The following is a 144,179-nucleotide window of genomic DNA, read 5'->3' as shown; positions in this document are numbered from 1 at the left end:
GATCCAATACCCACCAGCATCCTGCAGACCATCTTGCCCACAATCAAACCTGCAGTCACGCACATTGTCAACTCCTTCCTGGAAACTGGCATTTTTCCTGCTACTTTTAAACAAGCCCGCGTCACCCCACTGCTCAAAAAGCCTCATCTCAACCCAGCCCAGGTTGAAAACTGCAGGCCAGTCTCACTTCTACCATTCCTGACGAAAATACTGGAGCTCTCAGTATTTAACCAAGTCTCTGAACATCTGCGGAACAACAACTAACTTGACCCTTTTCAGTCAGGCTTCAGGTGCGACCACTCCACAGAGACTGCACGCCTATCAGTCACAGAATCTCTGCGGCTGGCGAGAGCTGCTGGTCAGTCCTCTGTCCTACTGCTGCTGGACTTGTTTGCTGCCTTTGACACTGTGAACCATCAAATCCTCCTCTCCACACTCTCTGAGCTCGGCATCTCAGGTTCTGTCCTGTTGTGGTTCAAGTCCTACCTCACAGGCAGATCCTTCAGAGTGTCATGGCGAGGGGAGGTGCCAAGGTCACATGACCTATCAACAGGGGTCCCTCAGGGGTCAGTTCTTGGTCCCTTACTCTTCTCTCTGTACACCACCTCACTTGGTGCAGTGATCCACTCCCATGACTTCTCCTACCACTGTTATGCTGACGACACTCAGCTTTTCCTCTCTTTTCCACCTGACGACACAACAGTTTCAGCTCGGATATCAGCATGTCTGGCTGATATCTCCACATGGATTAAGGAACTGCACCTTCGGCTAAATTTGTCTAAGACTGAACTCATGGTCTTTCCAGCTTGTCCATCTGTTCAGCCTCAGATCAGTGTCCAACTTCACTCGAGCCTACTTGTTCCCATAAACTCAGCCAGAAACCTGGGTGTCGTAATTGATGAACAGCTGACCTTTAAGGTTCACGTGGCCTCAGTTTCTCGATCTTGTTGTTATGCCCTCTACAACATCAGGAAGATCAGACCCTTCCTGGCCCAACAGGCCACACAACTTCTGGTTCAGGCTCTTGTGCTGTCACGCATTGACTACTGCAACTCTCTTCTGGCAGGTCTCCCTGCATGTACAGTCAAACCTCTACAGATGATCCAGAATGCAGCAGCACGTCTGGTCTTCAACCAGCCCAAAAGAGCTCATGTCACTCCCCTGTTCATCTCCCTTCACTGGCTTCCAGTTGCAGCCAGAATCAAATTCAAAACTCTCCTCCTGGCTTACAAAACATTTACAAGAACGGCCCCAGCCTACCTGGATTCCCTGATCCAGGTCTACTCCCCTTCACGCCCACTTCGCTCTGCATGTGAGAGACGCCTGGTGCTTCCAGTCCGGCATGGCTCAAAATGTCTAACCAGACTCTTCTCCTCTGTTGTTCCCAAATGGTGGAAGAAACTACCAAACTCTGTGCGTTCTGCTGAGTCCCTTTCTACTTTTAAGAGACAATTGAAGACTCAATTGTTCAGAGAACACCTAGGCACTTAATCTGACTCCACCTTAGGGGTAGAATAAGTCAGGTGGTCCAAAACCCAGGACTTATTTAGCACTGACAAAGTTGAAAAAACAAAAAAAAGGGGGGTGGGTGGTTGGCACTTCATCTGCAACTTGATGGCAACTCCTTTGACCAATCGCACTTGAAGCACTTTTTGCACTTTCCTTATGTCTGAATTCTTGCTTGTGTTGTACGTCGCTTTGGACAAAAGCGTCTGCTAAATAAAATTGTAGAATTGTAGAATTGTAGAAGTGACAAAAAGCAAGCGGCAGTGTTTTTGCATGTAGTGGGTGAAGATGCACTACAAGTTTATAATAACTTCATGTTTGCTGATGGAGACAGAATGAAGCTAGATAAGACAATGGAGAATTTTGAAGCTTACTGCATACCTAAAAGAAATGTGACATTTGAGAGGCACAGATTCTTCACATGTGTAATGTAGCCACAAGGGGACACAAGCCAGTGTCTTATTGTGCCGGTCCCAAGCCCGGATAAATACAGAGGGTCGTGTCAGGAAGGGCATCCAATGTAAAACTTTGGCCAAATCAAACATGCGAATCAAATGTATGACTTCCATACCGGATCGGTCGAGGCCCGGGTTAACAACGACTGCCATCGGTGCTGTCGACCTACAGGGTGCCGGTGGAAAATGGACTGTTGGTCGAAGAAGGAGGGAAGGAAGGTGAGGAAGAGAGAGAAGAGGAACACCAAGAGTCTAGGACTGAGAGTAGGGACTTTGAATGTTGGAACTATGACAGGAAAAGATTGAGAGCTGGTTGACATGATGCAGAGGAAGAAGGGGGACATACTGTGTGTCCAGGAGACCAGGGTGTGATGTTCAATGTTATTAGTGGGTATGCTCCATAGGTAGGATGTGAGCTGGAGGAGAAGGAGAAATTCTGGTTGGACCTTGATGAAGTGATGCAGAGCATCCCTAGAAGTGAGAGAGTTGTCATTGGTGCAGACTTCAATGGACATGTTGGTGCAGGAAACAGAGATGATGAGGAGGTCATGGGCAGGTTTGGTATCTAGGAGAGGAACGCAGAAGGACAGATGGTGGTTGACTTTGCAAAAAGGATGGAAATGGCTGTAGTGAATACTTTCTTCCAGAAGAGGCAGGAACATAGGGTGACCTATAAGAGTGGAGGTAGGAGCACATAGGTAGACTACATCTTGTGTAGACGGTGTAATCTGAAGGAGATCAGTGACTGCAAAGTAGTGGCAGGTGAGAGTGTGGCCAGACAGCATAGGATGGTGGTGTGCAGGATGACCCTTGTGGTGAAGAAGATGAAGAGGGCAAAGGCAGAGCAGAGGACCAAATGGTGGAAGCTGAAAAAGGAAGAGTGTTGTATGACTTTCAGGAAAGAGTTGAGACAGGCTTTGGATGGTCAGGAGGTGCTTCCAGATGACTGGACAACTACAGCAAATGTGACCAGGGAGACAGGTCGGAGAGTGCTTGGTGTGTCATCTGGAAGGAGAGATAAGGAGACTTGGTGGTGGAATGAGGAGGTGCAGGAGTGGATCTAGAGAAAGAGGTTAGCTAAGGAGAAGTGGGACACTGAGAGGACTGAAGAGAGTAGACAGGAGAACAGGGAGATGCAGCATAAGGTGAAAGTGGAGGTGGCAAAGGTCAAACAAGGGGCTTACCATGACTTGTATGCTAGGTTGGACAGTGAGGAGGGAGAGGCTGATCTGTACAGGTTGGCAAAGCAGAGAGACATAGATGGGAAGGACGTGCACCAGGTTAGGGTGATAAAGGATAAGGATGGAAGTGTGTTGACAGGTGCCAATAGTGTGATGGGAAGATGGAAAGAGTACTTTGAAGAGTTGATGAGAGAAGGAAGAGTAGAAGAGGTGACTGTTGTGGACCAGGATGTAGCAAAGATTAGTAAGGATGAAGTGAGGAGGGCATTGAAGAGGATAAAGCGTGGTAAGGCACTCGGTCCCGATGATATACTTGTGGAGGTATGGAAGTGTCTCGGATAGGTAGCAGTAGAGTTTCTGACTGGGTTGTTCAACGGGATCTTAGATTGTGAGAAGATGCCTGAGGAATGAAGGAGAAGTGTGCTGGTGCCCATCTTTAAGAACAAGGGAGATGTGCAGAGTTATCTGTGTGTGAATGAAAGGGACCCAAGTGGAAGAATGAGGTTACAGGGAGAAGAGATCAAGAAGGTGGAGGATTTTAAGTACTTAGGGTCAACAGTCCAGAGCAATGGAGAGAGCTCCCATTTGCCTGAGGGAGTTTTTCCCTAAGGGATAAGTTTAAGTACTAATCTCATCTCATCTCATCTCAGCACCATCTAATCTAATGTCATGTAATGTAATCTAATATAATCTAACAACAAAAAACTCACCGCACTCTGCTTCTGTTGAGAATTTGCAAGGTCTTTTAGCCAGTCTTCAAAATCCTCCACTTCCTTCATTGATGTCAAGGGAAACTGTATCGGGTCAGGCACTTCCATTTCTTGGCCAGTTGGGTTAAGCCTGCTTGTCAGATAGTTTACCTTGACAATTAACTGCTCTTGCTGGTGTTTTATATATTCCGGTAAACTCAGGATTTGGACTTCTGCAGCTGTTAAAAAAGGAAATATTAAATGAGTAATCCCAAAAATTATAGTTGAGTTTTGTAGTAAACCAAGCAAGTATTTGGCTAATCTGGTGAAAGGGTGGTCTAATTCTCAGAACACTGCCTTTGTTCAAGATCCCTCTGGTCCAATTAAATTGGATAATGATGGCATACATGCATTAGGGTTAAAATTTGCAAAATTTTATAACAAGCTGTACAAAAGTGAGCAGACAGCAGGAGTCTCGGGACTGACGGAGAGTTTCTTCTCTAACCTGACTCTTCCCTTGCCCAATGACAAATAAAGAAGGTGTCTGAATGGATGGATTTCATGGGAGGATGTTACTAAATCTAGCGACTTTCCAAAGCGTCCTAGCGACTTTTTTTTGTCAAAAGAGACTAGCGACGAATCTAGCGACTTTTTCTGCCATTTTGGAGACACTGACAGGAAAACTCGGATCATTCTGCAGTTACTGTTTTCAACAAGCAGCATGTGCTGCTGTGAGCTTCTCCCCGTCCCAAAGCACAGGCTGTCAGTCCAGTAACCCCGCAGCAGTCCCAGTGTCTGATTAGAGGACACATCACTCCACGGCCAGACGACAGATGAATCGCACATGCACAAAGTCACTACAGATCCCATCCAGACTTACGGAGCGGGATATAAAGGAAAATGTTTCTTCACTGTCATACTAAAATAAACCACAGCATTTATCCTCTAGTACAAAACATATTTTGGGTGTTTTATAATCACTTTTTGATCTCTTCAGCAACGTTATTCCTCTCTCCTACAACATTGATTACAATTACATGCAAACTGGGAAATATGCAAATTAGGAGATGATGTCATTTAGCGACTTCTAGCGACTTTTAGGACAGCCAATAGCGACTTTCCTTACTGAGGAGTTGGCAACACTGGCACGCGGCTAAAACATAAACAGCTATGGAAGAAGATGGTGGACTCGACTCAGAAGAACAATCTAAACAACAAGATGACGAATAACCAGTTCAAACCAACGAGCTTGTACCTAAAAGAGGGGGAACTTCTGTCATATGGCGGTGGTTTGGATTTAAAAAGACCCACAAGGATCAGACTACCGTACTTTGTAAGGTATGCCGCTGCCCGGCCCCAACAACAGACTCGAACATGAGTAACTGTTTTTATCACCTGAAAAATATGCTATATCGTGATGTATATCGTATCGGGATATAAAATTAGCTATATTGGGATATAAAATTTTAGTCATATCGCCCAGCCCTAGTTGTATGTGTGAGAGTTAGATGTCTGAGGGTGTGTGTGAGAGTGTGCTGTGTGGGAGAGAGCAGTCTGTGAGTGTGTAAAAGAGCTTGAAGGTTTATTTGCATCTCCTTGCTGTTTGAGGTATTGCTCACCAGAACAGGCAATAGTGTCAGATCCATGCATTCCCCTCGCCAGGTAGGTCGGCAGACTTGGCCTTCTGAAGGATTTTGTTCTTCAGCCGGTCTTCTATGTTCCATCCGAGTGGTGGGTGGTAGGGTGGGTGAAAGAGGGGCAACTCTGTTGCTATTCTGCACTCGGCAAGGTGGTGGAGGGATAACAGGAGCACACTGTTTCGACAAGGGTTCGGTTGGACCTCTGCTGTCTTTTTTGGTTGGCCTCCATCCTCGCTGTCATCAGTGGTATCCCCAAAGAAATGGCTGTGAAGTGGGTTGGAATATTAAAAAATAAAATACAAAAAACAAAAACACATTCCGTTATCTTTGCTGATACTGTTATTATCAATAACATCAATGTTCATTTGCCAAAAAAACTCAAGCTGTAAATGAATTTATTTGTAAAGAGTGTTGTGGCAGTTCTTTGGTGGTTATGTTGCAAATATTCTGCATGCAAAATTCTGCCCGAAGTGCATCATCACTGCCTGAAGAGCCTCTGAAAGAAGACAGGGGCTCTGCCTAGGCACTTCTTATGTACTTTCCTTAACCTTTATTGAAAACATTCTGAGATCAAGGATGGATCCAGGGAATTCGTAAGGATTAAGAAAACTGTAGTGCTAGAAGAATCTGACTGCCCTCAAACAACATTGTACATTTATGCAACAACACATCTCTGATGTGGGTCTGCCACTGTGAAGCTCCAATATTCTGAGATTGACTATTAAAAGTTAATCCTAGGAATGTTTCACTACTGCAATGTTTAGTTTGGTTCAACTGAACTCTAGGCTTTTTTCCCTCTTGGTGTTGTTCATTTGGCTAAGTGTGAATACAGTAATTGAACTCCTGTGAGGATCAAAACCAGACAGACCTGTGATCCTGTGTCACCCCTCTGATGAACAACCAAGTTGTACAGTAACACTCAGGTTGTTGCTGTGCAACTCATTGTGTATGTCAATTAAGTGCACCGACTATCCAAAGTGAAGGATAGGTCCAATGTTTTTCTTGATTTTATTTCTCAGCTCATTTAATTTAAAGACCAAAACCCCAAAAGTGTTCACTTGTGTGGTAATTACCTCCGTAACCAGAGAAATCAAATTTTGTGCGTTATTGGAGAATGCATTTACTCAGAACGTGTTTACACAAATTCACTTAGTTATGAATCTGAAAGGTCAAAATATTCATTTACAATATTAAGAAAACATACATTTACACTTACATCCGCTTTGGCTTTCTCTTTGGTCTTACTTCTTCTTCCTCTTCCTCTTCAGACTGTAAATCTGTTGTGTCGCAGGTCAGGGATTTCTTCATCAGTTGTCGAGCCATAAAGTACTGATCTGAAAATTAAATTTACACTGACAGTGTAACAAATTACACAGAAACAGAATGACATTAACTGAAACTATTTTTTTAGATTAGGAAAAAAGCACAAATTTTGGTCTGTGCTGAAGTTAACCAATACATTTTTCAAACTGTTTGAGAATGAGCATACCACATGATTTTAAAACTCTGACATCATGCTTTTCCCAGTCAGTTCCAGGCTCCTCTTGATTTTTCACTGCTCTTTCCACTCTTTCATCACTTCTGTAATTTGGCCAAAATGTACCAGATTTGTGGCACCACTGCAACCGTTTTGTTGATCAGAAATTCAACTCAGAAGAACATCCTTGAAGGAAGGAAAGAAACAAACAGCACATCAGTCTATTAAAAATATAAATCTGTTGCAATAAGTTCTGAAACAATTAGCTGTTCAGTAAACACCTTCTGTAGCCATCATTAAACAATATTTGTTATGGCAGTTAGAATACCAATGAAAGGAAATGCCCAATTTTATCTTTTCAGTCATAGTTGTAATATAAAACCAAAGTTCTTACATGAATTTTGAATTTTAATTATTGTTGAGAACTCTGAATTTTTAATTCCTTTCAAATATGTTTACATTCTCATGAGGTTTGAATGTCTTACCTGGGATTTTTTTGTACTTGGATAAGCAAAAGTTTCAGTGCTTCATTTTGGTTTGCTATAATGACACTAGTATTAGTTGTCTTGCAGGGCAGGGTATTGATACTTTTACATAACAGCACAAATGTGTAAGAACAATATCTAGCCTGTATCTCCCACTGCTACAGTGTAACTGACAACAGTTTTGTTTGATAGGTGCTTGTCAAGGTAATACCAGCCCATGGACTCAGCTGTGGAGAGCAACAGTAACAAGGAATGAAAATAAGAAAGAAAAAAATAAGAACGACAGACAGAGAGAAAATAGTTAATAACTAGCTAATCACAGCCAATTGGCCACCTTAGCTAACTCACTGACTGTACTTATACTGAATAATGTGACTATACACTAACTAAAATGATTGGCCGAAAGACTGACTGAAACATGACTATTCTGATCCCCCCCCGTCCCAGATATGATGTGCATTTGTTAACAAAACAGAGCCCTATTCATTTTTCTTAAAAAAAAAAAAGTAAAGGGAAAAACTTAGTACAGAAATTTCGTGCAATGTCCATGTGTTTTTAGAAACATTAAATCCTGCATGGACAAGGTTCAGTACAAATTAATTAAATGATTTAACCTGTAACAGGTTCTTTAAGACAAGAAAAATCAAATTAAATTCCAGTCTGTTAAATGTGAATTTTTTCTTGTTTCTTTCCTCCCTCTTGATAGTGAACTGAACATCTTTGGGTTTTACAAAATGGGACATTGTGGACAACATTTTTCACCATTTTCTGAGACTTAATAAATTAATCAGAAAAACAATCAAGAGATTAATGTAACAAAGTAATAGCAGCCACAGTTTGGTTTAAACATTGACAACAGTAAATCTTTCACAAAATACTTACAGTTATATATTTTCCAGTTTTGCATAGATCCCACTGAGTTGTGATGCCCCAGAGGAAAATTTTACTGCTCAAAGCTTGCTCTTCTACAGTTCAGGAGACAAATTTGAGATTCTCATGTCAGCCTCATTTTAGTTTCTATTTTGTCTAAATGTTTCTGTCGTGGTTTCTCTCTGATGTCCGTGATGTGCAGGTGAAGGAGAAATGTCCGTGACACTGACTTGCTTAATAATAAGTTTATTATAAGGAAGAACAGCATCGATCAGACAGAGAAACTGTCTGGGAGGATCCGGCCAAATGGATCTCTCCGAACAGTATACGGAGGTCACTTTTATATGTTTTAAACAAGTGGAACCATTGTCACAACATGTGATTTGTATCAGAAGACCAAAAAACAAGCGCCTCATTGATAAACCCTGTGGCAAAATCCATAGGATAATTCCCTAGACACAGGAACTACTAATACAACACTAAGTTCTTTCAACAAGAAGATACACTCCATTCTGACATATAGCACATGCCTAGCAACACCAACATCACTTGTCCCAAGTCATAAGAATCACATGTCTAACAGCACATCTGATCAGATACTACATATTCCCCCCTTCGAGACTTTAGTCTCGCTAATCATCATAATATTGAATACACAAGAGTCACACACAGAACGTTTATGACATTTACATTCCGTCCATACTAATCACAGTCTGAATTTAGGAATATAATCAATTTGTAGATTAATGTGAGAGCGAAAACCCGCCGGGCAGCTATCTGTCCAATATTAACCAGAAAACAATCAAGGCAGGAAATTCTCTCACGGTCCCTCTGCCCTAGGCGACCATACTACACTCCAAGCCAATCAAAAGAGAGGGTTTGAACCATTATGTGAATGAACAGAAGCAAATACATTTGGGAATCCCAGAAAGAAAATCAAAATGTCCAAAGTCAGGCTGGTCGACCCATCGTACCCTTCAAAGGACCTGCACCTGCCTAACATCACTGTCCCTAAATGATCAAAATAATAAAAACACCTGAGATCCCAGTGTACTCACCTCATATTAACAACATCAAATGTCAGTAAGAACAAACATCTAATAATAAAACAGAGTATACATGATAAACAAAATCCAATACTATAAGCATACAGAAGAACACATGAGCATATCAAACCAACACTCCTCAATAACAGCTCCAGTCGTGGTGTGTTGTCGTCACAATGTCCATGCTCAGAGTCCTCCATCCTTCTTTATTGTCCATTCCATTGTCCTTATGCAAACATTCAAGTCCATTTGGCTGCAGTGAACTCCTGACAGCCACTTTTTATTCAATCTCCCAGATGGCATCCTGGGAAGATAAAAAGCACCCAGCAGTACCTTGCAAAACAACTAACACTCTATGATGTCTTATTGAAAATCACTTTGTTATGAGAGTATCATCAGAGTATCATCAGATTATCATCAGATTATCATCAGATCATCGTATGACATATTGCAATCCCCCCTTTGATCAAACCAAATCACCTGTGAAGTTTGGACATCTCTAGTGTAAATAACACCCAAAAACATAATGCTTATAATGAATTCTGATATTCAAAATGGAAATCACTCAGCTCAGTAAATAACACTCACCACCTAATTCAAACTCCTATATTGTCAGATGTCAACAGAGCAGTATGTCAACAGACCAACAGTCCTTTCTACTTAGTTTATTTTATTTGTTGTTTTCAAACACCTTAACATTGCCGAGTGTAAATGGCTCCTAAATGTTGTTTTAATCCTCAGTTCTGCAAATGCACCCACATATGGCCCCTCTGAATAAAAACTGAACAACAGACTTAACAAAAGACTTCACAAAAGACTGAGCATCTTCCAGCACCCATTAATAATATGAAAACTATGTTTGAATCCTTGTGGAAATCTTGTGTAATCATAAACCTATCACTAAGTGTAACACTAAACAATCTGCTGAAGGATCAGTCAGTATTGGCTGCTTCACTGACTGTTAATGTATGTTGCTCTGAGGATGTAGACTCATTCCCAAAACACCGACTCACTACAAATCTCCCTCCTGGTCTCCACACCAATTGCATCCGACGCAATTTTCTAAGAGTTTCCTCGTCCTGTTGTTTCTGATCATGCTCCCTTCTCCGGCACAGCTCCACCAGATGAGCCACATGATCTGTGTAGGCAGCTCTCATCATGCTCCCCAGAGAAACCACCTCTGCCAGTTTACTCCTCACTGGTAGGGGCAACCCTTCTGTATTTTGTCTCGCACAATTGACCGCTCCATTTGGTTCTGATCCGGGTCATTTCCTGTGACATTTCTCCATGTCTGATGAGCCCAGACCACATAGGCCCCCAGATTCTCACTCAATCCTAGTGGTTCAATTAAAATATTATCAGGATGTATGTTTGTTGGGAACGTATCTCTCAACACTCTCCATGTCCTACCTCTACTGGCAGCAAACAGCTCTGCATCATTCACAGCAGTTGCCACATACCTATTCAGACCTGCTTGCTGTAGAAGTTCCTCCAGCACAGGAACTCCCAGGAGACTGACCAAAAGCCACTTAATGTCTCCCATGGCAGGTTGCGTTCCCCACTAAACTTCTCCAGCTTCGACATGTATGGACATGCTCCATTTGAAAAGTCAGAAACTTCTCAATTCTGTCTGACATCTCTGTATTCTGTCAAAGCCTGCATTCCAGATTCTGTCTCCTAACAGTCACTGGGCACATCCTCTCTGATGCCCTTCCTTTCCTATTCTCAACTTCCCTTAAAGCCCACTGTCTCACTTCCTCAATCTCCATCACTGTCTCCATCCTCACTCTCATCCTCTCCTGGACCCTCTTTCTTCACTTTCTGCAATCCTTCTCTTAACTTCCGCAATCCATCTTTCCCATTATACACTCCACAGCATCAAAGCCACAACTCTCAACAGTATTTAAGCCAAATTAACCTCTCTACAAATGTTTAATCATCATCTAAATCAATTAAATGCCTCAGATGCTCAGTCTCTTGTCAAGCTTCTTCCCAAATCAGTGAAACATCCCCTAAATGTGTACACCCATGTGTTTTCTTAACTCCAAACGAAAAACTATCTGAGTCAGGTTGTAAAAGAAACATCATGATAGGCCCCTGGTATTTCTGTAGAACAGACTAAACATATGTCCTCAATATCAGAAATAAGTAGGTGTGCACATGAGTAAATGCAAGAGTTTGTAGATAAAAGCACACTAGCCTTGATGACGTTGAAGCCACACTGGTTGTCATCCACAACCTCAGGCTGTAGAGCACCATCAGCTGTCCTCTTATCAGTTCTTTGGGGGATTGAATTCAGATGCATTCCATCATCTCAGTCTCCTCCTCAATGCTCACACCATAGTTAAACAGAAGATACATAAAGAAAACAAACACAAGGTTAATATTTCATAAAACCAAAAACAACTTCTTGCAATTTGCATATATTTGTCAACATCTAAGTCATTTTAATTGTTCCCAACAAAGATCTTCTCTTAAGAGTCTCCGTGAAGACAACTACTAAACAGATTTCTTATTCCTCATGGATTCTAAATTAACCATACTTAATTTTACACTAAATACATTGTGAATTTCAAGAATCAAAGGAGTATATATGTAAATCTATTGATAGTTGGATAACATCCTGCTGTTTCTCCTTCTCTCTCACACAAGGAGAGAAGAAAAGGGAGGAGGCTCCCTCACTGCTCCTCACACACTCAGAGACTTATCACCATGGCTCCTCCTCTTAAGTTTATCCACCACTTCCAGTCTGTACTGGACTTCACAGTGAGACCATCCTACCTCAACTACCTCTAAAAATCAAATTAACCTCATGCAAAAGCACCTCATTACCAGAGTAATAATTCTCCAACCCCTGTTCTGCATCATCATTCTCAATAAGACTCCACATTGGTTGTTCAAAGTGTCCTCCAATGCAGCCACACACACACACACACATGCAGAAATAAACAACAGACAGAGAGAAACTGAACACCAATCAATCAGCCAATCTACTAACCCCTATAGAAAATCAGACTCTATTTCCCCCAATTCTAACAAACTCCATCAGGAAATTTCTTCCTCTGTTACTATGAATCATCAAGTATGTATGCATGCTCATGCACACAGAATATTCTCACTGGTCTCTCCTCCTCCTCAGACTCCACAAAGGCTCAGATATAATTCTCAGATGTACATACATCCTTTATAAGACTCATATATATTATCAGTTCACAACAGTCCTCCTATAAGGCTCATAAGGTCTTACAAAATCATAAACGTCCCCCTGCAGAAGGGATCATTGGTATCAACACTGAGGTGGCAAACTCTCCTCACATGTCATTAATTCTTCTATAACCAATCACAGCCTCTCTATATTTATTTAATAAGAATTCTATTCTATATATATATCATCAGTTGCATACTACAGCCTTCCGGACTCAGCTGCAGCACCACACACACACAGACACACACACACACACAGAACATTTAACACAAAACCACTAGACACTAAATTAAAGATAGGCTAAACCTCACTTCCCCTTATTTAAAACTTATAAACTCAGATCCAGAATGAAAGATTTTACAGCACTCAATCAACCAATCCACACTGCCATCCACATTATCAACAGACAACATCTAACCCTGAAAACTTTATTGGGGTTTCCTTTCCCTGTGTGTGTTTCCTCTAAGATATTTTATTTATGTTTATTGCAAACAGAACGTCCTCGCTGATCTCTCGGACTCAGCAAAGACTCATATGCTTCTATCAAGTACATAAACATCCACCATGAGGCTCATACGCATTATCAATTTACAAAAGTCTTTTATAAGGCTAATTTATTTCATTATATTACCAAATTTACAAAAAGTCCTCAATGGGGCTCATAAAGTTTAGCAGACAAAAAACTTATACGACTTCGATATCAAAGAAACAAAAATGTCTCCTCCGAATGACGAAATCTCAACCTATATGTATGTTTTCCAACAAAAACTGACATATGTCATTCATACATTACAGCGCACATCAGCCTCTCACACACCAACAACACACACACACACACAGACACAGACAGAGCAGCTGAGACAGAGCGCTGCACAGACGTGACCGCCGGCACAAAAAGTCATCCAAATTAAATGCAACCATTCAACCAAAAATCAAACAAATCCACAAAATAAAACACATAGGCCTATTCAACATCACCCAAACACACAATCAGCATCCGACTCCAGAGTCAAGTCATTCACACATATCCTAAAAAGCATGCTTTTAGCCGCACTATTTCTCTTCTTCTCTTTTCTCTTTTTCTCTCTTTTTCGTTATCACCTAAATTTGTGCTACCATGGAGCATAAACAACTCAGTCAAAAAGCTACTTTAGGAAACCATACGTCTACGGCCGGAACTTTAAAGTGCTTTATCTATGACTAAAGTAAATCTACACCCCCAGTTCCCTTTCTCTTTTTATGGAACTGACCTACTACATGTGCTCACATATAATAGGTTTTTCGGCCAGTATACTAAACTGCCTCTAAGAGGGCTTTTAATCCAGATTTGCGGCTTTCCTTTCCTCTATATTATCCTGTTTCCTTTATTTTCCTTTAGGCCTCTTATTCTCTTCTCATTTCATCTCTTCTTCTCTATATTTTTAGTTCGCTAATTGACCTTTGGGCCCCAAAGGTAAATCTACTCTGTCCTCTTTTATTTTTAAACGCCAATTTTGACTACTCAGCCAACGTTCACATAAAGCTTCTAACTCCCTCATGTCTTACCGTTAACAAGATTCAGGCCTGTCCTGTTACACTTGCATGGTCTTTTAGCTTGCTCCATTGTTACTTGTTCTGCTATTCTACATTTAACCATTTCACTCTAACATCTATTTCTCTTTCTTCAACTTTTATTCTCTTATCCCAACTTTTTTCTATCTATTCTATTCCCCACAATTTTTATGCGCAATAAACCCCAATTTAGACGGAACATCGCTCCAAACACCCATGCACAACAGTACACCAGCGCACTGAATTCTTGACAGTGCAGCGTGTCAGCAACAACCCCACAGCTCCCATGAGCACATCAACATCCCAATAAAGTGAGAACCAGCTCACCTGACGTGTCGTACCGGGACGGAGAAAAGCGACGAAGGGGCTGCCGGCTGTCGAAGAACGCCGCCTCTGATCCTGTTCGTGACGCCAAATTTGTCGTGGTTTCTCTCTGATGTCCGTGATGTGCAGGTGAAGGAGAAATGTCCGTGACACTGACTTGCTTAATAATAAGTTTATTATAAGGAAGAACAGCATCGATCAGACAGAGAAACTGTCTGGGAGGATCCGGCCAAATGGATCTCTCCGAACAGTATACGGAGGTCACTTTTATATGTTTTAAACAAGTGGAACCATTGTCACAACATGTGATTTGTATCAGAAGACCAAAAAACAAGCGCCTCATTGATAAACCCTGTGGCAAAATCCATAGGATAATTCCCTAGACACAGGAACTACTAATACAACACTAAGTTCTTTCAACAAGAAGATACACTCCATTCTGACATATAGCACATGCCTAGCAACACCAACATCACTTGTCCCAAGTCATAAGAATCACATGTCTAACAGCACATCTGATCAGATACTACATTTCTCATATGTTTCTCCTAAAATTCACTAGGAGAAATAGGTGAGACAGGATAATTAGAGGGAGTCATACTTGAGACTTGTGGGAGATACCCTGCTAATCTCAATACAGTGTTTTTAATGGCTCCTTTATTTCTCCTCTGGAAAAGAAAATGAACAATAGTGGAGCTCCTACGGAGCAATATGTGAGACTCACTCACAGCTCCACATGAGCACGACAGACTTGGAATCAAACCCCAGCCTTCTGGGTGTGAGACAGCCACTCTACCCACTGAGCTATGCCACCCTATGCACATATTAATCTGCACACACACACCTTACAAATGCTGCAACAAATAAGAAGTTGCCAGGATATAGCCTAAACATCTTGAGGCACTTATAATAATATATGGTGACTTCAATCATGTCACCCTCTCCTCCCACTTGACTGGATTTATCATTCTAAACACCACGGATCATCCACTCATAATATCATGATGGGCCTCTCTCTGGACTGCAGGACGGAGAGATATAGAAGATCTTTGTACCCACAGCGATCAGGCTTTATAATTCTATAGCAAATAGCAGATGAGCTGACAGACAAATGAATTTCCCTTTTGGGATGAATAAAGTAATCTGAATCTTTATTAATTAATTTTAAAAAATATCATGTGGATTACAATAAAGTCAACATGCTAGATGATTAAAAACAACCAAAACGTTGATCTGAGTCTGAGAATTCAATGAGCGCTTGTGGAGATCTCTTCATTTGTTCTGTCTGAGCTTAGTATGAGATGCATGAACTGAAGCTGGGATGAGAATAGATGTTCTTAGAGAGAGCTCTCTGATTTCTCTGCCTGAGATCACAAAGAGACAGAAAAGTTGAGAAACTCTGAGAATTACATGAGAGCTTGTTGAGATCTCTTCTGAAACTTTAAAGGAGACTAAACTGAGATTTAGTGCATCTTATTGCTCAGGAGAAAAAAATGAGACACAGGAGAAATAAGCCTTAGTCTCAGTTTGGTGTCACACAGATCTCAAAGTTGTCTAGGAGAAGTAAATGAGACATTTTTGAGATCTCTTTTTGAATTTTCTTTTCCTCTGGGGCAGTAAATGTCAGTCTCTTTTACTTTCATTCCCTTCTCTGTTACAATTATTTTATTATTTACACCCATTCAGTCAAAACTTAAGTGTGAAAATCATTCAAGAGCAACAGCTAAACTACCATCAATACAATATCTCCCTTTGAAACAACAATGACAGCAAGCTAAAAATAGCCAATCCTTGGTCTTTAAATTTCCAATTAGAAAAACCACAAGCTAATGAACCTAAATGACTCCACAGTGAATATTGCTGGTTGTTCTTGGTGTTTTGCTTTAGTATGTGATGTCCAAATATTTAATTTTCCAAAAACGTATTTTCAGAAAAATCTGACAAAACATCAAAAATCAAAATCTGTGCAGTTACTTGTGTAAAACAATTAAAATGACATTTTGGAGAGATTCTGTTGTTTCTTACCAAATCTATGACACGTTCTTATACAGTATGAAATAATGGTATGACCACAAAACCATCCCTATGAGGCAAGACAGCACACTTTTGAGCGAGTATGTCTGATGTTTCTGAAATTTTTGTAAATATTAAGAAAGTCAGAGTTGAATGGGTAGGTGAAGAACAGTGACTTTTGTAAGAATTCTTTGTATACTACATACACTCCATCACTGCACTCTACAATATTGCATATGCAACAAATGTCATCTCTATTTGTTGTGGTCTGTATCCAAATCTCAGGACGCTAGAAAGCAAATCTCGTTCCAAAATCGCACAATAGCTCGCGCCAAAACCGGTGCCTCAAATCCGCCGTGTGGGCGGATCCGCCCCTGAGTCTTTTGCTATCTGGGTACTTGATTACCTAAATTCAACCACTCCGTTTATTCTTTTACCAATCGGTCGTAGTCCAAATTATTGTTTCATTGAATCAGGTCGTCCGGTATCTGGCTTCTATCACCATAATTCTGATCTTTTAATATGCTGATTTGAATCTGACCCACACACACACCTACACACACAATCTCACATACACACACACACTCACACTATGGCGTCAGAATCGTGTCAAAACAATCAAAGCAACTCGCAGCAACGTGTCTGTACACGCATGATTATTTTCTTACGCGTGCGTGCGTGCGTGCGTGCGTGCGTGCGTGCGTTGTCGTGTGCAGATTGTATTTCACGCGTAACAAGAATCTGCGTGCGTATGAAGCAGGGCGTACACGCCTGTCTGTCACTGTTTGACAAATACTATTACGCGTTCACACGCGTGCGGTCGCCAAACACAATAGAACGTTTCTGCACCGTGCGTACCAGTCCGCCTCACATGAGCGTGTCGTGTAGTTGGCCTTTTCATTTTAGTCAGCCAGGGGAGGCAGCAGTGAGCCATACTGGCAGAAAAGAAGAAGACGAAGAAGAGTCTCCCCTTTTCGACCGAGGCAGTTCCGGTTCGAGGTTGGAGTCGGTGGCCGATTCGGCTCCGGTTTTTTGTTTTTCGACAGGCGGTGGGCCGCCTCCGGCCTCCAAAAACTGGGACTCACACCGGCCCCAACTTGTTGCTGGGCCAGAGGTGGCCCGAGGTGAGAGCCCAGTACGTCAGGGGCTGGGGTTACAGTCCGACCGTCAACAGCGGAAACACAGAAGCGCTGTTTTTAAACAGCCGAGCGAGCAGCAGTAATGTTCAGTGTTTGTGTTTTAAAAACCGGTAAATATAGAAGCAAAGTCCAAGCAGCAACGGTCTGAGGAGGAGACCCAAAGCTTCCTGGAACTGTGGTCTTCATATGAAATTCAGTGGAAGTTAGAGGGAGCCTCTTGGACCACACCAGTGTTCGAAACAATCCAGTGGGAGATGGCTACAGCTGTACGAACGGAGCCTGACTAACTCCTCAACAACTAAAAAGTTCAGAAATGACTACAAGAACCAGAAAAGGCAGCCGGGATGCAGCAGTTTTTGGCCAAAAAGAGCCCCAATTTTGTCCGGCTGCATTCCGTGATTCCAACCGGGTCCCTGAATGCAACAGCTGAGCAGGAGTTGATGCAGGCCGCAGTACCGATCCTGATAGGTAAGTTTTATTTCTTAAACACCCTGCTGTTAGCCAACTATGAATACGCCAGCTACAACAGATCCACATCAATATTATGAACGCTACGCCAGCTAATGTGGTCCGGACACAGGATCAGAGGTCGACTATTTGCTAACCAGTTAGCCACTGCTAAGCTAGCAAGCTATGAAAACCGTCTTATAAAACCTGAGAAACAGCAGCAATATTTCATTACCAGACCTGTATTCAGAACCTTCCACATTGTTACACAATGGCCCATTAATCATATTGCTGAACTATATGATATTCATTGAAATTTCCCTTGAAGAACCAATAAACTGTTTAACATTATTAATACGAGTCTAAAACTTATTCAAAAGATCAAATTAACACAATGAAGTGAGGAATACTGGTAATGTGCAGCTATTTTTATAATATCAAGGTAAAATGCTGATTGTTCTGTGATTTTCCAGCTTTGCAGATGTGGAAATTCAATGCATTCATTACTTATACACAGATTTCTTTGATGGTTTTTAGTTGTTGCTCAAATATATCAAGGCATTTAGCACTGTTGGAAATTATTACAGGCATTTTTTGTAACATTTTCTAACATCGTACGGACAAATTAATAATTAATGGAGAAAATGGTTTTAAATTACAGATGCTATCAACAACATTTCTTGTTAATTTTATTTAGTTGTCGGCCTAGGATGATGAGGTCCAGTTACCAGGATCACTACTCTGCAGCTTACTGGTTCCGTCCTGCAGCTCCTTCATGCTGTCCTCCTCTCTACAGACCAAATCAAGTAAGATTTTGATTTAATTAATAAACACCATACATTTACAATAAAAAAAAAATCAAGTAAGATTTGTTTAGACTATGCAGACATCAACATGATCAATATGTTATCTTTTGGCCAATCCTAAAATCACAACGTACAACATTTATTTTAATCAATCAATCAATCAATCAAAGTTTATTTCTATATCACTTTTCTTACATAAAGTAGCACTAAGTTCTTAACAAGTTAAAAACAAACAATAAAAAGACAATGCCCCACATCCCTCCCAACTCAACTCCCATCATACTCCCTATCAACACACCACCAGTAGCATGGTCACGGATGTTCCCAGACAACAGTTGGCCTCTGTCTCGTAATTAAGATCATCTATAAAGGTAAATATAGATACTATCATCAATTTATTGCGTTTGTTTAACCACTATGTAGGTTAGCCGCAGCAAGACGGAGTATCTGTGTGTGAATGAGAGGGACCCAAGTGGAAGAGTGAGGTTACAGGGAGAAGAGATCAAGAAGGTGGAGGATTTTAAGTACTTTGGGTCAACAGTCCAGAGCAATGGAGAGTGTGGAAAAGAGGTGAAGAAGCGTGTACGTGCAGGCTGGAACGGCTGGAGAAAAGTGTCAGGTGTGATGTGTGATAGAAGAGTTTCAGCTAAAATGAAAGGAAAGGTTTATAAAACTGTGGTGAGACCAGCCATATTGTTTGGTCTGGAGACAGTGTTGCTGAGGAAAAGACAGGAGGCAGAGCTGGAGGTAGCAGAACTGAAGATGCTGAGGTTCTCTTTGGGAGTGACCAGGATGGATAGGATCAGGAATGAGTACATCAGAGGGACAGCACATGTTCGAGGCTTTGGAGATAAAGTCAGAGAGGCCAGACTGAGATGGTTCAGACATGTCCAGAGGAGAGAGAGGGAATATATTGGTAGAAGGATGCTGACTGAAGGAGTTTCCCACTGCCAGGCAGGAGGCCTAGAGGAAGACCAAAGAGGAGGTTTATGGATGTGGTTAAAGAGGACATGAAGGTAGTTGGTGTGAGAGAAGAGGATGCAGCAGACAGGGTTAGATGGAGGCAATTGATTCGCTGTGGCGACCCCTGAAGGGAAAAGCCGAAAGGAAAAGAAGTTTAACCGTTATGTAATGGATGCAAATGTATTTGAGGCTAAGTAGCTAAGCTAAATGAATTATGGAATAATAATAAACGTCAGAAGAACTGCAGCCTAGTGGCTCGGGGCTGTGAAGCCTGAGAACCTAATTTAAATAATAATAAAAACTGGGTAAGTTTATCCCTGTGTTTTGGAACAATAGCGCCATCAGCTGGAACCGAACAACTACACGACGCGCTCATGTTACGCGTTATGCTGCGCACGGTGCAGATCAACAACTATTGTGTACAATCAGAAATTGCGACCGCACGCGTGTGTGAGCGCGTAAAAGTATTTGTCAAACAGTGACAGACAGGCGTGTACACGCTGCTTCATACGCACGCAGCTTCTTGTTACGCGTACGTGTGAGCGCGTGACCGAAATGTTCTATTATCTTCATGTGAGCGTTAATGCGTGCGTTTGTAAAAAAACGCATGAATTTTACGCGTGACCGCTCCACGTAGTGTGATTGCCGGTGCGCAGCAATGATCACACGTGAACGCACGCGTGAACAGGAGGCCATTATAAGTCAATGGGGAAACTGCATTACGCGAGTATGCGCGTGTGTGACACGTTCAGTTGATAGCTGCGCACGCTTTTTGACACGATTCTGACGCCATACTCACACACCCGTATTCACACACACACACACACACACACACACACACACACACACGTATTCACGCATGTACATACACGTCACATCTCTCATTGTACATAGCACCTGTATTGTTGAGTAGAATAGTAAATAAATGTTTTCATTTAGACCAATTCACAGTCTTGCGCACTTCTTTGTGTGAGAACTGAGGTCAATTTCACCGAGAATTCTAGACTTTCAGATATTAGACTGATCAACTGTATCTCAACAGGAATCTCCTTGAGATTCTGCCTAAATTAATAATTTCCCTTGAAGATCCAGGGTGGTGTCCTTTTATTTAACGAGTGCAATAATAAAATCCCTTCAGTAGTTTTCCCTACAAGAGCATTTTGTAGATATACAGTGCGTGGTTATTAGCATATGGATGTCATCAGGGCACGACTGATCAAACATGCAAGTTTGAGGCAGATTGCAGCATTTACAGGGAATTTACAACACTTCCTATTTCATGGCAAAGCATCCAAGTTCAGGGGGCTGCCATTGCTATGCCCTTTGACTTTCGAGGAAGATTTTGACAAATTTTCATCCTTAAGGTGTGTGTGTGTATGTACCTGTGAGGAATTAATCACTGAAAATGTTCCAAAAATAGCTAAAATCTGACAATTCAAAATGACAGACTTCTTGTTGGGTTTAGGATATGGGTATGAAACTTGTATATGTTGCAGGTATAAAGTGACATGATATGCAGCAATGCCTCGCACATGCATCAGTAACGCCGACTGCTTCAGAAGCAGAATTCACTTTGCCACAAATGTAGCAGAAGCAGTGCTTCTGCTACATTTGTGGCAAAGTGACTTTTGCATCCCAAAAGCGCAGCATAACCCCTATGGTTAAGAACGCCTACCATCTTTATTTTGGCTGTAAAATTAGTGATCAAGATAAAAACTGGGCTCCACATATATGTTGCAACACTTGTGCAACGAATCTGCGACCGTGGCTCAGTAAGAAGGAGAAATCAATGCCATTTGCTGTTCCCATGGTACAGCAAGGTGGTTACACCAAGTGCTATTGCTTTCTGTGTGAATGGGATAGTCATGCCAGAGACTCCCACTACATAAAGAGAGACTGGCCACTCCGACAGTCACTTGAACCTGGGAAGAAAAATGTGCAGCATCCACCTCTTGTTGACTCCAGAAAGATCTTTTTGCCACCATTACACATCAAGCTTGGTCTAATGAAAAACTTTGTGAAGGCCATGGACAAAACAAAAGCAGCTTTCAAATACCTTCTTCAAAAATACCCAAGGCTAAATGAAACCAAAATAAATGAAGGAGTCATTGTTTGGCCTCAAATTTGTGAGCTTCTCCAAGATGATCAATTTCACCGGGTGCTACGTGGAAAAGAAAGAACTGCATGGCAAGCCTTCAAAGCAGCTGCAACCAATTTTATTGGCAACAATAAAGCAGAAACTATATAGAGTTAGTGGAAAATCTTGTCAGAGGACACAGGAGGCTTGGCTGCAACATGTCATTGAAGATCCATTTCCTGCACTCTCATCTTGATTTTTTTCCCACTGAACTGTGGAGCAGTGAGTGATGACCATGGTGAACACTTTCACCAAGATATTGCAGCCATGGAGAAAAGGTACCAAGGAAAGTGGAGTCCATCAATGTTATCTGATTATTGTTGGACTGTCATCAGAGATGCGCCCACTGATATCTACAAGAGAAAAGCGAAGAAGCACTGCAGGGATGCTGATTCATAAAGCTGTATTGTTTAACTGTTTGATAAACATACAAAATTTGTATCATCTTACTACCATGGTAAAACTGTAACTTAAGCATATTCAGTAACTTTAAGCATGTTAAAAAGCCTGAAGTAACAATTTTGTTGGGAAATTTCACTGTTCGCACCTTAAAAAAGGTTAAAAAAAAACACGTGTCAGATATCTCAGCAATGGTAGCCAATCATAAAAAATGGTTTTCATATTTGAATTCAGCACGTCAAAATACATAAGAATTGATACAATTTATTTCAGAAGCTGGGAACTTTTAAAAAATTGTAGACCAGTGTAATTAGTGCTCTGAGTAGTGTGTATGCTTAGTGTACATTTGTCTTGTGCAGCATTTCACTGTGTTGTGCATTCAGCTCCTGGTTTCCTGTAGTTGTGCTTGTGCACTCCGTTTCTGTGAAGTGTTGTGCCATGCATTCTGTTCCTGGCTTTCTGCTAACATAAACCGTTTAATCCCTACCACTCAGTGGTGTAGTCCAGGGTATACGGCGGTATACGGCATATACCCACTTATTTTTCAGTTAGCATTGCGTATACCCACTTCTAATGCTCCCTGGTGCGCATCATTCAGTAATATATCTGTGTGCCAGGTAGCCCTCTTTTCCTTAAGGATGATGAAGCCATGAACAACCCTCCTCTGCCTGTAATTGGCTGGTACATGCTATCTTCACTGATTCGATTGGCTAACTTTAGGGATGAGCCAATCAGAGGCAGAGTAGGGCGGGTCATACAGAGGAAAATTTTGCTAACACCTCTGTGGCACTCCAGTTGATTGACAGGTCTGCTTGAAAGATGCGCGGAAATGCGAGAAAGTCAGAATAAACACCTTTCAAGTGAGTGGCACGTATCGAGCGAACCTACTTTCATGGACGATATAATTCTCAGGTAAGTTTTAAGGTGGTTTCCAAATGAATCATTGTTTTAAACTACTGGCAACATGACTGCACATTTCAAGGAGAGGATATTTTGTCGCCAGTGGTTAAAGCTGCAGTCAATTCCAGCCATTTTCAGTACAAAAAAAATCGCTAATATTCTATTTGTAAATAAAAATATGACGAGAAATACAGGGAATATTGGACGCGCATTGCAAGGTGCATTTCCTTGAAAACGACCTATTCGTGGATCATATACCGTCTTCAAGACATGTTTTGGACAAAATAGTTTACTGGCTTGTGTCGTCTGGATGTCTAAGGTTGGATTATGGCCGTTTTTGTGGAATATTTTCATCTGTGTGTAATAATGAACCCGGAAATGTGAGTCGCGCTGTGTGCGTTGAAGCCGTGTATAGAGAACGGATGGATGGAAATTCGTTGTTTGTCGGACAAATGTGTTTATATTACCCGCTGTGGTAATCACATCTGAAAGTGGTTTATACCGGCGGATTCATGAGAATCTAAGCTTTCCATCGGCGTATAGTGTTTGTATAATCGCGTTTGCAGTTTCAGACATTTAGCAAATTGCTTATGCAGATCTCAAAGTGTACCGCGGGCGGAACACTGAAGCGTAACTGAAGCGCAACGGGTTAAACTGAGTGTCGGGCCGAGTCTGACTAACATTTTGAAAGGCTAACGTTATTCTAACGTAAGTCTGAAGCTAGCTAGATTGGGATAATGTGGGAAAACCTCTCGGCTGGTAGTTGATTTTAAAGTAAGTAAAAACACAAGAATGGGGACAGGTAGTTTAAGATTCGACCTAAAACAATATTGAGGTTTTATTCATGATGAAATATGAACAAGGATGCACTGTCAACTTCATATTTGAAGTATTTTATTTCAATAAATGTTCAAAAGTAACTGAAACACCATGTTTGCCTCATGATAAATACATGTTACATTAATCCAGTTTGCTTGTGTGACCAGTAATAACTACAAACTGCTCCTAATCAAGTCATGATAATTTTATAATAGTGGGCAAGTAGAAATGACTGAATAAATTGAAGAGAGTAGTCTTCTATGTCACTGTTTCTAAAACAGGGCGTTTTTCTGGACTAATTTTTTTTTAAAAAAGGTGAAAATTAAGAGTATACCCACTTCTCCAGGGACCACTACACCACTGCTACCACTGTTTTGTGCCTTCTATTACTTGGTCTTGATCAGTAACCCATCTAGATGAGTATATGTTTATTCTCAGGATTTAATCAGTAGTGAGTTTCACTTGTAATGATTTTGTGTAGCTTGGCTTTCATAGGTCACTGTCCCCATCCCCTAGCACTTCCAAGTCTTGTCCCAACTAATAGTTGGATTGTTCCTGCAGCTTCCTACAGAGGTTGCTGTAGTACCCTGTTTGATTTAATTTTATTTTTTTCCCCTAGCTTCAGTCCTAGTCTATCAGCTAATCAATTATCCTTATCCCTTTCCCCAGTCTTCACATCCGGCAAATTCATTCTGTGTTAAATCTTCGTAAAATAAATTCCTTTTATGATTAATCCAGTCTTCTGTTTCCTGTCTGTGATTGGGTCTCTGATTTTTTTTTCTCATGATATTCACCAATTGCTCATTATGTCCACTTTTTAAAGAGTGACATGGCCATATTACCATATTTCAAAATCCTTTACACAAAGACCTTAAAATGATTTATCTTACATACACCTCTTTCAGGCTGGGCCAGTAGATATTTTCCACTGGAGGTGTTTTTGATTGACATAATTAGAGATTGACATAATTAGAGATGGACAGGCGTATTTCACAATGTTATAAACTGCATTCCATACCAATAAACTATCTCCTTGAATGGTTTCCACTTCATTCAATATAACCATAGTTAAAACAATTTCTTTCATTTGTGCAAGTCAAAACAGCTGCAATTACCTGTACTGGCATCTGACTGTAAAAAGCAAAACGGTAAGTATCATTACTGACCTACCTCATGGAAGGAGTTGAGGTGTACAAAGTGTGGCTTTGACGCAGTTTTCAGCTTATATCTCTGCAACAGTCAGTGTTTTCTTCTCATTATGACCAGTCTCTCTCTCTCTGTTTAATCAGAAATCTGACCACTCTTGTTGTTTTGTAATAATCATATGGAGCATTTAGGAATAAATTCATATGGTTTTTTGGCCAGTAGGTTTGAGAACCTGTTCAAAATCTTAAATGTCCTGCTGAGGAGAGATTTCTGTGATCTGTATAGTGACTGACCACTTTGATTTTTTTTTTTTTTTTTTTTTTGCTTTAATGGGGATGCACAGTAATTTTGTATGTGCCTGATTGGGTCTCAACTTATAACGTCTGTCATGCTGTAGGTGTTATGTGGTTGATTAAAACGTTGAATATGATGGTGAAACAATAAACTGTTCATAATGACTTCACTAGGCAATATAACAGTGTTCAAAATTAACCTTTCAAAAGAATACTTTTTCTGTTACTGTTTTGCAAGACCTTCTTACAGCTGTGGTCGGAAGACCAACTTCCTTATTCTTCTAAGCAAGTCACTGATTGGGTGTTTGCTTCAGAATTTTTGGCCAGCTCAGCTAAATTGATAGATTTCCTTCCTCTATTTCAGTCAGTGTCCCATGTGATCCTATTCGTGTCAAGAATCTTTTGCAATCTGGTAAAGAATTGTTTTGCCAACATCATGAACTGTTAGTGTTATTAGACCTCCTGAATGACAAAGTGAAGGTGATTCTGAACACTGGACAGCATGGAGACATCAGTGGGAAGGACGACAGGTCAGGTCTCCTACACTCAGAGTAACCCACTGTTTGGCATGTCACTCAGCAGCAGCGATCTGTGCAGCATCCAGCCTGACTGTGAGTACTGGGGAGGAAAATATTGAAATAAGTGAATTAGATTGAATGATTTAGAACATGGTGACATATTCACTGAATTTCATGTTTTACACTGGTTAGCCATCCTGAGAAATTTAATTACTATAGACACACAAGGAGTTATTTATTTCACTGTCTGGTAGCTGATTGTCATTTTGTTGTTTTATTCGTTTTAATGGGTCTAATAAATTACATCGATCAGGCATAACATTATGACCATCTGCCTAATACTGTGTTGGTCCCCTTGTCCTGTCCAGGCATGGACTCCACTAGACCCCTGAAGGTGTGTTGTGATATCCCAAGATGCTAGCAGCAGATACTTTAAGTCCTGTAAATTGCGAGGTGGGGCCTACATGATTCAGACTTATTTGTCCAGTACATCCTACAGATGCTTTATTGGATTGAGATTTGGGGAATTTGGTGGCCAAGTCAACACCACAAACTTGTTGCTATGCCCCTCAAACCATTCCTGAACCATTTTTTGTTTTGTGGCATGACACATTATTACACTTAAGTGTCTTAGGAGTAATAAAACTAGACACCGTTTTGCAATAGAATTAAGCTAGCCTTGACACATGTCAACGTCTGCTTGTAAAATGTAATAATGTTGGAATTACGAGTTTATTACAAGAGTATCCTACCCAGATAGCAAACTATGGGTGAATCAATGTTGAATCTATGTTGAGACCTAACGTAGAAATTATACAGAAAGTGCAAGGTTGATAAAATGTTGAGTCAACATTTGCTTACATAGATTACATGTTTGCAAACATAGATTCAACATTAATTAAACATTGACCTGTCAAACATTTTAATTAAACCAAAATACAATGTAGATTCAATGGCATCTTTTAAACACAAACTTCAATGTTGACAAAATGTTATTGAATCAACATTGATCCAACTATCAATCTTCAACCGTAACCAAAATTCAACCTTCTTAACCCTAATTCAACATTGATTTAACATCTTTTGCTATCTGGGTAAAGTGTGATTTATGGTTGAAAAGCAAACGTTGACTCAACATTTTATCAACCTTGCGCTTTCTGTATAATTTCTACGTTAGGTCTCAACATAGATTCAACATTGATTCACCCAGAGTTTGCTATCTGGGTATACACACTGGACTGAACACATCCATCTTTAAACTCAGTCTTCTGAGCCTTCTTTTGATCTCAACAACATGCTTGTAAAGATTTGTAATGGCATCTTTCATGCAACACATTTGCATCAACAAAATCTGGCTCCAGACATCCAGTGAGACAGAGATACAAATGTGTTCCAAAATCGGTTATGAACAGCGTGTACTTGGCTCGTCATAATAAGACATGACCTCCTCCAGAAACATGATTAATCACATTTTTTTGTGGGGTCAAATAGCTGCTTTTGGTATAAACTATTTTTTGTATCTTTATTGTCGTGGATATTATTGCTGTATGTCCAGGGTTTCCCCTGCCTTCGCCCGAGTCACCTGGGATAGGCTCCAGCACCCCCCGCGACCCTAGTGATGATAAAAAGCGGTGTATAGAGAATGGATGGATTGCAGCTGCAGATAATCTGTCATACCCAGGGGTCACCAAGTGACTCTTGGGTATGACAGATGAAGATTGATTTTATTCATGTAGAGATACACATCTAAGTTGTCATTGTCTGTATTGCAGTTTTAATCATGCTACATTTGCATTCACTCAAATAATTTTTAAGTGTATATCTTTCTGTTTAAATTTTATTAGTTGTTGTAATTTTTAAATTTTATTCATTAAGTACTCATTTTTTTCCCAGGTGTTGTAATGGAAGTTAGATTATAATGCATTTAAAGATATATATATAATTCAGGGTAAGTGCCTCTTTGGCATAGATTATATAATTATTATTGATGTTATGTGCTGGTACCGTGTATTATGGTAAAAATATTGTTGCTATTAATCAAGTATTTTGTGATACATATCTGGCATTTGAAAGAAAGAACTGGGACCCAAAAATGTTATTAGACTTCCTGTTCTGACTGACATACTTGCATTATAAGGCACTGACCCCAACACTGCAGTAATGAGCACCAGTGTGCTCATTACTGCAGTGTTGTAATGCATTGCAGTAATGAACAAACAAGTCAGATGGCTATCTGACTTGTTTTTTAAGCTCATTAGTTTCATACTCATGGCACAAGCCAATAAAAAATATTATTCTCAAATAAGCCTATGCTATTGCTGCTTTGACAGGTCAAAATGTAGGCAGTGATGATGAGAAGAGTTATTTAAATTAAATGACACAAAACAAAGAGCTTGTTAGCATGACAATGTGTAGAAGAGCACAGAATGTGCTGGGGAAATAAAACTGAGCACATGCAATGTAGTTCTAACAGCATCACAAAAAGAAAAACAAAATTGGAAAAGTACTTGACTTGCAATTTATTTGACTGTTGTTAGATTTCATTTTCATTCTCCATTGCTAAATCTAGAAGTGATTGATATGGCAGTCACACCAGCAGATGGTAGCAATGTTGCATCTTTCCTGGCACAGTGAGTTTTCTGACAGTAAGGAGAGCAGACTGTTGCTAAAAGCTCCTGAAACTAAATTGACTGTAGATTGAGTTTTAGACAAAATTGAACACAAACACAGCTTCATATATTGGAGTCATACATAATCATACCAATACAGCAGGACAATAATGTATTCACATATCAAAAGAATTGAAAAACACACAACCAAAACAGAATTAAATAAATGCCTTCAACTGTGTGAACATGAATAAAAAAATGGCATCTGCTGAGTGTATGCATTAATGTGAGTAGAATGAAAACAAACCAATAATAAAAAAAAAATCAATAGGCAAGAGTAGTAATTACCGGGTTCCTGGCTTACTTGCTAGTTTAGAACATCGATTTTAAAATAAATTCAATGTGCATGTTTATAGTATCATCATCAAATTAAGCCACATGCATCTACTGTAATATACAGGAAAGTATGATTAGCTTCAGCAGATGAGTTATGGAAAGCTAAAAGTAAGATAATAGTTTAAACACAAGGGGGTTAATTACTGACAGCAAGTAGGCCAAAGCCTAACTAAAAATTATGAGGACTAGCTCTTCAAACTGGGCCAGATGCCTAAAAACTAAACAGAACAGAAAACAAGGACAGGCAGTACTGGACTAACAGAGTTAACAAAGATCAAGTTCTGGGTAGGAGAAATATTAAGGTTAGCACCCCATGCTTTAAAATTGATTCAGGGAATTGGCATAGACTTATAAGATGCAGGTAATGGGAGCGGCTCACAACTGGCAAGGGTAACGATGATTTGGTGGAACTGTCTGAATCTGGCAGGAGCTTGGAAGCCGGATGGGAGTTTGAGCTGCAGATCAGAAAGGTGTAGGCCAAGGCTGTGTAGTATGAGTGTAGCAGGGACAGGTTGGAGTCCAGTAGTGGATGTGTTTTCAAAGATTTCTGAATGGGTTAAAGTGGAAGGTTGACTTGAGTTGGAGTGAGATGTGGGTTTGATAGAGTAGCTTTTTCTTTAACATTTGTTAAAGGAAAAGCCCAACATGTAGGGAAAATGTCAAACATGTTCAGTCAAAGTCTGTACAAGTTCATTTAACTAATGAAATGAACATCAGTGTCACTAGTTAACTAGAGATTCATTCTGGACCCAACTAGTTCACTAGTAAGAAAATGTGTTTAACTAGTTAACTGGTGAGGTCAAAATGAGCCCAACTTGTGCAACTAGTGGATACCTTGACATTTACTAGTTAACTAGTAAACATTCTGAGCCTCACTAGTTAGCTAGTAAGGTCGAAAAGATCCCAACTAGTTAGCTAGTGGGCATTTCATGCCTTACTAGTTAACTAGTGGCCAATTTTTAACCTGACAAGTTAACAAGTAAGAACAGAAAAATCTTACCTAGTAAAACCACTACACATTTGGCCCTTACTAGTTACACACGTGGACAAAATTGTTGGTACCCCTCAGTTAAAGAAGGAAAAACCCACAATTCTCACTGAAATCACTTGAAACTCACAAAAGTAACAATAAATAAAAATTTATTGAAAATTAAATAATCAAAAACAGCCATTACTTTTGAATTGTTGATTAACATAATTATTTAAAAAAACAAACTAATGAAACAGGCCTGGACAAAAATGATGGTACCTCTATAAAAGATTGAAAACTATTTGACCAGAGTGACATGATTAACTCAGGTGTGTCATTTAATTGACATCACAGGTGTTTCCAAACTCATAGTCAGTCAGTCTGCCTATTTAAAGGGAGACAAGTAGTCACCCTGCTGTTTGGTGAAAAGGTGTGTACCACACTGAACATGGACAACAGAAAGCGAAGGAGAGAACTGTCCCAGGACATCCGAAAAAAAATTATAGACAAACATCTTAAAGGTAAAGGCTATAAGACCATCTCTAAACAGCTTGAAGTTCCTGTGACAACAGTGGCTCATATTATTCAGAAGTTCAAGACCCACGGGACAGTAGCCAACCTCCCTGGACGTGGCCGCAAGAGGAAAATTGATGACAAATTGAAGAGACGGATCGTTCGAATTGTATCCAAAGAGCCCAGAGCAACCTCCAAAGAAATTAAAGGTGAACTCCAAGGCCAAGGTACATCAGTGTCAGATCGCACCATTCGTCGTTGTTTGAGCCAAAGTGGACTTCATGGCAGACGACCAAGGAGGACACCACTGCTGAAAAAAACTCATAAAAAAGCCAGACTGGAATTTGCAAAAATGCATGTTGACAAGCCACAAAGCTTCTGGGAGAATGTCCTTTGGACAGATGAGACCAAACTGGAGCTTTTTGGTAAGGCACATCAACTCTATGTTCATAGACTCAAAAACCAAGCATACGAAGAAAAGAACACTGTCCCTACGGTGAAACATGGAGGAGGCTCAGTAATGTTTTGGGGCTGCTTTGCTGCATCTGGCACAGGGTGTCTTGAAAGTGTGCAAGGTACGATGAAATCTGAAGACTATCAAGGCATTCTGGAGAGAAATGTGCTGCCTCGTGTCAGAAAGCTTGGTCTCAGTCGCAGGTCATGGGTCTTCCAACAGGACAACGATCCAAAACACACAGCCAAAAACACCCAAGAATGGCTGAGAGAAAAGCGTTGGACTATTCTAAAGTGGCCTTCTATGAGCCCAGATCTGAATCCCATTGAACATATGTGGAAGGAGCTGAAACATGCCATTTGGAGAAGACACCCATCAAACCTGAGACAACTGGAGCTGTTTGCTCATGAGGAGTGGGCCAAAATACCTGTTGACAGCTGCAGAACGCTCATTGACAAATACAGAAATCGTTTAATTGCAGTGATTGCCTCAAAAGGTTGTGCAACAAAATATTAAGTTATGGGTACCATCATTTTTGTCCAGCCCTATTTCATTAGTTTGTTTTTTTAAATAATTATGTTAATCAACAATTCAAAAGTGATGGCTGATTTTGATTATTTAATTTTCAATAAATTTTTATTTATTGTTACTTTTGTGAGTTTCAAGTGATTTCAGTGAGAATTGTGGGTTTTTCCTTCTTTAACTGAGGGGTACCAACAATTTTGTCCATGTGTGTAACATGTAAACTGCAACATAGGACATTAATATCTCTAGTGCAACTCAAAGATCAACATGTTCGCTAGTGGACTGCATGCAAATTAAGCAGGCGGGACAAGAATTTTGATTTGTCGGTATTCAGATTGCATGATGTGTAGCTTTAACCCATTAGAACCCAGACGCAATATTGAACAATATTAGTATAGATAGACAGATACTTAATATATATACAGTATGTATGTAATATATATTCAAGTTTGTAAGATTGTCATAAATCTTTTTTTTTTAAGTTTTAGAGCTGATGATTTATTGACAGCTGTAGTTTGAACTGAAGTTGGAGTTGAACCGAACCATCTCATTCTCAGTTCTATCACTTCTATCCACAAAAACTTTTCAGAAACTGATTGCTGAAAAAATATTAAACCTTCACGAGGACACCTCATAAACAAGGATGGATGGTTTACAGCTTTATTTATTTATTTATTTTTTGAACAATTCTTTATTTAAGTAATGCTCAGCTTAATTTACATTTGCTTATTTTTAACATGTTAGAACAACACAAACGTGGGGCATCTCGGCAATCAAACAAAAATCCTCCATTTTTCCGAGGAGATGTTTCACATTATATATGTGTCAAAAATAATAAATAATATACCTAAATAGAATCACAGTCAAAACATCCCATTAAAAATCCAGTTGTCTGTCATACAAACTGATGCATTAATTTAAGCAGTCCAGTGGAAGTGATTTACTGCTGGGGCCCAGAGATCATTAAACTGATCCATCCTCAAATGGAGTTGGGCTGTTATTTTTTCCATGAGGTATACTTTTCTCAAGCCCTCCCTCCACTGATCTGTTGTCGGGGGCTGAGCTTTGAGCCACATTTTTGTGATCGTTTTACTTGCCACAAGGAGAAGAATTTGCAACAATTTGACTCACTTTTTGGGTAAGTTTGTTATTGGAGGTACCCCAGTGATGCAGTGAACCAGTTCCAGAGACAAATTAGCTTTTAAAATTGACTGAACTTCTCCCAGAACCCTCTGCCAGAATGGTTTCAGAATGGGGCAGTCCCAGAATGTATGTGTATGGTCCCCCACGTGGTGACAATTCCTCCAACACAAATTAGATTTGGTCTTATCAAAACTAAATGTGACAAGAGGAGTACTGAAGAACCGCATCCTTACTTTCCACCCAAATTCTCTCCATAAGGGACTATTTGTCGTTTTATGGCCACTGTCAAATGATTTTTTCCATTCATCATCTTCAATAATGATGTTTGCTTCTAATTCCCATTTACTCTTTATGTCAAAGGAATTGTCACACAAGTGCGTTTGCAAGAAGGCATACATATTTGAAACAATTTTAGTCCTGTTTGGCTCATCAATACTCTTAATTAGATACATTTCTATAGATGAAGGTAGTTTTCTTAAAGCCTCCCATTCTTTACATGATGTAATATAATCTCGTATCTGTAAGTACCGAAAAAAATCTTTTGAATTCAAATCATGTTTGTCTTGCAATTGTTTAAAGGACCTCAGGACATCTCCATCAAATAACTGATGTATGGTTTTTAGCCCTTTCTCTGCTCAAATCAAGAAACCCGAGTCAATTTTATTTGGTAAAAAGTCATTTATTTTAGCAATTTGGAGAGCACGTGAAGTTGTAAGAGGTCCACCCATTTTCTTTCTTACAATTGTCCAAATTCGGTGAGTACAGGCTATCCACTCATTTTTTATTTTGAGATCCCTCCATTTCTTTTGTTCTAGAAATATAGCGGTTTCCAAACGAATCAACGGACTTGCAACGTTTTCCAATTTTATCCAATTTGTTTCGTTATCTTGAGCCATCCATTCTACCAGTCCTCGTAATTGTGCAGCCCAGTAGTAAAATTTAAAATTGGGTAAACCAAGACCCCCATTTTCCTTAGGACTGGACAACAATTTCTTTCTAATCCTAGGTTTTTTCCTTTGCCATATAAATGCAGAAATCATTTTATCCAGGATTTTGAACATGGACAGCTTTATTATTAACATCACTAAAATACATTGGTCTACATTCTACATACAGTGAGTATAAAAAGTCTACACACCCTTGTTCAAATGCCAGGTTTTTGTGATGTAAAGAAATGACACCAAGATAAATAGTTTCACAACTTTTTCCACCTTTATGTGACCTATAACCTGTACAACGCAATTGAAAAACAAACTGAAACCTTTAAAGGGGAAAAACAAAAAATGAACAGCTTAAAATAACCTAGTTGCATAAATATGCACACCCTTAAACTAATACTTTGTTACAGCACTTGGTCTTTTTGGGTAGGAGTCTTTCAGCGTGGCACATCTTGATGTGGCAATATTTGCCCAATCTTCTTTGCAAAACCGCTCCAAATCTGACAGATTGTGAGGGCACCTCTTGTGCACAGCCCTCTTCAGATCACCCTACAGATGTTCGATCGGATTTGGGTCTGGACTCTGGCTGAGCCATTTCAAAACCTCAATCTTATTCTGGAGAAGTCATTCTTTCTTGATTTGGATGTGTGCTTTGGGTCATTGTCATGCTGAAAGATGAAGTTCCTCTTCATCTTCAGCTATCTAACAGAAGCCCAAAGGTTTTGTGCCAACACTGACTGGTATTTGAAACTGTTCATAATTCCCTCCACCATGACTAAGACCCCAGTTCTAGCAGAAGAAAAACAGCCCAAAAGCATGATGCTGCCACCACCATGCTTCACCATAGACTTGGTGTTCTTTTGGTGATGAGCAGTGATGTTTTTACCCCAAATATACCTTTTGGAATCATGGCCATAAAGTTCAACCTTGGTTTCATCGGACCATAAAACATTTTCCCACATGCATTTGGGAGATTTCAGATGTATTTTTGCAAAATGAAGCTGGGCTTGGATGTTTTTCTTCATAAGGCTTCCGTCGTGCCAACCTACCCCATAGCCCAGACATATGAAGAAGACAGGAGATTGTTGTCACATGTACTACACAGCCAGTACTAGCCAGAAATTCCTGCAGCCTTTTCAATGTTGCTGTCGACCTCTTGGCAGCCTCCCTGACCAGTTTTCTTCTTGTCTTATCATCAAATTTGGACAGACGTCCTGTTCTTGGTAATGTCACTGTTGTGCCATATTTTCACCAGTTGAGGATGACTGTCTTCACTGTGTTCCATGGTATATTTAATTCCTTGGAAATTCTTTTGTACCCTTCACCTGACTGATATCTTTGAACAATGAGATCCCTCTGATGCTTTGGAAGCTCTCTGCGGACCATGGCTTGTGCTAGAACATGTGGCTACAAAAATGTCAGGAAAAGACTACTAGAACAGCTAAACTTTATTTGGGGTTAATCAGAGGCACTTTAAATGGTGACAGGTGTGTGCTGACACCATTTTAACATGAGTTTGAATGTAACTGTAACCAGTCACATTCCCACTTATAAGAGGGTGTGCACACTTATGCAATCTCATTATCTCAGTTTATTTTTACTTCACCTCCCTGAAATGTTTGTTTTTCAATTGTGTTGTACAGGTTATAGGTCACATTAGAGGTGGAAAAAGTTGTGAAATTATTTATCTTGGTGTCATTTCTTTACATCACAAAAACCTGGCATTTGAACAGGGGTGTGTAGACTTTTTATACCCACTATACGTACCTGATGTTTGTCCCCCAACATCCAGAGGTTTATAGTCTCACATATACACAAACATTACTACACTTTAATGTGATCCCCAGGACTTCTGTATGCTAAACATTATCACTGATTAATGAGGGAATATTTCATGTCAACTACTGCACTCAGAATCTGAATACAGGTGACCTCCTACAGGTGAGCTCTTCTTCTACCTGTCAGGTAATAAAACAGAAACCTTCTCAAACATCAGCAGTGTCTGATCAGAATCAGAATCACTTTATTCATCCCCGAAGGGAAATTCAGTTGTCAGAGTTCTTATCGGTTTAATTTTGAATTGAATAGCCTGACTGCTGATGGCAAGAAAGATTTCCTATATCTTTCGGTCTTGCAGCGAAGGGATAGGAGCCGTCCACTGATGTTTTGTTGTTCATTGAGGCAGATGTGAAGTGGATGATCCATGTTGGTCAGAATGGCCTCCATCTTGCTCAGTGCCCGTCTCACCACCTCATCCTCCAATGTGTTCAATCTGATTCCAACCACAGAGCCAGCTTTTTTAATCAGTTTGTTCAGACGCCTTGCATCCTTCTGTTTTATACTGCCTCCCCAGCAGACTGCAGCATAAAACAGGACACTGGCTACCACAGACTGATAAAACATCTGCAGCATCTTACTGCAGATGTCTAGTGATCGAAGTCTTCTGAGGCAATAAAGTCGGCTCTGGCCCTTTTTGTAGATGAAGTCTACGTTTGTAGACCAGTCCAACTTATTATCAAGGTGGACACCTAAATATTTATATGATGTCACCATCTCGATGTCCACGCCACAAGTGTTCACTGGAAGAAGAGGGGGTTTGGATCTGCGGAAATCGATGATCATTTCCTTTGTCTTTGAGGCGTTGAGTAGCAGGCAGTTTTTGTGACTCCAGTCACTGAAGGCATTTATCAGATCTCTCTATTCAGCTTCATGTCCATTTCTGATACATGCCATGCTAGCAGTGTCATCAGAGTATTTCTGAATGTGGCAGGACTCAGTGTTGTATTTGAAGTCAGATGTATACAGAGTGAACAGGAATGGAGCCAGGACTGTTCCTTGTGGAGCCCCAGTGCAACTCATTAATGTCCCAGAAACACAAACTGCGGCCTTCCTGTCAGGTAATCTATGATCCATGAAACACAGGAACGATCCACTCCCATCTTTTTGAGCTTGTCTTTGAGGATGGTGGGTTGGACAGAGTTTAATGCATTTGAAAAATCAAAGAACATGACTCTCACATAAACTCCAGGTTCCTCCAGATGAGACAGGGCACGGTGAAGCATGAAGAGGATGACATCCACTCCAATGTGTTCTTTGTATGCAAACTGCAAGGAATCGAGTTTGTCTTTTGACCTCAAGCCTCAGTAGACATAAAACCAGCCGCTCCAGAGTTTTCATGATGTGTGAGGTCAGAGCAACAGGTCTGTAGTCATTTAGTTCAGCCAGACATTTGATTTTTGGTACCGGTACGACATACAGGATGTTTTCCATAGAGCAGGCACCCGCCCCAGCTGTAGACTCAGGTTGAAGATCCTGTGGAGAGGTTGACACAGTTGTGCAGAACAGTCTTTAAGGAGTCTTGGACATACACCATCTGGGCCAGCTGCCTTCCCAGAGCAAAGTCTCTGAAGCTCCAACATCACCCCTGTCTCTGTGACAGAGACGGATACAGGTGCTGGAACGGAAGTGGTTTCATCTGTGGAGACGTGTAGGAGATGGAGGAGAAGAAGGGCTATAGTGGGGATTTCCACATGTTGAGGAGAAGAAGGAGGAGTAGCAGTGGAAGTAGGTGTGTCCACAGTGTCAAATCTGTTGAAGAACAAGTTGAGTTCGTCAGCTCTTTCTACATCACCCACTATTGGCTCCCTCCTCTTTTTATCGTTGTGTCCAGAGATGGTACTGATTCCTCTCCACACATCACGGATGTTACTGTGTTGAAAATTCCTCTCTATCTTCTTTTTGTATTCCATCTTTGCCACTTTCAGTCTCCTCTTCAACTCATGTTGCACTTCTTTGAGCCGTTCTTTGTCACCATCTCTAAAAGCTTGTTTTTTCTGGTTGAGGATTGCCTTTATGTCGCTTGTGATCCATGGTTTGTTATTGGGGAAACAGCGAACAGTCTTTGCAGGTATGACTGTGTCTCTACAGAAGTTGATGTATTCAGTAAAACAATCAACCTGTCTGTCAGTGTTCATACTGTCCTCATCTGTTTCCAGGAGCACATTCCAGTCTGTTGATTCAAAGCAGTCCCTTAGAGCTTCACTAGCTTGAAGAGTCCATCTTCTGATTTGGACTTTAGTTGCAGACTGTCTCAGCACACAAGGTTTGTAACAGGTCTGCAGATAAACCAGGTAATGATCTGACCTGCCCAGTGGTGGTAAGGCAGTAGCTCTGTAAGCTTCTTTGACATTGGCATACAGCAGGTCTAGGGTTTTATTCTCTCTGGTAGGGCAGTTAACAAACTGTGTAAATCCAGTCAGGTGAGAGGAGAGGCTGACATGATTGAAATCTCCTGATATTATTACAAGTGCCTCAGGATGTTGAGTCTGTATCCTAGCAACAGTATCATGCAACACATCACATGGAACCAAGTCAGTTGCTTTGGGTGGAATGCATACAAGTATTGTTATGATGTGACTGAACTCCCTTGGAACATAGCATGGACGAAGGGCAAATGCCAACAGTTCAATACCTGGACAACACAACTTCTCCTTAACCGTTATGTGCGAGGAGTTACACCATCTCTGGTTAACAAATAAAACCAGACCTCCTCCTTTCTTCTTGCCACTAGCTTTAGCATCTCTGTCTGACTTTATGAGGGTGAAGCCAGGTAGATCCACAGTTGAGTCTGAGTTGTTATAATTCAACCAGGTCTCAGTAAAACACAGGAGACTGCATTCACGGTATGTTTTGTCCGTCTTCACCAATGTCTCCAGCTCGTCACTTTTGTTTGGCAAAGAGTTCACGTTTCCCATGATGACTGATGGAAGAAAGGGCTTGTATCTCCATTTCCTAGCCTTCACCTTTGCACCAGCACGACAACCATGAAAACACCTCAAGATGTCCACTGGAATTGGATGTTGCAGTCCAGATTTGTTCTGTCTCAATGAAAAAAGCTCCTCTCTTGAATAGATTCTTCTCCCAGCAGAAACCTCCATCAGCAGTCGATAAAACACAACAAAATATTAAAAAAATATAGCAAAAATACAGCAAAAATACAGCAAAAACTGAAAACAGTTAAGAGACACCAAACTTTGCAGCCACTTTCACAGGCGCAGGTTCCGGAAATGCTCAAACTGGTCTGATATTAGAGGAACATTTACTTCTGGCTTCAACAATTCAATTCATTTTTTGAAAACAATTGAAAAATGTTTCATTGCAAAATACTTAAATATATTTAAGCATTTCATCTCCTTCAGTTTCCATGAACAGCATCCTGCTGGTCCAGATGCTGAAGATGGAGCTGCTGATGTTCTGTCTGTGGAGTTTCCCAGCAGTCAGTGAGGATCTGGGTTTCTTCAGATGTCCGTGGAATAAAATATTGCTTAAATGTTATTTCTAATGCACAGTAATAGTCATAAGAATAGAACAAAGTTGTTCGAACCCAACGAAACAGCCCTGGGACGCCGGGCCGGCCGGTAAACAACGTCGTGCCGGTGTACTCTGCAGGTTCAGAAAATGCCCACATCGGCCACCACTTCCAGCCCTGCTTCTTACTAACGTCAGATCAATAAAAAACAAAATCAATGACCTGTTCCTCCTGCTTCAAACCCACAAGGACTGCAGAGACTGCTCTGCCATCTGTAGGGATGGGAATTGATAAGAATTTAGCGATTCCGATTCCATTATCGATACTGCTTATCGATCCGATTCCTTATCGATTCTCTTATCGATTCTCATTGGGTGAGGGCATGAAAAAATACAGATGGGTTTGTTTGCTTTGACTCTTTAATATTGTCAACTTTGTACAGAAGATACAGCAGATATGCTTATAAACTTTGCTATATTAACAATTTTTGTGCACAAAAATTAGCATGTTTGCCTTCTCAGGAAGGATACGAGATCGTTCTGGACTTAGGGTGTCTCCAGCTGTGGAGAACACCCTTTCAGATGGTGTGGAGGAGGCTTGGATGCAGAGATACTTCTCAGCTAAAGCTGACACCATTGGCAAAGTGTCCCTCTTCATCCACCACCAGAGGGTGGCGCTGTCTTTGGTTGGGATGGGAGGAAGGGTTCTGTATAGTTGGACTTCTTGATCAACTCTTTGGGCTATGGAGACAGGGGGCTGCTGCTGCACAGACAAAAGCTCACTGTCCTCTTCTTCAAAAAGTTCTTCTAGGGGCTGTCTTCTTTTGCTGCTTTATGGGTGGGGTCTGAAATTGACATAACCATAGGGTTCAGTCTTAGATTAAACATTCTATGCCATCTGTCATCATTCAGCACAATAAGCAAAACTTACATAGTCATCTTCTTCGTCTTCCTCTTCTTCTACCTGCCTCTGTGTCTCTCCACACTGTGACAGCTGAAAAATAAATTCACTGTGTAACAACAACAGAGCAAGAAGAAACGTTCTCACAACAGAATTGTCTTACATTCAATGCATTTTAAAGTTTGAATACCTCTTCTGCTGCAGCTGCTGGTGTGTTTGCTGTCACTGCTGTTGCCCTGACTCTGTCCCAGATTTCATCGTTGTCCACTTTGGATTTGAATCTGGGATCTAACGCAGTGGCTTCTTCCAGGAATGCCTGAATATCAGCATCCTGGAGTTTAAATGGAGGACAACCGACACAAAATTAGGAAAAAAATATGATTAAATAAGAATAAACTTTATTGTATATCACAGAATGATTAACAAATCACTTTACCTGGTAACGTTTGGAAAGATCATTCCAAATGTTCTCCTTGATGCTCCTGGTGAATGCAGAGTCATCTACCTGCACGGTGTAATGTTTGCGTAGCTTCTGAAGGAAGGGCAGTACCTGGCCACAGGTTGGACTTTTTTCACTGGAGACTGCAAGTGTGGATGTATAATGCATCCGCATCAGCAGCACAAACTCCTCTGCCTTCCTTAGGTCCTCATTGCCAATTCTGGCCAGCCTACAACATAAACACAACACACACACACACACACACACACACACACACACACACACACACACACACACACACACACACACACATACACATATATATACTGTATTAACTACAAACAAATCTTTTCATAATGGCTTTACTTTACCACATTTTATTTAAGTATTTTTTTTCCAAACATCACTTACTTGTCTTTCTCCATGGGCTTAATTAGACGTGGGTCTATAGCTGCAGCTTGGATTGCTGAAAACTGCTCACAGAAACGCTCAATCATCAAAAACAGGGAGTTCCATCTCGTCTTCACATCTAAGAGAAGCATGTGCTGGGGTAGCCCTGAATGGACAAAAACATGAAGGGATTAGTATAAACAATATTACATTTTCATCAATTTATCATTTTAGATTAATACTAATCTTTTCATTTACATGTTAAAATGTAAATGTTGACAGACTGATTTACTTAAAATGTTTTCTTACCGAGGAGTTGTTGCTTCTCTTTGAGGACTACTTTAGCCATATGGGATCTCTTCATCCATATGACCACAGAACGAATCCTCGCCGCCCAGTTGGAAATTGTGCTGCAGTTGTACAGCTTCTGAGCTCCCAGGTTAAGTGTGTGCGCAAAACATGGAAACTTGATAATGCCCAGCTTTTTCACAGCTACATCCATGTTTGCTGCATTATCCACTTAGCTGCCACTACCTTCTCTTTTACTCCAAATTCCTCCAGGATCCCCTCTATCTCCTCTGCCACAGCTGCCCCTGTCTGAGACTCATACACTGCTTTGGTTTTGAGGACCTTTTCTTTATTCTGACCCTCCCTGACATAGTGTAACGTTACAGTGAGGTAATGATCTTGACTGAAACTGGTCCAGCCATCAGCTGTGATAGCTGCTTTTGTGACATGTTTCAGGTCTGAGATCACATTGCTTTTCTCAACCCCATACCAAGCAGGAATCAGATGGTTTGTTAAACTGTCTCTGTTAGGGACATGGTATTTTGAGTTGAGAGTCTTTATCATCTCCCTACAGAAAACACGGGAATAATGATACATAACTACACCGGTTAAAACAATTTACAACTTTGACAGTGTTGTATTTCATATGAGCAGATAACAGAAAACATGCAACAAATTAACCTACCGAAATTCTGGGGCATCTACTGTGGCAAAAGGGTGTAAACCCTTCACCACAAATCTGGTCACCACTCGGTGACATTCGTTTATCCTCGCCTCTGTCATTTTAGTCCTCCCTGCCTCGATGAAAGGGGCTGCTAAAGGTGCACGAGAGCTACTCGCTACAACCTCCGAGCCAGACTGAGAGCCAGCATCTGAGCCAGCATGGCTCAGGCCATCATCATCGTCATCTAAAATATAATTCCAGGAGTTAGGCAATATTCATATGGTGAAATGAGGTTAACTGCGCTAGCGAAAACACAATGTACAGGACCTGGAGGAGTTTATCGTTACCTTCGACATGTAAAGCAGACGACGCCGAGACGTTAGCTCCGCTCCTGCTTTTACCTGGAAGAGGCTCACTTGCACTAAGTAGAGTATCAAACGCGGTACATTTCCGCAAACTAATTACATGCTGGGTGGACAGATGTTTAAGCATATTTGAAGTATTTCCGCCCTTTGTCGAAATCGAAGCATTGCAAGTGTTGCAAGTAGCCCTGGTGTCGTCTTTACGGGTGAAATATAGCCACATTTTTGAGTGCTTCTGCCGGGGCGCCATGTTGGAAAAGTCCACAACCTGCGTGTGACGTCATGACGTTTTTGCGACGTACGAGGAATCGATAAGCGGAATCGTCACGCAAGTAAACAAACGATTCTTAGGAATCGAATTACTGGGAGCCGGTTCTCAAAAAGAACCGGTTCTCGATTCCCATCCCTAGCCATCTGCCTAACAGAGACCTGGCTGGATCACACTGTTCCTGACCAAGCCGTAACCCCACCTGGCTTCTCTCTACACCGGGCTGACAGGTCAGTGAAGCTATCCATGAAGACCAAAGGTGGGGGTATCTGTTTCATGATCAACCAGAGATGGTGTAACAACATAACAAGGCTCAACACTTTTTGCAGTCCTTACCTGGAATACATCTGCATCAAGTGCCAGCCATACTATCTTCTCAGAGAGTTTGCCTCCGTTGTTTTGATTGGAGTTTACATCCCACCATCGGCTAATGCCAACGTAGCCACTTCGGAACTGGCAACTTATATATCCTTGGTGGAAAACTCGAACCCGGATGCAGCTGTTATTGTATTAGGCGACTTCAATCACGCCATTTTGACAGCAGATCTTCCCAACTACATTCAATAAGTTACCTGCCCAAGCAGAGGCGCTAACATCCTCGACCACTGCTACATCCCCATTAGCGAAGCTTACCGGTCTTTCCCGAGGGCTCCGCTGGGCAGGTCAGATCATGCCACGCTGCTGGTCGTCCCAAAATACAGACAAAAATTAAAATCCAATCGTGCAAAAACAAAAGTTGTGAAGTGCTGGTCTAGCGCTGTCATCGACACACTGAGAGGCTGTTTTGAAAGCACTGATTGGGACGTGTTTACCGCAGCTGCGGCTACTCTGGATGAGCTGACGGACACAGTGACGTCATACCTCAACTTTTGCGTGGAAATGTGTATCCCCACAAAAACTGTAAAGATCCACAGCAACAACAAGCCGTGGTTATCTAAGGACATTAAAATTATCCGTCAGAAAAAGTGCAGTGCGTTCACTGAGGGTAACATGGAGCAATATAGGGCGGCTAAATATGAACTAAGAGCTGCTATCAGAAAAGCTAAATCACAGTATACACACAGGCTAGAACAGCAGATAGCCACTAATGACACCAGGGCCATTTGGAGGAAATTGAAAGCAATGACTGGTTGCAACAACAACACTGCTCCCACACTTGACGTGGAGGAAGACCTCCCAGACAAGTTGAACACCTTCTATGGGAGGTTTGAGAAGCCACCTATTTCCACCTATCTCCCTCCATCTCCTCCTTTTTACATCCAGGAGGAACAGGTGAGAACCTACTTTCTTAAATCAAAGAGGGGGAAAGCGGCTGGCCCAGACGGTGTCAGCCCAACAGTCCTGAAACACTGTGCATACCAGCTAGCCCCAATATACACCATCATCTTCAATAGCTCCCTCAGTCAGTGCATGGTACCCAAAAGCTTTAAGGACTCTGTCATCACTCCGGTCCCAAAAAACAACAAAATATCCTGCCTCAACCACTACAGACCCATCGCTCTCACATCTGTTATCATGAAATCATTTGAATGCATTATACTATTCCATCTGAAACAATTCACCATGGACAAGATATCAGTTTGCATACCGGGCTAACAGGTCTGTGGAAGATGCAGTTAACCTGGCTCTTCACAAGATACTCCACCATCTTGAGACCCCCCACACCTATGCCCGTGTACTGTTCATTGATTTCAGCTCTGCTTTCAACACCATTGATCCACACAAACTCTTCAATAAACTTATGGACTTAGACATTGGCATTTCCTTGTGCTACTGGACCAGGAGCTTTCTGACAGAAAGGACACAGATTGTCAGGATGAGTGGCCTCTCATCCCAGCCTCTGAGCACCGGTGCCCCCAAGGGATGTGTCCTTTCGCCCTGGTTGTTTTCCCTCTACACAAACACGCTTACATCTACACATAGTTCAGTATCCATACTCAAATATGCAGACGACACAACAATAATTGGACTCATCACTGACAATAATGAAAACCACTATCGTGAGCAGATCACCCAAGTAGTCACTTGGTGTCACAACAATAACCTTCAGCTTAACACATCAAAAACAAAGGAACTCATTGTTGACTTTACGCACTCACCTTCATTCAAAACACCCATTTCACCCATCTCACTAAAGACATAACCATCACAGGCTCATTTAAATTCCTTGGGACACACAAAACACCCTCAAATGGAAGCAACACGCAGATGAAATCTACAAAAAAGCCAATAAAAGACTGTTTTTCCTCAGACAGCTCAGAAAGTTCAGAGTCAGACACAACATTCTACACAGCCATCACTGAAAGTATTCTCACTTTATCAATATTAGTCTGGCATGGAAATTTGGACAGTCACTCCCGCACAAAACTCCAACGTATCATCAACAAATCATCCAAAATCACTGAACACACACTCCCATCCATAGACACTCTGTATCAAAGACGCACCACACAGCGGGCTAGAAAAATTACTTCAGACCATATACACCCTGCTCACCACCTGTTCACACTCATGTTCTCTGGGAGGCGCTACAGGCCCTTGCCAGCCAAAACAGTCAGATTCAAAAACAGTTTTTTTTCCCCATAGCACAACAAATCACACTAAACAAATCAATGCCCTGATGGGACCTGTTGTGCTTTGTTTGTTTGTTTTTGTCATGTATTTGTATTCTTATTGTATTGTTCATTGTATTATTTAATGACACGGTAGATGTGAGCATGAAATGCTGTACCGGAAACAAATTCCACCAACTTTGATGTGTGGCCATTAATAAATGAATCTGAATCGGAATCTGAAGACAAAACAATAATGCAGAAGCACACAGTCAGCAATTGAGTAAAACATTAACAATATTATGTTATGAATATTAATTTTAACTTCTTTCTATTCCATTTTTCTCTGAACAATAAAAAAAATACACCATGAGTCCAAAGTGTGACCATTAGATAAATGTAACACTACTTACTGGACTTTATCACATCATCCTTTATCACATAATCGTCACAGTTCTTGCACTATTTGAATTTTCTTGCACTTCACATCATTCCACAAGCCACTTTTTCCACCCTTCACTCTTGTGCATTTTGTAAATATTATTATGATTATAACTATAGTGTTGTTTATTGTTGCTCACTGTATGCTGTAACATGGTAAATTTCCCCTGACATGGGGAGTAATAAAAGATTATCTTATCTTGTCTTGTCTTATCTTATCTTATCTTATATCCCCATTTAACCACTATAGAACCATCAGAGCCAGTGACAGATTTCAAAAAGTATTGCCAACATAAGGCTGCTCTCGGCGGCTACAGTGAGCGCTGACCGTCCGCTCATAGCCGTCTATCCTGGATCCTCACATCTCCGAAACCGTTGGAGCAAATATTTAATCTGACTTTATCTGGATAAATTGACCACATATTTGACGTTTACACAACTACTTTCTCACCTAAAATAATCTGAAAACTACATTTTCTGTCAAAGTAACAGTAGTATTCCAAAACAAACCTTCTGTCACCTCTGAAAGTTTCCTCCTCCGCCTTTCCCGTTGGTCGTCCTTGTGATGATATTTGTCAATAAAATGCATAAAACTGATCTCTCGTCCCTCGTTTGAGGTGGTTATGGCAACAAGAAACTTAAGATTCGAGACTACAGAACTTGAAAGAGCGACAGAATTTACACTACAGATAGAGCAGTACAGATGCTCTGCACCTTTATCTGATACACCTCAAGACGCTGTCTACCATGTTTGTTTTAGAAAATGAAATGGGCAGCCAATAGGAAACCATTACACGATTTCCTCCTCCTCCTCCTCATTAGCATGTAATGCAAGGAGCAGTACAAGTTCACTAATTAACTAGTAGAGTGTAAATAGTCCAAGTAGTGAACTAGTGTAGAAATTTGACACTAGTTCAGGTCTTTTCGACTCCACTAGTGAACTAGTGGGTGTTTTTGAGCTTACTAGTTAACTAGTGCAGTGAAAATAAAGTCCAACTAGTGTACTAGTGAAGAAAATTAATCTAAACATCAGTAGTAGCACTAATGACACTGGTAGTCCTAGTACAACTAAATTAAACCTAAATTAATTGAATTAAGGTAAGACACAATAGTTCGTCAGCACCAGACACTGGATCATGGAGCACATTTTATTTTTTATAGGTGTCACTATTAATTAATTTATTTTCAGTGGCCTCTGGTTTTAATAAAATATTAAAATATTATCTCATGCTTCTACAGAGCCCTGGAAGGACATGGAGAGGAAAAAAAATAGTATATCTTTTGCAATCTCATAAAAACATTGTCTTTCTTTTTCTGTTTTTTTTTTTTTTTTTAATTATGGAAATGTGATGTACAAACAGTGTGGCATATTCAAAAAATATTTATAATGCAATATATTTAAAAGCAATAAAGAAGTTTTGCGAGTTTTAGGTCAATGAACTTCTGGGTCATTTTGTCGCTATGGAAAAAACAATAATGGAGCTCACTCACACACTACTCATTTTTATTTTGAAATGGGCTCCAAATATAAAGATATTGCACAAGTGGTGTCTGCTACAAACTCATCACTGTCGGCAGGAGAGCACGCACCAGATCAAGGCTGCATCGCTCACTTTATGTTCGTCTTTTATCCTTTCAGAGCTCCATAGACTGCATGACTGTATGATTGTGACAGATCTGCATTATTACTGTGCATTATTAATATGTTTTAATGGACTTTTATTTTGAATTACATTCTGTTTTTTAGGGCTGGACCCAAATATCTGAATATTCGATTGTTGTGGTGGTATCCAAATATTAAATTTGAAGACGGAATACTCAAATTTCAGGACTGTTTTACAGGACCACATGTGTTTTAGCTTAATAGACCTTATTAACAAGGAAGGATGGGTTTACGGTTTTATTATTAACATTACTAAAATACATTATTCTACATTCTACATACATACTTCATGTTTGTCCTCCAATATCCAGAGGTTTATAGTCTGACAGATACACAATCATCACTACACTTTAATGTGATCACCAGGACTTCTGTATGGATTGAACATCAACAGTAATTAATGATAGAACATTTCATGTCAGTTGCTTTACTCAGAACCTAAACACAGGCGAGCTCTTCTTCTGCCTGTCAGGTAATAAAACAGAAACCTTTTCAAACGAAAGCAGCATCTGATCAAACAGTTCTGATATTCGAGGACAAAGCAAGAATTCAGAAGCACACAGTGAGCGATCGAGTAAAACATAAACAATATAAAGTTACGAACATTAGCTTTAACTTATTTCAAACTTTCAAGCTCACCAAAGCAAATCAGTATGTGGCTTTGGGTTTCAGAATTTGAAAAGCAACAAGGAAAAAAAAAAAAGAAAAATCAATTAGTGAACTGTTACAAGAGGAAAAATGGCTTTAATCTGCATGTATTTTAAGCAAGGGGCAGTGAACAATAGTGGAAGCTCAGAATCAGACTTTACAGGGTTAAATTTTTACTGGGTGGAACTCTTACCGGAGATCCAATAGAAGGTGTTCGCTTATGGCACTTTCCTGCCTCCTGATTAGCATTTGGAGCAACTAGTGTAACTAGTGGGCAATTTAGGTTTCACTAGTTCTACTAGTAAACATTTGGGCATCACCAGTTAACTCAAAAGACCTTTTAACTAGTTAACTAGTGATGCCTCAAATATCCACTAGTTCTACTAGTGAACATTTTGGACCTCACTAGTTGAACTAGTTAAGTCCAAATGTCTCATTAGTTAACTAGTGGATATTTGAGGCATCACTAGTTAACTAGTACAAGTTTTGAGCCTCACTAGTTAAGTATTTGGACTTCAAGAGGGTTTCACTAGTTAGCTAGTCAGTATTTTGACCTTCAGTGGGTGTTTCAGCTCTCACTAGTTAACTAGTGCAGGAAATTATAGGCCACTGTTGTACTAGTTAACATGTTAAAGCTTTTGCATCTTACTAGTTAATTAGTACGACTTTGAACATTACTAGTTTAGTCCAGTGGGCCACTAGGGCATCAAAAAGCTGACTAGTTGTGAGTTTGGCACTACTAGTGTGGTTCTAGGTGTCACTAGTTAGACTTCTGTTGGCACTAGTTGAACAATAGTAGTGCCACTAGTTGCTGAAAATGAGTGACTAGTCAGTGCTTTTGTGCAACTAGTACGGCAAAGTGTGTAACTAGTGTGGCTGAATGTCCAACTAGTGTTGACAAAGACCGAACTAGTGAAGAAAACTAATGTCTGATATCAAGGATATGGAATAAATGCTCAAAGGGCTTTCCATAGCAGGCCTGATTTCTCCCACCGCCTCGCACAGTATCCCCTGCTGATTGTATTGGCCACACCTGCCCGTCAGCACCACACACACACTCCACCTGCAGACAGAAAGGAAGGGAGGGGGAAGGAAGAAACTTGCCACTACCAAGAGCCAGAGGCGGCAAGCGTAACAAGTCATCGTTTACTAGCATTTTAAATGCACTTTCACGTTTATGTTTCAGATCTGAAGCCCGCAAGGCCCAGAAGAAAATGGTGCTTTCATGTGATAGTTGTTTACCTCATCTTGCAGACGCCCCTTAATGCCTTTCTCATTTATAAAGGTAACAGTGCAAACATGTAGCATTACTAATAGCACAGATAAAAATGTAATAATATAATATATAACAAGAATTAAAATAATTCTATTATTGTTTTGTTTTTTCAAAAAAACATTCTATCAATCTGTTGTCATTAATGCACATATGAAGTAAATGAAGTTACTAATGATACATATCTGTTATTTTTCCTTTGTTGCCTAGTTTTCACTTTGGAGTCTTCACTGTCTAACCCCAAATCTGAGAAGCTGATGTTCAATCACATTTCTCTGGGTGATGACACCCTTCAGACTCTCCTCAACAATAGCCAAGAAACCAAGACATTGAGGGGTCACCTATGGTCCCTGCAGAGCCAGGTCATCCACTTGTTTATAAGTATTTCATACACACACTGTTTGTAGATTCAGTCAAGTTTTGATTTCTTTAGTTCGGATTCAGCTTTTTTTTTTTTTTAATTCCTTTGATAATTCTGTCACTACAAACACTTCAAAATCTACTAACTTCTTAGTTTTTTTTCTGTATAAGACTGAGGTAAGAAGGTCCATAACAGTCTTATGTCTGTGTGTTTCGTACAGAACTAAAATTAATGAAATTCATACATATTATAGGTAAAGCTTTGCATCGTTTTGTTGCTCGTTTTGTGTCTGAGCAACATGTTGGTATTCCCTTTTGGCCATGGAAAGGATCTGAGTTCCCTATATATAAATTAGATGGAGTGGTCTCAATGGAGATATCAGAGGTTGAAGAGGATAATAACATTTTAAGACCTGATGGAATAGCATCAAAGATGATTGCAAATTCTCTAGGTGGTATAGGAAAATTATATTCAGATAAGAACTCTTCATAAGAGAACATGTGACCCTTTTTGTTAAATAATTGACGGACCAGTAACAAGCCATTGTCAACCCAGTTCTTAAAAAATAGTGTTTTATGCTTGAAACATATATCTTGATTATTCCAAATATAGCATTTGTGAGGTGAAAAATTATGTTTGTACACCAAGGACCAGCATAAAAGCAGCTGTTTGTGGAAGTTGGAAAGTTTTGCAGGGAGCTTTTCTACCTTGTAATTACATCTTAATAAGAAGTGAAGTCCTCCTAAGGCCTCAAACACATATGTGGAAATAAAATTCCATAATGAATTTGGATTTGTTAAGTACCGTTTGATCCATCTGATCTTAAAACTGGAATGTAGGGTACTGAAATCTAGAGCATTAAAACCACCACTACTTAGTTTGTTAATCATCACATTTTTTCTAATAAGGTGAGATCTCTTTTTCCAAATAAATTCGAAAAGAATTTTGTCAATTTTTGTATATAAATCTTTAGAAATATCTAAAGAAGAACTGGCATAAACAAATCTAGATAGGCCCTCAGCTTTGGATAACAAAACTCTACCAGTAATGGTTAAGTCCCTTTGCAACCATAAATTAAACCTCTGTGTAATTGCAGAGATGATTGGATTAAAGTTTTCATTCATCCTAAGAACTTGGTCTTTGACAATGATTACTCCCAAGTATTTAACCTTAAATTTAACGGGAATTCCTGAAATATCTTTCTCATTGCAAGCCTTAATAGGCAACAACTCACATTTACTTCACATTACACTTTACTGTGTAAATGTTTTAGGCCACAGTGGCCATGACTTTTGCTCACAACACAATAATTCATGGCTGCCAACTTGTTACCAGACCTTAGAGTGAGATTTGGTTTATGTGGGATGCTGACGGGGGGCCTGGTGGCCCTCCGCCAGACAATTTTGAAAGTTATTTATCCTATTTCCTGCATTCTGGTGCATTTTAAGAGCATTTTGTTAAAATCTTATTATAGAGATAACATTAAGGGATAGTAAAAAAAAGAAATTGAGATTAAAAAAACGGAAAAAAACAGAGCAATGGCGGGCAGTATTGAAAATTGCTCTTCATGTAAAATATGGATGAAAGTTCTGTGGCTGGATGTGCACAACACATTTCAGCATTTTCCATAGATATATGCATAATTGAAATAACTCCAGCAACCACTTGTAACATTTGTCTTGGAGGATTCTAATGCACACACTCAACAGATTCAAGTTGACCACATCAGCCAGCTAAACAGTAAAAAGTGCTTAAGCAAAAACAAAACATCTTCATAACTTAAATTATCCATTCACTGAACATAATTAAAATCAGACACTAAACTCCGTCCCACAGGAGCAGGGTGTGAACTAAAATCAGGACTAAACCAGGTCTGACTGGACCTCACAGGAGCAGGGTGACATGGACTAAATCCAGGACTAAATGAATGAATAACTTACTAACTAGGCCCAAAAATAAATAACAAAGACTGTAAACTCAGAATAAATGGCACAACTGTAAACAGGAACAGGAAAAGAACAGGGAAAAATTAATTCTTGTGAGCCATGTTGTCCTCCCTGATGGCCGTTTTTGAAGCCTTGATTATCTCTGGGGTGGGTTCCCATTTATGGCATGGTTACAAACCAGCCACTTTAATAGTCATAATAGAGGAGAGTGTTCCCTCTAGAGCCAGACTGTTCCTGGTCTTAGTTCAGTCCAATCAGTGAAAACACAGCATTATAGAAGGTAGTCATATTAGGTCCAAAATTAGCAAAAGATGCCAGTTAGCGTTCCATCATGGGAACAGCAGCAAAACCAAAAACCATTAATTTGCCACTTAATGAGCAATGCTGAAAGTTTCATTTTCTGTTTACATTTAAATTGTGCACAATTTAAATTGAACCTTCAACAAAAACTTAAGAAATCCCACTGTTTTGCTGCTGATGGAATGGTGCAATGCTAACAGACATGTTTTTACATCACATTCATACCCTCTATAGTTTATTTTGATGGTGATGGGCAGCAAAGATTTTTCTGTTACAATGGTAGCTGTGGTAACAGTCAAAATCCTGATATTTTGACCTGGTTTATGTTTTCTCCTTTTTTTTTCAACTATTGCAAAGTCTATCACATGAACCAGATAACTGTCATGAAGTCCAATGTATTCTCTATCAGCATAAATTAACTAAGGTTATAGTATTATCCCATAATGTTGTATAATAATGTGACCTTATGTATTTATGACGTGTATTTGGGCCGGGCTAATTTGGCTTATATATCTCTCTCTTGGCTATCTCCACTTTCCAATCGTTACTCTCCTAAATAAAAGCTCAAGTTAAATAAGTCTTATATGGTGCACCTGGACTGAAATGTTTCATATTCATATTCATATCAAGTTCCATACAAATCCAAGACTGTCAGCATCACAAATGACTCTATCCTGTGAAATCCTTTAGACTCAACTTTCCAGTAGCGGTTTCTCCCCTCCCCCTCTATCTGCTCCTCTGCCCTGACTCCTACAGGTCAATAAGGGGTGGTGGAGTGATTATTATTATTATTATCATCATTATTCACATCATCATACGTGAATGAGCTCAGCTCCTGTTTCACTTTGTGCATCTGATGCTGGAGCTCATGCTCCAGAAGGAAGTCATCCCAAAGATAGCATATGGTTAAAAAAAAAATAAAAGAGTGCACACCTAACTCTATAAACAACCAGAACCTTCACAGTGCATTTCAGATTAACTAGCTAGCTAAGTAGCAGTGTTCTTTTAGAGCTGAAATGTAACTTTTGACCACAAAACAACAAAGGTAAGACATGCACAGAGATACAGCAGCATCTCACGCTGCCTCCTGTACAAGGACTCTCTCCTACAGACTGTACAAGCCAGATTTTTATTTGCCAAACAAGAAACATTTGGTTCATTAATTACATAGGACTTTCTGCTGTTAGTTGGGGGGCTAGAGCTAACTTAATGTTACTATCAGTAGTGATGAATACTTACTCTCCTGAAAACATTTCGTATATCCATTCTTGTTTACGTTCTTCTTCTCACACTGCTCTAGTCGGTTCTGTGTACTCCTCCCGGTAAACACATGCTGCAGGTACCGAATACAACCTAGGTTGCAGGGAAAACATGGACTGGATTTCAGTGATGTGGGCATCACTGAAATCCAAACAAGTGGAATGGACTGGATAACGACGCACTGACTCGGACTCTCTACCTTCCACCATGAAATGAAGGGAAACTAAGATTTATGATCATATTTAAGTTAATAATGACAGGTTATGTGATTATTTATTTAAACTCATATTCAGGCCATATTATATTGAATTTCTGGGCACTTTTTTGTAAAAAAAAAAAAAAAATTAAAGAACATAAAATTATTTAGGGGGCTTAAGAACATTTTGGGCCTAATGACGCCTCCCTTCTCTGTGCTGCGCTCCTGGCAAGCTGACAGCCCTGGCTCATTGGGCGCGGCTGCCGAGGAGCACAGCCGGCTCAATCGACAATCAGCGGCTTATAAAACCTGGCTCTCCCTACCACTCGGTGCTGGGTCATTGCTTCCGTCTCGGGTGGTTCTGTTCCTGCTTCGGCTGACGCTCTACCAGCCACTCTGTTCCGGTCTTCCCCCCGCTCTGGATTCCCCCGCCTTCTCTGTCCTGCCTGGCCCAGCTCTGGAGCCCTGCCCCTGCCTCGGCTCTACAGCCATCTGTCACCGCTGCGTTCCGGCAGCCACCGGTTTCCGTTCTGAGATTTGAATGCTTGACTAAAATTTACTTTGAGAAGAAGGCTGCTCTTGCTTCTTTATGTGCATTTTGGTCAGTCTTTAAAGCATCTTTCCAGATCTGATAAAACGCAAGTAAACCTGATTTCTTCCATTTGCTTTGCTTTCTTCTGCAGTCTCTTTTTAGTTGTTGAGTGGATTCATTAAGCCAGGGCTGTAGGGTACTATTGGAGACTTTGGATTTGAATGAAGCCACAAGGTCTATGGAGCAATAGTTATGATTAACAAGGGAGACCAGCTACTCTGTTTTAAGGTTGGAATTAAAAGTAGTTAAAGGAGCAGCAGTGAAAAGCTCAGAAAACATAATAGCAGACATGAAGTTAAAAACATATGCGGTCAACTGGTGTGCTGTGACAGGCTAGTAAAAGTGATAAAACCACACTGGAATAATACAAGTTTACGATCAGACACACAGATATCCTTGGTGTCAACATTGTAGGTACTGAGATCGCTGAGTAAAACCAAGTCAAGGGTATGGCCTTTAGAGTGAGTGGGCACATGAAAAGCCTTAGTGACCTAAACGAATCTGTTGTTTCCAGAAAATCATCAGCCAAAGATTGAGAGGGGCAACAAACATGAATGTTGAAATCGCCATTTGAGACACATCTTAAAGCTGCTGTCCGGAGTTTCTGTTTATTTTCAATTTATGTATCATTTTTTAACAAAGCTTAAATGTGTTAGTCTAGTTCGATACTATAATATAAAGTTAGTATAACGCGATATGAAAATTTATTCCTGAGCTCCGCCTTCCTCTCATAGACCCCCATGTTATTCCAAAAAGCGCCAGTCGCTGCCGACCAATCAAGTCCGAGCTTCAGCTTTGTCATGCTGTCAATCAACGGTTACGCGCACAGCAAGCAAGCCCATGCAGAGGTGGGCGAGCTACGCACTACGCAACCGCGCGCACATTTGTTTTGCTTGTGGAGGAGAGAGCATCAGGGCTCAGCAACTTCCAGAAAAGTTACCAATCCCACGGCTTGTCAGGCCAAGAGACTGCAGGACGTTTTTTGGCACGGGGTGCTCGCGTCGCTCCCCGACCACGGCCTCCATAGCCCGCCTGACGGCTTCGTTTAGATGCCCGACCTCTGGAGGAAGATGTTGGGGCGTCTGGGACATACTCTTCGTCAGAGGAGTCATGCAATTCTGAACTCTAGATAGAAATAAATAAACAATGTAACACATATACACGCGTAAATGCACTCAGTTTGATAAACAACGTCATCGAGAGGGATACACGAGTGTAATCACATATTGAAACTTTACTCGTTCGTCCTAGCAGATTCATGTTATTTTGGTATTAGGACAAGTTAGACTCAATACAGCATTCTAACGTAATTCCTTATTATTTACTAAATGTACTAAATGTAGAAGAGTGGAAAACAGCAAAACAGGCAAGATGCTGCAGCACTCCGGGCACTCCTCATGTACTGCGCGCGTGCACAAATAAAGGGGCGAAATCAGAGGGAGGGAGGGTGGGACCAACAGTGTTTTGGGAGATGCTGCGATTCACACTCCGGACAGCAGCTTTAAAGTAATTGAACTGACTTAGAAATGTCAGTTAAAATGCAACATCTGTTAACAGTTTAGTAACATTAGCTATCAGTCACCTTGTCATACTAGATCACCTAAAACTGCAGAAGCAATACACCTGGGTACAATGCACCTGTGATTGTAATTTAAATGTATTTATTTAATTATTTAAAAGCTTTCCTCCGATGTAGTCATGATTTACAGGGTTGCTCTAACATTTAACATAGTCATGTTTCTGTTGATTGCCATGACAACAGGTTAAAAACCTGTGTGGGGAGGAGGGTCAGCTGGTCAGGTTGAGGGATGACCTGAGCCAGCTCAACATCAGCAACCACAATCTGGAGGGCAAACTGATGACTATCAGTCTCAAACCAGGTGTGTGCATGTTTGTCTATTGTCCTTTAAAGCCAGATAAATTAGCAGTTTATAACACAGTTTTTGGTTTAAACAATTAATCTACTAGTTTTAATTATTTGATTCAGGATTTGTGTCAACCTGGACAGAATTTTGAGAACAGAATTTATCAGCTATATAGCAGTTAATTTGTGTGTGTGTGTGTCCTCAAAACGTCCAGGTCCTCCGGGTACAAATGGGTCACGTGGATATACAGGTGTGCCAGGACTGAAAGGTAAGTTAAACTAAAAGCAGCTATAATCATTGTTTTTATAACAACAAGGTAAACAACAAGGTATCAAATTACAATGTAAAAATAGTCTGACAATGTGAAGTATCTCATTCAGATTTACAGAACTTGACTTGCTACAACTTTGGTTATCCTCATTTCTCCTATCCTGGGTTTTCAACCACAGTAGGCAGCTCCTCTGTTATACAGAAGGCCCTGTACACTATGAATGGGCAATCTGTGTTTTCACATCGTCCTAGTGTCATGACCAGCAACAGATGATAGACAATGCAATCACCAGTGTACTCTAAAATTTGTACTCATTTTAAATGTAAAAAAAATGATAAACTGATTTAATCGAACAACTGCTACCAAAACTAAATGAAATGATGGGATATAACAATAGTCAGAGAGAGAATTAAATCTTAACCCCTGCAGTTTTAGAGCCTCACTCCAACATCTGCTGTGGAACACAAAACCAGAATAAAAGTTTCTTTTTTCAAAAAGCTTGTTTCAATCCCAATGATTTATTTAAGGCATGTCAGTGTGCACTAGTGGGCTTTCAGTTGCTGGTCTTGTGATGATCCTGGCATTGATGACATGCCATCTCCTGTCAGACGGCTGATGAGTACCAGCTGATGGATGGGCTGCAGCCATTATTTCATATACCCTCACAATGTAGTGAACTGACATATCATGCATTCATTTTTGTCAGGGCTAGACTTTTACTCAAGCCAACAAATTACCTCAGTCTGAGGCAGAACCTCTGCCTTATGGGTCAACCTCTACATGCCCTGAAGCCTCCTACAAAAACAGAAGAAAAAAGCCCTTGATTAAATTTATGAATGACCTTTAGAAAACTTTGTATGTACGTGCTTTGTTTGGTTTTTATACACATTTTGTTAGTAGTTTGAGCATGTTTGACCCAGCGTAGCAACAAATGGGTGAGACTAAAGACAAACACCTGTCTACAAAATAAATGCCACAGATACACTGGGTATCTTGAGGTTATGTTGCTGGCCACTATTACATGATATGTATAACCTTAGAAAACCATTAATAAAATGCATATTTTTTTGTAAAGTACCGTATGTCAAAATAATGGGAAATAACAATGAAGAGAATCAATAAAAGTAATAAAATAAGGCAGGGACTTAAAATGAAAATCTCACATCTTCCCAGAATGTGTTTTTCAATTTCAGCTTAAATACTGCAATGTACTGCTCTCTTCACGTGTTGTACTTCCAAATTGTTAACATGAATAAACAGCCAGCCAAACTCCTTTTCTAGAGCCAGGATGCGAGCGTGCTTGCTCCTTTAATGACTTATTTTTTAGCAGGTTAAGTCAGGATGACACATCAAAAATGGAATGAAACTAGAAAAGAAATACAAGATACACAAACTAAATATACCGCTATGGCAAAACAGCATGATGCATTGAAAATTAATTAAACAGATATGCATCTGGTAAGTTTATGCACTAACAACGACATCGTTTCAGTCCAACGAGTAGAAGTATTGCAGCTAGCACAAAGTGCTATAAGAGTATTTATAGATCTGCGAAAAGTATTTGATACCATTGATCACTCTACTTTTGCAAAAATGTGAATACTATGGAATGAGAGGAATTGTAAATAGTTGATTAAATAGCTACTTAAATAACAGACGTCAGTATGTGGAAGCCAATGGTATTGTATCACAAACAAAACTTTTAACATGTGGTATTCCCCAAGGTTCTATTCTGGGGCCAAAATTGTTTATTATTTATCTGAATGATATTTGTAAGGTATCAAAATTATTGAAGTTAGTTATTTTTGCCGATGATACAAATTTATTTTGCTCAGGGCAAAATTTGAAACACCTGATATCAAAAGTAGAAACAGAGCTATGTCAATTTAAGAAATGGTTTGATCGAAACAAGTTGTTTCTAAATGACAAGAAAACAAAGTATATGATTTTTGGAAATAATAAAAATTATTCTAATATCAAATTGTATTTGAGTGGAACTGAAATTGAAAGGGTTTATGAAACAAATTTTTAGGGGTGGTTATAGATCATCAAATATGTTGTAAATCACATATAGAGTACATTAGAAGTAAGTTGTCAAAAACCATTGGTATACTCTATAAAACAAAATTTGTTTTGAATACAAAGTGTCTTCATATTTTATATTCATCTCTTGTGTTACCGTATTTATCCTATTGTTCAGAAATTTGGGGAAATGCCTGTAAAACATATCTTGATCCATTGGTTAAACTACAAAAAAGGGCAAAAAGAATAATTAATAAAGCAGGCTTTCGTGACTCAATAAATCCGCTTTTCATAAAATTGAATATTTTACAATTTGGAGACCTAGTGAAGCTTAAGACTTTGGAAACCTTGTATTGTGCTTCAAGAAAGAGCCTTCCATGGGGTGTTCAGTCTTTATTTAATTCAAGACCCGAACATTATAATTTAAGAGGTCTGCACCGATTTACCTTATGTAAAGCTAATTCTAGTCAAAAGCGAAGATGTATTTCTTTTTAGGGGTTAAACTATGGGAATGATCTTAGTGACCAACGTAAGTTGACGAGTTCTCTGTCAAAGTTTAAAAAAAACTAGACAATTCCCGCTTGCAGAAATCGTGGGAGGGGCTCGGGATGGGTGCATGTCCGGAGCTGGGCAGGAGAGGGGTATTTTTTGGTCCGTTGCAGGCTTTTATTTTGAAATTGTGCTGTGCTTTTATTGTGCTGAGCCCTGTAATGTTAAATTTCTCCTTTGTGAGATTAATAAAGTCTATCTTATCTTAACTGGCGTTTCCAGTCCGTCGCAGGCTTTTATTTTGAAATTGTGCTGTGCCTTTATTTTGAAAGGCAAAGACAGGAAGATCTCACCTGGTCAAAATTTGGATTGGAGTTACTCTAAAGCAGGGTGTCAAACTCAGTTCCTGGAGGTCCACTATCCTCTATGTTTTAGATGTTTCCCTCTTCCAACACACCTGATTCAAATGATCAGCTCATCATCAAGTTCAGCAGAAGCCTGATAACGAGCCTGATCATTTGAATCAGGTGTGTTGGAACTGAGTTTGACACCCCTTCTCTAAAGGCTGTGTGAAGCTGAGCGGTTTAACTGGCGTCTTCAGTCCGTCACAGGCTTTTATTTTGAAATTGTGCTGTGCTTTTATTTTGAAAGGAAGAGACAAGAAGATCTCACCTGGTCAACATTTGGATTGGAGTTACTCTAAAGCAGGTGTGTCAAACTCAGTTCCTGGAGGTCCACTATCCTCTATGTTCTAGATGTTTCCTTCTTACAACACACCTGATTCAAATGATTAGCTATCATTAAGCTCAGCAGAAGCCTGATAACGAGCCTGATCATTTGAATCAGGTGTGTTGGAACTGAGTTTGACACCCCTGCTCTAAAGGCTGTGTGAAGCTGAGAGGTTTAACTGATTTTCAGGCTGAAATGCAGCTCCTGTGGAGGTATTGGGTGTGAAGGTGGGTGTGGCAGACCAATGAGTCTGTGTGTGTGCGTGGGACCATGCCTGCGTGTGTGTAAGGGCGGTTGCTATGGGCCCCCATAGCAACGGTGCCTGCCACAGACAGTAGAAAAGTGCTTCTCAGCAGCAGCGCGCAACGTCGCGTTCTGGCGCTAATTGTGGGCTAACCGTTAATGCTAGCTGAAAACCGAAATGACCGTGAGCGAGAGGAAGGCTGTGGCTAACCATAAATGTAATTATTATCCAAATATTGTTAGAAATGACCGAGTTACAGCGATTTAAAAAACACTGTCCCTCCATGATGATCCACAGATGATCCAGTTTACATTGGTTCTTATGGAGAGAACGGTGCGACTTTAGTCTAAACTGCTGCCTGCCATTTCACTTCATAAAGAGCTTGGTCTTCAAACTTGGATTCATTTGAATCCCAGGAAAATTGTTTACAATCTGACAAAATTTCATTACCCTAACATTTATCGTTTGGTCGTGAGGGCAATGCGATCGGGAAATTTTCAGGTGGATTTTTTACCTCTCCTCCACTCTACCAACTGACATGCCGCACTCTAAACAGAGCAGATTTTGAGAATTTTCACTTTTTGAGGACTCACTGATAAAAAACTGTAAATCTCAGCCTGACATAAAATACATCCCTGCGGAGACAAGAAAAATCACTGCGTTTTGATGGTTAAATGAAGTTTCTAGGTGAACGTATGGCGAAGGGGTGGCGTCTGGAAAACAGTGGATTTTTCAAGCCGATTTTTTTTCAGTCCCCATTCATTTTCTATGGGACTTTTTTCACAGTTTTTTGCGAATAATTCTGCGAAAAAATGACGAATTTCTTAGAAAGTCATAGCACACTATTCCCGATGAAGCCGCACGTTTTGATATATAATTTGCTTTGGTTTTCTCAAAGGCCTAGGACGAGTTACGAATCGAATAACGGCGGAAACGTGAAGAAAAGATAAACGCCAACAGGAGAACAATAGTGGCTCGGGCTGCATGCTGCAGCCCCAAGCCCCTAACTATAAAAGATGAAATAATTAATGGATACAGAATGACCATTTCTCATTAAGATTATGTATTATTGATTTTTAAGTGAGGAAATGTAATTATTATTTCGACTTGTACTTTATGACAAATGTTAAGCTGTCTTGGATAATGTTCAGGGTGGGCTGGAAAAAAGTATTTGCTTCATGCCCATCCCATTTTGGTTATGATGATGAAATTGAGAATATAACGTTGTGTTTAAGTGTCTGACCAAAATAAATTCATTCATTCATTCATAGCACACATATTGCAGCTAGCTATCCCACTAGAATCAACACATACACATAAAGTCGCTAAATCCATACAGCCTACAAGTATAACTGCTAAAGTTACTAACAACACTTCTTAAACATATTACGAACGTAAAACACTCACAGCCATTGCTTTCTGAGAGATCCGTACACTGGAAGAATGCTGAGTCTAACACAAAACATCATCTAGCTGCTGACATGCTTTCCCTGGGACATGCTTTCTCAGTCAGCTCCGTACTTCCTACTTCCTGTGTACTGCAGCCTTCACAATAAAAGCTCAGCAATCCCAAACTTTAGAATAACAATATAAACATTTTTTAACAGTTAAACACTCAGGGCAGAACATGCAAAGATGGTTAATTTTACCATGTCTGTAAAACCCCTGTTTTAAACTTGTTCTAAATAGACTGTGTCAGTGTCTGTAGCTTTAAATGCAGCTGAACTGCTGGAGACTCGCTGCATCTGTGCTAAAACTATGGATTTTCCTGTTGTTGTGGACACATTGCCATCATCAATGAATTTAATCCACTTGGTGTTGAATTCCCCCGATGTTGGGACTGCATTAAGACTCTTTGTGTTAACTCTTGCAGTCAACAGCAGGGCACTTGATGTGCTGTGCTTGTCCCTGAGACATTTTAGAGTTACCAGAAGCAGCTCTAGAAAGTAAATAAACCTGGTGGACTGTGGAGCAGTTGCTCATTCTGAATAGTTTTCCGTACCGGGACTATAAAGATTTTCCTCAAGTGTCTGTAGTTGTTTGACTTTCTCCCTTTGTGTTCCAGAAGATGTAGAATAAATTTTTTTTAAGAACAAACGTGCTTTATTCCCTTCATTTTTCACTTATTTTTTGTGACACAGACATATGGGTTTCAATGATTCCATCACAGAAAATTCCGAGTTATAGGAGGAAACTCAAGATTACCATGACATACATGTTCTTCACAAATATGTAAACTTTTGTTTATGACTGTACATGGACAGAAAGAGAGAAATGAGGGAAACGAGGCTGTTTAGACATTATGTAAAGTTAAAGTCACGTATTTGGGTTCTATGCAGCCTGGAAGCCAAAAGTGTATGAATCAACATTGGGTACAGCCCCACTTATTGTAAATAACTGATCTAACCTGCATGGTAAAACTGTGGGCGTGTTGAGTGACTCCGTGGTCTGCCTATTCTGCATGACCGATGTGATACAGCATTTACCAGCAGTGGTTGCAGTCCATCACATACAATATGCCTCTTTGCAGGTGCCAAAGGAGATGCTGGCCTTCCAGGACCAAAAGGTGAAATGGGACTCAAAGGAGACCCAGGAGCTGCTGGTGATATAGGTGGGTTTTGATAATCAGTGTGGACCAAAACTAATTGTGACATCTACACAAGCTGTTCTAAGAACCTTTAAAATTTTTGTTTGCTTTAGAAAAAGGATGATAGACAACATGTTTAATATTACTGAGATCTGTAATTGTGATGAATAATTACTCATTTTCAAATTGCATTTTTTACATGACTCTACAAATCAATCAATTAATTAATCAGTCAATCCCAAGATTCATCATAAACCTTTCCATTAACAGATCAATGTTTCTGTTAACAAATACATCAATTTATCATCAAGTACCTCCAGGACTAATGGCATTCCCAACAGCCTCAGCTCTAAATGGTTAACTAAACATCCATGTGCATCCATACACATACAGACCCATTGACTTTTATTTAAGTAGCACATATTTGAAATATACATTACAAGACTGTTTTGAAAAGTCATATGAGATCCAGGACAGCGCTGAAGTGGAGTATATGTGTTAGGGCAAGAACATACTGAAAATATATTCATCATTCTACATGTGTAATTAACTGCATGATTCACAAACTGAATTATATTTAAGGAAACAAAACCATGAACTTCCCTCATCTCACATCATAATGCAGATTCAGTGAGGCTGGAACATGAACTGATTTAGCTTCTGGCTGGACAAATTTATCAGCAGATTGTGGTTACGAAATAGTTGAGTTTCTCTTCCTTCTGCAACTTACGGTCATCAATAATATTGCTGACATGCTACTTAATGTGAAGAATGATGCATTTGCATAGCTTTTGTGGCGAGCGCCGTAGCAGCTAGGAGGGCTAACTTCTAAGTGGAGCTTGACAACGCCACCTTGGGGAGAGAGCCCCCAAGGAAAGTCTTTGCCTCTTAAAAGCACGTTGAGGCACACAGGTCCATATATCATGAAGCGAGAGACGTGTTGTTCCCGTACAATAATCCAATTTTATTTACACAACTAATTAAAATCAATTAACACATGATAAAATAAGGATAAAAGGGGTACAAAGGGTCAGAGGTCTGCTTACCATGTGGCGGTGTGTCGACGGAGGGGAGGAACAGGGCCCAGGGAGAGGTCACCAAGTGAATAAAGAAAAAAATAAATAGATCACACACACGTGCAAAACTAAACCAAAAAAAACCAGGGTTCACACTTCACACGGGGAGGGGGACCACCACCACCGACGACACCACGTCCCGACCACAGGTACACAGCCTCTGAAACATAGAAGGGAATCAGTGGAGAACACAGAAAAAAAAAAAAAAAAACTAAACTAATAACCAAATCAGAATGAATATTTTAACCGAGAAAACAAATATCCAAAAAACAAATAAGGCTCAGAATAAGAACAGAAAAAACAAATCAATACTAGCTGGACATTAAACCAATAAGGGGCATAAGGCAAAACAGAAAAACAACAAAACCCAACTAATGTCCAACGAATAACACTGTGTCCCCACTGTGGGCGCAGATAAAAAACAGACAAGACAACAATTAAAATCACAGAGCTAAACACAGTTAAAAATAACCTAGTTCATAACTTGCTTGGTCCAAACCCGGCTGACACCGGATAGAGGTAGGCCAAGCGAGTGAGGCAGAGAGATAACAGCAGCTAGCCCCGGTTAGCCGTGTAGCAGGCCACAGATACACGGCCGGGCGAAGCGAAGCACAGCGGTACACATGCAGTACACAAAGCAGCGAGCAAAGCAGCAGCCAAGCAAAGCAGCAGCGGGTCCTTGGTGCTGCCACTAAACAGCATGGGAAACAGAAGGGCGGTGTTACAAACAGGACAATTAGTTCTGCTCAACACAAAAGAAACTGCACCTACCTCTGTTACAGCAGCGTGACCCGCGCGCGCACACACACACACACACACACACACACACCACACACACACACACACACACACACACACACACACACACACACACACACACACACACACACACACACACACACACAGGACAAGGAGAGCACGTCAGAAGCCGGTCCAGCCGCTATGGCTTCCTACAATGGTAAAAACATTTACCATACAGGCAGGCTCCTGACCGTAATAAACCAGACAAGAGATAAAGACCCTACCTTTAGCAACCCAAATGTGGCTACACAACACAGAGCAGAGTAACGCGCCGAATGTTTTGAACGCCGGTGAGAGCAGCAGGGCGAGCAGCCGGAAGGGGCGTGTCTTCAGCCTCAGCAGAAGAGAAAGAGAGAAAGAGTACAGGGCAGAGCCCTAGAGATAGTAAGAGTTGCGACACTCATGCTCTCGCAGTGGGGCGGTCACGTGGTTCATGTAAGCCTGAATAGTTCCAAACAGGCAGCGCTGTCATTTCCTTCTATGGGAGTGAGAGCGGCGATTTCACGGTAAAAAAGGAATAAAATCACACCTTCAAGTACTTGTTTGATTATTAATTCATTGGAGTGTGTATGTAAATGTCAGTTTTACATTTTGAGCCGTAAGGTGACATATTAAAGACACTTTTGGGGTTTTGGAGGGAATGTTTCACATTCGTGTTAGCATGGAAAAATCGACTTTTACACAGAAATGTAAGATGATTGAAGATGTCAATTTTTGCCCAGCTGGATTATTGTATTTCCAGACAATGTCTATATTTCTCTGATTCACTTACCCGTAGTCTGGGAGTTATTGAAAAGCAGAGTAACAACAGTCCATTCAGCAGATAGTGTCCAGGCAGGAGTTGACTCACTATAACCATTTTAAGACATACACAAAATATATATTCAAGAATAACAACTCATTATGCTTTGATGAATGAAATAGTATGTTTTATTGACAATGGGAGAAACAATGAGGGTCTTCGTGTCTTCAGTGAGGGCTCTCGGGATACTGGAGGATAGATAGATACGATAGATATTAATAAATATATTTGTTAAATACTTACAAGTATAAGTTTATGCATTATAAAGGGTCTCATATAAAGGACGTAGTCTTGACAATTAAAAAGAGGTAGCGATGTAGCTAGGTAGCTTTCCAAGAACAGCTAACAAGCACATGGCAATGCCTGAAAGTCGGTCATCTGCTAATATTCACAAATACAGATAAATGTATGCACCACAAAGGGCTTCTGATATAATATAAAGACGTTAAAATTAAAAAGAGGTAGCGACTCATCAGCAAATAATCCGTCAATATATCCCTGGAGATAACTTCACAACTAACAGCAGAGTCGAGCTAAAAAAAAAAGTAGCAGAAATTCGGTCGTCTACCAAGATAAAAAATATATATAATTACGCTGCGCAAATACAAATAAAGCTCAGCATATGCATCATAAAGAGCCTCTGATAAAATATAGGCAGTTGACAATTCAAAAGAGGTAGGCATTTCATCAACTTACCTCCACATATACTCAACGACCTGCAGTGCAAATGAACGGTGGCTGTCAGTGTCGAAGCGGTGCTTGGAACTAAACAAGCCTCCACAATCCGGAAGTAGACTGGAAGAAAGCGTACAACGGGACCCTATGGGAGTGTCGCAACTCTTACTATCTCTAGGGCTCTGGTACAGGGGCCCCTCTCAGCTTTTATAGTGGGTGGGCGTGTTCCGATTGGCCCACAGCCCAGCACTACCTGAAAGGACACAAAATGTCCTTAAGCAGAACTCATTCTGCTCCACTTTCATTACAGTTTTTCTCTATTGATAAGACACTGTTCCTGAAAAATAGCACACATTTCCCCAAACACTGCACCCTATTTTCTTTATTAGGACACAATTTGCAAAGCACTGCACACTTGTGTCAAAAGCGCACTTCATTGTCAAAATTTTAACTTTGTTTTCAAAATTAAGACGCATGAAGCAAAAGTAGGACACTGCACTGCTAAATACAAAACACTTCTCTCACTGTGTTTTCACATGAAGTGTAAAAAAAAGATACAGTCCTCAAAAAAGACAACTTAAACACAAATACATCTTATAAAGGAATCAAAGGGGCCTATTGCAGTGCCTGACTGTACCGGGCTTTGCAAAAGTTCTGTTACACTCGGAACTGAAAGTTCTACCTTATAGGCAGGTGTCCTTAATACAAATTTTTTTCTCCGGTGAAGTTGTATCAAGATGGAAGTCAAAAGAGTTGAGATATCTGCTCTCCTTTGTGCTGAACATCAGCCGGATGACCGTCCACAGAGTTGCAGAGAGGCTAAAGAATGGTGAAGATCTTTCAGGTCTTCATCATTCTTGAAAGATCACTGAAAGATCTTCACCATTCTTGAGCCTCTCCGCGACTCTGTGGACGGTCATCCGGCTGATGTTCAGCTGCTTGGCTCTGTCAGACTTGTTGTGGCCAGCATGAAGGAGAGCAGATATCTCAACTCTTTTGACTTCTATCTTGATACAACTTCACCGAAGAAAAAAATTGTATTAAGGACACCTGCCTGTAAGGTAGAACTTTTAGTTTATTTAATGGAATTTTTCACTCCGACATGTAAACGTCTCTAAAGATCATGAAACCGTGTAGCAGAACTTTTGCAAAGCCCGGTACATTACAAAACAAAAATAATTATAGACAAACAATACAGCCCTGTATTGTATACAGTACAGTATGAAAATATTTACACCATGTCTGCAACAATTCTTTCAGCCTGGTCAGGCCACAGGACCTCATCAACATCACAAGCTTTGTTTTCTCTGGCCAGGCAACATGGAAGAAAGCCCTAGTGTGTCTGATCCAGCCCTGACATGCATCAACAGAAACATTACCACATACCAAGACCATTGATTGCAAGAGATTTTTACAAATGTATGGCTCCGCTCATTACCTTCCACCTCCATGTAGAGAAGAATTCTTCTATAGGATTCAGAAAGGAAGAATATGGAGGCAGAAAAACCACACTAACTTGAGGGTTCATATCTGAATCAATAGTCCTCTATGAAATCTAACGTGGTCCCAGATGTATTCATGTGGCCTATCATCAGAATCCAATTGAAAAACTCTCTGGAACAAGCGCACACAAATCAGGGAAAAAGCCAATTGTACATTTTCCGTAATTTTTTACAGTATTCTCAGAAAATTTCTTACTGCTTGTACTCTTACAGTACAGACATGTCACTGAAGTGACAAACAACATTTACATACCATGGAAAGTGGTCCAGGACCAGGTGCATGGGCATGTCCAGGTTCTGGTTCTGGTTCAGTCCGTGGTCTGTGTCGTCCATATCCTCTTCTTCCAACATGGCCTCTTGCTCCTCTGACATCCATTCTGAACAGCTAATGCTATTTCCCAGCAGGTTTTATAGTGTGCAGTTCATTGGTAAAAGTGTTTTCAGTTTTGACCTGTTGTGTCTTAATTGTGACAGCAGTGTTGGAACAGTGTCCAAATTCTGCTTCCTTTTTTAAAAAAACAGTGTACTGTAAGTGAAAAGTGTGTTCAAATGAGCAAAAAATGTGTTCAGGCTTTTGCAAAAAGATTGCAAGAGTTTTGGAAACTGTGTGCAAATCATGAATTGTGTTCAAGGTTTTGACAGCAGAGTCCTGTTTTTGAGGAATATGTGCAGTCAGTTGGTGACTGTGTACAGTGAATGGAATTTAGTGTCTAATTGAGAAAAACTGTAATGACACTGCAAATGTGAAAAAAATTGATTTATGTTTATCATAATCATTTTGTGTGTGTAGGTCCCAAGGGCCCACCAGGGGATCAAGGACCAGGTCAAAAGGGAGAGAAAGGAGAACCAGGGACTGCAGGTAGTTCTTGTTTTTTTTGTTGTTTTTTTGTGTGTGTGTGTGTGTGTGTGACCTCATTGCTGTGGAAGTTCCAACCTGACAAGAACATGAAAACATCTATCCATCCTTGCATGGTTTGGGGCGGTGGGGGTAGAGAGGGCAGAGGGGGTGTTTCTTGTCCATTTGCCTTTAAAAGAGCGTTCAACCCTATATTGAAGTAAATTCTAATTGGTTGTGAAAAAAGCCCACAGGTCAAAATGTTTTACTTCTGACTGTTGACTCCTGTGTACTGATTGCAGGCCTTCATGGAGAAAAAGGTGACCCTGGACTCTATGGCCAGAAAGGTACAGAAAAATATATACTGATGAATGTATATACATGCATTTATGTTTCTGTTTAAATAGTACCAGTCAAAAGTTTGGATACACCCTTTTCACTGAATGTTTTTTATTCGAACTTTGTACAATGCAGATTATTACTGAAGACAGCAAAATTATGAAAGAACACATATGGAATTATGTTGTAAACATAAAAGTGTTAAGCAAACCAGAATATGTTTATACTTTAGATTCTTCAAAGTAGCCCCCTTTTGCTTTGATGACAGCTTTGCACATTTTTGGCATTTTCTCAATCAGCTTCATAAGGTTGTCTCCTGGAATGGTTTTGAATTAACAGGTGTGCCTTGTCAACAGTCAATTTGTGGAATTACTTCCTTCTTAATGTGTTTGAGTCCATCAATTGTGTTGTGCAAAAGGAGGATTAGTACAAAGTGGATAGCCCTATTTGATTACTGTTGTAATCCATAGTGTAGAGGCAGGGATATTCACACTTATCACTGGGAGTAGTGGATCTGCATGAGTGTGGGTGTATGTGTGTGGAGCTGCTTGTGTGTGGGTGTGTGACTGTGGCTGAGTGATTGCTGTATATGGATCACCTGCACTTACCTGAGTGTGTCTGTTTGCTGCAGAGAGGGAAAGGCAGGGTGCCACATTTCTGTTGACCGCAATTAAGTGTATGTTTTTATGGAAGCCTAGAATAAACAGTATTTTTTTTAGTACGGCTTCATGTTTTCTTTTTTCCGAGGAAGCGTGTCAGACAGAGCCCTTTTTTTTTTTTTTTACCTCTGTGACTCTTCTAGTTTTGATAGTCACTACATTAAGTCAACAGAAGTGGAGACAAATCCGACATTTTGTTTGATGCTTTACTGGAGATGTGCACTGGACCTCTCAGCCACTTTGGATGGTGACCGTGAGTAAAACTGAACCTGAAAAGAGAGCAGCCTACCCATGGTATGTGAAACTCAGTTTATTCATGCTGTGAAGTCTATACTTCCCTGGACACAGCTGAAGCCGTTTACTGATGCATATTGGATGCACATGGATGCTGTGGCTATTGATTACCATTCTTTCCATATTGCTCATGATTGAACTTGAGGAGAAGGTGGAACTTTTGCTGTGTGCACAGTAAAGAAAGAAGATCAATGTGGATGTTGCTGCATATAATACACCTGTTGCTCAAGTTTGCATAAAAGTGTGGATGTGGAAGCAATGTTGGATGATTTATGAAAAGTAAAAAATAAAGCAACTATTGGATGGAAAAATGATGTAAATGTGGACTGTAGCATATGTTCTTTGAATCTTTGTGGTGCATAAAATCTGGATGTCAATATGAATGGATCAAAAGCTGGTTCACAGGTGGTTTAAAGGTCGGTTGAAATGTTGATGAAACTGATAATGAAATCGTCAAAAGAAAATCAGTTCTTACTGAAAAGGCCTTGAGGAATAAAATGGCGACACTTCAAAAAGAACGCCAAACAAAGGTGAACAAAATGAAAGGTGTCATCTCTGCTTTAAAGGAGGTTATGAAGAATGATGATAATGTCACACAGGTACAATTTCAGCTGGACATTTTGATACCTCTACATAAGGAGACAGTTTCCCTGCATGAGTCAGTGATGGAAATATTACCTGAGATGGAAAAAGAAAAACAAAAGGTGTGGTTCACAAGCATCAATAAATACAATAAAGGTTTTATTGAGGATGTGGAACAGTGGCTCTCTGAGACAAAGAGACCAGTCTCAGGATATGCAACTGATGAAAATGTGGAAAAACAATCACAATGTGGAGACCCTCAGAACACATACAATATGAAGGACGATGACACAATTGGAGTATTGCATGACGACATTCAGCCAAATGACAGAATCTCAAATGTTGGGAGCAGAAAACATGGATCAAAAACTGGGTCTTCAAGGACGTCAAGCTCCGCTGCTTCCTCTTCTCGTGTCAAAGCAGAAGCTGAAATGGCTGCTCTCCTCACTCGTCAAAGATTTCTTCAACAAAAACATAAGCTGGACCAGCAAGAGGAAGAAATGAGGAAAAGAAAAGAAAGATTTCAGCTTGAAATGGCGATTGCAGCTGTCCAGGCTAAGATGGATGTTTTAAAGGTCTCAGGAAGCAGTGTTAAAGGCATCAGATCTGACAAATTAGATGGAAATGAGATAGTGAGAGGAGATTATGCAGCTCTTAATGCTGAGGCCGATTCATTTGTGCCTGGTGGCCATGAGGTGTATTACGATCAGGTCACATCTTCAGTGCCTTGTGAAAGTATTCAGCCCCCTTGAACTTTACAACCTTTCGCCACATTTCAGGCTTCAAACATAAAGATATAAAATTTTAATTTTTTGTCAAGAATCAACAACAACTGGGACACAATTGTGAAGTGGAACGAAATTTATTGGATATTTTATACTTTTTTAACAAATAAACTGAAAAGTGGGGTGTGCAATATTATTCGGCCCCTTTACTTTCAGTGCAGCAAACTCACTCCAGAAGTTCAGTGAGGATCTCTGAATGATCCAATGTTGTCCTAAATGACTGATGATGATAAATAGAATCCACCTGTGTGTAATCAAGTCTCCGTATAAATGCACCTGCTCTGTGATAGTCTCAGGGTTCTGTTCAAAGTGCAGAGAGCATCATGAAGACCAAGGAACACACCAGGCAGGTCCGAGATACTGTTGTGGAGAAGTTTAAAGCCGGATTTGGATACAAAAAGATTTCCCAAGCTTTAAACATCTCAAGGAGCACTGTGCAAGCAATCATATTGAAATGGAAGGAGTATCAGACCACTGCAAATCTACCAAGACCCGGCCGTCCCTCTAAACTTTCACCTCGAACAAGGAGAAAACTGATCAGAGATGCAGCCAAAGAGGCCCATGATCACTCTGGATGAACTGGAGAGATCTACAGCTGAGGTGTGAGAGTCTGTCCATAGGACAACAATCAGTCGTACACTGCACAAATCTGGCCTTTATGGAAGAGTGGCAAGAAGAAAGCCATTTCTCAAAGATATCCATAAAAAGTCTCGTTTGAAGTTTGCCACAAGCCACCTGGGAGACACACCAAACATGTGGAAGAAGGTGCTCTGGTCAGATGAAACCAAAATGGAACTTTTTGGCCACAATGCAAAACGATATGTTTGGCGTAAAAGCAACACAGCTCATCACCCTGAACACACCATCCCCACTGTCAAACATGGTGGTGGCAGCCTCATGGTTTGGGCCTGCTTTTCTTCAGCAGGGACAGGCAAGATGGTTAAAATTGATGGGAAGATGAATGGAGCCAAATACAGGACCATTCTGGAAGAAAACCTGTTGGAGTCTGCAAAAGACCTGAGACTGGGACGGAGATTTATCTTCCAACAGGACAATGATCCAAAACATAAAGCCAAATCTACAATGGAATGGTTCACAAATAAACGTATCCAGGTGTTAGAATGGCCAAGTCAAAGTCCAGACCTGAATCCAATGGAGAATCTGTGGGCAGAGCTGAAGACTGCTGTTCACAAACGCTCTCCATCCAACCTCACTGAGCTCGAGCTGTTTTGCAATGAAGAATGGGCAAGAATTTCAGTCTCTCGATGTGCAAAACTGATCGAGACATACCCCAAACGACTTGCAGCTGTAATTGCAGCAAAAGGTGACGCTACAAAGTATTAATGCAAGGGGGCCGAATAATATTGCACACCCCACTTTTCAGGTTTTTATTTGTTAAAAAAAGTTTAAAATATCCAATAAATTTCATTCCACTTCACAATTGTGTCCCAGTTGTTGTTGATTCTTGACAAAAAATTAAAATTTTATATCTTTATGTTTGAAGCCTGAAATATGGCGAAAGGTTGAAAAGTTCAAGGGGGCCGAATACTTTCACAAGGCACTGTACATCTCATGTAATGAAGCCAAGTAAAAGGATGACTACTGTTGATGTTAGCTCTCATATGGTACAGCAGAGGCCTCCAGGAATATCAGTGGACCCCAATGTGAACAATGTTGCTGTTTTGTCTCATTCGGCAGCTACTCCACATGTTCAGATGCCAGTTACTGAGGACAGTAACAATTTGCTGTCCATAATGGCAAGACAAAATGAAATATTTGCTCTGCTGGCAAAACAACAGAACATCTGTCATTTGCCAAGGAAAGAGATCCAAGTGTTTGATGGAGATCCTCTTCACTGTCATTCCTTTATGAGAGCCTTTGAGCGTAATGTGGAAGAGAGGACAGGTGATGCAGGAGATTGTTTACATTTTCTGGCACAATACACAAGAGGACAACCACATGAGCTGGTTCAAAGCTGTCAACAAATGCATCCTGACAGAGCATATCAAAGAGCCAAGGCTTTGTTGGAAGAAAACTTTGGAAATGAGCAAAGGATTGCTTCAACGTATTTGGACAAGGCACTTTCATGGCCTATGGTTAAAGCAGAAGATGTTAAGTCTCTCCAAGCGTATGGTCCCCCTTACACTGCAGTCAATCTTCGCCTGAAATTTCTACTGAAGATGTACAGAAAGTAAATTGAATGCTGTTCTTGAACTGTTTGTAGTACAGGCATGGTTAAGGTCTCCTTTGAAAGCTGACAACCTGAATTGTCACTCAGTGCAGTCAGAATTACTCTAGGTGCTACTGGCACAGAGTATTTTATGTTGGAACACACTGAATTAGGATGATTTTTATTCTCGCCTAAATTTTTTCCCTAATAAAACACCTGAAAATAAGTGTGGCAGCACTGGGACAGCTTGAAAACACAAAAAGGCAACATGCTATGGCCCGGCGCTGTCAATTTTGGAAACCCTCTGTACACCCTGGGCAAAAATGGTATGTTTGTTTTATAGCCCATTTTCACTCCAAAAACTCATAAAGAACTCAAAAAATCACTTCAGATAAGCTTCAGTGTGGGATCAGACACAATAGACTCACAGGGGGAGAGACAGGCTGCAGATTCTGCCTGCAGCCGAGCGTGTGAAACGTCACACAACCCCGTTGGCAGAGGCTCTATTTATATCCTGCTATTCAGCAGGCTCATTGGCTATCAGCCCTGTCAGTCAAACGTTTCCTCCGACGTGATTTGCTCAGAATTTACTGACGAAATTAGGTAGATCCAGATCAGTCAGTCTCGGCTACGGTTGGCCGTTTAGGGCTCGTAGGCAGGCCAGAGTCACTTGATTGGTTGAAATGCAGTGTAAACATAAAGGAAAGACTTCAGTCGCCATTTTGAGTCCAAGACCACATGGATCTCTGCACGCTGAATAAAAATATGGGCATAAATACAGTGAATATGAAATGCGCAGCACCATGTGTGCGCACACGGAGCCGAGCTATTTGTGGATTATTTACTTATTTCAAGACATGTTTTGGACAAAATATTATACTTGCTAGTATTGTCTGGATGCCGAAGCTTGGATTCTGGCCGGTTTTTGTGGATTATTTTCATCTTTGACCAGTAAAAGAGCGTCCAAAGATGAGAAGCGTCCCTTTAACCCTTTAAGCTTCAGTCAATTCCAGCCGTTTTCAGTACAAAAAAATCGCTAATATTCTATTTTTAAATAAAAAAAATTACGAAAAATACGGGGAATATTGGACGGGCATCACGAGGTGCATTTCCTTGAAAATGACCGATTCGGGGATTTTATACGACTTCAGGACATGTTTTGGGCAAAACAGTTTACTGGCTTGTGTCGTCTGGATGTAAAAGGTTGGATTATGGCCGTTTTTTGTGGAATCTTTTTTTTGTGTGTAGTAATGAACCCGGAAATGTGAGTCGCGCTGTGTGCGTTGAAGCCGTGTATAGAGAACGGATGGATGAATATTCGTTTTTGTCGGACAAATGTGTTTTTCTCACCCGCTGTAGTAGTTGCATCTGAAAGTGGTTTATACCGGCGGATTCATGAGAATCTAAGCTTTCCATCGGCGTATAGTGTTTGTATAATCGTGTTTGCAGCCGTCGGACATTCTTGAAATTCCTATACAAATTAGTAGGTATACCGCCGGCGGTACACCTACGACGCACTGAAGCGTAAAGGGTTAAATTTTTGTTGTTTGTTGGAGAAATGTGTTTATATTACCCGCTGTGGTAATCACATTTGAAAGTGGTTTATACTGGCGGATTCATGAAAATCTAAGCTTTACATTGGTGTATAGTGTTTCTATAATCGCGTTTGCAGCTTCGGACATTCTTTCGGACATTCTTTAAATTCCTATGCAAATCTCAAGTGTCCCGCGGGCGGGACACTGAAGCTTAACGGGTTAAGAGGATGCTGCAATGCGATGGATGATATACAGTATATGTCTGAGCTTAACATGCCTGCAAACATGCTGACAGTGGTAAAGAAATTGTCATATAAGCTGAGAGACAAATGGAGGACAGCAGCTTGTAATATTCAAGAGACCAGCCATCGACGAGCTACCTTCCCTGACATTGTAAACTTTATTGAACGCCAAGTAAAAGTTGCAGCAGACCCTGTATTTGGCAATATACAGGATTCTCCAAGAATAATGCAAATCAAAAAAGGCAGCAAAGATCAGCATCACACAAGAAAGCAAAGAAGTTTTGCAAAAGTAGCAGCAGTTGATGGAAATGTTCAAGCAAAAATGGACAGAGCGTCACTGGACAAGTTGGCCTGCCTATACTGCAAAGGTGGACATGCTTTGGAGTTGTGCTCCCTACTGGGAAAGAAGACACATAATGACAAAATTACATTTTTGAAAGAACATGGAGTCTGCTTCGGCTGTCTGGGCATAGGGCATATTGGTAAAGACTGCAGGAAGCGACTGTCATGTAAGACACGTGGAGCTAAACACCCTAGTATGCTTCACATTTATCCAAAGAACAAGGTGCAAGACAAAGAGCAAGCAGTGGCAGCTGATACAAACACAGGAGTGGATAGCTCTGTGGCAGCGGTGCAAAGTAGTGGTCTCACTGGGGCCGGTGACCACGACTGTAAGCTCTTCATTGTGCCAGTCAAGGTCAAGTCTAAAAGGAGTGATAAAATTGTGGAAACGTACGCTTTTTTGGATCAAGGCAGTACTGGATCATTTTGCACATCGGGTCTGATGAATAAACTGAATGTGTCAGGAAAAGGGACTAAAATTCTCTTGCGCACTATGGGCCAAGAAAAGCTTGTGGGATGTTGCATTGTTTCTGATCTGGAGATAGCTGGTCTGGAGAGTGACCTCGACTGTGAGCTCCCAGACGTTTTTACACAGAAGAAAATGCCTGTGAGTAGGAGCACCATGCCACCGGAGCACGATCTGGTCAGATGGCCCTATTTGCGTGGTGTATACCTACCTGATATTGATTCAGATATTGAGCTTTTGATTGACCTGAATGCACCTAAAGCTTTAGAACCGATAAAGGTGATTCCGAGTGAAGATGGAGGGCCCTATGCTGTTCAGACCATGTTGGGCTGGACTGTTAATGGGCCGATGTTTGGAGCAGGATTGGAACAAACCAGTATTTCTGCTAATCACATCTGTGATGAAATTGGACGAGCTGTGGAAGCAGCAATTTCAGCTAGACTTCCCAGAATGCAGCCATTGATAACACAAAAGGATCTGTTAAGTTGGTGGATGGCCACTATGTCATTGGTTTGCCTTTAACGAAAAGAGATGTGTGCATGCCTGATAACTGCAAGTTAGTCGAGCAGCGTGCCTCGAGTTTGAGAAGAAGGTTCCAGAAGGATCCCTTGTTTCAGGCAGATTACACTGCCTTTATGCATGATATAATTTCTTGTGGTTATGCAGAAAAGGTGCCTCCTGAAGAGCTGACATCCAACCCAGACAGAACCTGGTATCTTCCTCATCATGGTGTATATCATCCACAAAAAGGGAAGATTAGAGTCCTTTTTGATTGTGCTGCGTCATTCCAAGGAGCATCGTTGAACACGCAGTTGCTTCAAGGACCTGATCTTACGAGCTTCTTGATTGGAGTCATAACTAGATTCAGGAAAGAACCTGTTGTTTTAATGGCGGACATTGAGGCCATGTATCACCAGGTGCGTGTGCCGGCTGAGGACTGTGACCTGCTAAGGTTCCTGTAGTGGCCTGGTGGGGACTTCTATCAACCACTGGAGGAGTACAGAATGTGTGTGCACCTATTTGGCGCAGCGTCATCACAGAGCTGTGCAAATTTTGCCCTGCGAAAGTGTGCAGAGGATAACAGCACCTCCTTCAGTCAGCAGGTGGTGAACACCATCATGCACTGTTTTTATGTAGATGCCTGTCTGGTTTCTGTGCCCTCTGAGTCTGAGGCTATTGCTCTCTATTATGACCTTCGCGCCATTTGTGCCAGAGGTGGCTTCCAATTGAGAAAATGGATAAACAAAAGTTGTAATATATTGGAGGCTATTCCTGAAGAGGAGAGGGCAGTGGACGTAAAGGAGATAGATCTGAGCCACGACTCACTTCCTATTGAGAGTGTTCTGGGAGTGAAGTGGTGCGTTCAGTCCGATGCATTTAAGTTCAGGATTTCAGTTCAAGATCGACCTTTGACCCGTAGAGGCATTTTATCAGCGGTGAGCTCCATTTACGATCCCCTTGGAGTGCTTGTGCCAGTGGTGCTAAAAGCAAAACTGATCTTGCAGGATCTGTGTAGGAAGGGCCTTGGGTGGGATGATGCTGTACCAACACCCATTGCACAGGAGTGGATAAATTGGTTACAGGAGCTCCACCTTCTGGAAGATTTTAAGGTCAGCAGAGGGTTTAAATCTACAGACTTTGACGCTGTTGCGTCTGCCCAATTACATCATTTCGCAGACGCAAGTGAGGTGGGCTACGGAACAGCCACCTACCTGCTGTTGTGTGACACCAGTGGAAAGCAGTGCAGTTCCCTTGTCATGGGAAAGTCTAGAGTGCTTCCCTTAAAACCAGTTACCATCCCTAGATTGGAATTAACGGCAGCAGTGGTTGCAGCATGTATGGAGACGTTTTGGATAAAGGAGCTGCAGATGCCATTGTTTTTTGGACTGATAGCACCTCAGTATTAAAATATATAAGAAATGAGACCTCCAGATTCAGAATTTTTGTTCCCAATAGGGTCTCTGAGATCCTTAAAACATCTCAGGCAACTCAGTGGAGATATGTAAACACTGTGTCCAACCCAGCAGATCTTGCCTCCAGGGGGCTCAGAGTGAAATCGTTTCTCAAAGATCAATTGTGGACGAATGGCCCACGATTTCTGCAGCTATCAGAGGAGCATTGGCCTACAAATCCAGACATTTCTCAAGAATCATTGGAACAAGATGACCCTGAGGTCAAAATGTGTGTAACCCAATAATGTCTCAGCTGAGGAGTAAATGACAACGCCACTTTGGAAAGGCCCAGAGACTGTAAAGAGTTACTAAAACTAAACCTACACAGGTAAGTTCCACAAAGAAAACAGAGACGTGGCTTATAATTCTATAAAGCAGGAAGGGCCATCCTTCCTGCCAATTTTATTCAAATGATGTGGTTCGGGAGGAAAAAGGAATACACTTAAGGTCACTAGGCCTCCATGATTCCACAATAATAAGAGGAAGGGGAAGGTGAACTGATCTAAAACATAAAATATGCAGAGGTGTCGCCAGTATTTAAAACAAGGGCAACATACAAAAACAAAGCATGCAAAAAACTACAGGTAAACCCACTAAAACCAATGGTAACAAAGAAATAAAAACCACACAGCTACCGATCACATATTAGGGCTAATACCTCTGCATAAGAGTATATATATACAACAAAAGCTGGAATATGCAGCAAACTAAGTTAGATAAAAGAGAACACCTCCCCTAAACTCATTGAGTAAAACCTAGCACCAATAAAACCACACCAAAAAGAATTAAAACACCAGTGACTGCATAACATAAAAACGAAGCAGCAGCGGCAACTGCAAAGACAGAAATATGTTAGTTCCATATTTTTTTTATACACACTGGGTACTGAGCATTTACAAATAATAAAAACAAAATTACCTTGGCTGTACAGCACCCATTGACAACACACCAACCCCTGGAGACGATCAGCTTCTGTGATCTGGCAAGCAATAGTTCAGTGCAACAAGAGATTATTCTGGTGTCTATCTGATGCCCATACTTAAGCAGAGCGTTTGTCCTTTCCCTGATTAGGAAACACATTACAGGTGTGAGGCTGCCGGTAAGGCACCGGGAGGTGCCAACGTGTGGAGATGGACACAGCGACCCCCAGTGGTGGGTGGACCCAACCCACCGGTTACATGTGCATTGCTGTAAATGTCATTACAGTCAAAGAAGAAGGTGATATAATGTCTCAAATTATTGAATGTGCCTCATCCTGGAACCGCCTGAAGAGAGTGATGGGTTGGGTCTTAAGATTCAAACACAGACTCTTGAGTCTCTGGAGGAGGAAGAAGGAGGTTACAGTGATGTTGTCATGCTCGAAGGAGAATGAAAGGGAGCAGGAGCATGTGCTGACCAGAGAACTTCAGAGCATCAAGGATTCGTTCCATGTTTCTCTCACTGTGGAGGAGTTAAGATAATTGGATTTTGCCAGAAGAAAAGATTTGCAGAGGAGTTCTCCAGTCTCCAAAAAGGTCAAAACATGAAACGGACAAGTCATACATACAAGTTAAATCCAGTACTTGATAAGGTTCTCAACTGTACTCTGAGAGTCCAAACTCTAGATGAAGATGGCCTCCACACTGTGCTGTGCGAAGCTGAAGCTATTCTTAAAAGCAGACCAATAACAAGGGCTTCTACAGAGTCGAATGACCTTGAGGCGTTGACTCCCAACCATCTTCTTCTCCTCAAAGGTCAGCCATCTATACCACCTGGTGTTTTTGAGCAAGATGATTTGTATGCTGTACGGAGATGGAAGCAAGTACAATGTATCGCTAACCTGTTTTGGAAAAGATGGACAAAGGAATATTTACCACAGCTTCAAGAGCGCCAAAAATGGAACGGGATAAAGCGCAACTTCACCTTTGGAGATATTGTGCTTGTGGTGGATGACGCTGCACCCCGCAACTTGTGGATCATGGGCAGAGTTGTCAAGGTGATTCAAGGCAAAAGAGGACTTGTTCGACAAGTCAGGATCAAAACCAAGACAAGCTGTCTGGACAGGCCTGTCACCAAGATTTGTTTGCTTCAGGAAGCCGAGGATATCTGATGGAGCTGCTTGCTGACATGACTTGTTTGACAGGACTTGACCATGACTAAATGACTAACGTATTTTCACCACCAAAAGGCGCACCGTACTAAAAGGCGCAGTCTCAGTTATGTGTGCCATTACTCTATTTAACACACACATAAGGCGCACCTGATTATATGGCGAGGGTTTTATATACAATCCACGCCCACACTTCCCCCTTTAACGTTCTCATGGTGTCCTCTACTACGTCCGCCTTACAGCAACAACAACACACACACAAGCATACAAGTGTGCATATTTAAAAATAGAGCGGGAGCAAAACTGAGTTTGGTTGTGCTTTATTTAAGTATTGATTACAAAGTACTAACATTTTTTTAATCATCAATAGGCACGGGCATGGTAAAACACACGGATAAAACAAGCACACAAGTGTGCGTATTTAAAAATAGAGCGGGAGCAAAACTGAGTTTGGTATTCACATTTTTTTTTTACAGGTAATCGTCATCAATCAAACCCATGGAAGTCCTCATCCTCTGTTTCTGAATTGAACAGCTGCGCTAAATCTCCATCAAACATGCCAGGTTCACTTTCTTCACTGTCAGAGTCACTTTCTGTGCTGTGCGGCTCCTCGGAAATGATGCCGGCTTTTGCGAAAGCTCGAACAACAGTGCCAGCAGACACGTTAGCCCAAGCATCTACAATCCATTCGCAAATTGTGGTGTAACTCGCCCGGCGCTGCCTTCCACTCTTAGTGAAACTGTGGTCTCCATCGGTCATCCATCGCTCCCACGCCGCTCGCAGCCTTACTTTGAACGGCCAGTTCACACCGATGTCCAGCGGTTGGAGTTCCTTTGTCAGGCCTCCCGGAATGACAGCAAGCTCAGAGTTCATTTGCTTCACTTGTTTTTTCACATCGGCTGTGCTCGATGATCCACTACTCGAGTCTTTCCTCCAACTCGGGCCACCTCGCCTTATGTCCGCGGAAACTCAGCTGCGTCTTCTTGACCTGTCGGAGCTCGTTTTCCAGCTTCCTCCACTTGCGAACCATCGATTCATTAATCTTAAATTCTCTCGCGGCTGCTCGATTTCCATGTTCCTCCGCGTAGCTGATGGCCTTCAGTTTAAACTGTGCTTCATAAGCGTGTCTCTTTGCCATTTTCAGGGTTGTTAAAACAACAATGTTCTGCATAACGCACATACCTGTTCTTTTATATACAATCCACGCCCACACTTCCCCCTTTAACGTTCTCATGGTGTTCTCTACTACGTCCGCCTTACAACAACAACACACAAAGGACACACTGCACCATAGGGCGCACCACACAATTTGAAGAAAATCTAAGACTTTTATGTGCGCCTTATAGTCGTGAAAATACGGTAAATGGCATAGCCCATACCATCTAGGCTCCGAAAGGTCTGGAACCTCTGGCCTAGAGACACGACGTTTGAAGATCTGCTTGTGTCAGGACGCTGAAAATGAACTATTCTCATATTTGTAAAAAGGAAAAAACTAATTGTTCATTGAATTTGTTCCCTGCTGTTATTGATGTCAGTAATTGTCATAATAATTAGGGGCCGGAATGTAGAGGCAGGGATATTCACACTTGTCACTGGGAGTAGTGGATCTGCATGGGTGTGGGTGTATGTGTGTGGAGCTGCTTGTGTGTGGGTGGAGCTGCTTGTGTGTGGGTGTGTGACTGTGGCTGAGTGATTGCTGTATATGGATCACCTGCACTTACCTGAGTGTGCCTGTTTGCTGCAGAGAGGGAAAGGCAGGGTGCCACATTTCTGTTGACCGCAATTAGTTGCAATTAAGTGTATGTTTTTGTGGAAGCCTAGAATATACCGTATTTTTTTTTAGTACGGCTTCATGTTATCTTTCTTCGAGGAAGCGTGTTAGACAGAGCCCTGTTTTTTACCTCTGTGACTCTTCTAGTTTTGATAGACACTACACATAGTATGTCAAAAACCACTCAACTCCGTAAAGAGTCCATCATTACTAAGTACAGGCAATTTCCGCCCGAAATTTCTACTGAAGATGTAGAGAAAGTAAATTGAATGCTGTTCTTGAACTGTTTGGAGTACATGCATGGTTGGGGTCTCCTTTGAAAGCTGACAACCTGAATTTTCACCCAGTGCAGTCAGAATTACTCTAGGTGCTACTGGCACAGAGTATTTCATGTTTGCACACACTGAATTAGGATGAATTTTTTTCTCGCATACATTTTTTCCCTAATAAAACACCTGAAACTCAGTGTGGCAGCACTGTGAGAGCTTGAAAACACAATATTGCAAAAGCCTGGGGTCTTGCATAGTTCAGGTCAAAATTTCAGAGCAGTTCTACAAGAAATGAGTGTTTCACACATGTATTTGTACTGCTATGCCCCGGCGCTGTCAATTTTGGACACCCTCTGTATACCCTCTGCACAATGGTATATGTTCGTTTTCAGGCCGTTTTCACATTATTTTCACTCCAAAAACTCATAAAGAACTCAAAAAATCACTTCAGATAGGCTTCAGTGTCGATCAGACACATAGATTGAGAGGAACAGAGAGAGGCAGCAGGTGGAGCCCGGAGCACACGTCTGGGAAGTGACATAACCCCGCTAGCAGAGGCGGGATTTATATTCAAGCCATTCAGCAAGCTCATTGGCTACCAGGCCTGTCAATCTAACGTTTCCTCCGACGTGATTTGCTGAGAAGTAAGTCAGTCAGTGATGTAGTCCAAATCTGTCAGTCTTGGCCACGGTTGGCTGTTTCGCCGTGGTAGGCGGACCAGAGTCACTTGATTGGTTGAAGTTCGGTTTGAAGAGGAAGAGAAGCGTTCAGTATCCATTTTGAATGCCGAACGAAGGAAATATAAGCGTGTTTGATAAACTTATTTACAAAAATGCAGTGAATATGAAACGCACAGCACCACCATGCGCCGCGTGGCTGCGCACGGAGCCGATCGATTTCTGGATTTTTTACTTATTTTGAGACATGTTTTGGACAAAGTATTATACTGGATTGTTTTCTCTGGATGGCTAAGCTTGAGTTCTGGCTGGTTTTTGTGGATTATTTTCATTTTTGACCAGGAACGAGCGTCCAAAGAGCGTCCAACGGTGAGCTGTACACCTTTACGTGATTTGTTGTTTGTTAGACAAATGTGTTTATGTTACCCGCTGTGGTAATCACATCTGAAAGTGGTTTATACCGGCGGATTCATAAGAATCTCAGCTTTCTATGTGTGTATAGTGTTTGTATAATCGCGTTTGCAGTGTCATTCTATTTTGAAAAATGCTTATGCAGATATCAAAACGGCCCGCCCTCGGGCCGGTGTATGTTAACGGATTAAGATATGAAGGTCAGTTGATCCAGAAAATTTCAAGAACTTTCAATGTATCCTCAAGTGCAGTCGCAATAACCATCAAGCACTATGATGAAACTGGCTCTAATGAATAATGCCCCAGGAAAGAAAGACCAAGAGTTACCTCTGCTGCAGAGGATGAGTTCATTAGTCACCAGCCTCAGGAAATGCAAATTAGAGTTCAAAAAGCAGACACATCTCTACATCAGGAGAGTGCATGAATCAGGCCTTCATAGTGGAATTGCTGCAAAAAAGCCACTACTGAGGATGAACAACAAGAAAAAGAGAATTGTTTGGGCCAAGAAACTCAAGGAATGGACATTAGACCAGTGGAAATCCGTGCTTTGGTCTGATGAGTCTAAATTTGAGATTTTTCATTCCAACCACTGTGTCTTCGTGAAATGCAGAGAAGGTGAGTATCCACTCACCTCCTCTGCGTGTATGGTTCCCACTATGAAGCATGGAGGAGGAGGTTTGATGGTGTAGGGGTGCTTTGCTGGTAACACTCTTCGTAATTTATTCAAAATTCAAGGCACACTGAACCAGCCTGGTTGATGACCTGGCTTCTACAGTCATCTGATGTAAACCCAACTGAAATGGTTTGGGATGAGATGGTACCGCAGAGTGAAGTGCTCAGCATCTCTAGGAACTCCTTCAAGACTGTTGGAAAACCATACCAGGAGGCTACCTCATGAAGCTGATTGAGAGAATGCTTAGTGTGCAAAAAGCTGTCATAAAACAAAAGGGGCCTACTTTGAACAATCTAAAATATAAAACATTCTGATTTAACACTTTTTTGTTTACAACATAATTCCATATGTGTTCTTTCATAGTTTGACATCTTCAGTGAGAATCTACGATGTAGAAAATAATTAAAATAACAAATCATCGCTTGACAAGGTGTGTCCAAACTTGTGTGTGTGTGTGTGTGTGTGTGTGTGTGTGTGTGTGTGTGTGTGTGTGTGTGTGTGTGTGTGTGTGTGTGTGTGTGTGTGTGTGTGTGTGAGTGTGTGAAATACCTCATGTACTATTGACTTGTGCAGGAATTCCCGGAGTTCCTGGCCTCAAAGGAGAAAAAGGAGACCTTGGAAATGTTGGTCCACCAGGACCTCCAGGTCAGATGCATATTGTGTTACATCTGTTCAGTGAGACTGATACATGTATCGTAATGGGCCAGTATTTCTTCTTTATTAAATTCCATACAGTATGTGAAGTGGTTATCTCAATTGTTGTCTTACACATAGATTTTTTTATTTAAAGACCCACCGAGGAAGATTTTAGCGGAAATGTAGCGTTGCCGAAGAAATGCTACATTAGTAGACTATGTTAGTAGACTAATCCCATAGTCTACTAACCACACATTGCAAGCAACACACACAAAAGACAAAAGAATCGTATCAAACTTACAAAGAGCTGAAGTTACGTACCTGTCTAGGAGAAGCACAGCCAGCTCGGCATCTGTTTTGATTCCTTTTTGCTCCCGGAATTCTCTCCACCTCTGAAATGCCTGTCCAAGATGAACTTTTCTTTTGCTTCGTTGTCGATCTGACAACCTTTTTGCTTGCAGACTTTGCTCCGTTCGCTTCCTTTTGCGCTCCATGTGTGCCGTCTTGTCAACCAACTCTCCGCTCTGCTACTGCTAAAAACAACTAGCTCTCTCTGTTACGCTCCGTCAGCGCACGCGCACCGTATTTGCTGTAAATCGCTCCATCTCTCACAGGAAGTTCTGGATGAGTCGACAAAAAAATTAATAAAATACAAATATTTACAAAACCAAAATGATTCATGAATCGAAAATGGGGGCATTAATAAGTGTAATTAACGAAGATTCATCCACATTAATATGAGACTTTGTTATTAACATAAAAATCTTCCTCGGTGGGTCTTTAATTGTTCAGCAGTGACTTATGGTATTTATTCAATTTATTCCTTTATTTATTCATGAATTTGATCTGGGACCATGCAATTAACATAGAAAACATCTGATGTATAACATATAGAGTGTATAGCATTAAGCTAATTTTCAACTCCCGTCCCTGGTTGGGCTTTTCAGTAAAAGTAGTCAGAGGACCAACAACACCGATTTAAAAACAGCACAGACAAGATTATAAACCTATAACCCCCCAACACACACACACACACACACACACACACACACACACACACACACACACACACACACACACACACACACACACACACTCCACAGTTTGTTAGACCTTATAGATGTCATAGGTGGGTACATTCTTGCTCAAAGCTGAAAGTCTGAAAGCAAAGGAATTCATCACAATAAATCTTTCAGCTAAACGACAGGACATGACAGATTCGAGGCTACACGAAAAACTTAGCAAGGTGAAAACTAACACCAAATGATGAGGCTAGCAGGCTAAAGCCTGAGCACAATGTATAGGTAATGGTATGATTCTCATCATACTAACACTGACTGACACTCAAAACAACACAAAGGATACTGACTGCTGAGGGCTATTCTACAATGCTTGTTCATCATATCCAGGGTATCTTTTCGTTATTTGGCTTCACGTAAACTAACAACCATAGTCGAGATAAGTGATCTTTCGAAGCTGGTTATTAACTCAGTAAGTAAATTCAGGTCTGTGAATCCAGCTTGTTCACATGAACGAAGTGTTAGCAACAGCTGACCAATCAGAGACATTAACAGGTCTACTGGCATCAGGTGGATGCATTTTACAACGAGAAAATATCAGAGAACAGCAATGATTTGAAACACATAATGGCTGCTAAACGATAAGGGAAAAATTGCAAGCAATTACAGATTGTGTGATTGGCGACAGGTTTATTGATATCAATACCAAATTAAAGCTGCAAGCAGCGTTGAGCGGGTCCTCGCTGGTCGGCGACCCCAGGCATGTCCATTGGGCGACGCTGTGACTGTGACAAGGGCTGAATTCTGAGCACACAGTTCAAATTTCAGATTGGAGCATGTACAGACTGTTTATGCAGCACTTCCTGTCCATCCACCGGGTGGCGCTATCACTGTGACTGTATATTGGTCTATGGAATTCATCAGGACTGGACTTTGATCACACATGTAAAGTTTGAGGCAGATTGCAGCATGTATTTACACAAGACTTCCTGCTTCATGGTGAAACATCAAAGTTCAGTCGGCCGTCATGGCCACGCCCTTTGAGTTTTGTGAACAATCTTCACAAATACACACGTGGACAAAATTGTTGGTACCCCTCAGTTAAAGAAGGAAAAACCCACAATTCTCACTGAAATCACTTGAAACTCACAAAAGTAACAATAAATAAAAATGTATTGAAAATTAAATAATCAAAATCAGCCATCACTTTTGAATTGTTGATTAACATAATTATTTAAAAAAAACAAACTAATGAAATAGGGCTGGACAAAAATGATGGTACCCATAACTTAATATTTTGTTGCACAACCTTTTGAGGCAATCACTGCAATTAAACGATTTCTGTATTTGTCAATGAGCGTTCTGCAGCTGTCAACAGGTATTTTGGCCCACTCCTCATGAGCAAACAGCTCCAGTTGTCTCAGGTTTGATGGGTGTCTTCTCCAAATGGCATGTTTCAGCTCCTTCCACATATGTTCAATGGGATTCAGATCTGGGCTCATAGAAGGCCACTTTAGAATAGTCCAACGCTTTTCTCTCAGCCATTCTTGGGTGTTTTTGGCTGTGTGTTTTGGATCGTTGTCCTGTTGGAAGACCCATGACCTGCGACTGAGACCAAGCTTTCTGACACTAGGCAGCACATTTCTCTCCAGAACGCCTTGATAGTCTTCAGATTTCATCATACCTTGCACACTTTCAAGACACCCTGTGCTAGATGCAGCAAAGCAGCCCCAAAACATTACTGAGCCTCCTCCATGTTTCACCGTAGGGACAGTGTTCTTTTCTTCGTATGCTTGGTTTTTGAGTCTACGAACATAGAGTTGATGTGCCTTACCAAAAAGCTCCAGTTTGGTCTCATCTGTCCAAAGGACATTCTCCCAGAAGCTTTGTGGCTTGTCAACATGCATTTTTGCAAATTCCAGTCTGGCTTTTTTATGAGTTTTTTTCAGCAGTGGTGTCCTCCTTGGTCGTCTCCCATGAAGTCCACTTTGGCTCAAACAACGACGAATGGTGCGATCTGACACTGATGTACCTTGGCCTTGGAGTTCACCTTTAATTTCTTTGGAGGTTGCTCTGGGCTCTTTGGATACAATTCCAACGATCCGTCTCTTCAATTTGTCATCAATTTTCCTCTTGCGGCCACGTCCAGGGAGGTTGGCTACTGTCCCGTGGGTCTTGAACTTCTGAATAATATGAGCCACTGTTGTCACAGGAACTTCAAGCTGTTTAGAGATGGTCTTATAGCCTTTACCTTTAAGATGTTTGTCTATAATTTTTTTTCGGATGTCCTGGGACAATTCTCTCCTTCGCTTTCTGTTGTCCATGTTCAGTGTGGTACACACCTTTTCACCAAACAGCAGGGTGACTACTTGTCTCCCTTTAAATAGGCAGACTGACTGATTATGAGTTTGGAAAAACCTGTGATGTCAATTAAATGACACACCTGAGTTAATCATGTCACTCTGGTCAAATAGTTTTCAATCTTTTATAGAGGTACCATCATTTTTGTCCAGGCCTGTTTCAGTTTGTTTTTTTAAATAATTATGTTAATCAACAATTCAAAAGTAATGGCTGTTTTTGATTATTTAATTTTCAATAAATTTTTATTTATTGTTACTTTTGTGAGTTTCAAGTGATTTCAGTGAGAATTGTGGGTTTTTCCTTCTTTAACTGAGGGGTACCAACAATTTTGTCCACGTGTGTATTCAACCCAAAGGCGAGGTAGATTGGAGGATGCAGAGGATGATTATACAGCAGCTGATGTTTCATGGAGAAGACTGATGCAGATGATTTTGAGAAATTGTCATCATTATGACCTGTTATATGTACTAGTCAAATTTGAGGTTTCTTGGAGTTATCCCCTTTGAGTAGTTAACCACTGAAAATGGGGAAAATTACCAAAAATCTCACAATTAATAATAATAATGATAATACATCAAATTTATATACTGCTTTTTAGGACACTCAAAGATGCTTTACAAGACAGACAGATGAGCAGAAATCCAAGATGGCGGACTTCCGGTTGGGTTTAAGGTTTGGGCCCCCTGGACTTTTTTTGTTCACCCTGATGTGCTACACATGCCCACCAAATATCGTGCATGTAGTTGAAGCGGGCTGCAGGGGAAATTTGTTATAAATGCTATGGGGGTGCTATAGCCCATGCAGTGCTGAGATGCATACAGTATCATTCCTTCATCCAACTGTGACGTGTGTGGCAATTTTGGTGAATTTCCAAGCATTTCTAATGTGCCAAAAAGTATTTCCTGTTGTTACACTTGTCATTAAAGAAGAGGCGAAGAGGCTGCTTGGCGGTCCCCAGTGTATTTATCGTCCTTTTTCCAAGGGAGGCAAGTTTGTTTACAGGTCACGTTCACTGTTCATTTCTCTACCGGTTCACAACACACTGTCTTGTTCGTTCCACTTAGCAGTGTCTTAATAACTAGAGCGCCTCCTGGTGGCGCAAAAGCAGTGCTGCATTTACTAAAAACCACTGCCAACTACTAGCAGTACTTTCATTACACTTAAGTAAATTATGTTAGTGTGTGACAATAAACAAAACAAAGATATTTTATGGGGGGTCCTCAATTTAGCTTTTTCCTACACTCTCCCCTCAAAAATGTAATGTTGACCTGATGTTCTACAAAATCACAGTCCATAAGCACTTAATTTTCAACAGTTCACATCTGGTGCATATGCATCACACGTAAGCAGGATATTACTATGTAGGAGTCAGTTTATAAGATACAGATGCAAAATTGGTAATAGTCCATAGTACAGCATGTATCTCCCGTTCATGCAATACATCTGCAGAAGAGGTCTTTGTGCGCGATAACCATCAACTGCTCCATCCACCATAGTGAGTATCTGCATCTTTCCTGAGAGTAAGGTCCTCATCATAGTAATAATATCCATCCATCCATTTTCCTCCGCTTATCCGGGGCCGGGTCGCGGGGGCAGCAGGCGAAGCAGGTCGTTCCAGACGTCCCTCCCCCCGGCAACGCTTTTCAGCTCTTCCTGGGGGATCCCGAGGCGTTCCCAGGCCAGACGAGATATATAATCTCTCCAGCGAGTTCTGGGTCTGCCCCGGGGTCTCCTCCCAGACAGACGTGCTCGGAAAACCTCCAGAGGAAGTCTCCCTGGAGGCATCCGAATCAGGTGGCCAAACCACCTCAACTGGCTCCTTTCGATGCGAAGGAGCAGCGGCTCTACTCCGAGCTCCCTCCGGATGTCTGAGCTCCTCACCCTATCTCTAAGGCTGAGCCCAGCCACCCTACGGAGGAAGCTCATTTCGGCCGCTTGTATCTGCGATCTTGTTCTTTCGGTCACTACCCAAAGCTCATGACCATAGGTGAGGGTTGGAACGTAGATGGACTGGTAAATCGAGAGCTTCGCCTTACGGCTCAGCTCCCTCTTCACCACGACGGTTCGGTACAACGCCCGCATTACTGCTGACGCCGCACCAATCCGCCTGTCCATCTCTCACTCCATTTTCCCATCACTCGTGAACAAGATCCTGAGTTGCTTCGCTTGGGGAAGCAACTCCCCCCCAACCCGGAGGAAGCACTCCACCGGTTTCCGGCAGAGAACCATGGCCTCGGACTTGGAGGTGCTGATCCGCATCCCTGCCGCTTCACACTCAGCTGCAAACCGCTCCAGTGCGTGCCGGAGGTCACGGTCTGAGGATGCCAACAAAACCACATCATCCGCAAAAAGCAGAGAAGCGATCCTGAGGCTCCCAAACCGAAAACCCTCCCCACCACGACTGCACCTTGAAATCCTGTCCATGAAAACCACAAACAGGATTGGAGACAAGGGGCAGCCTTGGCGGAGTCCAACACCCACCGGAAACGTGTCTGACTTATTGCCGAGTATGCGGACACAGCTCTCACTTTGGTTGTACAGGGACCGAACGGCCCGTAACAACGAGCCTCGGACCCCATACTCCCGCAGTGCCCCCCACAAAGCCCCTCGGGGGACACGGTCGTAGGCCTTCTCCAGATCTACAAAACACATGTAGACTGGCAGGTCATACTCCCATGACCCCCTCAGCAGCTCCGCAAGGTAAAGAGCTGGTCCGCTGTTCCACGACCGGGACGGAATCCGCATTGCTCCTCCTGAATCCGAGGTTCGACTATCGGCCGAATCCTCCCTTCCAGCACCCCAGAGTAAACTTTCCCAGGGAGGCTGAGAAGTGTGATACCACGGTAGTTGGCACACACTCTCCGATCCCCCTTTATAAAAATAGGGACCACCACCCCGGTCTGCCACTCCCCAGGTACTGTACCCGATGCCCACGCGACATTGTATAGACGTGTCAACCAAGATAGTCCAACAATGTCCAGAGCCTTCAGCATCTCAAGGCGAATCTCGTCCACACCTGGCGCCTTGCCACCGAGGAGCTTTTTAACTACCTCGGCGACCTCTGCCACGGATATGGACGCAGATACCCCCGAGTCTTCAGGCTCTGCCTCCTCCATAGAGGACGTGTTTACCGGGTTCAGGAGTTCCTCGAAGTGCTCTTTCCACCGCCCGACGATATCCCCAGTACGGGTCAGCAGTTCTCCACCCCGACCATACACAGCCTGAGCGAAGCCCTGCCTCCCCTTCCTGAGGCGTCGAATGGTTTGCCAGAACTTCCCCGAGGTCGACCGAAAGTCCTTCTCCATGGCCTCCCCGAACTCCTCCCACACCCGAGTTTTAGCTTCCACAACTGCCGCAGCTGCCACCCTTTTGGCCAGCCGGTACCTGTCAGCTGCTTCAGGAGACCCCCGAGCCAACCAGGCTCGAAAAGTCTCCTTTTTCAGCCTGACGGCCTCCCTCATCGCTGGTGTCCACCAGCGGGTCCTTGGATTGCCGCCACGACAGGCACCAGTGACCTTCAGACCACAGCTCCTAACAGCTGCTTCTGCAATGGAGGCTTTGAACATGGACCACTCAGAATCCATGTCCCCAACCTCCCCCGGGATGCAGGAGAAACTCTTCCGGAGGTGGGAGTTGAAAACCCTACGGACAGGGTCCTCCGCCAGACGTTCCCAGTTCACCCGCACTACACGTTTGGGTTTACCAGGTCTGTCCGGCAGTCTTCCCCGCCATCGGATCCAACTCACCACCAGGTGGTGATCAGTTGACAGCTCTGCACCTCTCTTCACCCGAGTGTCCAAGACATACGGCCGCAGGTCTGACGATACAACTATAAAGTCGATCATCGACCTTTGGCCTAAGGTGCTCTGGTACCAAGTACACTTATGAGCAACCTTATGCTCGAACATGGTGTTTGTTATGGCCAAACCATGACTGGCACAGAAGTCCAATAACAAAACACCACTCGGGTTCAGATCGGGCAGGCCGTTCCTCCCAATCACCCCCCTAAAGGTTTCTCCATCGTTGCCCACGTGAGCGTTGAAGTCTCCCAGGAGAACTATGGAATCCCCGGGCGGTACCCCTTCCAGGACCCCACCCAGAGACTCCAAGAAGGCCGAATACTCTGAACTGCTGTTCGGCGCATAAGCACAGACAACAGTCAGAGTTTTCCCCCCTGCAACACAAAGTCGCAGAGAGGCGACCCTCTCGTTCTCCGGGGAGAACTCCAACAAAGCGGCGCTCAGCCGGGGGCTTGTGAGTATCCCCACACCCGCCCAGCGCCTCTCACCCTGGGCAACTCTGGAGTAGGAGAGAGTCCAACCCCTCTCCAGGATTCTGGTTCCAGAACCCTTGCTGTGCGTGGAGGCGAGCCCAACTACATCTAGCCGGTATCGCTCCACCTCCCGCACCAGCTCAGGTTCCTTCCCCGCCAGTGAGGTGACGTTCCACGTCCCCAGAGCTAGTCTACGCCACCAGGGGGCGGCACGCCTAGGCGCCCGCTCCTGCCTACTGCCCGGTGGGTATAGCACCCGACCCCGACTTCCTGCCCTGTAGGTGGTGGGCCCACTGGGCGGATAGTAATCATAACCTTGGATCAACCAACACATGGCTGCACTTGCCGAAATTAACCCAAATAATACACTGAAAACCATTTTATCTTCTTATTTTTTTTCCAAATCAACACTCAATAGAAAATATTTAACCTTGTAAGGGTAATGAGCTCAATACAAACTACTCACATTTAATTCCCTTATCTCTGAACAATAATGACTTCTAGTGATAAAATACTATTACTTATTCTCTTAAACATGTGAAGTGCTAGGCTGGCCTAACCTATCATAAGTAAACATCACTCTCTGCTTCCTCATTCTGAAAGGATGCTTTTTATTAGGGGTGTGGACTGGACCCTCCTGGTCACTGGAACTGGGCTCAGATGACACATCACCTTGGCCCTGGTCCACCTCACCTGGATCGGGTACCACTGTCTCATCGGCCTCTAGTGCCAACTGCTCTGGTGTGTCATCACTTGTGCCTTGGTTCTCACCCTCCTGAGTGTCATTGTTGGGGTAGAATTCAGGGGTATCAGCTCTCAGCAGACTGTGGCTTGGGTTTCTTTTAGTTGCAGTCCAATTATAGAGCTCCAGCTATCTTCATCCTCATCGACTGTGGCGTGTTGCGTGTCCACATGTCTTTGTTTTTGAGTCACTTTTCTGTTTCTTGTTTCTTTCAAGGGAGGCTCTACGGTTTCCACAGGGAGAAAGTCACATGGCAACAACAGATTTCTGTGCATGATGCAAATGCGTCCTTTGCCATTTTCCGGTTTGATTTCATACACTGGGCTGCCTGAATATTTCTTTTGAGTCACCACATACACTTTATCATCCCAGAATGATCTTAGCTTTCCTGGCCCGCCTTTCTCTGTCAGATTTCGAACAAGTACTCTAGATCTGGGAATTAACTCGGCACCATGCACCCTTTTGTCATAGAGAGTTTTACCTCTCAGTCCTTCTTTATTTGCTGCTTTAGAGGTCAATCTGTAAGCTTCAGTCATCTTGGCTCTCCACTTTTCAGCATAGTCCTGGTGAGAGGAGCTCTGTTCTTTTGTTGTTAGGCCCAACATTAAGTCGATGGGCAGTTTTGGACTACGACCAAACAAAGGAAAGTAAGGCGCATATCCCATTGCCTCACTGCACGTGCAGTTGTAGGAATGAACCACTTTTGCCAAAGATGATGTCTAGTCTGCCTTGGCTGCTTCGGGCAAATTTCTGAGCATTGCTAACAGGGTATGGTTGAACCGTTCCACCTGCCCATTGCCTTGGGGGTGGTAAGGCGTTGTTCTGGACCCCTGCACACCGCTGTACTCCTGTAGCTTTGTAAACAGTTTATTTTGAAACTCTTTGCCCTGGTCTTGGTGGACACGTGTTGGGAAACCAAATTTGAGTGTAAAGTCCCCAAATATCTTCTCGACAGCAGTGTGAGCAGCTTTGTTACGGCAGGGATAAGCCTGAGCGAAGCGGTCCATTACAACTAGGATATACTCATATCCTCCTTTGCATCTCTCCAAGTGCAGGAAATCAATGGATTCTAGTTTGAATGGATAGGTGGTGACAATGTTAGTCAGAGGTGCCCTTGTTGGCCTGTTGGGACACTTATTTTTCAAACGGTTGCAAACTCTGGTGATGTAGTGCTCGACGTCTCTTTGAATATGAGCCCAGTAAAAGCGCTCTCTTATCATGTTCATCGTCCTCTCCACCCCTAAATGGCCCATGTTTTCGTGTAGCTCTTTGTACACTAACTTGTGAAACTTTTGGGATAGGAGGAGCTGATCATAGGTTGCTGTATGTCTGTACAGCAGTCCATCATCCCCTATGTACAGCTTGTGTTTCTGTCTGAAGAGAGCTGCCAGTTTACTGTTGAGCTGTTTTCCACCTTTTGGCCATTATTTTGACACCACGTAATGCAACACCTCACCAATCGCAGAATCTTCCTCTTGGGCTCTCTTTAGCACAGTCTTTGGTATTTCAGCTATAGAGCTGACTTCTTGATTTGCTTCACTGATGAGAGTGGAAATGGTGACGGGGCAGTACCATGGCTCATTTCCTTGTGACTTGATGGTGACTGCTTCAGCCACACAGTGCATGACATCAGGATCCACATTTTGTGTGCAGTTGGTCATGTACTGTTCCATGTCTAAGGGCATACGTGAAAGGCCATCTGCGTCCCTATTGGCTTTCCCAGGGCGGTACTTAATCACAAACTGAAAGTCAACCAGTTCTGCTACCCACCTCTGTGTGGTTGCATTTAACTTTGCAGTAGTAAGCACATAAGTAAGGGGATTATTGTCCGTGTAGCCCATGAAGGGTGGAGAGTAATAAAGGTAATCCCGAAATCTCTCACATATGGCCCACTTCAGGGCAAGGAACTCCAGCTTCCCTGAATGAAGATGGTAGTCCTGGAGCCATAGGCAATCACTACTAGCTGTTGGTATAGCACCGCCCCAAGCCCCTCTTGAGAAGCATCACAGTGCAAAATAAAGGGCTCTTCAAAGTTTGGGTAGCCTAGCACTGGGGGCTTTGAGAGAAAGTAAATGAGCTGACACAGTACTGCATGATGGTCAGGGTGTCACTTGATTGTGTGGGATGAGGGCAGTTGGCCTACACTACTTCCTTTCTTTTTCACATGTCTTTTTGAATTTTGCTTTACTTTGTCTGTATGGTTGTTAGCAAGGAGGTCATAAAGAGGCTTTGCCATATGGGAGAAGTTTGGAATGTAACTGCGGTAGTATGAGATAAAGCCTAGCAGTTTTCGTTGCTCTCCGACAGTGGAAGGTTGCTGCTGTTTCAGGCCTTGCACAGGAGCAATGTCTGCAGGATCCATGGTGTAGCCTTGTTTCGTGACTAGTTTGCCCAGAAAACGTACCTGCTGCTTGAATAACTCACATTTGCGGGAAGTCAGCTTCACGCCATGGCTCTTATAGCGGTGCAGGACGCTTCTCAGGTCACGCAAATGTTCTTCAATAGTCTGTGAATGAACAAGGTTATCATCAAGGTAAGGCAGACAAATATCATCCCTCAACCCCCATAGGCATTCCTCCATAGACCCTTGGAATGCTGCTGGCGCTGAGGACAAGCCAAAGGGAATTCTTACCCATTCAAAGAGGCCCCACGGCCAAAGAGGCGAAGAGGCTGCTTGACGGTCCCCATTGTATTTATCGTCCTTTTTCCAAGGGAGGCAATTTTGTTTACAGGTCACGTTCACTGTCCATTTCTCTACCAGCTCACAACACACTATCTTGCTCGTTCCACTTAGCAGTGTCTTAATAACCCGAGCGCCTCCTGGTGGCGCAAAAGCAGTGCTGCATTTACTAATAAACACTGCCAACTATTAACAGTACTTTCATTACACTTAAGTAAATTATGTTAGTGTGTGACAATAAACAAAACAAAAATATTTTATGGTGAATGATATAAAGGGTTTAGTTCAGGCTACTGGACTTATTCTTGTGATCTTAAAGACGTTTCGCCTCTCATCCGAAAGGCTTTTTCAGTTCTAAAACTAGTTTCAGCAAGGTGATAAAAGACTAAAAAAAATTCTTTAGTCTTTCATCACCTTACTGATAGTAGATACCATCAGCCTTAGCCCCACCTCCACCTCTGGTTGTTAAATACTTGGGACTCTCCAAACTAGTTTTAGAACTGAACAAGCCTCTCGGATGAGAGGCAAAACGTCTTCAAGATCACAAGAATAAGTCCAATTGCCTGAACTAAACCCTTCACCTTAAGATGACCTGGATGTGAGAACCTTCACAGACATGGCGAATGATCAAATTTCCAGGGGCTGCCATGGCCAGGCCTTTCAGATTTTGAGGAACCTTTTGATAACTTGTGATCATGATGTCGTGTTTTCTATACTGGCCTAATTTGAGTGCTCTAGGAGTTAATAACTAGGAGGAGTTCCTTCTCGAAAATGAAAAAAATCGGTAAAAATTGTCCGATTAATTCAAAATGGTGGACTTGCTGTTGGGTTTAAGGTATGGCTACAGGAGGCTTTTTTGTGTGTCCTGACATGCTACATATGCCTCCCAAACTTTGTGGATGTAGGTGAAACGTGCTGCCGGGGCTGTTTATTAAAGTTACTGCAGGGGGCGCTATAGCATATGCAGTGCCGAGATGCATACAGTGTCTTTCTTTGAGTAGACTGGGATGTGTGTGGTAATTTTGGTGAATTTCCAAGCATTTCTAATGTGCCAAAGAGTATTTCCTATTTTATGGTGAACGATATGAAGGGTTTAGTTCAGGCAACTGGACTTATTCTTGTGATCTTGAAGAGGTTTCGCCTCTCATCCGAGAGGCTTTTTCAGTTCAGTAGTCATTTCAGTAGTTATGGCAAGACATCGAAATTCACTGTGCTACCACAGACACGTCTTTTGATGACAAGTCACTATTTTCACTGTCAATCATCATCAACGTGTTTAGGGTTTATATCACCAGGTTTGAGGTTAATATGAGAAAGGGGCTAACAACAGCACATCAAAGTGTAAATAATGACATTTCCTGTTGCCAGCAGGTGGCGCTCTGACTGTGAATGTATGGATGTGATCAGGACAGGACACTGATCATACATGTAAAGTTTCAAGCAGAATGGAGCATGTTCAAGGCATTTACACACCACCTGATGTTTCATGGCGAAGGATCAAAATTCCAGTGGCTGTCATGGACATGTCGTTTGACTTCTGAGGAAGATTTTAATAACTTTTGATCACTAAGGCCTGCTGTATGTACTGGCTGAATTTGAGGTGAATTGGAGTTACGCCCTAGGAGGAGTTCACTCTTGAAAAAAAATTAAAATGGGCAAAATCTGACATTCAACGACGAATAGCTCACTTCCTGTTGGGTTTAGAATATGGCTGTCACTGACTATTTTGTTCATCCTGATGTGCGCCGTTACGTTCTGTAACAAAGAAGACAACAACATGTGGAAACTATGCTGAATAGAATATAAAGTAATTTATTTAACCAAATAAATGACTGTAACAAAACAAAGAAATAAGAACTGATCAACTATAGTCCACTAAATCAAAGAAAAACCAAACATATTCCTCTACACAAAAGAAGAACCAAGCAGACTTCTTTAAACAAAAAGGAAAAACCCAAACTAATACAAGGTGTGGGAGATCCAGCCAGGTGGAAAGCCAGAGACGGACTGATTGCTCTGAGCAGCACTTTTCAAAGCCAACCCAGTGGCCACACCTGCTTCCTTCCAGGTGCGAGCAATCCTGCCTGATCTTCTGCAGTACCAGGGCTTGGAGGAATCGCCTTCATCCATCACAGCGCATATATGTACCCAGTTTGGTAGCTGTGGATGAAACGTGCTGCCCGTGGGAAAGTGTAGGGGGTGCTATGGAGCCATTTTGCCGCACACCTCCACAATTCCTATAAAATGTCAAATTTTTCACCAGTTCTGATGTGTGTGCAAATTTTCATGAGTTTTTGAGCATGTTTAGGCCCTCAAAAATGCAGTTTTTTTGGAAGAGAAAAACTCTTAGCATTCCAATAGGGTCTTCACACCATTCAGTGCTCAGACCCTAATTATTGGGGCACAAGTAGATCTGACTATAATTACAACTGTAAATTTTATGAAATGCACATGTTGCCTAGCTGTATTCTTCTGACTGTAAGACATTATTGCTCTGGCTGCAACCCTGCAGTGTTGAACAGTCTAAGAGCAAGTAAAAATTGAAATGAAAAACAGAATTGAAAGCAGTAAGTATAGAGGGCTACACAGTATGTGCTTTATATTTCTCACAAGAAGATCAAACTATGACAGAAACGTGCTACGACATTAATATAATCCTAGTCTTTTAAATTGACCAGTGAGCTTTAAACCAAAATTGTAATGGAGAAACATGTCACTATGATCCTAGACATGTTGACACATGGTTGCAAGTTTAGTCTGAAAATGCAGCCTTTGATTTGATTCTGATTAGTGAGTTCCTGGGGCCTGTTTCACGAAGCAGGTTCAAGAAACTCTGAGTTTCTTCCGCAACTCTGAGTTGATCTACTCTGAGATAGAAAACTCTGAGTTTTCGGTTTCACAACGGCTGATTTGAGTTGGGTAATTAACTCGGAGTAGTTTGACCCAGAGTTACGCGTGTGCACCGCAACTCTGAAAAGACAGCATCAATGGAACCCCGATTCGACGAGTCACCATGGAAACAGGGAAGCGAAAGGCTGCGTTTTTGAACTGGAAGTTTTTAACGTGCTCATATGGCAAGTTTGAACCCGTTTTTAGAAGTGCAACACTGCTGCAGCTGCAAAAGAGAGGGAGATGGCGTGGAGAACACTGCAGCCCAATGCGTAAGTTTAAATGTAGTCCTTTGTAATCCTAATAATATTACAGGGAATAACTGTCTGAATGGTAGCCTAGTAAGTTATTTCATTTAGGTGAAATCCCGCTGGGGAGAAGCAGATGGGGCAGCAGCTTAAGATGCTTTGTAAACAGTTTATTTTACAATGGCCAAAAACATTGTTCAAACAGGTCAGACCTCGGCATTATCTCATGGAGGTACTTCATGTTGATCATGTTTTACATTGTAAAGTAGCCTAAATATTAAGTGGCTGTTTGACTGTGCAGTTGTTTTAACCACACATAGCCTAAATGTCTGCATCCATATCATGTCCTGTTAAATAATTAAGCCTATTTAAACTAACATAGACTTCTGCTCAGCCAACAGAAAGAAAGCAGATGCCTGTAAAACGGTGGTATAAAAGGTCATGGATGCATATATATATATATATATATATATATGTACATATGATTATTTAGTTCTCTTTTGTGTCTTTTATTTGTCTTGTGGCCCCTTCACACCACAAAAGACCTTGTAACTGTAAGTAGGCAACACTCCAAAGATTTATCCAAATGGTAGTTTAAGTTTTATACAGAGGTATGTTACTGATAGTTCTCTTCCCATTCAGATTTTGGGTGGAATATAGAGTGTGACATTTAGCCTACACTGAAGTGTTGCACATTCTCATCCTTTTTAACAGAGCATGGCTGGACAGCAGCAGGATAGTTCCTCAACGTCCACTGCACAGGCTGACACAGTGAGATGGATGTTCAGGAAAAACCAGAGATTCATTCTGTGGAATTCATGTGCAACTGTATAATATAATTTAATGTCCTCTGTGTATTCCCAGTTATCACTAAAAACAGATTTACAAACTGCATTTGCTGAGAAAAATCCAAAAAACAGATTAGGAGGGCAGATCTGGAAATTGAAATACTGGAGCACAAGTTAGAGGTGGGTGATGGTCACAGGTAAATTATGATAACTACTGGAACATTAACTGAACTATCTCTTTTATTTGTAGGAAATAAAGAAGACCAAATGAAATGTGTATCATGTCTTTATTTGCTGTGGTGGTGATGATGGTGACTTAAACTCTAAAGTGATTATTGCATATGGTGTCTCTGACTGCTCTGCTGTCCTGGATAGCTGCAGGTGGATGGGGTCATCATCTGGGTCTTCAGTTTGTAGGGCAGGGTGTTGCTCTCCTCTAATAGTGGTAATATTATGAAGAACAACACATGCCACAGTAATATCACAGGTCCTCTCAGGGGTCACCCTGAGGAGACGTAGGTGTTGGAAACGGGCTTTCAGCAGGCCTATCTCCACCCGGGCTCTGGTCCTGCAGTGAGTCCGGTTGAAGTTCTGTTGGGGGCCTGGTTCAGGGTCAGGGTATGAGGTCATCAGCCTGGGTTGGCATGGTAACCCCTGTCACCCAGCAGAAGGCCATCAAACTCTCCTGCAATGTATAGTGGATACATCAGAGTATATTAAAGGAGAGAGAGAAGAGAATTCTATTGTGAAAATCTTTAGAATGCTGCAGTCTGTTGTTCAGGTTAGACTCTCCATAAATCCTGGAGTCATGAACAGACCCAGACCACGTGGCCTCCACATTAGAAATGATGTATGCAGCATAACATATGATCTGGACAGTGCAGAGAAAGACAGATGTTGAACTATGATGCAGTCTTTAACATTTAGAAACAGTAGTCAGTCTACCTGTAGCCCATCTGCACATTTATGCTGTGAATGGACTTCCTATTCATGATGTGAGGGAGCTGTGATGGGGATGTGTGTGCATCTATGCATCCAATCACAGTGGGAAATCCTAAAAGAAATTCAAATGACTAATCCCAGTCTGAGGCTGCAGCACAATGTCATTAACAGAATATGATTTAAAATGAATGTAACAGATCTCTACATCACTCACCTGCAATCCCGTGGAACTCCTCCTTGATGCTCTGACAGGTTTGTGTCCAGGAAAACCACAATGATGAGTTAAAGCTGTTTCAGGGCCAGGAACACTTTTCTGACTGTCCTCCATACAGTTGCCTTACTCTGCATCTCCGACATTATATAAAAACTTCCATTTGCAAAGAACCGCAGCGCAACACACAATATCTGCTGGATGTGAGAGCATGACTGCGGTTGGTAATGTAAACGTAAGGACGGATTAGGTTGTTTATGTAGATTATGGACTTAAAACAATTACGAAACGGTACCGCTCAAACCGATAATTGTCCGGAAATGCGAGAACATTTATACTCGGTCTGATAACAATCTACCGACGAATATTTAATTATCTGTGCAGTAATGCTGCTCCTTTATCCACTGGATCGTTAATAAAAGTTGTTCTACGCCAAAACTCGCTCGCTTACTGACTGAATGAATGAGGAAATGAAACAGCGTGTGTGGCTGAAAGAGGGCGGAGACGGAGAGAAACTCGAGGTTTTCTCAGATGAACCTGCTGGCGACCAGGTTAGAGTCATAGAGTCTGTTACTGCGGTAACTGACCGAGAGTTTAAGTTACCCCTCTTTGTGAAATGGGCTAGAGTTACCCCTCTGTCTCAGGGTTAAGTTACCTCGCTTCGTGAAACGGAAAACTCTGAGTTTCCCTCATTTCAGGGTTAAGAAACTCAGAGTTTTCAGTGAACCTGCTTCGTGAAACAGGCCCCTGGTGTGCTTGTGTTATCAGTGCAAATGCTGTTTACCCACAGATGACACATACACTGATTCAACTGCCAACCCTGAAGCCAGATGCAGGTTACACATGCACTGACAGATGCACCATGAATGGTTAGCACTTTCACTTTGCAACAAGAAGATCCCCGGTTCAAATCCCAGCTTGGGCCTGGGATCTTTCTGCATGGAGTTTGCATGTTCTCCCTGTGCATGCGTGGGTTTTCTCCGGACACTTCGGCTTCCTCCCACAGTCCAAAAATACGCTGAGGTGAATTGGTTACTCTAAATTGCCCGTAGGTGTGAATGTGACTGTGATTGTTTGTCTGTATATGTAGCCCTGTGACAGACTGGCGACCTGTCCAGGGTGTCCCCTGCCTTCGCCCGAGTCAGCTGGGATAGGCTCCAGGACCCCCCGCAACCCTAGTGAGGATAAAGCGGTGTATAGAGAACGGATGGATGGATGTTTCTTCTGATGACTGTGTTTGACAATACACCACCACATACAGGCAGAAAGGCAGCCTTGTCTGGCAGTTTAAGGGGCACTGATTATGCTAATGAATCTCACAAATCAAGTTGTAGTCATCAAAGGCAACAAGCTTATGACAAATCTGTGGAATTTGAAGAGCTTTAGAAAAAATACTGAAAGCAGTATGAGAATTTAAGTACAAGAACACAAAATATTTCTTAGATGAAGCCCAATATTCTTTTTCATTTCATGTGTGGAAAGTGGAAAATGTGCTTTCTCTGTTTATGCATCTGGGGCTGAACTGACGTATGCGTACAGAAAGGGTGAAACTCTTTCTGGATAATATTAACTGTTCCTCTGTACTGTTGTAATGTAGTCTGTTTCACCTTAATTAAAAGTCAGTCAACACTGCTGTCAATTTCTAAAATACAAAATTTCTGGTCCATTTTTGTTTGAAGAGTCACTTTAAACCATCAGTTTGTATTTTATTGAGAAGACAAAATTTTTAAATGTTTGAGATTTTATTTTGTTATCTTCCACAGGTGTGAGAGGACCTCGTGGTTTCAATGGAACTAAGGGTGAGTCTGTGTTTTAGTAACTGAAAATTTGACTGTTCAAATTCCAATTATTTCACATGTACACAGTATTAGAAACTAGCAAGTAACAGAAAACCATTTCACTCAGTGGTTATAAAGACATAATTGATTTTTTTTTTTTGCAATAGGTCCCCCTGGACCACAAGGTGCCAAAGGGGAAAAGGGAAAACAAATAAACGAGCGTAAGTGTGTACAGTTCAAATATGAAAGCAGCAGAAGTTTCAGAAACTATAACTAAGTAAAAGTAATTTGTAAAATACCTGAGATGTTTTTTTAAAAAAAAGTCTGAAGAGAAAAGCCAAATATGGTAAAAATAAATAAATAAATGAATGAATAAACTAAAATAAAAACTTAAACTGCAAATTGTCTATGATTTCTCCTTTCCGAATGAGTCAGATTTGACCACCTGCTGATGATTATTCATGTGCTATCAGAACAGCTTTGACCTGCCAGATACTGACTTCACAGACCTCTGAAAGTGTTCTGTGGGATCAGGCACCAACCTGTTAAATCCTGAAAGTTGTAGATCAGACATGCCTTGTCACCAATTCATAGTCTGTCCTTTCTTGGACCAGGAGTACCCCACAAGACTTGTAGTTTTTATAGATATCTAACCCAGTTATCAGAATACAATGATTTGGTCTCTGAAATTTTTTTTTTTTCTACCAACCCATTTCTGCAAAATCCATCACACTCGCTGTGAGAATTAAAGATTCACTTACCATGTAATATATCCTAGATGTGGACAGACACTGTTGTGATGTGTTTCAGACCAGCTGAGTTGTCAAGATGTTTTATTTATTTGCTGTCTTGTAATGAATGCAAATATGCAATTAAATCCCCATTATCTCCACCTTTGTACCATCACAGTGAGCGTTCGTCTTGTGCCAGGGAAATACCGAGGACGAGTAGAGGTTAAGCACAATGATGTCTGGGGCACCATTTGTGATGACAACTTTGACAAGTTGGATGGCAAAGTCATTTGCAAGATGCTGGGCTTTCAATCCGTCATTTCCACCTTCACTGCCACCCCAGGTAAGAGGCCCACTCTGTCTTCCTATGGGTCATTTCAGAATTGGAGGACATTTGGGCTTCAAAATTTTTTGGAAATTAGATATTCTCTTTTACAATTTTCTAATAGGTAACAAACTATCAAAGGCTTGATTAGCTGAGCTTACACAATAATTGTACCATTTTTATTACAAGTTTTATTTGTTGCTTGCTAACCCTACTGTAATCACAGTAACGGGGTTGCAAGTAACAGGGTTGCAAATTTATGCTAATGTTAGCTTTTTCTCAGGAGCAGAAGCTAGCTATTTAGGTAGCTGGGACATTCCAGAATTGGAGGACATTTACTGTCCCACCCCTAAAATTTCAAATAATCTAATCACAAAACACTAACTCATGCACTTGTTGTGTAAATTATACTTGTTCTAAGACTAAATGTAAATATAGTTGTAGGAAAATGTGTTCCAAAATATTGTTCAAAATACCAAATAGATCTCAAGCACCCCCAAAATGATATTTTTCTTTTGTCCCACCTTCTTGATGACAAACTTCCACATCAAATATAAACATTTAAAAAGACCTTTAAATACCCTTTTTTTGTATGATATTGTTGATATGTGTCTCTTGTAATCGTTAAAACTATTAATTTCATCATCAACATATTTTAATTAATAGTAATGATGAATTGAAGTTGTTTCCCACAACATGCGCGCAACCCTGTTACCGAAACCTATTTAGAATGGCAGAAGAAGAAGAAAAACCCTGAGTCACCTGACACAGAGGAAGTGACATCATCAAGTCATATACTGACACTATGGGCAGACCAAAGGTAAGTTCTCTCTTCTATCTTTCATATTTTGCCAATCTTTTAAGCCTTCACTGAGTGTGTCACTCTCACCAACACAACCCTGTTACTCATATTATCATAATAAGAAATCATGAATTAAAAGTTTTCTTTATTTATTAATATAACTAAGTCTGTCCTTGATGCTAACAGTAACGTTATATTCCTCAGCTAGCATCTATTCCTGAAAAAAAGCTAACATTAGCATTGATTTGCAACCCTGTTACTTGCAACTCTGTTACTGTAATTAGAGTAACAGGGTTGCATTTCCTTCGGACAACTCATAAGGGACAACCAATTATCTATAGCAAAATGAAATGTGTCTGTATAATTTAGCGTAATTTACTTGTCTTATTTAAATGTATTACTATGTTTTCTGGAATATAAATTACTATTTTTCTTTTATTACCACCAGGTAGCAAAAGTATGTCAATGTTGCAATAACCACCTGGATGAGATTATCAGCTGAACATGAACTCAGCTCTTCAATGTTCATGTTAAGATTATTTACAACAGACATTTTAAAATGTTTTAATTAATTTCTACAGAAATGTGATGGATTTGAGCAAATATTCGCAATTTAATACAAAAAACAAACAAAAAAACATGCAAATATTGAAAAGTTGGGCATGCCAGAGTTCAAAAGTTGTTTAAATTAATAGAGGTCAAGTCTTAACTGAAATTAAATGATTATCCAATGTGAATGTGGCCTTCTTTACTTAATGGTAAAGGATTTATTAAACACTTTTGAAAAAATTATATTTTTTTCAGGTTCCTGAGTATTCATAACAGGGTTGCACTATGCATATGGCGCACATCAAATAAAACATTTCATAAAAAGTGTAACTTTAATGCTTGAGTTGGACGAATCACATTTGATGGCTTACTACCTGATTTTCTTAAATACATGACAGAAAATGATAAAATAAAGGGTCGATTTTTTTCAAAGGTTAGGATGCCTAAATCATCCTCCAATTCTGGAATGACCCAGCCCTGCCCACTGAACAAACTTGCTTATGTAAAAAAGTAAAGAAAAAAAAAAGTCTTATCCTGATAATATGTGTAACAGGTTTGCATGAGGAAGAGTGAGACATTCAAAGCTGACAATGTTATGAAAATATGAAAAAGAATGCTCCACCCATTCTTTTGGAAATCTGTTTGATGATGTTAATTCCAGCATATCATGCGATTCACTGTTTTCTTCTTCTTCTACCAACTAAAAAAACTATGGTAACAGGGTTGCGTGGATGCTGTGAGATACACATTCCATGCATAATAATTATTTAAAATATGTTGAGTAAAAAAAAATTCCCAAAATTTCAAGAGACATTAATGAAAAAAATAATGCCAAAAAAGGAGATTTCAATTTCTTTTTAACTGTTTTATTTGAGATTCAATTTCGTTATCTGGCAGGTGGGACAAGAGAAAAATAGCATATTGGGGGGTACTCCAGACTTACTTGGAATTTAAAAAAAACATTTTTCAAACATTCTTTTCTCCTAGTTTGTTTTAGATGTGGTCTCAGTACAAGTACATTTACACAACTGCTGCGTGTTTTGGTATTTTGTACATGGATTTTTTTTTTTATTATTTGATGGGTGGGATGTAAAATGTTCTTGAGTTCTGGAATGACTCAGTGAAGTACCTGTACGTACATTTAAGCATCTCTTGGAAATCAAACCTCTCTTTCATTAATGTTTAGAAGCAGATGTTGCTGCCCAGCCCGATCTCACGGGGATTCGTGAAACTGTCACGTAAGTTTTAGTTTCGGTTTCGTGTGCACCAACACGATTTCGTCATGTTTTTCGTGCCGCTCACCACGAAATGCGCACCAATGTATTTTAAACGGCGGACTTTTCGTGCCACTCAGAACGTATTTCAAAAGAATGTGTATATTATATTTTTAATGTAAAACCGTGGCGAATCCAACGCTATATTTTGCATGACATCGTCCCTAAACATAACCCTAACCATAACCCTAACCATAACCTAACCATAACCTAACCATAAGCCGGTGGTACACTTACCAATTTGCATAGGAATTTCAAGAATGTCCGGCGGCCGGCGGCCGCAAACACGATCACACAAGCAGTATACGCCGATGGACAGCTTAGATCGTCATGAATCCGCCGGTATAAACCACTTTCAGATGTGATTACCACAGCGAAAAACATTTCGTGGTGAGCGGCATGAAAAACATGACGAAATCGTGTTGGTGCGCACGAAACCGAAACTAAAACTTACGTGACAGTTTCACGAATCCCCGTGAGACCGGGTTGCCCGCTGCCAGATATCTGATCTCACGCTCAATATATATTACATTAGCAGTTACCTGACAGAATGTGGAAGTTGAATGATTTTTTTTTTTTTTGTTGACAAATTAAGATTAAACTGTAGGCAGAGCTCAGATGCTGTCTTCGTGTCAAGTTATGAGTGACTTTACATAATAGGCTAAATTTGACTACAAAGACACTGACATAATGAGAAGTTCATTATCAAAAAAAAAAAAAAAAAAATTAAGACAGTCTCCATAACGTGTCATGGTAGGTTAGACAACCTATGTGCATACAGAACTCAATGGTACAAACAGGGTAGAAATAACTGAGGAAAATAACCAAGCTCACAACCAAACAAATTTATACTCAAGGATATAGGTTATCTAAAAAGGTCAGAATAGCACAATTCAATGGGGAAATTACAAACACAAGCAAGGATAACTGTGTGTAACAGGTGTACCGGGCTCTTAGTCTAGAAGTCTGAAAATGCTGGCACATCTGTTATCCTTCAATTCTGCGTTGTGTTCTGGATAATACAGGGAAGGATGGCTTGGACTGCAGTGGCTGTTGGTTGGGTTTGTTTACAGGTGGCAGTTGGATGGCATCACAATAGCTGTACAAGATAATTGACAGAATGTGTGGTTAAGCAGTAGTCTCTCCCTCAATCACAGCTACACACAGATACCTCTGCTCCTCAATGTTTCCTGCATGAACTGAGGAGAAAGGCGTGTGATGATGTTACAAGCTTGACAGCAGTGCAGCTTTGAACTGACAGTTCAGGGATATGACAGTTTAATCGGAAAAGACTATAGAACCTTTAAAGAAGAAAAAGCCATGTTTTCCAGTTCTCAATTAGGATTTGATAACATTTCAACACAAAAACAAAAATAAACTCAATCCTGTTACATCGCAGAGAGGAGAGGAATTAAGGAGGAACTAAGACAAACCAAACTTCATTCAAAAAAATGGAAAAAAAGTTTTAAAAAAAACAAAACTAGAAACCACACTCAGAGTAGGAAATCATGGAATTGTAATATGAATTAAACTAAGCTGTGCTTAAAAAAAAAAAAAAAAAAAGCAGGGATACTCGCAAGATGAGGAACTAAACTTAAGGGCCAGGCTGGCTCGGGAAAAGCAGGCAGCAAACAGGACAGGGACCAGCGGCAGGAAGAGGCACGCTGCGGGCAGGATCAGGATGGTGAGTGTGTCTCCGATGCAGGGCGGTCAAGCAGTAGCAGCTTAAAGTAGGTAGGTAGGTAGGAGACAGGTTGGTGACCAGAAGGTTACATGGAGTATGAATGTTTAAGGTCTGGCAGGGTATGGTGGAATGAGCTGAGCTTTAATGGAATGAGGTGATTGTGAACAGGTGATCCCTGCAACTTTTTCCAATCCCTGCAATAATAAGGCACACGGGACTAGAGAGACATGAGAGAGAGGAAGACCCAAATCGAGCAAGAAGGAGAGAGAGGGAAAGGGAAAGAATGAGGGAGAAAAGAGGAAGAGATAGAAAGACAGAGAGAAGGGGCTACGCATGGCTGAGATTGGGTCCTGCCATAATAGTAGTAGCTTGTTAGGATAGGTATACGCTGTCCCTGTTGGGCTTTTTCTTTTGCTTCTTCTACTTATCCTACTTGGGCTGCACAGTGTAGTAGTGGTTAGCACTTTCGCCTTGCAGCGTGAAGATCCCTGGTTCGCGTCTCGGCATTCCTGGGATCTTTCTGCGTGGAATTTGCATTTTCTTCCTGTGCATGCTTGTTTTCTCTGGAAACTCCAAAAATATGCTGAGGTTCATTGATTATTCTAAATTGCCCGTAGGTGTGAATGTGATTGTTTGTCTTTGTATGTGGCCCTGTGACAGATTGATGACCTGTCCAGGGTGTCCCCTGCCTTCTCCCGAGTCAGCTGGGATAGGCTCCAGTACACGCAACCCTAATGAGGATTAAGTGGTGTATAGAGAATGGATGGATGAATGGATACTTCTCCTGCTTCTGTTTAGTTTAAATGTTGTATTACTGCCACCTACTGTAAAGCACTCAGGTTTAATTGCATTTGGGATTTTTGTGACACAGAGTGCTAAAAGAGTGTCAAGACAATAGAAACAATAGACAATAGAATTGTGAAGATTCACAAATATGTTTCAACTGAAAGTGACAAATGCTTATGAGACTGTTATCCTATATATTGCTTCAAATTGAGAGAAAAATTACATTTCCAAATTTACGGATTTTTTTTTTTTTAATATTATTGATGATAAGCTAAACTGGAAACCGCACATCAGGCATATTCAAAATAAAATCTCCAAAAACATTGCAGTGATAAATCGAACCAAGTATGTGCTGGAAAACAAAGCTCTTTGCTTGTTGTACTGTTGTCTGGTCATGTCATATCTGACATATGGGATTGAAATCTGGGGTAACAATTACAAAAATTCTTTACATTCTCTGTTCATGCTCCAAAAACGAGCAATTAGAGTAATCAACAAGGCTGGATATTACGATCACTTGAATAAATTATTTATGCAATCGAATCTATTAAAACTTTTTGATTTAGTTGATTTGTATTCGCTACAACTCTTATACAAAGCGAGTAGATCATTGTTACCAGCTAAATTACAAAAACTATTTACATTAAGGGAAACCGTATATAATCTGCGAGGATATCTTGAATTTAAAGTTCCGTTGGTGTGTTCAACTAGAAAATGTATGTGTGTGTCGGTGAAAGGGGTCTGGCTCTGGAATGGTTTGAAGAAAGATTATAGGCAATGCCCTACTCTGCACAGTTTTAAAAAAAAGTATAAAGAGAGAATTTTCCTGCAATATTGTGTTGAGGAGGGGCATTAAATGTTGTTTAGTTATATAATAACGGATCTGGTTGTTGCAAATTGTCACTGTTGTCATTGTTAATTTTAGTTATAAACTGCATTGTATTGCATTTCTTTTTTTCTTCGTTTCTTTTGTTTTTCATGTATGACTGCACTTTATAAAGCATCCTACACTGTATATGGGAAAAGTGGATTAATGTATGTACACTAATCAAGGTCAAGTTATTGATTGATGTTACACGCCATTTGTAGGTGTTGTTATTGATATTGATTGATGACTTCACCTCTGGACTTTTTTTTCTTTTTCAAAAACTGGACTGGGAGGTGCTACGGGCAGCGGTTGGTTGTATGGGGGGTAGGCGCAAATAAGCTTTAGCTTCAGCCTACTCCTTTTTTTTTTTTTTGAGCTAGATATGTATTTAAATGTTGTAAATCTTTAAACTGGCTAATGTAAATTGCTCAAATGAAAATAAATCACATAATAATAATAATAATAATAATAATAATAATAATAATGTAAGACACACCTTCTTGACTTTAACAACCAACCAGTAGGACAGTAACATCTATGTGACCTTCCTTGACAATACTGACTGAATAAACATGATACAAAATGGTCACTTATGACTAACTCTTGATAATAAAACTAAAAAGCACATTTACTGTAATATTTCTGTATTGATAAAAATCAGGTGAGATGCTTTTATTATCACACTTTATAAAAATATTTGTTTCAAATCAGAGCACACTTTCTCTGTTGTTGTTCGTTTGTTTTTAAACTCGGAATGAAACACTTAAAAAGCATCTGATGAATGCATGTGCTGCTGTAACACTGCTTTCCTTCTGTAGGGTCTGGTCCGATCTGGCTGGATGAATTGCGATGCACAGGAGCAGAGTCTGATATCTTTGACTGCCAGCACAGTGAAACTGGCGTTCACAATTGTGGCCACGATGAGGATGCTGGAGTGCAGTGTGTCTAGACTAAAAGGAAAGAAGAAAAAGGAGGGAAGAAACACTTCTTTTTAGGTTGTTTACACATTTAAATATGATAAACAAACAGTGTACTTATATGTTAAGTGGGAGAGGTACTGTAGCCAAGTACATTTACTCAAGTACTGTACTTGAATGCAGATCAGAATCAGAATCAGAATCACTTTATTCATCCCCGAAGGGAAATTCAGTTGTCAGATGTGATGTATGCATACTTTTTTCCTTTTATGCTTGTTTTTGCTTTACGTAGTAGTATATAAAACAGCTCAAATCAGTTTCACCTTCAGCTCAACTATAACATTAAAATGCTGTTCACATGCTATTGTAATGCATTTGTAATAAATAACAGTATAATCCTGACAGTAGTAGAGAGTAATTTAGCTTGTAAAATAACTTACCCTGTATAGCGGGAACTTTAAGACAATTTTGTTGAAAATGCCTACATGCTTTACCTAAGTACAGATGTGAATGCATTTATATTGCTTGTAATGGAGTGACTTTACAAGAAAAAATATTTGGATACATCACATACTCACATCTCACTCAGGTTATAAGCAGAGAACAACTCTGCTACTCATGATGTTCAAAGTTGGATCTAATTACATACTCATGAAACAGCATAAACAACTTCAATTACTTAATTTAGATTTTATCAATGAATACATGAGCTAAAATGTGTGCTGTAAACAAATGCTCATGCTAATAACATTTACTGGGACTAACATTTCAGGCCCTTCTCATCTCTCTCAACTCTGCTGGTTAGTCTGCTACTTTGTGTTGCTCTCATCAGTCCCTGTCCTCCTCCACTTAGCCTCTGTGGCTTATGAAACATGCTGACATATCTTCTGTTCATTGCATGTCACCACAGTTTACTTTGTAGAGGATGAAAACATTACATCCAAAAACACAAGTGGCACTGAAGAATGGTACCTCATACAGCCCACTCCATCACAGACACCTAAAGAGAACACGCTGTTGATACCACATTCTCATCAAGGGACATTACAGTCATTGGGTCAGCTGTAAAGACCCCCTCCTTTGCAAATCAACTTTTCCCTTTAATATGGTGTCATATGGTGTTTTTGCATTCTAAAAGACTTGAGCGAAATAAGCAATCAACACCATGGCTGAGGATTTCTAACTTAAAGCTACAGCACATGGATGTCAGTTCATAAAGAAAAACTGATTCAGATTTCCAGTATTTCATATGTAACTGCAATGGAAAATGTCATCTACATGTGTTTGCTTCCAGATACAAATAAACTCCCCTTCAAAAGTATTTGAACAGTGAGGTCAATTCCTTCATTTTTGCTGTAGACTGAAAACATTTGGGTTTGACATCAAACGGTGAATATGAGACAAAAGATCAACCTTTTAGCTTTTATTCCCTGGTATTTACATCCTGATCTGATACACGACTTGGAAGATAGCATGATTTGTAACACCAACTTATTAGGTAAGCACAAGTATTGGAACAGATAGACTTAAAATAGATTTAAGTGCATATGACTTAATATGTAGTTGCAAATCCTTTGCTTGGAAAAACTGCATCAAGCCTGTGTTCCATTGACATCACCAAACTTTTGCATTCTTCTTTTGTGATGCTTTTCCGGGCTTTCACTGCAGCCTCTTTCAGTTGTTGGCTGTTTGGGGGGTTTACTCCCTTCAGTCTCCTATTTAACAGGTAAAATACAGCTCTTTAGGGTTAAAGTCTGGAGATTGACTTGACCAGACTAAAACCTTCCACGTCTTGCCCCTGATGAACCCCTTTGTTGTAATGGCAGTGTGTTTTGGTTCATTATCTTGCTGCACGATGAAGGATCTCCCAAATCAGTTTGGTTGCATCTTTAAATTTGCAGACAAAATGTTGACTTCTGAGTTTATTTTGCTGCTGCCATCATGTGTTACATCATCAATGAAGATTAATGAGCCCATCCCAGAATAAGCCATGCAAGCCCAAGCCATGACATTTCCTTCACTGTATTTCACAGATGAGCTTGTATGTCTGGGATCATGAGCAGATCCTTTCTTTCTCTAAACTTTGTCCTTTCCATCACTTTGATAAAGGTTCATCTTTGTTTCATCTGTCCATAAAATTTTGTCACAGAATTTTGGCGGTTCATCTCTGTACTTTTTTTTGGGAAATTTCAGCCTGTCCTTCCTATTGTTCTTGCTAATGTGTGGTTTGCATCTTCTGGTGTAGCCTCTGTATTTTTGTTCATGGAGTCTTCTGCGAACAGTAGATTGTGATAACTTCACTCCTACCCTCTGGAGGTAATTGCTGATGGCACTAACAGTTCTTTTAGGGTTTTTCTTTACAGCTCTCACAACTGCTGGTGTTTTCCTTGGTCTATCTGTTCGATGTCTACTACTTAGTCCACCAGTGGTTTCTGTCTTCTTCACGACATTGCAAATGGTACTGACTACGGCCAATGTTTGTGCAATGGTTCCTATTGATTTTCCATCTTCTTTCAGCTTCATAATTGCTAGTTCTTCACCCATAGACAGCTCTCTGGCTTTCATGTTGGTTACATCTCTAACTATAAATGCAGTCAGCAGAGGCAAAACCCAAATCTGAAACCGAATATAGACATGGCGCACTATTTTTTGTTTTAATAATCAATTAAAAAAAAAAAATAACAGGACCATGAAGCAGACAGAATAAAACTTGCAACCATTGGATGGTCAGAGTAATTATTAATTTGTCAGAAATGATAGGCTGATTCTAATTGATGGATGAAGCGAGAGAGGGAGGACATTGGGAAAGGATCAATACGCTGAAATTGCTAACAGTATAAAAATGTATGTACGCATTAAAAATTCAGTTGTATCTCTCAATTCAATTCAATTCAAAAAAACTTTATTTGTCCCCAAAAGGCAATTAAAAAGGGCACACAAGCAGCTTACAGTTTTTTCTCAATTGATAAGATACTGTTCCTGAAAAATAGCACACATTTCCCAACACACTGCACACTATTTTCTTTATTTGAACACAACTCACAATTCAATTGTGTCAAAAGTGCACTTTATTGTCAAAATTTGAAATTTTTTTTCAAAAATTAAGACACACGAAGCAAAAGTAGGACACTGCACTCTGTGGGGCGGCTGTGATTGAAGGGTCGGGGGTTCGATTCCCACTCTGACCTAGTCATGTGCTGTTGTGTCCTTGGGCAAGACACTTTACCCGCCTTGCCTCCAGTGCTGCTCTCACACTGGTGTACGACTGGTGGTTGGAGGGGCCGTTGGCGTGGATTGGCAGCCATGCTTCCATCAGTCTGCCCTAGGGCAGCTGTGGCTCCAATTGTAGCTTACCACCACCAGAGTGAGAATGTGTGAGTGAATGAATAATGTGCTTTGAGTGCCTATATAAATCTAATCCATTATTAATAAATACAACACGCTGTGTTTTCACAAGATGCATAAAAAAATGATAGTCCTCAAAAATGACAACTTAAGCACTAATGCATCCTATTAATGAATCAGAGGGAGCCATTGCAGTGCCTGATTGTACATTTGAAAATAAAAATAATGCCAGACAAACAATACAGCAATGTATTGTACACAGTACAGTATGCAAATATTTACACCACATCTGCATCAATTCTTTCAGCCTGGTCAGGCCACAGGACCTCATCAACATCACAAGCTATGCTTTCTTTGGTCAGGCAACATGGAAAGAGAGACCTAGTGTTTCTGATCCAGCCCTGACATGCATCAACAGAAACATCATCACATGCCAAGACTCTTGATTGCAAGAGATTTTCCCAAAGTATGGTGTTCCATCTCCATGTAGAGAAGAACATAGAATTTAGAAAGGGAGAATATGTTGGCAGAAAAACCACAATAACTTGAGGGTTCAAATCAAATCATCCACCGCTTTATCCTCATTAGGGTCGCGGGGGGTGCTGGAGCCTATCCCAGCTGACTCAGGCGAAGGCAGGGGACACCCTGGACAGGTCACCAGTCTGTCGCAGGGCTACATATACAGACAAACAATCACACTTGCATTCACACCTACGGGCAATTTAGAGTAATCAATTAACCTCAGCATATTTTTGGACTGTGGGAGGAAGCCGGAGTGCCTGGAGAAAACCCACGCATGCACAGGGAGAACATGCAAACTCCATGCAGAAAGATCCCAGGCCCACCCTGGGATTCGAACCAGGAATCTTTTTGCTGCAAGGCTAAAGTGCTAACCACTACCCCACTGAGCAGCCCCAAATCAAACCATTCCCAAATAATAGTCCTCTGTGAAACCTACCATTGTCCCAGACAACAACAAAAGCTATGAATTCTTGCCAATCGCCCTGGTGCACGCGTCACTCGGCCCTCACCAAGTCCATCTAGGAAAGTCAACAAATGATGGGTGTTCTACGGGCCCAGAACTGCATGACGGTCAATTACTCCAAGATTGCTTATTGCAGCACAGAGGGTCACGTTGCCCCCACTCTGATCTGGGACATTGACTATAGCCCGTTGTCCAATGATATTTCTCCCTCTTCCCCTCCTCTTGGCCAGGTTGAAACCAGCCTCATCCACATAGATGTATTCATGTGTATCATCAGAATCCAACTGAAAAACTCTCTGGAACAAACGCACCCGAAACAGAGAAAAAGTCAGTCATGTACACTTTGGCACTTGTGAACCAGAATTATGCATTAGATTTTTTTACAGTACTCTCAGAACATTTCTGACTGCTTGTACTCTTACAGTACAGACATGTCACTGAAGTGTCAAACAACATTTACATACCATGTAAAGTGGTCCAGTATCAGGTGCATGGGCAAATCCGGGTTCTGGTTCTGGTTCAGGTTGTGTTCCAGGTCATCCACGTCCTCTTCTTCCAACATGACCTCTTGCTCCTCTGACATCCATTCTGAACAGCTAATTCTGCTTTCCAGTAGGTTTTATAGTGTGCCGTTCATTGGCAAAAGTGCTTTCAGTTTTGGCCTGCTGTCTTAATTGTGACAGCAGTGTTGGAACAGTGTACCAATTCTGTGTCCCATTTCCTGGTGTTCACTTTTTGAAAAATGTGTGCTGAGTGAAAAGTGTGTTCAAATGAGCAAAAAATGTGTTCAGTCTTTTGCAAAAAGAGTACAAGAGTTTTGGAGACTGTGTGAAAATCATGAATAGCGTCCAAAATCTTGAGAGCAGAGTCCTGTTTTTGAGAAATGTGTGCAATCAGTTGGTGGCTGTGTGCAGTGAATGGAATTTAACAACATTAAAAAGAGCACTGTAATTTTAAAGTGCTTTTTTGTTTCTCACATATGGGACAGTAAAGTGCTCTTAAATACTATGTTAAAAGAATGTTCTATCAATACAATTAAAAAAAAAAAGTACTCTTAAATACTATGTTAAAAGAATGTGTGTATGTTAAAAATACATTTTAAAAAGTCTACTGAGCTGAATTAAGAAGCAAGACAGCTCGAGGGACAAAGGAGGACTTTCTCCTCTGCATTCTGAAGCCTGGGCAGCGTAGTCTACATCCTGAGGGAACCCACTCAAACTCAGGACACAGAATGTGGGAGGAATCCTGTAAGATCCTGCGTGCTGTCTTTATGGTCTGTTGATCACATAACTTTCACTGTGCTCAGCAGGTGATTTCTACACTGCAGTGTAATGGAATAAAACTGTAGCGGTACTACGTTATGATTTATAGCTCTCGTTATTAATAATTGGGGCACCACCCTAGATCTCTAGGGGAAAAAAATTATTAATAAAAAAATTAATATTCATAAAAATTTTGATCAATCTCATATCAAAAAGTCTTGAATCCTCGGTTAAATTGACCACATTCTACACAAAGAAACACTTGAGACTGTAGTTTGATCTAAAATGAGGTATTTATTAACTATTCTATGAAAATAATGACAAGTGAACTATATACAATGTAGATATGGTGTGTCTGTGTGTGTGTGCATGCAGGACTACATGTGTGTGTGTGCGTGTGTGTGTGGAATGTGGGAGTGTATGTGTGGTGTGTGCATGTGTGAGAGATGTGGAAGTAGGTGTGAGAGATAAGGAAATATGGTGAGGATTAGCCAGAGCTAACCTGATGAGGTAACCGGTAATTTGGATTAAGAATTCTAATGATTTGTAAAAGAATAAATTGATTAAATGAATTAATTGACCAAGCGGTTAGTACATCACCCATAGAATGGAATCAGAGCAAACTCAGCTGGAGTTGAAGTGAACCGTCATGGGGCTGGGACTTGCGGGGCCTTCAGATTATGCACACGGTCTGGACTGGCAGGTTCGGAGCGGTGCGTCGTCGTTATGGCCGCCTGGATGTCCTGCCGCGGGTTGATCGGTTCTATGCAAAGACCTGATCCAGCCGATCTCCGGAGTTCTCAGCTGAGTGTTGATTGGCTTAAAAATGATGGTTCTCAGGCTTTAGCCAAGAAAAATGGGTGTTGATGAAAAATTGTCAAAATTAAGAAAAATAAATGCTGGTTCTGAATCGGTGCTTCAGATTAAAACGAATAACGAGCAAAATGTCTCCTTAAGTTACAAAAACATTAAAAGATAAATAGTTAACAAACTTAGATGGTGAGGGAATTTCAAAGATAGGAAAAACGCGCTTTAGGTAAGAAAATAATGGGAATCTCTGTTATGGATTCCTCAGGTAGTGAAGAAAGGGAAGTGAAGCAGGCAAGAGAGTAGGTCGGTAAGAGAGAGTAAAATGTGGGCTACGGCTGACTTTATCTGTGGGTCCAGCTAAGGGGAGGACCTGGGCGGAGAGAGAGAACTTTTAGGCGCGAGTCTGGTGGAATTTGGAATCTCTTTGTTCTCACAGAGTAGAGAAGAAAGAGGAATCCAGAATGGATTAAAATATGATATTACACGCGCAAAACACAATCTGTCTATCCCACCATATTCAGTTGTGTGAAAGTGAAATGTGTAGATTAATACATATGTTCATATGATGTGAATCATTTCATTCATAACTATATGTTTATGTTTATGACATTAAAAATATGTATCACAGTGAAAATATAACAACAAGTCAGAGATTTGGTAACAGGTAAATACAATGGTCATCATTCAACCTAAATGGAGAGGAAATTCAGAGATTAATAAGGGAATTCAGTCCAAAATCATAGTATCCTGGGGAAGAAATGATTAAACATCACAAATTAGTATCTAGACTTCTGTAACAGATATCACTATCAAATTCGGATATGATGTACAACATAATCTCACTATAACTTTGGTAATCAGGAAAGAAGAAAATAAATTTTAGAAATATGAACTTTGAAGTAATTAGTCTCTTCAGTTAAAGAGTGTGTCTCTCTCTGTTCCAGCCTTCTGCCATAAAGTTTTACGACTTGTTATCTGATCTGTGGAATGCAGAGACGTCTCTGGCTGAGGGTCTCCTAAAGCTGAAAAGGGATTTTAGCATGAAAGTTCATTAAACAAACATCCATAGCATATAATTGAAAGTCATTGTCTTTTAAAAAGAAGAAGTTATTCCAGGGGTTTAAATGTTCACAGGAGCTCCATCCTTCTGTGAATGAAAACCTACAGAAATACAAATGTCTCAATCCTCCTATAGAGATGGGTGTTGGTCAGTACTGGAGAGAGGGAGAGCTTATCTGAGTTTTGATCAGCTCAGGAATTCCAGGGCCCTTGCAGTCTTGCTTACAAAACCAACATGTCAAAGAAAAGGTTATCACATTTTCAATAAAAGCATAATAAAATGTTGTCAAAATGTCTTTGTTGACACCAAAGGCTTTTAGCTTCCTGAGTGAGTACTTTCTATGATGGCATGTCTTTAAAACATCCTCTGTGTTGCTAAAAAACCTCAGCATGTTGTCAAAGATGGTTCTCAAGTACTTATATTCCTCAACTATCTTGACGGGCTTCCCCTGGATGATGGTGGGGATGGCTTCAGATAACGGTCTTTGTTTTTGTGAAAAGGTCACAATCATTTCTTTAGTTTTGTCAATGTTGGCTCTGGTGCATATATTATCAAACGCTTTGTCAACCAGTAGTCAGCCAACCACCAGGAGGCGAACACATGGTTAGGGCTTCATTTAACTGCCCAAATAACAAGCGAGCGCACCCTGCAGCGGCAGCCTGAAATCACTCAGTGGACTGGGCTGATGAGAGCGAGTCATGTCGAGAGAGGAAAGTACAGTGGCAACTGGAGATGAGGAGCATCATGGTGAGGAGCTAGTGCCTCGAAACGGATCAACATCCATTGTCTGGACTTGTTTCGGATTCAGGGCAAGTGACGTTAAACAAGAACAAGTCATATGTAAAGAGTGTAGCAGAGTTGTGTCTGCCCCGCACAGTAACACAACTAATCTGTTTAACCATCTGAAAAAACATCACAAACACAAATACGAGGAATGCATAAAGGCTAAAGCTAACGTAGATTCACAAAATCCCCGTCCGTGTCCAGCGGCAACCCTGACAACCATTACAGCGACCCTGCATCGGGCAACACAGTATCCAGCTACCTGCCAAAGACACAGAGATAACGTACTCAATATAGTTTTATTAGACCAAAGACACGTGTCCAATAAATACAGTGAGCAACGAGGGCTTCAGAAAAATGGTCAAAACACTGGGCAATAAATATGTGATCCCCTCACACAATTATTTCTCCAAAGTGGCATTACCTACACTGTATGAAAAATGTCAGGGAAAAATAGAGAGGGAAATCACGACTGTCGAGTTCTTTGCAACCACGACTGACCTATGGTCAAGCAGAACAATGGAGCAGTACCTGTCCTTGACAATTCACTACATTGACGGGAATTTTCAAATGAAGAGTCTGTACTTGCAGATGTCATTTTTCCCACAAGACCACACTGGAGAAGCTATAGCTGAGGGACTGCAGGAGGCACTGGCTTCTTGGAGCCTGCAAGAGACTAGTCTGCATCACAACAGACAGTGGCCCTAATGTCGTCAAGGCAACTTCTCTAAATAAATGGACGAGACTTCAGTGCTTTGGCCATAGGCTCCATCTAGCAATTGGTGAGTGGGACGAATAAAAAATACAATTTAAAAATTTACACATAATTGAATTGTATGTAATATATGCTAATATAATGGAGTGAATGTCAATGGATGAATTATGAAATGTTATATAATATGAAAAAAATGATTGGATGAATATGCATATATTATATTCTGTTTTAATTTAACATGAGTCTTATGTTCTTTTATAGAGAATGCAATGAGAGATCCACGGATTGACCGTGTGGTAGGCATCTGTAAAAAACTTGTCAGCTGTTTCTCCCACAGTTGGAGGCGTAAAAAGGAGCTAGCATTGGCTCAAAAGGAGCTGAAGCTTCCAGAGCATGGGCTGAAGATGGAACACCCACAAGGTGGGGATCCAGGCAGGCAATGATTGCAAGAGTTCTAGAGCAGCAGAGGACTATTTCACAAGTCTTATCTTCTGACCAAAAGTCAAGACACCTCATCCCAACATGGCAGGACAGTGACATCCTGGAAGCCATCAACAGAGTCCTCTACCTCTGATTGAGTTTACTGATGCACTGTCCAGTGAGAAGTATGTCAGTGTTTCTTTTGTGAAGCCAGTCCTCCACCTGTTCAGCTCCTCTATCCTCAAAGTAAGTGATGATGTTCCAGACCTGACCAACACCATCAAAACCAAAATCCTCACTCACTTGGAGGAAAGATACAAGGATCCAGAGACACAAGAACTGCTTGATATGGCCTCTGCCCTTGATCCACGCTTCAAGCTGAGATACATCAGTGAAGACAGGACTGCATCAATCCAGGTGAGACTCGTATCTGAGATGGCTGCCTCTGCAAGCATTGTCAGTATTAATTGTGGATACAAATACCAAATTTATAATAAACTAAAGATACTAAGTGGATTGAAATTTGCTAAAAGGTCTTTGATGTGCTGTAATCTGAATATGAATGATAAATATGTTTCATAAGACTGAATTTGTTATTCTTATTTTATTTATCATGTACTTTTTAAGGAGAAGGGCCCAGCAGATTCATGTGGAGGGACTGCAGAGGATGCACCCAGTACATCAAAGAAAAAGAAGACCTTGGGGAACTTCTTCACGGTCACTGGGACAGCCACACCAAGATCCTCTCCTCACCAGGAACAACAGGCTGTTGAATCTGAGCTTAGGGCTTACCTACAGTGTGCCAACCTTGACAGTAAAGAGGACCTGCTGGACTAGGGGAAGGAACATCAGAAACTCTACCCATGACTTTCGAAGCTGGCAAAAAAGTACCTGTGCATTCCTGCAACAAGTTCCTCGTCAGAGAGGGTCTTTAGTACTGGGGGAAATGTAGTTACCTGCCATTGCTCGTCTCTCAAGCCAGAAAATGTTGACAGGCTAGTGTTTCTTGCCAAAAACCTGTAGGCCTAATGTTATTGCCTTTTCTGTATAAGCTGTAATTGTTTCCATTGAGTTGCACTTTGTAATTGTACTCTGCAATAGCATATTTTTTCAGTTAGCACTGAACTTTATTCTTATTTAAAGTTTCATTTTGCACTGAAAAGGCTTCATATATTGTTTGCTTAAAAGTAGTGCAATAAAAATACAGATATTTTCCCTAACATGATGAACAATCATGATTAATAATCGTGATTACAATATTGAACAGAATAATCGTGATTATCATTTTGGCCATAATCGTGCAGCCCTAGTATACGATATAGAGGAGTGGAGAGAGGACACAGTCCTGTGGTCTCTTGCAGAGACAATTAAATCAGATCTTTATTTTCGAATAAAGAAGACCCTAATAATGCCTCTCCTGCAGGTTTTTCTGAGTTTCACCCTTAACATAACAAACCTATGGAAGCAAACATTTTAATTTGCAGGTTGGAGCCTTCGGATTCATTGTTTTTCTTCTGAATCAGTGTCTGTTTCAAACATGTATGACTGAATGACTCTTAGATAACAACTTTCCAGTGATTGTAACTGAGCAGAATTGCAGGTGAGCAAGAGTTAGGCTTTGATACACAGAGACACAGGTTTAGGGGTTAAGGTCATGTTATCACTCAATAACTATTCACATTCGCTAACATGGGTTGCTGTGAGTAGAGTGGGATGTCCCTTAATTACACTGATCATGTACAGTCATGAACACAAGTTTTCATACACTTGTAAAGTAGGGCTGGATCCGAACATCCCGAATATCCGAATATTCGTTGGCTACAGCGGCATCCGGATACTAATTTTGGAATCCAAATATTCGAACTGAAATTTCAAACTGACATACACCAAACATCCCATTTCACATGGCCCTGGTGGAACTATTTAAACTTAATGCTGCCATTCAGAAAACTTCAAGCAGAGAGGAAGAGGGGAAACAAACTGGCCCTGTCCACATGGCAATTACAGAAGAACGGTCACAGAATAAACGGTCAACAATGAATGGTGCGATTTTTTGTGGGTTACTGATGACTCACCAGAAAATCTCCAAAACACAGGAACAAGTGTGAACTTTACATGTCCTCTTACCTGGAGCAAACTACCCCACCAGCACAACAGAGAGCTCTCCTTACTGGAGCAGTTTAGTCTTCAAGTTTTGACCTTTTCTTGAGAGTTGAGTCGCCTCCAACTCCATTACCACCTTTTGAATCACCTCGAAAGTGTAGCGGGGCTGTGATGGGTAACTCATGTTCAAGGAGTAAAAAAGTCCATACTGCATGGCTGTGGCAAGGGCCACATTATCCAGATCCTGAAGAACCACCACACCCTCGATGATGATGCCAACATCAGAGAAGTCGTCGCCTGGCGTCCCTCTGGTGACGTTGAGTCCCACTGTCATTTTCTCAATGGCTCTCAGTGCAGTGGCTTCAGTCATGTCCTGGTTTAATGTACCGATTAACAGTTGTATGAATACCTGCATCTTGTTTCTATTAATTTCTATTAATGTAACTAGAATACTGAGATTGTCTATTGTTTATTGTGTGTCTATTGTCCATTTGTATGTTGTCCATATTATAAAGATATCTGGCCAATATCCTATATCTACGGAAAAACTGGGCCCCCTATTAAAAGCTTTAAATAGCTTCCTTGAGGCAACCCTTTTCACACATCCAATTGTGTAAAAATTATTTGTTGTATATACAAATAATTTATTATCCAGGGAATCCTGGATGATAAAAAGCTGAACAAAATAAATGAATAAATAAATAAAAATGCTCGAACACCCTGTTAAACTTCAGGTCCGATAATACTTTTTGTGGGTTCACTACAGGCAGCTTCCCAAACAATTTTTTGACCCAGAGTTGATATACAGTTGTGAGCAAAAGTTTACACACATTTGTAAAAACCATGTATATTGTATCTATGAATCTTGTAACTGAATTTTACTACAAGTTATGGGACTGCAACTTGAAACATAGGACTACAACCAGAAGTGACATGTATTTCACAAGTGAGAGCTGACCCTGGCAGAGAATTAAATTCGTTGTTGTGGGTTGTCTAGCGCGGCTAAGCTAGCAGATTCCTGTTCGCATTCACAAATTCTTTTACACACTGACAAATCTCACTTCAGAGTTCAGACCAACTCGGTCTCACGGGGATTCGTGAAACTGTCACGTAAGTTTTAGTTTCGGTTTCGTGCGCACCAACACGATTTCGTCATGTTTTTCGTGCCGCTCACCACGAAATGTTTTTCGCTGTGGTAATCACATCTGAAAGTGGTTTATACCGGCGGATTCATGACGATCTAAGCTGTCCATCGGCGTATACTGCTTGTGTGATCGCGTTTGCGGCCGCCAGCCGCCGGACATTCTTGAAATTCCTATGCAAATTGGTAAGTGTACCACCGGCTTATGGTTAGGTTATGGTTAGGTTATGGTTAGGATTATGGTTAGGGTTATGTTTAGGGACGATGTCATGCAAAATATAGCGTTGGATTCGCCACGGTTTTACATTAAAAATATAATATACACATTCTTTTGAAATACGTTCTGAGTGGCACGAAAAGTCCGCCGTTTAAAATACATTGGTGCGCATTTCGTGGTGAGCGGCACGAAAAACATGACGAAATCGTGTTGGTGCACACGAAACCGAAACTAAAACTTACGTGACAGTTTCACGAATCCCCGTGAGATCGGGCTCTTCAGACACTGAGACATAGGCAACTCCCCATACACACTGACAAATAATTTTGCTACAATAATGCCCCTGAGACTTCTACGCGCACAACACCTGACATGTTTATCCTTCATCCTCAATTGGGATCCGTTTGTGCATACGCACAATGACATTCCTACTGCGCACATTTTTCTGTGCATATTTCCTTTGCTTTTAAAGCAACATTATAACATTATGCGGATTTGCTGTCTGTGAAGTGACATCTGAGGTCCCATGAGAAGGTCCTTAATGGTCTTTTTAGAGGACCTGAGAAAATATGCCTCGGCTCAATTTCAGTGACTGTCACTTCGCTCATGCTTATCGACTCTCAGGTGTATGTGGGTGAAGGTGGTCATGCCAGTGATGAAGGAGCTGCTATCTCTAGGGTTAGCATAAGCCATGCAAAGAAAGCAGAAGAGTGTTTTGGTTTGTTGATTATATGTCAGCCATTTCCGGTTTGTTCCATCTTTGTGACAAAATGCCCTCTGCACTACAGGGTTGTCTGCCTTCTGCTTGGGGTGAAAATGGAGGAAGAGGTCTAAAGTCTCTGGCTTTGGCCTTGTGAAATAATCAACTGATGGGGGGAACCTGACTTCTTGTCCTTGGCCTTCTGTGTCAGCAGTAGGGACATCAGAGTACAAAAATGATTAGCAATGTGAATTGTTAGTGCAGTTTTAGTGGTTTACTATCAACAGCATTTGATATTAGTGCATGTGGGTTATGCAGGGCCGGCTCTCCCTATACGCGAATTAAGCGGCTGCTTAGGGCCCCGCCGCCACTAGGGTGCCCCCGAATTGACTGTGTCTGATGGTCTGAGTGACCCACAGACTGTCATCTAACATTACTTGCTTCGGACTAACCTGCCAACCACCCAACACGCGTTGTAAGTTCAGTGTCGCTGATTGGGCGGCAGTCGCAGCCCCAGACGTGTCTTGTAATTTACAACAGCTAAACCCGTTATTAGCATCCAGTAACGTGTTTTCCCGAGCCGTCTTTGAATGCACCATGAGCGCATGCTAACGCAGGTGTTCCAGAGGAGACGTGCTGCTGTGCTGAGCAGTGCTGAACGTGTGTCTGGAGTAATGTTTAGCAAACCAACCAGAGCCAGCAAGAAGCAAAAAACTTTACACAGTTTTTTCCAAACAAACCGTGTAAGTTGTGTAACCTTGTTGGATGCAAACAATGTTAGACTTGTTAGCTAAATGATGACAAGGTAAAACGTGGCAATATATCAATATGTTAAGCTAGTTAACAATAATTTAAATGTTATTGCCTCTGTTACATTACTAGCTAATTAGTTTATTCTTGGAATAAACCCAGTCCTCTTTCATTTCTGGGCAGAAGATGTGTTCACAATTGCTCTCCATGTATTTAAGTCTTTTGGTCCCAAAAGAGGAGAGTCAGGGTGGAGAAAAAAAATAGGCTATCTATGGTATAAATTTACAACTATTTTTTACTCCTTCTCTTTATAATTCTATCTCAGAATTTTGATTTTCAGATTTTTTAATGATTATTTCCATAACAAAGAGCAGAGTCAGGCAGGAGATGGACCAGAGGCGGCGGCCAGCAGTAATGTTGACCATGCAGGGTCTGCAGAGGTGGAAAAAGTATCTATGGGTTAAAGTGATTTTGAGGTTAAATTCTACTGCAATTTTTACACTTCCTAATGCTATTTCAGAATTTTACTTGCCACATTTTTTTTTATGTTTATTGCCATAACAGAAAGAGCAGTGTCAGGGAGGAGATAGATCAGAGGCCAGCAGCAGGGACAAGGATGTAGGGTCTTTACAGGTAAGGAGAGATTATAACTTCCTGAAAATAAGATATCTATTGCAGGGAGAAACCAGGCAGTACTGATCATTTCATGTTCAGTGTTTGGCACCTTTGGCTACTCGTCCAGTAGATGTTCAAGGGACATTGTTGTCAACTCAACTAGAGTTTGGCCACTAAAACTTTAGATTTTATAGTTTAAAGTTTTATACTTTATAGTTTAAAGAACTAGCCTGGTTGGTCCCCTGGTATTGTACTGTGGCTGTTAGGGATTATGTGGTTCTTTAGCCACTCAGGACGGTGCAATTAAATTTAAGAGAATGATAAATCGCTCTGAAAAATTTGTCCCCCTCACTTCTGAGATGGTGGTTACGCCCATGCCTGTCTTTATTCCAATAAAACATAAATCATCATGGTAACATATCAATTTAAACTGGCTTATTAGAAAACTATACGGGAAAAATACAGGAAAGAAAAAATAAACCAGCAGTCAGTTGGTGACTCCATGCTTCGTGCGTAAGTTAGGCTACTGTGACACCACGGCACCGTTTAAAACTTGATCGATTACACTGGTCTGGAGAAGCCACAGACGGAAAAGCAGTAGCACTAGAGATGGCATCATGGCTTCAAAAAGGAAGTTCAGGAGTGGGCTGAATATTTGCTGTCAATCATGTGCATGTGTGTTTTAACCCAATTACAAGCTGTGCACATGATTTGGTAGTTGCCCTGTGCATGTTTTGGGGCCACAAAAAAAAATCTTGCTTAGGGCCACCAAAGTCCTAGGGCCGGCCCTGGGGTTATGGTTGGGCAAACAAGCATTATTGTCATCAGCCTTACCGTAACAAGTCTGGGATCCTCTCCTCTGTCCACATCTGGGTTATCTTCAATCTAGATAAGAGATTAATATTGTTAATTATGCTAGTTTACCAATACTACATCATCATCAGTAGGTATTTTACATAAAAAAGAAAAAAGTAAATAAATTCTGGGATGGTATTACTGAATTATTCTGATAGCTAACTTGTACAGACAAGTAAACAATTCATTAATTTATAGTCATTAAGTATTAGAGTCAATTTATTGATAATAACAGGTTAATTTCAACCAGATGACAACGTGGCTACAAAGGTGAAAGACCCCATCCCATCATAATTAGCAACAGTACAGGCAGGTTCACATCTACAGGAGATGTCTGGTAAGTAAATGGTGGCTATTTTGGACTCCAAAGGCTAGCTAGCACTGTGCTAACAGGCTGGCTAACGCTGTGCTGAAATAATTCACTTTAACCAAATTGACATTTTACATGGAAAGTTCTGGACTCTTTCCACAAACTTCTCCCAAGTGACCGCCGAATAAATCAGTTATTTTCATGCTCGTTGTTTCATGATCTTGAAGGGATTTCCCTCAGCTTGTCAGCGCCACCTTTTCGTTTTTGGGATTTTTTTTCCCCATATTTTGCACCGACTCGCATCCATCCAAAGTTGCCGTTAGATGTCCGTCTCGTCTGTGTGTGATTGACAGGTGACAGCAGCTGCAGAGTGAGGGAGTGGGTGGGACTTAACCGCCGCAGGGATGAAATGTGATTGGCTATCAGCAGCAATCACAGGTAAACCAGCCTATGGTATCAGGAGCTGTACAGCTGTCAGCCCAGCCTCCTTGTGGAGCGGACCATAGTGCTGTTGGCGGTGTTGCGCTAGACTTTTTTTTTCTCGTGGTCCAACCGGCCCACAGCCGCATCGGCCCACCGAACGTCAGTCCGCCCCTGTCTGTTACAAATTTAATATTTCTGCCACACAGACAACAAAACTCCGCAGAATCTATCACAGCAGTTCCACAAAATGGACAGTACATCTGTGAGAGGAAAGAGCAGATTAGAAAGGTTATCTACTGTAGGTTATCTACTGTACGTCAAAGAGAGTGGAGATTGTGGGAATTTAAATATAACCCATTTTAATATTCAACTTTCAGTCTACTGTAAGTGTGTTTGACTTGTGTTTTCTTTGTTCTGGTCTCATTTGAACCTCTCTCCACCGCCCTCTTCTAACGTGTTATGGACACCTGGCCAGGGGCATTATCGCTTGCATACAAGCTCTTATAAATCAAAGTTTCTAGCACGTAGTGTAATTATGCTGCTCTTCGATAACATTGTAAAATATGCCAGCCAAGTTAGCCAGGTAAAACATAAAGGAAAACGTACCTTTTCACACTGAAAGAAATTGCACGCCTTCTTTTTCTTCATTTGTTTTGCAGCAGGAAGTCAACAACGTGGCCGAACTTCGGCATTAAGTTGGAAAATACGGGAGCATTTGTCAGCAGGTTAAATTTGCCAGATCAGGTCAGTGATGTTTTTCTTTATTTTGTTACTAGACAATGAATGTGTACTGTATTTCCGCCCCGAACTCACATTGTGCAGGCTGCAGGTTCACCTAGCAGCACGACAGGTTCACCTACGTAGCAGCACGACGTGGCAAACATTGTGAAATGACGATAACAAGCAAAGATGTGCTGTAAGTTGATAAGCTGTTTGACGCTGTCAAATGTCTAAAGTCCGAGCTGTAGTGGGTAGAACGCATAGAAAATCCATTTATTGCGGAGTCTCAAAATCACCAGTTAAGTAATCTGACCGGTCCCTTAAGTTTTCGGTGGACCATTCAGCATGTTCTCGTCCCTGCAGGGACGGCTTTTTTATGGCTTCAGTTGGGCTTGCGCGGTATCTGTTTTTCTTGTACCAGCTCATACATTTATAACGGTATGTCGGGGTACACAGTATTATTACGGAATTTGTGTAAAAAGGTTTAGTACACTGCGCTCAATTATTTCGCTCGATGTTGGCGGAGCTGATGGATAACGACATACTCTTCCCGCAGGGTTGAACACACTCACTGCAGCTATACTTCAAGTCCTCACCATATGACACACAATATTGATAAACTGCGCAACCCTATGGTAAAATTATAACACCCTGGCCTAGTTTCAGTATGGTGTGTTTCATGGTTGTGAAATGGAGCTGTATGAATGAATGAATGAATTTTATTATTGTGTCTTACAGTATGCCCAGCCCTAACATGGGCTTATAAGACACCAAAATAAACACGAAGCCAATTGCCAGACAGTAGGTACAATAAACACATTTTAGAATTTCATTATTTAAATAAAGAAGTCTGCCGCCTCTTGCAGGCTTTACAAACAAATGCAGCCAGGTTATAAACATTATATGTACACAAATATTTCATCTTGTCATCGTCACTACACCAGAACAAACCAGGCTTTTTAACAGATACTTCACTGAGCAAAACATTTCTGAGGTCATCATAAAAAGAACAATACAACAAAAAATGAGATGCACTCTCAACTTCTCCCAGTTGACATAGTCCACAGAGTCTCTCTTCCTCAGGCGTTTGTGAGAACCTTCCAGTCTCTAAAGCCAGAGGTAGAATTCCAGTTCGTAACTGAGCAATCAGAGATCTCTGGCTCCTTGTCAGATTAGATTTAATGTAAAATTCTGCCTCGAAATCATCCGTTATCTGAACATAAGTCCGTAATTTAGGTTTAGTCAAAATCTCAGTTTTCCACTTTTCTTTAAATATTGACAATAATTTTGATTGAATGTGTTTAATATTGCAGGGCAAATTGTTATGAAATATATAAAGAAGCTGTGCTTCGTTAAAAACTGCTCGAAGCTCCGCAGCCCAGGGAGAGTTAGATGTACTCCAAAGGAAGACCATTTTTGTTATTCTATTATCAGGCATATAAATAATCTGGTTCCACAGTCTAACCATTTCACATTTCCTTAAGATAGATCCAGGAACCCAGCCCATATCACCCTGTGCTGCCAAGACTGGAAGAAACTTGTGAACTCCCAAGAAACAGCGGATTGCTCTGTTTTCTACAGCTTCTAATCTGTAGAAAACAGATCTGTATGAGTTGTATTGTGTAATTTATATTTACAAATTAATTTTGTTTGTAAAGGTCCACAGGAAAACAAAAAACGCTTTTACTAAAATTAAATATGTCCTTTATGTGTTTCACGAGTGGACTGCATGCAGTGCAAATTTTGCAAATTTGCAAGTTCCAGCCAAGAGACTCTTCTAAAGCACTGTCGCCTTCATCACGAAAAAGGTGCACACTGGCCCTGTATTCACACAGACTGTGTATGTGTATTTAAAACACTAGGTGCATTAAGCTCACACCTCACAAGATCACACACAACTGTGGAAGTCTGTGGATATTCAACATTCCATTGTGAACTGTGTGATTTTAAAGAGATCTCCAGTGAAAAAACTTTTTGGCGCCATCTTGGACAACATTTTAAGAACAGAGAAACTGTACAATGCCCCTTTCTAAGGTGTACTTTTAAAACAAACACTCGCTCAACCTTCACCACTCACAGAAGTCGAAACCATAAAGACTTAACCTTTGAGGATTTTCAAACAACAGTAAGAGCCACTACTGAAGATAAAGCAAATGTTGGTGAAGAATCTGATACTGAAGCAGGGTCATCAAAACAGGCTATTGTGAGACCAGTTGAGGTTGATGAGATTGTGGAAAATGTGGATAGTGAGACACTGCAACACAAATTGGTTTCTCTCTTTCTGTATATGCAAACTGTTTTACATGTTTCCAGAAGTGCAATGCAAAAGGTTGTAGAGAATTTGCATAACCTGCTGTCATTTTCCAGCATTCAGACTCTCAACAGTGTCAAAGAGATTCTTTCAAATCATAACATTAAAATAGATGATTCTATTTTAGGAAAAATTTCTAACGCTATAGTACAAACTAATCCATTGCTTGCAACAACATCAGAGAAAGGTTCCTTATCTACAGATCACAGAAGAAATTTATATTTCAGTGAACACTTTCCTGTAATAGAACCTATAGAATATCTGTATAACAGCCTATAAAAACACTGTTGTTTATGTATCTGTTACAAAGGTACTTGAGACTTTGCTAGGAAAGACTGATTTTTTGGACAAAATTGTATTTGATCAAGAAGAACCACACTGTGGTAATTTTACATCTTTTCAAGATGGCAAGTATTACAAAGATAATAAGCTACTGGGTCAGCAAAATACATGTATCAATTTAGCATTGCATACTGACAGTAAATAGAAACTTTGAGGTAGAAATGTACGTAGAATTCTACTTGTAGGGGGGTTGTAATTATTCATTGTGGATTTACTGATGATCTAGTGCCCCGGTAGTGGAGATAATGATAAGTTGTCATTTTGTCATGATTCATTGCACATGGGTTTGTCACTTTGCAAAAGTGAACCAAATACACACCAAGCAATACTCGGTGAGTATCTGCACAATTTGAGAATGGGTTTTGAAGGCCAATATAAAGGCCCAAAAAAGGCCACCATTGTTAGTCCAGTGAACAGCATCATGCCGCGTCTATCACATGGAGGCCGGTTTGAGCTACAGTGATGTAGCCAGGCGTATGGGCTGTTCCCAACCCACAATCAGAAGCCTGGTCCAAAGCATGCGCCGACGGATTGCTGCCTGCATAGAAGGAGGCCATACTCGGTATTGACTGTTGTGACTTTGTGTTTGACAGGTGCCGTTTTCTTTTGTGAAATTCTTTATTTTGAAATCATTCTTGAAACTTTAGATTTTTGTTTCTGTATGCCAATATGCTAAACAAATGATTCATATGAAGAAAATCCAGTTTTGGGTTTCAAAATAAAAATTATGTTGAAAAATATGGTCTCAAAGTTTTTAATGACTGTCAGTGTATATTGACGACTTTGAAGTTTGTAACCCACTGGGCACTTCTAGAAAAGTTCATAAGATAACTGCAGTATATTGGGTTATTCTAAATTTATCACCCAGGTTCCGATCAAGTCTCACTTCTATTCAGCTTGCCTTATTGGGCAAAAGTGTGGATGTTAAACAGTATGGTTATGAAAAATTTCTTGAGCCATTGATAAAAGATATTAGGAATCTAGAAGAAGTGGGAATTTTTGCTCAGGTTGTCGGTCAGTTTGTTAAAGGTACTGTTTTTTGTGTGTGTTCGGATAACCTTGCAGCACATCATCTTGCAGACTTTTTTGAAAGTTTTACTGTTGAGAAATTCTGTCGGTTTTTTTTGATAAGTCGGAACCAAATTGCAGCTACTGAAGTAAATGACTTCCAGTTAATTTTAAGCTTCAGTGTCCCGCCGGCGGTACACCTAATAATTTGCATAGGAATTTCAGGAATGTCCGACGGCTGCAAACACGATTATACAAACACTATACACCGATGGAAAGCTTAGATTCTCATGAATCCGCCGGTATAAACCACTTTCAGATGTGATTACCACAGCGGGTGAGAAAAACACATTTGTCCGACAAAAACAAATATTCATCCATCCGTTCTCTATACACGGCTTCAACGCACACAGCGCGACTCACATTTCCGGGTTTATTATTACACACAAAAAAAAAGATTCCATAAAAAACGGCCATAATCCAACCTTTTACATCCAGATGACACAAGCCAGTAAACTATTTTATCCAAAACATGTCCTGAAGTCGGTATAAAATCCCCGAATCGGTCATTTTCAAGGAAATGCACCTCGCGATGCCCGTTCAACATTCCCTGTATTTTTCGTAATTTTTTTTATTTAAAAATAGAATATTAGCGATTTTTTGTACTGAAAACGGCTGGAATTGACTGAAGCTTAAAGGGTTAAGGGGACCTGATCAACACAATGCTTTGTTGGAAGAGCTTAGGCTGAATGACAGGCACCAAAGCATTGATGGGGTAAAAAGGGATTGTGTTCTGAGCAAAAATCTGCTGTTTTTTCATCCTGTAACTGGATTTCCTCCAGATGTGTTACATGACCTTTTTGAAGGGATTATTCCAATAGAACTGTCGTTGTGTTTGAAAGAACTGATCTCAAAAGGTTTCTTTACGTTTGATATATTAAATGACTGTATAAAATCATTTCTCTACAAGTATTCTGACAAAGTAAACAAACCACAAAAAATTCCAAAAGCGAGCCTTGATAAAGGAACTGTTGGCGGTAATGGACACGAAAACTGGAGACTGTTGCACTTACTTCCTTTTATAATTGGACGCAAGATACCACAACAGGAGGCTGCATGGGAGATTCTAATGGACCTTAAATAAATCGTTGACATTGTTGTGTCTAACAGAATCTCAGAGGAATCATTGTGCTATTTATCTTGTAAACTACTGGATCATTGGAAGTTGCTCACCAGCACTTTTCCGGATTTTGGATTGAGGCCAAAGCACCACTTCATTGACCACTACCCACATCTCATTCGCTGCTATGGGCCTTTAGTAGAATTGTGGACAATGAGGTTTGAAGCAAAACATAGCTTCTTTAAAAAGGTGATCCATGACACTCACAATTGGAAAAATGTGCTGCTCACGCTTTCCACAAAACACCAGCAAATGATGGCATACCATCTGGATAGCCATAACCTATTCAAGCCAAAACTGTTTGTCGAAAAGGTGAAAGTGATCAGAGTGTCAGAGTTGTATCCATCACTGAAATGTGAAATACAGAAGAAGTACCGACATCTAGACAGTGTGTCTCTGTCTAAAATGATCCACTTGCATGGAACACAGTATACAGCAGGAATGATTTTATCTGCTGGGGAATTCAGCGGCCTCCCAGAATTCCATAAAATTGAGAACATTCTTGTCAATGCCGATGAAGTGACATTCATTTGTAAAAGACTCTCTTTCTGGTACATTGAACATTTCAGGTCCTATGAGCTTAGTGAGCACCCCTCTGAAGAAATTGTACTCCTGGATCCAGACGTGCTGACGGATTACCACCCACTAGCAGCAATACAGAGTTGGTGGAAAACTGATGGTGACCACAAGGACTTTCCTTCTCCATTAAAGCATCTCAAAATGGTATGGTATGTTTCCAGCTGTTTGCACAAAATGTGAACATTTCCATAAACTTAAAGTTTTCATCATACTGTAGTGATGCTAAACTTTGATTCTGGCCTGAAACTTGGTAAGAGAATTGTTGTGATTAATTTTATGAGTAGTTAAGTGTAAATACCAAACAGTCTTTCACCATACACAGCTGTAGAGTGTAACTAAGTACATATAATCAAGTACTGTACCGAAGAACTTAACCCGTTTAATCCCAAATTTTTCCCTGCAAAATAAGTGTATATATTTTACTCCTTAGACCTTCCTAACACATATGTATAATTTTTTTCATTTCATGTTGGTTTTGTTTGTGAAAATGTAGGTTTTATACTCGGCAACAATTGTTGCCGGTGGGAAACCACATAGTCTAAATTTACACAAATTCACATTTTAAAAAAAAGAAAGAATAACATTAATAAATGTAATATGTTATAACTAGGCATGGTTATGTGTTCACAACTTTATAAGATATATAAAGATACCATGGAAATGCATACTGAAGAGACCTATAATTGACATCACAATTACTGCATTTCACAGTCTAATAAAACTGTTAAATTACCATAGAGCTAACAGTGTTTGATCTTACAAAATAAGAACTGACCAGAGTTTACTAAAATAAAATAAATTGACATTGTGGCAGTAGCTTAGATTAACTGTTTACTGACTAACAACATGGCCAGAAGATGAGTATACACAGGGCCGTGGGGCCCAATGGGAGACGCCAGTGTTTACAAACAGTGACGTCACGAAGTCATGTGATTACCGTGCTGGTTGACAAGAGGAACCAGAGGAACAATGGCTGATGATAACAATGCGAACTATCCTTCCGTGAAATTGTCCGATTATGCTCAAACCTTATCACCTGAGACCCGATAAATATACGTGAGTAAGCTGAGATATCAGGGAAACGGTAAACCCTAGCCAGATCCCTACTATTTGAAGACTGGGTGGGTTGACGATCCTTCATTGTGACCGGACATTTCCTTCACCGACATTTATTTTTAATTGATTGACACCGCTGGGCAGTTCACCCACCCAAAAATATATAATTATGAATTAAAAATAATATATCTTCTGTCAATCTTCAACAAGATGTCAAAGAAACGTCAAGAAGTTGCTGTATTTTTGTCTGCAGTATGGCTTCTATGTAACAGTAACAGACCCACAGCATTGGTGATCGAAAATAGGACAATTCTAAAAAACGATCGCTAGACGCATACAGAAACAAATGTGGTTACAAATAGGAGGCAGCTGGCTTAAGGAGATGTTATTGAATATGCTTCATTCGACTTTAGTAAACTTTCATCGCCTAAAAAGCGATCGGTAACACATGACAACACTGAACCAAACCGAAAGTGTAGAGATCGCTTCACGCGAAGGATGCGACACTAAATCAATATCTTTTGGTAAATAAGCTCAAAGTTGGACATACTAAACATGCTAAACTTTTGAATAGTTTACCTGAAGAAAAGTGGGAGCCACAAACACGATCTCTGCTGCTTACTGGGGTACAATTTTCCTGTTGATGGCTGAAGCCACCGCCATCTTCTCTCTCCTGACATCGGTATTTGGTGAAATTTCAAGCCTGATCCCTTCTCAAAACGCTTCGTACAACCAACAACTACACACGCTATTACCATTGTGGTAAATACATGTGCAATTTCATTCATGAAAAGCGATAACTTTACGTATTTGTTTCAAACCCGATACCGTTCTCGTAGCAAGCCGTTATGTTACTGCCGGTTCTTGCCAACCAGTAGCAGTCTTGTACCATGTGACCATAGCAAATGACGACACGCTGGCATCTCCCATAGGCAGAATAGTCAAATGCTAGGGGCGCAAGCCAGCCGGGGGGCGGCACCGTAGGTTTTTTTTTAATTTAGATTACGAAGAAGAAAATAGGCAGCGGTAGATCCGTGTTGACAGTGACTGATACACCGAACTTCCAAAATGAAGAGGCAAAAGCCCTCTGGAGCTCATTTCAGAAAAAAGCGTAAAGAAGATGAGGAGAAGCAAGAAAGAAGTCGAAGTATGGTGTCATGAAATATTTTGTTAGAAACTGCATGAACACACAACCGCGTATCGGCTAGCTCGTAATGCTAATGGGCTAACGTTAGCCCTCGTAGTGACAGTGCTGTTAGTGCTGCTTTGTTAGCTCACTTTCAATATGATAAAGTTACTTCTGTGTTGAAGAAAGTATCAAAGACAGTGATGTACGAAATGCATGTAGTGATGACATTGTTGATAGAAATCGTTTCTTGTAAAGTTTGTGCTCCGACGCACTGACAGTCTCGTACCGTTGCCTGTGTGTAGGTGATGCTACCGTCATTGAACTTCACTAACTGGCTTCAATTTACTTGAAGCCATTAAAATAAATGATCAACTTAAACACAAGTTTAAGAATATTTACATATTTATGAATGGAAACATGACTCCATGCGTCCCAGACGGCCGTACAACAGGAGGGGATTACATCGTCTTTATCAGACACTCATTACCAGTGTATCACATTTAATTAGAACAGGTGTACTGAAGTTGTTGTTCCACGTACAGTAATTATTTACATGTTACAATTTTGAGATGTTTATATTGACATTAGCTTGCTGCTGTGTTTCGGATGTCCTAGGTCAGGGATGTTATTATGTCAGGTGTTGCCATGTATTTACCTTCCCATGTAAACACCCAGTTAATCAGTTTGTAACCCCTGACTGATGTTAATAAAGTAAAAGTTTATAGACCGATTGCTAGGTTCGGCAGGAGTACAGGGAAAACTAAAGTTTGAGTGAAATGAAATGGCTGGAGGCAGGAAATGAGCAAGAATGAGTATTATGTTTAGGAAAATAAGAACATAAAAAATATACAATTAACAAAATTTACAATAAGCCGGCATCTCAAAAATAAAATAAAACCCCACAAGTCTTTACTGAGCTCAGTGTATTGTTTCGTCCTGTTTAGTCGTGTAGTCGTGATTTATGTCAGTTCAGTTCCTTTTTCTGTGTTGTGGTAGTCTGTGTTGTTACCACTTGGCTGGAGGTTGTGAAAGAAGACTGATGTTCTTCGGTCAAAAGGTTGGTTCAGTTCGGGCTAGGCTCGCCATCTCTGTCTAGAGAAGAATCCAGGTATCCAGCGTTCCAACGTCCAATCTGGAGTTTTCTTAATCAAGCTATAATACCTAGCCTGCACACAATAATGGTAGTATTATTGTATACAACTTAATAGTGTCCATTATCCTATCTCTTTACATAGCTATGCTTTTTGTTTATCTTCAGTCAAATTATATTACCAATGTACTAATATTCAGCAATATAATATACATGCATGTTTTAACTCAAAATATCTCTGTTGTACATGAATTGACTTTTTAACTCATGGAAAAAAATAAACAAATTTATCCTTTTCACTGTTAAGTATTTAACCATGAATTTATGATTACTAGTGTATATTTTTAACCAATGAAATTATTGATTTTTAAACTATTTTTAATCTATGCGTAAATCAACAAATGAAATACAATTTTTTTTTTATCTTTCTTTAGGGATACATTGCTAGAACTTATCCCTTATGGCAGAAAAAGCCTTTCTGAGCTACCACTTTAACATCACAATCAGCATTTCACAATTTGGAACAGAAAAAGTACATTCAACATCAAAATAACCAACACATTTACCAGAAAATAGTGCAAAATGAAAATAAAATACATTGCAGTACTACTATAAACTTAAGTCTCCATTGGCAGAATCAAAAGTTAAACTAAAGTTGCATTTTTGTTGCCTTAAAACATAAAAAAGTCTACCCGCGATTAGCTTTAGCGTGTTGCTAATGAAGCTAACATGGCGGCTGCAGCAGCATGTTTCAGAACTCACCAAGATGAGGTTTTACTGCAAGCACACGATCAGGGAAACAGCCTCGCGGCCTCACAGTTTGTGCTCCCATCCACTAACAAAATACATGTTTTATGTTATCATTTGAACAGCACAAATAGTTGTTTACAACGCTTGCTAGGATGGAAACTCACCAAGACGACCCGTGATTTGCGCTCGGACCGTCTGACACATAGACATATACAAACACTAGATGGCTCATGAGCGCTGTCAGCCTATGGGGAGCGACGTCGCCACATGGCGGCCATCTTGGGACAGGGCTGCTCGATCGCTCATAACATTAAAGTCAATGGAGCATGGATTTTAAAATCACTGTAGATTGCTCAATTTTCAACCGATTTTAGAACGGCTTGGTTTGTTATAAACGTCAGAGATGTACTTCTTTTACTCTTACATAAGAATAATTAAAACCATTGAATTCATATAATAATGAACACAGATATCATCTTTTTGTGTGTGTAGGGGGCGGTTTGGGATTCAGCCCTAGTGTTTGTATATATCTATGGTCTGACAGCTCGGCTGAATCCCAAACCGCCCCCTACACACTCCCCCTCCACTACCGAGTGCCACTCCAAAAGAAGTCACACTCGCAGCTGTGGAGGGCACCTATTACTGAAGGGGGAGGGTATAAATACGATCGTCAGGAATGGGACGCCCTGTTGCCTCACCGGAAAACGGAAGACGTCATCGCCATGGTAACAGAAAGACGCCTACTGTGCATGGCTGTAGCGCTGTGGCACAGGTTGCAACTAACAAGGATCGCTGCTGCTTCCAGAAGCCGAAAGCATCCCACTTTTTTCACTCACATTTTTTCCAATCCTATTATCTGGCATTTCAGATCCAACAAATGAATAAATGAATTCTGTCAGTTGTGTTCAAATTTTAAGGTGTCAGGGGGTGCACAATTAAATCAAACGTCAGCAGAGAAGAAGATTTGTTTCTTTTGTTTTATCTTTTTACACCACTCTTTTTGTGATGTTCTGTCAGTGTGAAAAAGGCGTGGGAGAAATAAACGCATGTGGAACTTACATCGATATGTTTGTTTCCTCCTCCATTTCGACGTTGCACTTCCTGAAAAAGTTGTCCGGAGTGAGCATCAATGCAGACTCGCTATTTAAGGGCTGAACAGTCCACTCTCCCTCCGCACTATGTGGTTTGGGACGGCCCTTAATATGGAGGACCCTCCACGGGAACGCGCAAACGGAGGGGTAGTGTGTAGAGATAGTGTGTAGGGGGCGGTTTGGGATTCAGCCCTCCTCTCTCTCATTGTCTGAGTGGAAAACACAACTAAACTAATGCATGCAGAGGTCCACAGCAAGGGGAGGCGGGACTAACATCATTCTTGACAAATGAGAAGGTCAAGATCACCCAATGTGACCAAAACACAGGAAGAGTGAAGCTACACCAAGCAGACAACACTTCCTCTTTCCAAAATAATGTTTTTCAAAATAAAATGACAAATACATTTAAACAAATAAAATAGGAAAATTGGTCATTTTCTGTACCGGGTTACAAGTTACCTTAGTGTCTCTTTTTAGATTCACTTCTGAAATATTTATCTTCCACTCCTGCCACTACTGGATCAACAGCAGCCTCCACATCCACCTTGGTACCCAGTGATGGAGGGCTCTCTGACACCCAACCTGGAAGCAGTGAAAACATACCCACAGTCCCCTCTACATCAGACCAGCCTGTTAATCAAATAGGTACACCTTCCTCTATCCCCACCCCAGTGCTGCCTGGCTTCAAAGAGGTAAGACAACCTGTCTTACCTGTCACTTCAGGACAGCTTCAGGATATATCAGCTCCAGCAATAGACCCGGCAGACTGGCCATCTGTTTTATCTGACAAATTTAGAACAGAGTTTATTCAAAGGGGACCATTCCAATTAGAAAACAATTTCACTTTTCCCAAAAATACCGATGGTAGAAGGTGTCAGCAGGATTATTTCACCAGACAGTTAACTAATGGACAAAAAATACAAAGAAGCTGGCTGATGTACTCAAGAAAAACAGACAGTTTGCACTGTTTTAGTTGTAAACTTTTTTCAGTCAAAGAATTCAAACTGTATTAATTTATTTCAATATTTATTTAAGCTATTTAATGTGTGTGTTTTTTCAAGTGTGTAATTTATGTTCAATAAAGTGAAAAATGTTTAAAGTTAGTTTATACGTATTTTTTTTAATATCTTTTTTTTTGGGGGGGGGGGTTGGGAGGGTCTCGCCTAGGGTGCCAAATGAGTCAGGAACGGCCCTGAGTGTACATAATACTTTCATGCAGTTGATAGCTGTTTTGTGTATGGCATCATCTTGTGAGCACCTTTACAGTTAGAGGACACATCAGCAGGAACAAATCAACAGAGTCTGCTTTAGTTTGTTTCATGCTGTCTGCTGCAGTTCCTCCACAGGACACAAAGTCTGGTTTATTGGATGTGTCTGGTCATTGTGATGTTTTAAAACCCTGTTCCTATTTTGCTTATTTTAAAGGGTAGTTGTGTTGGTCTGGACTTATCAGGTGAACATTTTCTTCACCGTCCACATAGGTCACCTCTGCTTCACCATTCAGAAGTCTAGCAGACAAATGGCCCGTTTTGCCTTGGTACCTGGTACTCTCTATCTGAGTAGTCACTATCAGTCAATTTTAATGTTTTTAAAAAAAATCTTTTTCAACTGTTGGAATGACTGCGATGTAGCACATATCAGTTTGGGGCTCTTTTAAGTCTAGATCATTCAAAACCTCTGACGGTTTTAATCTGTGTAGAAGAAGAAAGCATAGAATAAACAGTCAAACCCTTTGACAGGTAGTACAACACTATGACTATGTACCGTAATTTCCGGACTATAGAGCGCACCTGATTAAAAGCCGCACCCATTACATTTTTAAAGGAAAAATCATTTTGTACACACATAAGCCGCACCTATCTATAAGCCGCATGTGCCCACATTGAAACATGAGATATTTACAAAGAAAGACGGTACACAGAAAGAGTTTTCAAAGTTTTAATAATATACCTTAGCAAACAGTGCCTGAGATGCGGCAGTAACACAGCAGCAATACGGTAGCCCAGCACTAACAGGGCTGGTTAAAAAAACCTACCGGTAAAAGTCACTGAGACGCGGCAGTAACACAGCAGCAACACGGTAGCCCAGCACTAACAGGGCTGGTTAAAAAAAAACATACCGGTAAAAGTCAGTGAGACGCGGCAGTAACACAGCAGCAACACGGTAGCCCAGCACTAACAGGGCTGGTTAAAAAACCTACCGGTAAAAGTCACTGAGATGCGGCAGTAACACAGCAGCAACACGGTAGCCCAGCACTAACAGGGCTGGTTAAAAAAAACATACCGGTAAAAGTCACTCCTCCTGTGCACTGAAACCATGGAAGTCTTCCTCCTCAGTGTCGGATTGGAATAGCGATAGATATACCGGTACTTCGCCACACGCTCTTTCAGCCTCTCTTTCGTTGTCGCTGTCAGTGTCACTCTCATCCTGAGGCAAATTCACTCCTGAGCTTGTGCTGTCCTCTCCGTCACGCAGCAGACCGGCTTTTCGAAACCCGTTGGTGATGGTGGATTTTTTCACACTGCTCCACGCTGTCAGGATCCACTGCCAGACTTGTGCAAAAGTTGCTCTTCGCATGCGGCCAGTTTTTGTAAACGATTTCTCGCTGCTGGTCATCCAATCCTCCCATTCAACTCGGAGGGCCACTTTAAATGCACGATTCACACTAATGTCAAGTGGCTGCAAATATTTTGTTGTGCCCCCAGGAATCACAGCTGGAATGGAGTTTGTCCTCTTGATGGCTGCTTTCACAGAATCTGTAATATGGGCCCTCATGCTGTCCAAAACGAGTAACGCTTTTTTTCTATGAAAAAATCCTCCCGGTCGCTTGCCATAACACTCGGTCAACCATTCTTTCATTAGGCTCTCTACCATCCACCCTTTCGTGTTAACTTTCACGACAATGCCTTTCGGGAGGTTTTCTTTTGGCATAGTAATCCGCTTAAAAATTACCATTGGTGGAAGCTTCAGTCCGGATGCAGTGCAGCCCAAAACACAGGTGAAATGCATCCTCTCATGGCCGGTTGTTTTCAGCGTAACAGATGCCTCACCTTTCTTGTTGACGGTCCTGGTGAGGGGCAGGTCAAACGTAAGAGGTACCTCGTCCATATTTATGATGTCGTCTGGTCCAATGGAATTCTCTGCTATCTTTGTTTGAATGAATTTGTGAAAATTTGCGCGTTGTTCCTCGTAGTCGGGAGGGAGTTGCTGACACAGAGTTGTCCGTGTCCTGACGGACAGACCTTTTCGTTTCATAAATCTAAGACACCACGAGGGTCCTCCTTTGAAATCCTGAATTTTCTTTTCGGTGGCGATTGTTTTTGCTTTCAGTCTGATCTGCACAGTGGAAACACCTCGGCCATCTGCTCTCTGTGTGTTCACCCAGTCTTCCAGAATGTTTTCCAGTTCGGGCCACCGGCTTTTATTACCTCTGAAAGCTTTCTTCGTCTTTTTACATTGCTCCAGTTCTTCCCGCTGCCGTTTCCAGCGTCTCACCATCGATTCATTTACGCCAAGTTTACGTGCAGCAGCTCTGTTTCCTTCTTTGTCGGCCAGCTCGATTGCTTTTAACTTGAAAGCTGCATCATATGCACTTCTTCTTGCATTTTCCATGATGAGGGTCTGTTCCTTTGTTCATGCACAAAGCGCGAAGTTACAATAAACTTGCGTCTTCCTCGACACATATATTCCGCCTGTCTCACTCTTACCTTTTCTGCTCGAGCGCCCCTGGCGGCCGTTAGAAAAAATGCACACATTAGCCGCATAATTGCACAAGCCGCAGGGTTGAAAGCGTGTGACCAAAGTAGCGGCTTATAATCCGGAAATTACGGTACTATGCTAGCGGCAACAAATGTTGCCATGCTTACTTTTACTCTTATGATCAAAAGATGCATGCAGGCATAAAATTCTAATTATATATCAGTAGTAGACCATTTAAAAAATGTAAGTGCAAAATATCTGTTATGTGGTAATTAAGGTATTTGAATTAATTCCTCTTGCAGTTTGAAGCAGACATCTCCTTCCATTGGTGCAGGCAGGAAGTAAAGAGGCCTAGTCATGTGACCATTCACACTAGTCACATGACATTAATGCAATTTAGAGGAAACAGCCTATTCTTTTATTTTAAAACCTGCATGAGCTGTCCAAAGCCAAAACAACACTTTTAGAGTAAAAATGAAAAGAAAAATGAGCAGCAACAACTGTTGCCAGTGGGATTAAACAGGTTAAGTACAAATTTGAGGCACTTCTACTTGAGTATTTCCATTTTATACAATTTTGTGCTCCTGTTTCACTGCTCCTCAAAGGCAAATGTTGTACTTTTTGTCCACGACAGTTGTCTTGACAGCTTTAGCAATTAGATACTTTGATTACAACTTTTCATACCCTATAAGTCCAGTGAAAACATATAGCTTGACTCAGTGATTTGATTTTGAATGTTTGTGTTTAGGGCTGACACAAATTATTATTTTTATACTTGATTATCTGTTGATTATTCTGTTGATTATTCATTTGGTTTATCAAATGTTTTCATATCATCTCTTTGTCTTCTCTTTTCAGACTTTGTTACTTCGGGTAGTTATCTCCTCTAAAGAAGCTCGCCGAATCCAGCTCCCTGAAGCACCAGAATCTGTGGACCAGTTGATAGATATTCTGAAAGAGAGACTTGAACTTGAAGGTGATTTCTCATTACAGTTTGAGGATCCAGATTTTGGAAATGCACTGTGCAACTTGACAGCAATGTCTGAGCGTGCAGTTCTGCATATTATGTGGAACTGTGAATTAACTCCAGGTAACCAATCCAGTGACCTTTCAGTTTCCTCACTGGACACAGGCAGTGTTCACTCTGAAGATTTCACATCTAGCTATACAGATTCAATCCAGGGTAATTTGAGGCGCACTGAGTGGCCATCTCCATTTCCTATCCCAAAGTTCTCATACGATGTTGAACTGAAATCACGCAACGCCAATAAGACATTTGAAAAGTCAAAGAAGGGACTCGATGCTACAAGAGACATTAAAATGGAAATTTTGGATAAAATTGCACAGGCAGTTTTTGAAATCAAAAGCTACCTTGAGAATGATGAACTTTAATCAGTTGTCTCTTCATTGGTTCTCAAATATCCGTGCCTGAAGGAGCCAGGTAGCCTCACAGGCTACGAAGGATGGAAAACAAGAATCAAGTACAAGCTTGGAAACTACCGTGCAAAACTGCGTCAGGCAGGTTGCAGCGAGGTAGCAATAAACAGAAAAAGAACAGCAGAAGATGAAGATGACAGTCCATTCTCTCTGAAAAAGCCCAAACGGGGAGAAGTCAACCATATCCCAGATCATCCAGAACACTATGATGATTCTTCTCTAGAAGAGGAAAGAGTTGCTCTGGTTGAAGAAACAAAGAAGAAGAAAAAGAACATGACACTGATACGGCACAAGATGGACCTGACATTTTCCCTTCGACAAAGAGAGGTCGTAGAGGGGCAGCCAATGGTATCAGAGGTCCAGGAGAGATGACCTGCACTGTTTTCCGTAGGAGGTAAGGCTGTTTACATTTTAATAATTGTCTAATTCAAATGGTGCTGCTGTTATGGTTGAAGATGTATTTGCAAAGTCTTCATACCCTACTTTAGGACTCCACCTCAGACCCCTTAACACACTGCACTCCATTACACCAGCATTCTGAAATTACCTTCTTTTTTTAGAAAAAGAAAAAAATCAAAAATCTCATCCGAAACAGCATGTTGTTTACTGCATTTGTCTAATCAGGGAAAAAATGGATGTGTCATAGAATAATATATATATATATATATATATATATATATAATATAAATAAGGAAAAATACAAGGATACTAACAACACAAAATTTAAAAATATATACATAATGAATTGCACTTGGGTTTTATTGCACATGACAGTTTGCTAACTGTCATTGAGTGTGTGTGTCATGGTCAGATTGTTTAAAAATTAATGGTTTTGTCCTTGGAAAAACTAAATGGTATATATACTGTAAGCATACTGAACTTATATGCAAATACCAGTTACATTTTTGTGGAGGGTCTTGACTGTTCCTGTGAGAAAATTTGAACATAAATACTTATCTATAATTGTACATAAGTAAAAATGCACAAAGCATTTTGCATGTTAGTTGTGACAGAGCCTGCCGCTCCTGACTGCCTTGTGAGAAGGTGATGCTACAATTAATTACAATAAAGTTTCAATGTCTTGTTTGTTTTGTTCAGATATCAGAAGAATTTCATCGGCTCACCAGCACAGACCTCTTGGGGACTTTCAATGCATCCCTTGAAAAATATGTTCATCCTCTGCTAAAGCTGTACCGAGCTAGAAAGGGAGCTTTTGGTGGAAGACCTCCTGGAAACGCTTGATGAACATGTGAGTATAGCGATGTAAGATGAAAGCATACAAAATCTGGAGCTCAGCTAATGGCCAGTTGTTACTAACAAGCTAAAAGAGATGTTTGAATGTCATCTGACTGTTTGCCTCGACTCTTAAAACTTTGTAAATTATTGTAAAGTTGTTGCTGGCTAAGACAAAGCATCTGCTCCTCCTTCTGCCAGCTACCTGTGAATTACATCTGAGCAGGACAGAAGACTGGATGGAGAGACTGACTGAACAATTTAGAGTTTCTTTCAGTGAAATTAAGTTTGCATAGACTTGACTGGTGTAAACATTACTGTTGCTGCTTTAGAAACATTTATTTATATTTAATAAATTCAATTCTACAATTAGTTATTGATGAAAAAACAGCCTAAAAGTGATGAGTTTTTTTTCTTCAAGTGGCAGCAGAACCCAAACTGTGAATACTGTAAGCCTATTCCAGGTAATGAATGTGCATGTTGCAATAATTTAATTATTTATTTGCTTGGGAAATAGTTGTTCTCTAGCATTTAAAATCCATACAATTTTCCATTGTATCTTTCATACTTCAGTCAGTATGGTCATGAAGTTGGCATTACATTTCATTACAACTGGCACAACAGTCTTTAAAACCCTTAAATTTTACTTGGAGAACTCTGGTGGTGCCCTGAGTTATTATTTGGTGTACATTACTATTTCAAATTTTTTACTTTATCGTCATTACTCTAAATGATTTCTAACTTGGCATTAAGAACTATAGTGCTACTATACTAATTGACATGCTTGTGCGTTTTCCTCTTAATACTCTTTAGACATTGGACATCGTGTCTCAGAGGAAGCAAGTAGCATTGAGAGGTCTGCCCATTTTTGTTCGAGATGACCCAGCTACGTTTTTCCTGAAGTGTTTGGTAAGTATTAGCAAGTGAAAGAAATACTTTAAAATGGAAGTAGAAACGCATATTGTGTACATATTTTACTTGTCGTACTATTTATC

The 144,179-nt window shown here is 40.9% G+C and overlaps 2 protein-coding genes and 4 long non-coding RNA genes across 8 annotated transcripts; 2 read left to right on the top strand and 4 right to left on the bottom strand.

Moving 5' to 3' along the window:
• The first annotated feature begins 25,647 nt into the window (after positions 1 to 25,647).
• marco (macrophage receptor with collagenous structure) lies at positions 25,648 to 110,386 on the top strand. Of its 2 annotated transcripts, none has more exons than XM_051958975.1 (13): positions 25,648 to 26,102; positions 48,667 to 48,765; positions 48,964 to 49,115; positions 55,171 to 55,288; positions 55,488 to 55,541; positions 61,559 to 61,639; positions 67,262 to 67,330; positions 67,609 to 67,653; positions 83,136 to 83,207; positions 101,115 to 101,150; positions 101,297 to 101,350; positions 102,039 to 102,203; positions 102,915 to 103,080. In XM_051958975.1, exons 1-13 carry the CDS (start codon positions 25,994 to 25,996, stop codon positions 103,007 to 103,009), a joined length of 1,149 nt encoding a protein of 382 aa, XP_051814935.1. In that variant the 5' UTR covers positions 25,648 to 25,993; the 3' UTR covers positions 103,010 to 103,080. The 2 variants fall into 2 exon arrangements, with proteins under 2 accessions (XP_051814935.1, XP_051814934.1); XM_051958974.1 differs by lacking the exon at positions 102,915 to 103,080 and adding an exon at positions 108,967 to 110,386 and having other exon boundaries at positions 25,669 to 26,102.
• On the bottom strand, positions 35,301 to 48,765 carry LOC127537121 (uncharacterized). 2 transcript variants are annotated; one of them, XM_051958929.1, is made up of 6 exons: positions 40,904 to 48,765; positions 40,616 to 40,760; positions 40,202 to 40,433; positions 39,956 to 40,096; positions 39,796 to 39,858; positions 35,301 to 39,709 (listed from the first exon to the last, which is right to left on the bottom strand). In XM_051958929.1, the coding sequence occupies exon 6, from the start codon at positions 38,492 to 38,494 to the stop codon at positions 36,770 to 36,772; it is 1,725 nt and encodes a 574-aa protein (XP_051814889.1). In that variant the 5' UTR covers positions 38,495 to 39,709; positions 39,796 to 39,858; positions 39,956 to 40,096; positions 40,202 to 40,433; positions 40,616 to 40,760; positions 40,904 to 48,765; the 3' UTR covers positions 35,301 to 36,769. The 2 variants fall into 2 exon arrangements, with proteins under 2 accessions (XP_051814889.1, XP_051814888.1); XM_051958928.1 differs by having other exon boundaries at positions 40,616 to 48,765.
• Positions 52,364 to 61,552, bottom strand: LOC127537159 (uncharacterized). Its single transcript, XR_007946656.1, has 3 exons — positions 60,436 to 61,552; positions 56,282 to 56,339; positions 52,364 to 52,713 (listed from the first exon to the last, which is right to left on the bottom strand). It is a non-coding gene; the product is annotated as an uncharacterized LOC127537159 (long non-coding RNA).
• On the bottom strand, positions 64,394 to 65,079 carry LOC127537156 (uncharacterized). Its single transcript, XR_007946653.1, has 2 exons — positions 64,991 to 65,079; positions 64,394 to 64,482 (listed from the first exon to the last, which is right to left on the bottom strand). It is a non-coding gene; the product is annotated as an uncharacterized LOC127537156 (long non-coding RNA).
• A 6,580-nt stretch (positions 110,387 to 116,966) lies between the features above and the next one.
• LOC127537160 (uncharacterized) lies at positions 116,967 to 119,665 on the top strand. The gene is made up of 2 exons (XR_007946657.1): positions 116,967 to 118,862; positions 119,073 to 119,665. It is a non-coding gene; the product is annotated as an uncharacterized LOC127537160 (long non-coding RNA).
• Positions 119,666 to 134,683: 15,018 nt separating this feature from the next.
• LOC127537142 (uncharacterized) lies at positions 134,684 to 136,189 on the bottom strand. Its single transcript, XR_007946639.1, has 3 exons — positions 135,889 to 136,189; positions 135,737 to 135,809; positions 134,684 to 135,050 (listed from the first exon to the last, which is right to left on the bottom strand). It is a non-coding gene; the product is annotated as an uncharacterized LOC127537142 (long non-coding RNA).
• Between the last annotated feature and the right edge of the window lie 7,990 nt (positions 136,190 to 144,179).

This window comes from Acanthochromis polyacanthus, chromosome 14 (genome assembly GCF_021347895.1).
Source record: "Acanthochromis polyacanthus isolate Apoly-LR-REF ecotype Palm Island chromosome 14, KAUST_Apoly_ChrSc, whole genome shotgun sequence".
Taxonomy (NCBI): domain Eukaryota; kingdom Metazoa; phylum Chordata; class Actinopteri; family Pomacentridae; genus Acanthochromis; species Acanthochromis polyacanthus.
Note: the sequence above shows the minus strand (reverse complement) of the source record. Positions and strands in the feature narration are given on the sequence as shown.

Coding starts and splice junctions, on each gene's coding strand:
- LOC127537121 (XM_051958928.1), bottom strand. CDS start 38,494: ATGGAGGTTTCTGCTGGGAGAAGAATCTATTCAAGAGAGGAGCTTTTT.
- marco (XM_051958974.1), top strand. CDS start 25,994: ATGGAGACATCAGTGGGAAGGACGACAGGTCAGGTCTCCTACACTCAG. Junction 55,542..61,558: donor AGGTGTGCCAGGACTGAAAG/GTAAGTTAAACT, acceptor GCCTCTTTGCAG/GTGCCAAAGGAGATGCTGGC. Junction 83,208..101,114: donor TGGTCCACCAGGACCTCCAG/GTCAGATGCATA, acceptor TATCTTCCACAG/GTGTGAGAGGACCTCGTGGT.